Source organism: Anolis sagrei, chromosome 4 (genome assembly GCF_037176765.1).
Source record: "Anolis sagrei isolate rAnoSag1 chromosome 4, rAnoSag1.mat, whole genome shotgun sequence".
Taxonomy (NCBI): domain Eukaryota; kingdom Metazoa; phylum Chordata; class Lepidosauria; order Squamata; family Dactyloidae; genus Anolis; species Anolis sagrei.
Window position 1 is genome coordinate 146966028 of NC_090024.1, and position 144179 is coordinate 147110206.

A 144179-nucleotide genomic window follows, 5' to 3' on the forward strand; every position below is an offset into this window, starting at 1 on the left:
CAGTCAATTAATTTGTGAATAAGGTACTTTGATTTTCAAAGACCAAGAGGAGGAAATTTTCTTCCATAAGAGTAAAGAGGATGCACAATTTTAGCAATGGAGTTAAAGAGAAAAAGAGTTGAATAGACTTTATGCTGGGAATAAGAGTTCATCACCTTTATTACAGAAGAAAAGGTTGGGTGGTATCAGTTGAAACAAGATAAATCTTCAAAAGTCTTCATAATATCAGAATATAACGCTGCATTAAAAATGTGCAATTTTGCAGGATGAAGTTCATAAGGTTGAACTATCCCTGCAATAACTGGCACCAGGCTTAGTTACTGCTCCAGAGGGAGAGAGAGGAAAGAGAACTTGTGATATACAATAGTGTACACAGAAAATAACAAGAAGTAATAAAAAAACCCTCTAAAATTAGGACAGTAAATAAAGAACACCACTCAGAAAACAGATGAATTTCAGACAAGAAACAATCTGGGCCAGCTAACATCTTCCAACAAAGGATTCCTCCAGGCAGGAAGCAGCCAGGCTTTGAAGCTGCAGGGCTATTCGGTGCTAATCAAGGTGGTCAAATTGCAACATTCACTCTTGCCTCAAACAGACACGAGTTCTTTCTCCCACCCTGGACATTCCACAGATCTATAAACCTCACTTGTTCAGTTTCCAACAGACCTCACAACCTCTGAGGATGCCTGCCATAGATGTAGGCAAAACGTCAGGAGAGAATGCTTCTGGAACATGGCCATACAGCCCGGAAAACACACAACAACCCAATACTCTTTTTAGTTGGTATTACTTTCTCTGTATTTTCATTTATTTTAAAATGTTTCTAAACAGGTATTTTAACCAAATTTTCAAGACAGCTGACAAGGTATATTAGAAGTATGTATTCAGCATTATAGCTATAGAAACACACACACACTTACTATAAATACAAATTTGTCAGAGGATTGCTGCCCTGTTGAGAAACATGAGATGGAGCTAACGGGACAACCCAAGAGCTCTCCAGAAGAGGGCCACCTTAATCTGGTAGCCAGAAATATATAAAGAAGAGAGGTAAAATGTAGGTATTTCAATCTTAAAGAGTACTGGAATTTGACTTGATGATATATATCTTCAATGATGGTTTGCTCATGTTGCCTCAAAAGCATGCCTCATGTGATAATTGTTGTACAGCATTGTTGGTAACTAAATTTATGCAGTTTTGACTGCAGAGGTCTATCTAACATGCTGTTGACAATATTTCTTCTCTGATTTTGCTCCCAATGTGAGCATGTGTTCAGAAAGCAATTAAAATATACTATCTCTATTGACAAATGATGAGACTAGAATATTTGAGGCAATCAGATCCCCTTGTCTCGATCAAAGAGCTAAGAATAATCTTGCATGCTGCATTATTTCTGACAATGGAGGGGGCAAATAGCAATCGAAAGAGAAGCAGAGGAAAGAGCTCATATTTTCAGCATCCAGAATTCAAGCATGTCATCTTCTACCACTAGGTCATTATAATCTTGTTTTGCTACATACAGAAGATGCATTGTATCCCAAAGGTTTATCAGCACAGGTTTTCTGTGTGATGCGTATATTCCTTGTATTCATTCTTGCAGCTGTCCTTCAGGAATGGCACAAATAAACTCCTATAAATTAGTCATTATTCACAATTGTTATAACCACTCTGAAAATAGAGTGAATACAATAGGAGTGGGGAAGTTTTGGCCCTTCAGATATTTTGGATGTCAACTCCATAAATCATGCTGAATGGAGCCGATTTATATCTGGTTGACCAAAAATAGATGTTCCTCATTTTTGGATTTAAAGTTCAATGCAAACACGTCCCTTATTCATTCCCAGCACTAGTTCATAAAATGGCCATTCCAATATGTGTTCAGAGCCCCTGGTGGTGTGGTGGGTTCGAATCAGGGGAGCAGCATGAGCTTCCACTGTCAGCCCTAGCTTCTGTCAACCTCGCAGTTTGAAAACATGCAAATGTGAGTAGATCAATAGGTACTGCTCCGGTGGGAAGGTAACAGTGCTCCATGCAGTCATGCTGGCCACATGATCTTGGAGGTGTCTACGGACAACGCTGGCTCTCCGCCTTAGAAATGGAAATGAGCACCAACCCCCAGAGTTGGACACAACTGGACTTAATGTCAGGGGAAAACCTTTACCTTTACCTAATCTGCATTGCTGCTTGTCATTAGAGAAAGTGATAGTGTTATTTAGAATAACTAGAGGGCATTGCAAGGTATCTTGGGTCAAACCCATAATCCACCAGTTGAAGACCAATGCCATAGATCCAAGAGGAGCAAAATATCATCCTCCAGATTTTGTCGATTGCAACTCCTATCAGGGCCCTTCCAGGCAAGTCCTATATCCAAGGATATCATCCCAATTTTTCTGCTTTAAACTGGATTATATGAGTCCGCACTGCCAAATAATCTGGGATCAACAGAAAACCTGGGATCGGATCCCTGGATATAGGGCCTGTCTGGAAGAGCCCACTGTGAAAGGTAGTGATGAGGAATTCTGGAATGTACAGTCCTTTGATATCTGGAGGACACATTTTGCACACTCCTGCCTTGTATTGTAAAATATTGTGGTGAAAGGAATGAAAAGGAATCACAAACGTTTATGGTATATCTGTGTGATATATCCCACAGCTCTCTAGAAAGTGTTCCTTTCTTGCATCCTAAGAGTTTATGAGAATTTGTTTTCATGCAAGAAGTAGTATGATGCGTGAACACAAGGGCTAATATTTTGTGTACATGTCAAGTGTCTTGGTTTTTTAAAAAAATGTACTACCTTATTGTACCTTTGAAGAACCAAAAAAAAAAAAAAAAGAAAAAGAAAAAAAAAGAACCAGTATTGTGCAATGGCTTGTCTGATGAATTAGACATCCAGGATTATATCCCCACTCAGCCATAAAGCTTACTTCTTTCTTGGGCTAGTCATTCTCTCAGCCCAACCTACTTTATTTGTTTTATTTTATTTCCAGTATTTCTATCCCGTCCTTTTCAACACCCGAAGGGGGACTCAGGCTGGCTTACATTTGGCACAATTTGATGCCATTAAATATAATGAAGCAATATAACAACAATTAAAACAATAAATAGAACATAAATTAAAACAATAAAAATAGTATTAACCGCCATATCACCATTCCAGTCAAATTCCATATCCAAAGTGCTATTTATGCCTGCTGTCCAAAAGCCTGGTCCCAGAACCACTTCAATTTCTTCCTAAAAAACAGGAGGGATGAAGTCAATCTTATCTCGTTGGGAAGCGAGTTCCACAGGTGGGGGGCTACAGCCAAGAAGGCCCTGTCTATTGTTCCCGCCAGATGTACTTGCGATGCTGATGAGGTAAGAGCAGGGTCTCCCCGGATGATCTTAAACTGCAAGGCAGGATGTAGAGGGAGATGCATTCAGACAAGTAAGCTGGGCCAGAATTGTATAGAACTTTATAGGTCAAAACCAGCACTTTGAATTGGCTTCGGAAGTGGATTGGCAGGCAGTGGAGCTGGCACAACAAGGGGGTAGTGTGCTCCCTGTAAGTTGCTCCAGTTAGTATTCTGGCTGCAGCCTGTTGGAGTAGTTGAAGTTTTCGAACAGTCTTCAAAGGCAGCCCCAGGTAGAGTGCATTATAGTAATCTATTCGATATGTAACAAGAGTGTGGACCACTGCTGCCAGATCTGATTTTCCAAGGTATGGGTGCAGCTGGCGCGCAAGCTTTAACTGTGCAAAAGCTCCCCTGGCCACCGCTGAAACCTGGATCACTCCCAAGCTGTGAACCTGTGTCTTCAGGGGAAGTGTAATCCCATCCAACACAGGCTGTAACCCTATGCCCTGTTCGGCCTTTCAACTGACTAGGAGGACTTCTGTCTTGTCTGGATTCAATTTCAATTTGTTCGCCCTCATCCAGTCCAACAGACCGGCCAAGCACCGGTTCAGGGCCTGAACTGCCTCCTTAGTAACAGGTGGGAAAGAGTGACAGATTTGGACGTCATCTGTGTACAGATAACATCGTACTCCGAAACTCCGAATGATCTCCCCCAGCGGCTTTATGTAGATTTTAAACAACATTGGGGACAGTACTGAACCCTGAGGGACTCCACAAGACAATGGTTGTGAAGTTGAACAGGTGTCACCCAATAACACTTTCTGGGACCGTCCCTCCAGGAAGGACTGGAGCCACTGGAGAGCAGTACCTCCAAGTCCCATTCCTGCGAGGCGTTCCAGAAGGATACTGTGGTCAACAGTATTGAAGGCCGCTGAGAGGTCCAGCAGAACCAACAGGGACACACTCCTCCTGTCTAGCTTCTAAGGCGACCAAGGCTGTCTCAGTACCATGTCCCGGTCTAAAACCAGACACTGCTGGATCTAGATAATCGTCGTGAAACTAAAACAGATTGCAGAAGAGAACCACATACATTTCTTTACTTCTTTAGAGAGAAGGCAATGCTGTAATTTTAATAAGTTTTTTGAATATTTGAAGTGTTTTAATATTGCACTGGTTTAATTTTATTATAATGTTAATGCTTTGTATATTTTAACTGAGTTGCTCAGTTAAACTCTGAGCTGCTTTGCACACATGCATAGAATCAGAAAATCACAGAGTTGAACGAGACCACAAGGGTCATCCAGTCCAACCCCCTGTTATGCAGGAAAACTGCATACAAAGCACCCCTGACAGATGGCCGTCCCAAGTTTTGTCTTCTGAGTTTTTAAAAACATATTTTCAAACTGGGAATGGTTGAATCTCTGGATACAAAGGAAAGACTAAGGGCCCTTCTACACAGCCATATAACCCAGACTATCAAGGCAGATAATCCACAATATCTGCTTTTCACTGGTTGTTGTGTTCCTTGTGGACAACAAGTTAAACATGAGCCAACAATGTGTTGTGAGAGCTTAAAAAGTCAATGGAATTTTGGCCTGCATCAATAGGAGTCTAGTGTCTAGGTCCAGGGAAGTCATGCTACCCCTCTATTCTGCCTTGGTCAGACCACATCTGGAATACTGTGTCCCATTCTGGGCATCCCAATTGAAGGGAGATGTTGACAAGCAGGAATGTGTCCAGAGGAGGGCAACTAAAATGATCAAGGGTCTGGAGAACAAGCCCTATGAGGAGCAGCTTAAAGAGCTGGGCATTATTAGCCTGAAGAAGAGAAGGCCGAGAGGAGACATGATAGCCATGTATAGTATGTGAGAGGAAGTCATAGGGAGGAGGGAGCAAGCTTGTTTTCTGCTGCCCTGTAGATCAGGATGGGGAATAATGTTTTAAAAGACAGGAAAGGAGATTCCACCTGAACATTAGGAAGAACTTCCTGACTGTGAGAGCTGTTCAGCAGCGGAACTCTCTGCCCCGGAGTGTGGTGGAGGCTCCTTCTTTGGAGGCTTTTAAGCAGAGGCTGGATGGCCATCTGTTGGGGGGTGTTTTGAATGCAATTTTCCTTCTTCTTGGCAGGAGGTTGGACTGGATGGCCCATGAGGTCTCTTCCAACTCTATGATTCTGTGATCAGAGTCCACACTGCCATATAATCCATATAATCCAGTAGAAGCGATACTCCTCCGCCATCAACTCCACTGGACTGGCCACGTTGTCCACATGCCCGATCACCATCTCCCAAATTCATTTATTTTATTCATTTACAGTATTTATATTCCGCCCTTCTCACCCTGCAGGGGACTCAGGGCGGATTACAATGCACATATACATGGCAAACATTCAATGCCATAGACACACAACATATATAGACAGACACACAGAGGCAGAGGCAGCCCTAGGTAATTTTCAACGGTAAGCAAACAGTATTTTGCCCCCCCCCCCCAACCAATCACTGATATATATTTTCTGTTCATCGTGGGAGTTCTGTGTGCCATATTTGGTTCAATTCCATCATTGGTGGAGTTCAGAATGCTCTTTGATTGTAGGTGAACTATACATCCCAGTAACTACAACTCGCATGTGTCAAGGTCTATTTTTCCCCAAGAGTGCCTCAAGAGTGCCCCTGGGCAAAATCAACTATACTGCAAATGCTTACTTTGCGTAATTGGTTGAACCGCCCCTGCACATCGGCCATTTAACATTCCAGCTTCATGAGGGTATTCTGGCCACCAGCAGAGCTGTTGCTTCACCGTCCATTTGTGACAGTGATGGAGTACTTCCTCATCCTTTGCATGCTTGCTGGAGATTTTTATGCTGTCGTAAATTAGTTACTCTACTCCCAGCTCAAGAAACATAATGTTGGTGGACAGGAAAAGAGATTTAAAGATGGGCTTAAAGCCAACCTCAAAAACTGTGGCATAGAGACTGAGAATTGGGAAGCCCTGGCCTTTGACTGTTGTAACTGGAGGCAGGCCTGTAGTGAGGGGGGGGGGGGGTTAGGGGTTCAACCCCCCCCCCCGCCGAAATGTTTCAGATTTAAAAAACCCTGGTTTACTCATGAATTTTAACTGGTTAACTAAATCCCCATGCTAAGTCTATGAGATGCAAAAAATTAAGAGTCCCTCCAGAACTGCAAGCACTATCTCAAGCAAATATTGACAATTTATTCACATTGTCATTACTTGCAGCAATAGCTGATGTAGCGAAGCAACCAAGTTGGGGGGGGGGTGAATGCTCTCATTAAGGAGGCCAGACTTGGTGGAGGTGGTTGACAGGGGCGGAGCTGCAGGCTATTGAAGGCTGCTCTGCCCCCTGCTGTGCTCTTGGCTTCAGCGTGAGCTAGGAGGCCGGTTTCAACCCCCCCCCCCCCCGCGAAAATTTCAAACACCCCCCCCCCGAAAATTTCAACCCCTCCCTTTTCTGGCTATGGCCCTGACTGGAGGTCAGCTGTGACCAGCAGTGCTGTAGAATTTGAAGAGGCATGAATGGAGGGCGAAAGGGAGAAACCTGCCAAGAGGAAGGTGCTTCAAGCCAACCCTGACTGGGACCGCCTTCCACCTGGAAACCGATGTTCTCACTGAGGGAGAAGATGCGGATTAAGAACAGAGCTGCACAGCTACCTAGGGGACTCACCGCCAAGAGGGCCACCATCCTCGAGCTACGAGGGACCCCCTAAGGCCAGTTCGATGTGGATTGCGTATGGAAGGCGCCTAGATGGCTCCGCCCTCAAAGCCCAGGTGTCGGAGGTGCGAGCGAGGGATGCTCCGCTGGGCTGAAGGATGAAGACGTGGCTGCCACCTGGCAGGGAAAAAGGGCGGGAAAGCCCTCGGTGGCCCCGCCCCCTTCCCCTTGCTCCCCGTGTGCGCGAGGCGGCCCCTCCCCCCTCCTCCCGCTGCCCCTCTCTTTCAAGCAGAAGGGCACGTGCCGCTCACCCCCCCTCCCTCCTTCCCTCCTCCCTCGCCCCGCCCCTCCAGCGGCGCGCGCCTCGAAGCCGGGTGTCGGCCTGCTGTGCGGCGGCGGAAGCAGCTGGCAGCGGGGCCCTTTAAGGCTGGCGCAAAGGAGGGCGCGCGGCTGAGGGAGGAGGAGGAGGAGGAGGAGAGGGAGAGGGAGAGGGAGAGGAGGGAGAGGAGGGAGCCGTCCAGCCTGCAGTGGCCCCGCCGCCGTTGCCTTCGCCTCAGCAGGAAGAGCCGCAAGAGGAGCCTTTCCCGGCTCGTTGTGGGCGTGAGGATGGCAGGAAGGCGGCCGCGGTGAGCCCTTCCTCAGGTGAGGGAAGAAAAGGAAGGAAGGAAGGAAGGAAGGAAGGAAGGGAAGGGGAGAGAGAGATGGCTGCTGAGGGAGGCTCCTCACTGCCCCTCCTCGCTCTCATCAAGGCTGCAATGTGGGCCACGCCGGGATTTTGGCAGGGTGTCTTATTATGATGATGATGTTTATTTATACCCCCCCCCCCTCTCTCCATACAAAGACTGTAGGAATCCCAGGCCCCTTCCACACAGCTGAATGAAAATCCCACCTTTTCTGCTTTAAACTGGAATATATGGCAGTATGGATTCAGATCCACACAGCCCTATACACCAGGATATCAAGGCAGAAAATCCACAATATATGCTTTGAACTGGGCTATCTGAGTCCACACTGCCATATATCCCAGTTCAAAGAAGATACTGTGGGGTTTTATTCAGCTGTATGGAAGGGGCATGGATCTACACTGCCATAAAACATAGGGCCCTTCCACACAGCCATATAACCCAGAACATCAAGGCAGAAAATCCCACAATATCGTCTTTGAACTGGGATATCAGAGCCCCCACTTACATATATCCCAGTTCAAAGCAGAAAATATGGGGTTTTATTCAGCTGTCTGGAACGGCCTCCAGTTCAAAGCAGATATTGCTAATAATATTACAGTATAATGGTATAATACAATATAGTAATAATTAATACTGATATTATACCAAGCTAATAATATAATATATTGTATGTATATTTATTTTGTAAGCTGCTCTGAGTCCCCTTCGGGGTGAGAATATATAAATATAAATGTCGTAAATAAATATATATTGTGGGATTTTCTTGATATTCTGGGTTATATGACTGTGTGGAAGGGCCCTGGGTGATCTGAATCTGAAAAACCCATTTCCAGTCCCTGTTTCCTCTGTTTTGTCCCCTTCTGTTCCAGGTCTGTCTTTCTCCTTTCTCCCTCCCTCCCTCTTTCAGCCAGGGATGACAAGGTTTGCCTTGTCAATAGGAAATCTTGTATGAGGGCCCTTCCACACAGCTGTATCATTCAGAACACCAAGGCAGAAAATCTCTAGATCTGCTTAGAATCGAAGCCCCTTCCACACAGCTGTATAAAATCCACATTGAACTGGATTATCTGGCAGTGTAGACTCGGATAATCCAGTTCAAAGCGGATATTGTGGATGATCTGCCTTGATGTTCTGGGCTTATATGGCTGTGTGGAAGGGCTCTGGCTTATCTGAGTCCACACTACCATATATTCAAAGCAGAAAATGTGGGATTTTATTCAGCTGTGTGGAAGGGGCCTTAGAGAGAGAGAGATCTTACTCCTTGGTCTGACTGCATCTTCTGCAAATTGGGATACTGGGTTCCCACTGAGGCTCCTTCCACACATTGAAATCTACATTGAACTGGATTATTTGTCAGTGTGGGCTCAGATAATCCAGTTCAAAGCAGATATTGTAAATTATCTGCCTTGATATTCTGTGTTATATGGCTGTGTGGAGGGGCCTGCCTTGAGGAAGAGGGGCCTCTGCAAGTTGAGCCCATCCAGGGCTTTGGGAAGTGTCCGCACTATGTTTCCTTAAAGCTGGCAAGATCTATGGAATGATGCACCAAGGATATGGTTCATTTCATTTTTGCAGTTTGAGGCTCACGGGCCCATTCCACACATCTAAATAAAATCCCACATTATCTGCCTTGAACTGGAATATATGGCAGTGTGGACTCAGGGCCCTTCCACATAGCCATATAACCCAGAATATCAAGGCAGAAAACCCCACATTATCTGAGTGTGGACTTAGATAACCCAGTCCAAACCAGATAATGTGGGATTTCTGCCTTGATATTCTGGGATATAGGGCTGTGTGGACTGTCGATTCCCCACTGAGAGCTTTTTTAAAAAAGAACAACAATATTGGAGAACAATATGGCCCATTCAGCTTATAAGATCTTACGTCTTGGCTCCCGGCTCCCTCTGACCAGCACTGCTGCTGTTTTACTCGTGTAACCTGTTTAGCTTTCGGCGTGATGCTGCTTCTACTGTACCATCCGTCATCATTGTGTTCAGAAAAAAACTGGCTCTTTGCTCCTCTCTGTTGTGTGCGTATACCTCTGAGTTGCCTCTCAGCTTATGACAACCCCATGAATTCTATAGGGTTTGCTTCGTTGTCACTTCTTGCCTCTGAAATATAGATTACAACACTTAGCATTCGTTGGTGATCTCTCTTCTAAGTGCTAACTAGCCTTGACCTTGCTTAGCTTCCAAAAGCAATCAGGATCTGGTGTTTTAGGGTATGCTGTCCATTGTTCATCAAGTTGGGCATTTCTGTCTTTGTGCATACTAATTTCCTTTTATGAGTAAAGAGGGGTACACATTTCTAATTAGGTTGACATTGTTCATAGTTCTTTTTGTTCCTTGGGTAAAAATTCAGTATGACTGTTTATATCTTTGATAACAGCCATTCACTTGTTTATTCTCAATAGGTTGCATGGCCTTACTCCTAAGTAACTGTACATAGACTTATACTGAAGTCATTCTGTGTCTTTCTACCTTAGAATTTAAAATTACATTTAAAACCTCATACAATTGCCATTATGAAGGGGTCTTAGGATTCTAAATATTGGCAATAAAATGAATACTTAACAACTGCAGGGCATGAAAAGTTTTGAATATGGACAATTTTGGATTGCAGCTATTCAGATGTTTAGAGAATTGTTAGGAGTGGAGTTGGGATCCACAAGATAATCTTTGCATAATTTGAGATGTGTGTGTGTGTGTTTACAAGTAAACCGATCAGTTATTCCATTATATTGGGCAGAGTCTTGGGAATGTCTTCCTTTTTGTCTGACCTTTACACCTTTGTAATTATATATTCAGTAGATGTCATTTCTGTTTGACCTGCTCCTCTTGGTGCCACTGGCTGATTTGCTTTAGATGTACTCTCTTGCCATTTTTAGGTGCTTTGGTGCCATAAAGGGTCCATTCAGTTTGAGAGCTAAGTGGGATCTCGAATTCAAGTTCCACTTGTCTACTTTGAAGGAGGTTTTGAATCAGAGATTCATTTAGTTGAACTTCCTATAATTTTGGGTGAAAAATAAGCAACTCTTGTTGTTTAAAATATTCCATTGGCAGGATTCATTAGTAGGGTAATTAGTGATTACAATAGTTTTAGTTTGTGTGTTCATAATGGACACATGAGTGATATATTGTACACTGCTTAAACTCTGTGCTCCATGTGTACAGTATCTAGAATAGCAGAACTTTAAAGGATATTTTAATAAATCTGAGTTTGATTTTGAGTATAATTTCATACTCTTTATATGGATCTTGCAGTCTCATGGAAAATGGTGAGCCATACTCTCGCAGCTTTATAGGAAAGCAATGGCAACTCCCCTCTAAATATATTTTGACAGGAATACCCCATGATAGGTTCTTCTTAATGTCACCATTAGTTGGAAATGAATTGAAGGGACACAACCACATTAGCTGCTTTGTCCAACCATCTCTGTTTTGCACATGTATGAAATATACATGTGCTGGTCCATTTTAAGGTATTTATCTTATAATACAGCATCTTATTTTGTGTGCCTTCAGGTAGTTTCTAACTAATGATAAGCTTGTCACAGGGTTTTCAGATACTGGGAATGTGTTACTCACCCAAGGCAAACAAGTGGGTTTCCATGGTTGAGTAGGGAATTGAACCCTGGTCTTCAGGATAGTAGCCTAATGTACAAGCCACACTGGTATATGTGGAAAAATGTTCAGTAAGGTTATTATTTTTAATGCTAGCCCATGCCTTCCTAGTCATTCAGAAATTGATTATGCAAAATTAGCTCAAAAGTTACTGCTTCAAATTGAGTCAACTTCATGTATAGCATTACAATGTTAAATATTCATTGGGCATATTGTGTGCCTTTCCCTCAACAAAGCAATAAAACAATGTATCAAAACACAGTAATGTAGCATGTGAAAAATGTCAAGACCTCTCATTGCTCGATGGGTCAAGATAAAAAATATATTTAAAAGAAATGTAAAATATGGAAGCATTTGGGCCTGACAGGTATCATCATAGAGAAGGCCCACCTCCATGATTTCATTAAATAGAAATCCTGGCATGGAGAACAGAGCCTCCATTGGAGATTGCAGTGGCCTTGGCAATTGGTACTGCACAAAATGTGTTTTGTATTTATATTAACACTTTAATACTTTCTCAGTAGCAGACTGTCAGTCAAGGGTAATTAAACACAAGTGTAATATATATGCAGTAAAGCACCCCAGTCATTAACTGAGCCACTGCAGCCTCTAAACCAGCTCCACATAGACCATAACACAGTTATTTAATCTCAGGGGTACCAATGCAGTTTGACCTCTGTGTCCATGGGAATAATGTTACAGAATTCGACGTTGATACGCAAAATTGCAGACAACCGCGAACTGTGTGGTAATGAAGGACTTCTGGCCCAAGATGACATATGGTCGTGCTGGAGGACTTAGACCATGTCTGGTTTTTGGATGTGGATAAATGAAACCGCAGATACTGAATCTGTGGAGGTGGGTGTTGTGTTGTATGTAGATCATGGTCACCAGCTTATACTTTTCAAGGCACAGGCACATTTGAGGGTAGTAGCCTAAGCAGTTAATAGACATTCCTAGTCACTTGGGATTGCATCAATAGCTGTGAACCTGAATGCATCCTTAAATGGCAGGTCTGTTATTTAGGGAGAGTTCAACACTAGCCAAACTTTATAACTTTTCTAATTTCTTTACCCAAGAAACTTGTCCAGTGTGCTTCTGCCTTAGCAGGATTAAGCTTCTGCTAATTGGCTCTCATCCAGTGCAACACTGCAGGCAAGTATTGACATTTTTCCTGATTTGGATGTTTGAGAGAAATTGAGTAAATGTTACCCACATAAAGGTTATCTACTTTGTTCCAGATCCCTTATAATGACCACATCCAGCTACTTCATGTAGGTTTTAAGAAGCTTTGAATACAAGATGGTGCCTTGGAGCACCTCACAACAAGACTAGTGCACAGCGCCCAACACAAACTACTTTGTAAGATACAATTGGAAGAGCCCCCCAGTATGTTTGAAAGTAACAGTGCATTCCTGTAATGTCTTCTTAGAAACTTGGTTGAATTTACTGGAATGTACTCTTTGTGTATAGGATTGTGGCTCTTTGAGTTCAGAGATGTACAATATTAGCTAGCTTCTATAGACAGCTAACATGTACTCATTAAATAACCAGTATATTTAAGGGCATTACTCAGTCTTTCTACATGTCTAAAGATGTTTGTGTCATGTAGTTAGACATAATGAAAAATACATTGATACCATTTATTCATATTGAATCAATAAATATGTACAGTATGTTATTCAGTGTTAGATAACAGCCAGGAGAACTATTTTTGCAATATCATTTTCCAAATGGCAAACTTGAAAATGGGGTACAGATGCTTGTTAATGTGTATATATTAGGCTAGCCAAATTGATCTGGTAGAGATCAGCAGCAAGACGATTTGTTTGAAAAACAAATGCATTAAACAACCAATAATGTTTTCTTGTTTTAAGAACATTGTTAATTGGTACAGCTGAAATTGATTTTATTTTTCTTGAATCAGGCATTCTTCTTTCAAAGTAAAAAAATATATTCATTTATGCAATGTCTACATACTTTTAGTTGTAACTGAATATCAGATAACGCTCACCATTATATTTCCCCAAGGAACTCACAAAATGGTAGAAACAGATATTACTAAAATTGATACTAATATTGGTAAAGATATTATTTTCACCCCATCTTAAATTTTAAAATGTTCTGTTCCTTTGAAAAGTGTGCCAAGAGCTAAATTTAATGTAATAAATTTGACTTTATTTTGTTCTACCTAGAAAATTAAATCAATATATTTTGAATACATATTTTTCTAATTTGTCAATCCCGTTTGGAAATTATTTCTTAATAATTTTTCTATTAATAAAGTCTGTAAATTGCACCCAATGGAAGAGTAACACCTCAATTGATTTTCTATTGAAATTACAGCTCATATATTCAAGTTTGTAATCTTGTCCCTGAGGGCTAATTACAACAATGCAGTTTTTCTGGGACTCGGGAAGCTTCATTGCTAAACCTATTTAATGAGACACATAAGTAATGCTGTTCTAATATGGAATCTGTTCTTATAGGACTATGTCTTATTCTTACACAAGTACTTTTAATCCACACTTGAGATTTCAAAATAGTGGTCTGGACCCCTCGAATTCCTTGGAAGTTTAGCAAGCTTGAAGTGCTTCTTTTATAGGGCTTAAAATATAAGATATGGGCGAATAAAATGAACATCAGTGGCCCTTGTATTCCATTCGTGATCCGTCATTTTTTTTACACAGTGATTTCATATTGCTAGAAGCTCCAGCTGGGCTCAGATGGTTATCCCTTATTCCCTCTTTACTAAGAGCATTTTTTGTATTCAGTCTGGATCTCCAAACTAGCGTATTTATTTATTTAACAGTTTAAATCGCTTCTTCAGGTTTCTACCAAAGGTTGCATCTTTACTCCGTTCAGCAGAATCAGAACTCAGACAAACCATAAATGCTTTCATGCACTTCTGGTTTAAGCAGGATAGCAATTAGTCCCAAGAGATCTAGTCAGCACTCTGCAGAAGCCAATGTGCAACTTAACACACCATCTAGGGACACTTGAAGTTCCTCTGATCCAAACCAGATGGGATTTCAATCCACACCCACAACTGATAAACAAACTCTTTTAATTGACCAAGAATGTAATGTTTTGTAGTGTAGCGGACAAGTTTTCTCAAGCACTTGCTTGCACAAAGTGAGGGCTGGTTTCCTGATGAATTAGTGATCTTAACAAAATTTGACATCTGATGTTAATTTCAGTTTGTTATGAATACACACACACACACACACACACACATATATATTCTTCAAATTTCTTTAATGAAATGACAGAATACTAACCCCCTCCCCAGCCTCTAAAGTTCTGCTAGGACTGTCGTGAGTCTCATCGTTTTGCTTGGTTAGAAACGGCCATTTCGCTGGAAGTTTGGATGACATTGAGTCATTATTTCACTGACACGTTATTTACCTTTAATTCTCATTCTGGCTCTTTCTTTAGCAATAGTTGTTCAGGCTTCCCAAATTTAAAAAATCTATCCTGCACATCCTCCAACTGTGGTCATCTGTTAGGGACAGGGCCTATTAATACAGCTGGTCTTGTATATTTGCAGATTTGACTTCTGTAGTTTTCATTATTTGTGGATTCCTCCAGGGTGACTCTGTGGTCAACTTCCTCCAGAATTTGATCATAAAGTCATGCCGAAGGACATAGAGAGAGCACCTCTCTATATCCTTCAGTGTGATTCTGTGATTAGCCTCCAGTGGAAGTTGACCATGGAGTCATGCTGGAAAACCTAGATGTTCCTAGGTAGATACCTGTATTCCCTTAGAATAACAACAACAAAACTACCACATTTTATTTGTGGTTTTTCATATTTTTGAGGGGTCCTGTCTTCATAACTACAGCAAATATGGAGAGCCGATTGTACTTTGTTGTTCCATTTTAGCTGCTTTTAAAATTTGCAAGTTTGTTTCCCCTCTCCACACTTTCCCCTTTGTCCTCAGCTTGCTTCAGATGGTGCAAATTAAGCCTGAAGTGCAAAAACAAGTACAGAAAGAAACAAGTAATAGGTGAGAAGGAGAATCTCACCCATCCCAGGGTAAACAAACAAATAAAACTGCTGCAACCTCTCCTAACTAGTGTATTCTTTCTCACTATTTTTTGTTATCTTGATCATACAGTAATTGTTATTTGGCAACACATCTTTTGGTTTTCTTCTGTGAAATGTTCAGTGCTATCTTGTCTTAGTAAATGAATGCATGCCCTTCAACAATTCACAGATGAATATCAGGATACATGAGAAAGCAATATCACAGTATGGCTAAACTGGTAAAAGATATTAAAGAGAACACATATGCCTAGGAGAAGCTGCTGCAGCTTGATTATGCCTGAGTCTTATGTAAAGGGAAAGAGTCTGACCTTCCTCTATATTTTCTCTCATTGATTTAATTGGATGCATCTACTTTTGTATTTTGAGTGCATTTTGCAGCAATTGAAGTAAAGGCACTTCCAGACAGCGCCAAAATGCGTGATTCAAAATGGGCAAAAAATCTCGGGACTTGACAGCAGGTCCACACTCAGACTTGTAAGTCCTGGGAAATGCTCCCCCATCATTGTCACTGCTTTCTTTGAAGTGGATCAATATGGAGGGCAGACAGGAGATATCCAGCAGAAGTATCTTTTTAATTCTCTCCAAGATGTGCTGGACCTCATGCACACTTGTGGAGATCCCTATGTAAATACAAGCAGATTTCCTAACTCTCTCTTTACTCAACTGTTAATTCAAGCTCTGTTTAATATTATAAAGGTCTACATAAAGGAGTGGTTGCAGATAGTTCTAATTGCTTTCCAATTCTGCTTCCTTTTAGCCACCTGTATGTCTGTGGGTCCATTTTTTGACAGCCTGAGCAGTTGTTTTGGGCTTTAAAAATGTACATGTGCACTAGAGCAGTCCACACCCGGGGGGGGGGGGGGGGAAGATATCATGTGTTTTGCATGACTACTGGGATATACAGTAGTATATCCCAGTAGTATATCCTGGGATATGAGTCGCCCTTATGGGCTGAGAATGGCGGTTAATAAGTGCATCAAATATACAGTCATGTGAAGGTGTGCATTTTGGGGGTTTTAAGTGGACCTTTTAAACATGTGCTTTTCAGCCGTTTGTGCCCACACTTTTGCTAAACATCGTTTACCCACCCCACTCCTTTTATCTTGGTTACTTCCAGGTTTTTAGGCATGTGTAGAACGATCCTAAGCTGAGGTCAAGGGAGAAACATGGGAGGAGGAAGCAAAAATGTGGACATTTTGAAGGAAACAAAAAATGGGATGATAGAAAATTAATTGGTATTGTTCCTCCCAAATCAAGATAAATAAATCTAAATGAATTTGCATTGTATTAGTCCATCTAACACAGGGAAGTTTGCTTATGCCTGATCTAACAGAATACCCACTACCTGTTAGTTTATCAATGCTACCCAAAACTAGGGGAGTGGTTTCTGTTTGATCTAGGAAGGTCCATGGTATTGTAGTGGTTTCAGCTAGGACCACAGTTAGAGAGGTCCTTGTCCGAGGAGCATCCACTAAACCAGATCCGCCAAGACAGAGAAACAAGCTTCCTAGGTTGAAGGTAACACAGTCAAAGGTTTATTACGATCCAGCCAAAAAGGATGCAAGTAAAAGCAATTTGCTTCAAAAGGTACAAGCATAAACTCACAGAGGAATACATAAACTTGTATACAGTTCTGACAGCTATTCAGACTTCCCACTCCCTCCCCTGATTGGCTGAAAAAGAGCAGGCTAGGATCTATGCCCGAATTTCCCAGGGATTCCCTTGAAGTTACAGCCTGCAGGAAGAGATTCCCGTGATGGAAAGACCAGCAGGCAGTGGTTGGTCAGCTCAAAGAACCAGTCCATTGCAGAGACGCCTTCTAGCAAGGCACAGTCCATGAGGACATAATGATACAGATATGCTGATGAGTCTGATTAACTTGTGTGCCTGGTTCCGTTTGAGACAAAGGTACAAGACTCAGAAGACAAAAGTGGTGATTTTGGACCAGGGGTCCTCAAACTTTTTAAACAGAGGGCCAGGTCACAGTCCCTCAAACTGTTGGAGGGCCAGATTATAACATGAAAAAGCATGAATGAATTCCTATGCACACTGCACATATCCTATTTGTAGTGCAAAAACACTTTAAAACAATACAATAATTAAAATGAACAATTTTAATAAATATAAACCAATAATATTTTAATGGGAAGTGCAGACCTGCTTTTGGCTGATGAGATAGGATTGTTGTTGTGTGCTTTCAAGTCATTTCAGACTTAGGTTGACCCTAAGTGAGGGCTGGGTAAATGACTTGGAGGGCCATATCTGGCCCCCGGGCCTTAGTTTGAGGACCTCTGGTTTAAGGTTTAATGAAGTTGGATTTCTGACAAGTGAGGGTTTGCACCCCTCAGCAGTTGGCAGGAAGAATTTTGCTCATAGTTTCACAAATGTGTAGGGCTTTAAACGGAATTGTATGTGTGAGGGAGACATTCATATATATTCTTGAAACCATGGCTTCCCAGAGGTTGTTGAATGGCTTTGCCTGCCATCCCTTATTGATGGCTAATGTGACCAGGGAGATGCAGTCCAGCATTGCTGCGAGGCCCACATATTTCCCTACTGCTTGTATACTCATGCATAGAAGATATCAATCATGATAAAAGCAATATGATTTTACAAAATTTGCCTGTATCCCTCCTGAGCCAAATATGAAAGTATGACCAGGAGACATTTCCTCTGACTTCCCAGCAAACCTTATTTTATTCTTTCCCCTTTATCTATTTCCTAGTTTGGGTTCACCAGGCGCAGGCAGTAATGCTTGAAAAAATTTAAAGGGTTTGATAATCCCTGAAAGACTTCTTGCTGGAGCTCCAGTGATGAAGTTGTATGAATAAAATATTCCCATATAGCCTTCATATGGATTGTGTTCTGCCAGCTTTCATTGTGAACTCATGGTGAAGGCACATGGGGTGAGTAGCACGTGTGGGAGAGGCCATCTGTTTCAACCATCATTACCACATGTAGTTGACAGAATCACAGCTTTTCTTGAACTGTGATATAGAAGGAGATCTGCCCTTATCACAGAGAAAGAAGGTGGGAATTCTGTGTTTCCTTTTGGAGACCTTGTGCCTGAGAGAACTATGTGACAGCTGAAAGCAAAAGAAGATGATTTCCCCTCTCTTGCAGCTCCATGCTGCATAAGAATGCATCTTTTCTTACCATACGTTATGAAAATGCTCAGATTCTCTGTTAGAACAAAATTGTGGCCTTCTCACTGAGGATCAGCTGGCTCTTTGTTGATCTTTGCCTCTGTGGTAGGAGTCACTTACATGTTGCTTGTTGAGTCCAACAGGACCTATGCCTACATTCTTATTAAAGGTAGACAAGTAAATTTTGAGACATAGTACTGGGTTAGTGTGGTACAGTTCTTTGGGTGTTGGATTATGACTCTAGAAATCAGGGTTTAAATCCTTGCTCTGGCAGGGAAACGGACAGAGTGGCTTTGAGCAAGTAGCACTGTTAGCCTCATAAGAAGGCAAAGGCACGCACTGTCTGAACAATAAATCATAGAAATTATCATGATAGGTTTATTTTGGAGTTGCCATAAATCAGAAAGGACTTAAGGCATGCAACAATAACACCTATATGGTAGTTGGCTAAAATGACCTAAAGCAGGGGTGTCCACACTTTTTAAGCTGAGGGCCAGTTCACGGTCCCTCAGCCTGTTGGGGGGCAGACTATAGTTTGGGGAAAAAACATTAACACATTCTTATGCACACTGCATATGTCTTGTTTGAAGTGCAAAAAATGAAAAAAAAAACCAACAGAATATATAAAATGAAGATAAATTTTAACCAACGTAAACATACCAGCTTTCAGTGGGAAGTGTGGACCTGCTTTTGGCTGATGATAGTCAAGTTAATTAAGATTGTTGTTGTATACATTTAATTTCAGACAGTGGCATATGCTGCCTCAGAGTCTGGTGGAATCTCCTTCTCTGGAAGTTTTTCAGTAGAGGCAGCATGACACAGAATTCACCCATGCAATGGAACTATATCTCTAATGTCTGTAACTTCTGTTACTGTGCCCTTCGTCACAAATGTCAGGTGTTCAGTGAAATCTGTTGCTGTGATTCCTGGTATGTGTGACAACTAGTATGTGACATGACAAAGAACAAATATACCCTGATGCCAACAAAGTGGGGCCGTGTCTTGTTTCTCTGGATGTTGTTCATGTTGGTGATTAAGTTTGAACTTGGCATCATCTGCTAACTATACATATCCTGTTACCTGCTTCCACTGGGGCCAGAAGAGATGTCTCAAGATTTTAATTTCACTTCTATGGATGTCTATACAGTTGTTGTATGTCAGCATACAAGAGGCTTGACCTAACTCAGACGAGGATAGGCTTCTGAGAAAGCTGGCCACTCAATTCCTTTATGTTGTCATAGTAACATTTGTGTAGTAGTTATAATGACCTATGACAGCATAATGAAACCACTACACCATCAAAGTTACTATTCTTGAGTTATCATGGTGTATTCAATTTTGTGCAAAACGTTTTCTTATCCAACTGGCATAATTTGAAGACAGCATGACACAGCAGGTTTATTTAGAGTGATATTGTACACTGTATGGAAAAAATTATGGTAACGAAATATTGAATCCAAGAAAACTGTAACGGGGGTAGGTACAAATATGAATGTAGGCCTAGAGCACTTACAACTACATGCATGCTGTGCAAATTGCGACATTGGTGTGAATGTAGTTTATTGTTACTTTTAAAATTAGCATAGCTGTATCCTTGTACATACATCACTTTCAATCCATGTCTGAACTAAGAAACTCTGTTTTTCAACAGGCTGAAAAATGATGGCTACCTTCAGTAAACTCAATCTGGCTGTTATCATTAGCAGTTTTGCTATATTTCAGTTCGGCTTCCACTCACTAAGTGCTTGGATTTCTTCACGTGTAACTTCTGGTTTTAACAATCTTGACCAAAAGAAGAAAATTGAATGGAATTCAAGGTAAATGTTTCTAAATAGGAGTACAAAAAAAGAAAATCAGAGAATTTTACTACAATTAAACTGTGATCCCAAGTATACTTTAGGATTTTTGTGAAAAGAGTGTTTTTCCTCACACAGAAATCCTTTTGGTACCTTAATGTATAAATATGGATGTATATTTTAATACCAGTAATAACTACAGTAAGCACCCAGAAACACATTTCAGATTACAGTAAATTTATATGGAATAATAGTTGAACATTGTTTCCCATTAAGAAGATTTTATCATAAGATATTGTGTATATAACACATGTGTGTGCCTTTCTATTTGTTGGCTTGTCAGTAGAACAAATATCCAATTAACTAAGAGTGCTATCTTCTCTCTTTTTTTTAAATTGACTTACTCTTGTGCTTTTGATAGCAGCTTGATGCAAACTTTGTAGCTGAAGTTTTTCCTGATAACATCGGCTTCTGGCCAGGAAGTTTCATCTGACAAACCTTAAATACACAAGCAAAGGGTAAACAAGAGGGAGTACTGTCTGTTGTAAACAAATTGACTAATCATAATGTAGCTCATTTCATAGAAGAGCATTTTATAGCAAAAGTGGATAACGTTGGCCTTCCAAATGTTTTAAACTAAAACTTCCATAGTTCTTTGCCCTTTGACATGCTAGGTGAGTTTGATGGGAGATATAAGCCAAAACTTTCAAAGGATCTAATGTTCCAATGACATTAGAAGGTAGTTCGCATCTGGAAGACTTGTACAGAAATATTGTACCCTGACTAATCTAATTTGTTTTATTTATCATATCAGAAGCTAATTGAGAATATAGTTCGAATGTATAAAAACCACATTATACTAACTTTTCTTTGACCAGAAGCTGGCCACTTGGAGTGCCTCTGGTGTCGCTGTAAGAGGTTCCTCCATTGTGGATGTGGAAGGGCTCAGACTACATTGTAATAAGTGGTCTGTGGTTTGCTCTGCTCCACATTCACATGTCATGGACTCCACTTTGTAGCCCTGTTTCTTAAGATTGGCCCTGCATCTCATGTTCTAATCTAATTAAAATATGTCTAAAACATAATAAAAATAACAAGCAAATTGCACAGCCAATTAAAACTTGAAAACCTTTCTCTGTCTGCTGGTGAAAAGAATGCAGAGAGAGTGCCAACGAGAGCAATATGAGGGAATTCCAAAGATTGGGAGCAGCCACTTAGAAGCATCTCTTTTGTGTCCTCATCAATTGCACCAGCAATGGTGGTAGGACCACGAAAAAAACCTTCCAGATCTGAAGCTCATGTGGGGAGATCTTTTAGATATCTGAACTGAAGCTATTCACCATTGATCATGGAATATTATTTTCATTGTTTTTCTTAATTAATTTGTTTGTAGTGCTCTTTTATAGCTATCCTGATCATTTTTAGTGGAAATGTGATTTTAGTGGAAAGGAGATTCCATCTAAACATGAGGAAGAACTTCCTGACTGTGAGAGCCGTTCAGCAGTGGAACTCTCTGCCCCGGAGTGTGGTGGAGGCTCCTTCTTTGTAGGTTTTTAAACAGAGGCTACATGGCCATCTGTCAGGGGTGCTTTGAATGCAATATTCCTGCCTTCTTGGCAGGGGGTTGGACTGGATGACCCATGAGGTCTCTTCCAACTCTATGATTATATGATATTAAAATGTTGAGAAATCATCTATTTCTTTCTTGAAGCTATTTCATTTGATTTGAGACAAAGAAAAATATTGATCCTTGCTTTTAAGAGACTGCATGATCTTCATCTTTCAGTTTTTCTTGGAGTGATGACAAATTAAAGCTTTTTATTCAAAAGCACAGCAGTATAGAATATAATGGTTTAAAAGCATTTCTTAACTGAAGCCAGAAAGGTATTAGAAAGTAAAACTCTGAAGAAGCATTATTTTAACATACCGTCAAGCAGATATGAGGTAAAACACAAAAGTGTAGGTTCTTTACATGGCTGTCCTCAGGAAGGATTTTTACACTATAACCTTTGGTTCCATAGAGGTTCAGAGGATCTCTGATGCATGCATACAGCTTCTCTTCATCCACTTTCATTATGGGGGTAGTTTTTTTGGTGAGGTTCGTAGAGCCAATGTCACTGTCATTTTAACTGTGGGCAAAAAAATCCGATAATTTATAACACCTCTAGAATAGATTGCAATCTTTTTCTCCTGCAAGAGTGGAAAGTTCTTTTTAGTTGAAGAACAGTAGAATCCTAATGAAGATTTCTTTTCTCTCTTTTTAGGACAGTTTCTTCTTGCCATGCCTTGTTGGTTGGAGCATTTTGCATGTATATTCTATTATATGATGAAGCTGTAAATGCTGACCATGTTTGGTAAGACAGCTTTTTGCTTATAAATCCCTCTCCTTCATATCTTTTCTCTTGGCCCATCACATTGTTATCTGTTCTACTGTGAAATGATCTCTACAGACATAATTAAAATGTATGTCTACTTACTGTACAAATCCCTAACATTTATAGAGTGTTTTAGAGTCTTTCATCTTTGTTTCAACTGTAATATGGAGTAATAGTTTTGACGTTACGGATTCACAACTCTAAATATCATTAAGCAGCCGCAGCACTAACAACATCAGAAAATATTTGATTATCTGTTATATAGTAACAGAAACAAATGTGTGTAAAGAAATCTATTTATAGCACTGAGAGCTTCTAAACCTATCGTGTGTTCTTTTTTTCAAAAAGTTATTGGTCCAGGGAGTTGATATAAGATCCATATGAAATTCTACATTTTAGTTTTCTTTTCAGAATCTACATTTGGGGCCATCTTGTTCCCCCTAAAATACTGTGAAGGTGACATAAAAGCTTTGAACAAAAGAGTGGTGTGTTTCAGAAAATGAATGTTGCTATTAACCTATTATGTATTTTAACTGAAGGCAATGCAAAAGAAATATGGCTAGTAGCTATTCAAAGCAGTTCAATTTTGGGGGGGCATTGTGTTCATGTTGGCTACACTTAGTTTCACATGGAGAATGTTCATTCATCGGGGTGAAATATTTCTGGGGGGGGGGCAAATAACCTTTTTAAAGTTGAGAAACTGCCTCTTTTAAAGCTTGGAAATTATTTTTTAAGCTGAAAACTAAGCTAAATTCCTGATATAATAGAAAACTTGACAGATAAAGCTGTCTTTGATTGCTGAAATGGGAAGTGTTCTTTCTATGAGTTCTCAAATAACTTTAAAATGTGCTTAGCTGTGATTCAGCAGGTTTGTAATGGAATAGGGATAAGGTTTAAAGGCCACAAGAAATTGTTTTTCCAGCAATATGTCAACTGCGGGAAAACTATAGTTGCTTTTATGTCTTCCCAAAATCATGTTTTTAATGGCAAGATTAGCAAATAAATGTAAGATTCCACTCCAGTAGCTGAAGATAAATGCTTAATTAGAAGCCTTCACATTCATTGGGAAGCTCCACATTTTTGTAAATAACTGCAAACAATGCATTTTTGAAGCAGGGTAGTGTGTATACATTTAATAATTTTCCTGTAGTATTAATATTTTAAAATTGCTAGCACAGCCAGGTTTTTAAAAAAGTAGGTGGTATAAGGCTTTTCAAGCCACATCCAGTTAAGTTTTATTCATGAACCCACATGCTGTTGTCATGTGCAGCCTTGTCATCAAATCAGTCATTTTGAGATGTGGGAGGAAAGTGGTTGGTCCAGGCAATAAAATGTGTATATCATGTATTTCCTAAGTTCATCTGTTGTACCTGTTGTAAAACCTTTATGTCATATTTTATCTACATTCATCTGTCATGTATTACCTACATTCATCTGTTGTATTATAGTATACTTAGTGGGCAGGGCAGGGTGGGTGTGGAATGTGTCTAATATTTGAGGGTAATTAAGAATGAAACTTCAAGCATTATCACTTTTCTTTGCAAATAATATTTATCTAAAACTTCACGTTAACTTGCTATCTTGATTTTAATGTACCTGTGATCAAATGCTATTCAGATGTAACACTGGATTGCTTTTTAACCCCACAACTGGGTAAAATAATTAAACTTAAGCTTGTCCACAACTCCCATGTTCGCCAGCTGTTTTTCAGCTATGATAAAATCTGAATTCCTCTGTGGTTTTTAAGATGGCATCTCTGCCATCTAAAATATAGTGGAAAAAATTAGGTGTGTTCAAAATTTTGGAGGTCAGTTATATCATTCTAGAATGATTGAGGATGCATCTGCACTCTAGAATTAATACAGTTTGACACCACTTTAGCTACCATGGGAATAGAATCATGGGAGTTTTCATTTTACGAAGTCTTTAGTCTGCTAAAGAAAGCTGGTGCCTCAATAAACTGCAAATCCTAAGATTCAGTAGCATTGAACAATGGCAGTTAAAGTGGTGTCAAATTTCTCAGATGCATTCTGAGAAAACTCAAATCTGGAGAGGAGGAATCGCCGCCTCCTTGTCTGATCACCTGAACTATATAATATTGTCACGATACAATATTTGATTTTATCTTTAAAATTTGGGGTCAACAAGCACTTACACACTATTCTTGTAGGTGTTATGTATTTTACAGTGTGAGATTCTTCACTTTGATGATCTCATTGCAACTGTATATATATTTTAAAGTACTCAATGGTAGAATACTGACATAATGACAGAGGTGTCTCCCAGGTGCTTTTCTTTTTAAGGATATCTTGGGATACCTTTGACTCAAAACTATATTTTATTAAAAGATTAAAATGAGCATGGGCTATCTTTAAGAAATAATAATATTGGCTATATTTACTAGGATTAAAGTAAGATGCTGGCTTGTCTCTTGTTTTCTAATAAACTTTATATTAGTGTAATGTATGCATTTTATGTAGTTTTCCTTGTAGTATTGTCATTAACTCAAATTCTCCCTTTTACTTTCCTTCTGAAATATGATACATAGAAATGTGCTATGTCCTAATTCCATCTTCATGCCATAATGAAGACTCCACCATGGTTCGCCTTTAATTTACCACCAAAGACATTATCATAATAATGCATCATCATTTACTTGTTACATTTATTTTCCACCTTTACTCCAGGAAATTCTAGGCAAGCTGTTTTCTCATTAGGAATCTAAGCTACAAATCCGTTTTTTGGAAAATGCTTATGAGGAAAGACTGTTTTTTCTCTCTCTGTCCTAGAGCTAAATACTGTTAATTGCAAAATGGAAAAGAGTGACATATATGAAGATAAGAAAAAAGGGGAAAGTTAAAGGAACAACAGTTACCCTTAGAGTATATCTGTTTTTGTAAGATAATCACACTCTTAGACCCAGGGTTTCAATGCAGAGTGACATGTCAGTGAATTGACCCCCAGGCTTAAGTTTAGATATTGACAACTGTGAAACTGAACGTTAATTTTGGACTTATTCGTAAAGTCTACATTCTTGTTTCACAGTCCAAAACTTCTTCCTGTGAGTCATCATGAAAACTTTCCTTATTCCATTTTTAAGGAGATCCTCTTATCAGGTTGGTCTGTGATTGAGTTACTGATCAAAACTTACTTTCTTTGCCATTATCACACAAGAAACAGGTTAAAAGGAAGAAAGAGAAGAAAATGTATATGTGTAGTATGAGCTGGGGTATAGATTCTCCAGTTGGACCAAACCTAAGAAAAAGTGGTTATGAGCCTGCGGTTATATGGCATTTTAGTAGTCTTCTGTGTCCTGTTTCTGAAGCTCACTTCTAGGACAGATACTTTAAGATCTGCAAGTCTACATGCATGTACTTTGGACAAATTAGACAGTCTCTACACATGAGAGGAAATGACAGTAAAATTGGCAACACTGAAACCCATGTAGTGGAGCTTTTTAACTTTCTTGGTAGTTCCTTTGCTTTTCTTCAGAAGGGCGATGAAGCAGTATGAAATTGACTAAATTAAAGCACAATGGTTGGTTGTAGTCTCAGAGCAAGTGCAAGTACAAAATACAGTATTTCTTCAAAACGTTTCCTATATAAACATTTGTAAAAAATAGCATGCATTTTAGAATTGCAGTTGTATTTTACATATTTTCATTGGTGGTTGTGGTACTGAAATTAGGATGTGTCTTACAATCGATGGCGTCTTACAAGTGAATAATACAGTAATTGCTGTAAGTCAGCTTCTGAGTGATGCAGAGTTTGAAATAGTGGCTATTTTTTCTTCTTCTTAAGACTCTAAGGCTGCTTCTACCCATGCCTAAAACCTGAAAGAAAATGCTAAACGGTGGCCCAAAACCCCTCTGAGGCCGGGGGTGGGGAATTGGCACTGATCCCCCCCCCACCACCTCACGGAATTTTACTCTAAAACCTACCTTAGAGATCTGCAAATAGAGGCAGGCCTCTGCTAGAAAGCTCCTGTCATGTCAAAATGATGCAAAAGGAGCTTTGGAAAGGAGTGGTGGAAATATTTCGAACAGAGGCCTGCCTCTGTTTGCAGGCCTCTAAGGTGAATTTTAGAGTAAAACAAGGCATGGGGAGGGGAGGGCACTACTGTCATCACTCCCCCCCCCCCCCCAGCTGCCAAAGACTGAATTGGCAGGGTGGCTGTGGGAATTAACCCTCAAGATTGCGGTTGGCGATCCCAAGAATCAGTCCCCACATCTCCCATACCTGAGAAGGTGCAGACTTTCTTGGAAGGTCTGCACCTTCCCAGATATTTTTTAAAACTTGGAGTAAACCTGTATTTACAGGTTAAACCAGGTTAAACTGGATTGGCCTGAAAAGTTGTTTGAACGTCTCAGGCAAATATGTTTTCCAGTCTTCTTTTTATGACTGTGTAGATGGGGCCTAAATCAAGTATCTTATAGCTGAGCTCATGAATATTCAGAGTTACTTCTTATAGTTTTGAAGAGAATCATTATAATTTACAAAACTATAAAAAAAAACCCTGCAGAATCCTGATATATATTTTATATGTATTTTCTATCCTACTGCTTAAAAACTTCACCTAAGTGGCACAAAAGAAAACATAAGACTTCTGCAGAGCAAAACAAGTGTTGCAACCCAGAAGGACCCCCTCCCCCATTATGCTCATTAACCCTCCCTCCCCAGAAACTGATACTTTAAGATAAAGAGAAAGATATCTCATTTTAGTTTAACCAGGTTCACATTAGTTGACTTTGAAGCACCTTGATGTCATTTCTTTTTGTCTAATCTTCTTGTTAAACTCTCACACACAACCTTTATTGGCATACAACAGCAAAATCACAGCACAGGCATATACAAGAAGGGGAAGTAACAGATAAAAAGGAAGACGTACTTAAAAGTTACTAATCTCAAGAATAAAATTTGCAACAGTCTCACATAGCCTTGTTAAAGCTATAACCAGAAAAAAATCAAGAGTATGTTTGTGCTTTAAAGAGTAACTTTGGTCCCCAAAGAGTTTGTGCTGACATGGAAATCATACAGCCTCAGCAGATGATGTTGGACTGTAAATTCCAGCAGTGCTAACCAGTATAGTCAGTGTTGGGCTATGTTGGGAACTGAAAACCTAGCAACATTTCGTTGTCAAACACAGTACCCCCCCTCCCCCTGCTTTCCGGATTCATAGTTTTCAAAGGACGGACCACCAGAATAGAATATGACAAATGTCCCTCCCCTAGGTGAAGGTCTATTCAACCTACAATGGACCAACAGCAACCCAAATCCTTCCCAAAGACTGCTCCCCAAAAACTATAACTCCTTTTTTGGTTTGAATTTTCAGATGCGAGCAGATTCAAACCAGCACACATCTCAAACCTGTCCAAAGCAGTCCATTTACCTTTTCCCACACCTTTGCAACTAAGCATTCAGTTCCCTGAATAAATTGTATCTTTTTGCCTCCCAAGTATGCCTTTTAATGAATTTCTTGTCTTTCTCTATCCTTGGCTATACCTTGCTCTATCTATTTGTTCTTATCTGTGTTTGTGTTGATTCCCTGATATCCATGAGCGCATAATATGGGCTTTAAAAGAATAAAGCATATGAACTGCATAATCAGTATGCTACAATTCCAGAAATTTTATACATATATACGATATTTTATTGGACTCTGTCCTTGAATGTAATATAGGGCAAATGACATGAACTGTTTCTTCACCTCTTCCCAGTCAGGGCAGAGTGACTCAAAAGCAATTATCACTTTACAATAGATCTTCCTGAACGATTTAGATTTTATCTGGATCTCCCCTCTAGAGATCCAGGCCATAACATGGTGCAAAGAGAACTCTGTTTGTCTGATGGTTCCAATAGACATCTCAGGACCTTCTCATTGTCTGTCCAGTTTGAAAGTGGACAACAAAGATCAACATTCATTGTTCACAGGAAAACTGGACTTAATCCCATCATCTGTGCTGTCTGGGTCCCTAGTATGAGCACAAGCCTGCCGGTGGCCCCTCTCCACCCTGGCAGCCTCAGGACTGCCCAGCTCAGCTGGGAGGGGAACCCCAACCGACCCACAAGTCCTTGCTCCAGTTATATGCTGGCCAAAGCCTGCCTCTGGACCAATCACAGGAACGGCAGAGTGGCTAGCCTCTCAGCCAATCAGAGGCTGGGATTGGGAAAACTTGAGCTCAGACAATGTTAATGCATGAGATTTGTACTGTATAAGAATAGTTGTATGTCCCATAATCCTTATGCTTGTACTTTTTGGGCACCCGTTGCTATACATGCATCCCTTCTGTAAATTGAATTAAGGTTCTCTCTTTTGCCTTCTATTGGCAAGTCTAATGTTCTGAGAACATTGGGTTAGCTAGGCTGGCCAGGTGGTGACTCGCAGAATCGGTATCCACCATATATCTATAGAACCAGTAACCATGGTCTTTAGGATTCAAATTCTGACTTCAGTCTGGAGGGTTGTATGATTCTCATTCCTGGTTTATGCCATAATAAAAGCAGTCTTTAAGCAGTCTTGTAGTCCGTTGCTAAAAAGAAAGTTTGACAGAGCAAGAACCAAGGTGTAAGTCACAATCAGAGGGCCATAGGCATTTTAAAGTGAGGGTATACATTTTTAATCAATAAACCAATATGAGCAAAACCTGAAAGAGGCATGGAAATTGTAATATGACTCAAGAGAGAGATATTGCAGCCCTGTGTTGTGACTTCTTGAAGGCAGCACAATACATAGTTGTATAGTTCTAAGTGTTGTGGGATCACAGTGAGAGACACAGAAGAGGATAACAAAGAAACTGGTCATAAAAATTTAAAGGGATTGTTTCTGATAAGAATGTATTGCTTTAACATCTCAGCAATCATTAACCGCTAGCAGCCTGGCATCAGTTTACAGATATTGTGTAGAATAATTCCGTTGAAGTGAGTCTGTCTTAACAAGAGTCTTCCTTCCTTCCTATTTCATGCTAAAACAGACTAATAGCTATTCTTGGAAAAGTGTACTGCAGCTGCTATTGAAACCGAACATCATGGGAAGCTGTCACTATGCCTGGTAGTTGGCATTGACTGCTGGAGCAGGGAGGGATCTGGAAAATGGTTTGCCCCTTGCAGTTTCCACCCTCAAAGAGTACAGGTGGGACAAGGGGCAAATCTTCAAATGTGTAGTATCTAATGTACACAAATATGTTGTATTAAGTCAATGTTACATTTTCTGTTTATCTTTTTTTATAGGGGTGATGCTTCTATAGTGCAAATAAACCTTTCTATTACTTCAGGCTACCTCATTTCAGGTAATGTATGGGACAATATGTGTAAAACTTACTGTAACTCATATGTACAGATCTAACGTGTTACACAGCATGTGATTACAAAGAAAATATTAGCGTTTAGAAGAGTAAGGCCCCATCTACACTTCCAAATAAAATCTAGATTATTGGATTTGAACTGGATTATATGGCAGTATAGACTCATATAATTCAGTCCAAAGCAGATAATCTGGGATCAGATTCTGAGATATATGGCAGTGTAGATCGAGCCTAAAGCTTTAGAAAGAAGAAATGTTGTTCTTATAGCTTAATTGCCGTCAACTTATATGTGATGGCGATTGAGGAGAAAAAAGGTCACTTAATTACTGGCATTACTGTATTGTAAGTATAGAAGCCAATTTTGTAAATTTTGAAATTATATTTTATCTCCCTTTTTGTTTTTTCACAGCAGCAACCCCGATCTAATATCAGTAACATGACAACAGGGGTTGTAATGAAGGAGAAGGAAAATAAAGATATTTAATTCAAGAAAGTGTACTTCATTTTCTAATGGTATCAACTCTTTCGGGTTCACTGGAAAAGTGAACCTGACCAAACCAGATGGCAATCTTTATGTCTATTGAGTTTCAATTCTTAAGTGAACTGAACCTCTCCTCACTCACATTCTTAAAGAGATATATCCGCATATATGAACGCATATCTCTTCTTTTATATCCTAACAAATCAAAAATAGTTTCAAAAGTATTTTGGGATATTATGAGCAGAGGTTGTTGCTACAGATATTGTATTTATCTAATGACAACATATCACTTAGCTTTAATTACTGACTTGCTTATGTAAATTCTGATGATAACATTAAATTGAGCTTCATATTATATGGAAGGAACACTATTTTATGACAAGTGTGCCACAATGCAAGCCATGTGGCTGTCTTTCTCAGCCCCATATTGGGCTGTTGAAGGTAACTGAGATGTTGTAGTTGTAATAATATGACAATAATATGACATTAGTAGGTTCTCCTTACCAGTCTTCTGCTACTTTCCTTGTCAACAGTTTGGTGTGCCCTCTCTGTGGAGGAGACACTGCAAGGAGATGTTTCAGACTTTGGTTTTCTGAACTGATTGCATTAAAAGTAATTCTGGTAGAACTAGCAAGTGGTATATTTTGTTTTAAAGTACATTTGTTATTTCAAATTTATAATGTGTGTGCTTTATTTTACACCTGGATTTACTAACTCTGTGCATTGAACCTTTCAGTGGCATTATGTGAAAGAAGAAAGACATACCATACTGTGATTTACTATAAATGTTAATGGGTTTTTTCCTTTAAGAAGAACGAAAACTTTTGTTAATTGTAAACTCTGTGCTATATCCTGCATAATGAATTGAAGAAATTATTGCAGGAGGAGTAGCTTGTTTAGAATTCGTCATCTCTTACGTTGCAAAGTGATAAACAACTGTCCTGATGAAAAGAATGTATAGGTTAGGATATTATTTCAGGAATACTGTAGCAAGCAACTATTGCTATATATCTGGTCTTCAAAACTGGTCCTTTAAAGAAAGAAAAATCCCAGGAACAATGTCCTGCATATGAGCAATCAAATGGCATCATTGTGGAAACTTTATAAAAGCTTTGGCAGATCAAGAAATGTTCAGAATCTACTCATACAAAAAGCTCTTCAAAATGTATTTGCTTCAGTGAAGTTTACCTATGTTACACCACTGTGCTGGCCTAACATTGTATTGCTTTGTTAGGGCACTATTGTTACAATTTGAAACATATACGTAGGTGTGATCACATAGAAGCTGGCATCTTGTTGAGTAGTTTGAACTACAGTAGACCTATTCAATCAATACTGAATGTTGGTCAAGGCACTGGTCAATCAAATTCACTTAGTCAGGATAAAAATAGGTAAACATTTTAAAACTGGAATTCTGTCTTCTTTTGTGGTAGTTATGCTTTCCATTAAGTAGTTTTTCATTAAGCAGTTATTATAGAAGTACATTGCATTCATTGACCTTGCAAAGGCATTTGACATAGTGAATCGCAGTGCTCTCTGGACCATCCTCCAAAAAGTTGGATGCCCTGACAAATTTGTGAACATCCTGAGGTTCCTCCACAATGATATAGACAACAATGGCTCCCAAAGTGACCAATTTAAGGTAGAATCAGGTGTCAAACAGGGATGTGTTATTGCCACAACCTTATTCTCCATCTTCTTTGTCATTATACTTCATCTTGTTGATGGCAAGCTTCCCACCGGAGTAGAAATCATCTATTGGACAGATGGCAAATTATTTAACCTCAGCAGACTGAAAGCCAAAACCAAGGTCACAACAACATCTGTTATAGAACTCCAGTATGCCGATGACAACATAGTCTGTGTGCATTCAGAAGAAGACCTACAAGCCACTCCAAAGACACTTGCAGAAGCATACAAGAAGCTTGGCCTGCCTTTGAACCTCAAGAAAACCAAAGTGCTCTTCCAGCAGTCATCAGCCAATCCCTCTCCAATGCCAGAAATACAGCTTAATGGTGTAACATTAGAAAATGTTAACCATTTCCGCTACCTTGGCAAGCATCTCTCCACAAAAGTCAACATTGACACTGAAATACAACACTGCCTGAGATCTGCGAGTGCAGCATTTTTCCGAATGAAACAGAGAGTGTTTGAGGACCAGGACATCCGTAGGGAGACCAAGGTGCTTGTTTATAAAGCTATTGTCCTCCCAATCCTGCTATATGCCTGCAAAATATGGACTGTCTACAGATGTCACACTCAACTCCTGGAATGATTCCATCAGCGTTGCCTCCAAAAAAATCCTGCAAATCTCTTGGGAAGACAGCGGGACAAATGTCAGCGTGCTGGAAGAAGCAATGACCACCGGCATTGAAGTGATGCTCCTATGCCATCAACTCTGCTGGACTGGTCATGTTGTCCGAATGCCCGATCATCATCTCCCAAAGCAGTTACTATACTCCGAACTCAAGAATGGGAAACGTAATGTTGGTGGACAGAAAAAGAGATTTAAAGATGGGCTTAAAGCCAACCTTAAAACTGTGGCATAGACACCAAGAACTGGGTAGCCCTGGCCCCTGTGTGCTCTCACTGGAGGTTATCTGTGTCCAGCAGTGCTGCAGAATTCAAAGAGGCATGAGCAGAGGGCGTGCCAAGAGGAAGGCATGTCAAGCCAGGGATGGGAGGAAGATGGTGGTGTGGAGGAGCTGTCCATCAAGATCAAGAATAGGGCTCCACAGCCACCTACAGATCCACCGCCAATACTCTGCACTTGGAGAACCATCATCCTTGGGCTACGAGGGATGGCCTAAGTAAATTTAGAGAAGTATTACTTTGTCAGTTTTTAGTTTCACTTCTCAACACATACCACCCCCGCCAAAACCATTAAAAGTTGTGAGACAAAAACATAATTGCAGAAATTTACTGAGCATTTCTTTTTTCTTTTGTAGATCTGCTGCTTCTTATTTTCTACTGGAAAGCAATTGGGGATATATTTTTTGTAATTCACCATATCGTAGCTCTGTATGCTTATTACTTTGTACTGGTGAGTTTCTCGTTAATTTTTCACTCGCATAGCAAATAGACAACTAGACCTTTAAATGGTGGTGAATCTTATAATGAATGTATGTGGCACTATTCATATATATTGTGCTTAACAAACAATAAATGTTTGCCTTTTGTTGTCTAGTTAACAAAAAAGAGAGGAAAAACCTAAGTTTTTTTAAAATAAAAAAGATACAACTATTTTAATTATATGTTTAAACCTAGTTGCATTCCTGAAAGACTTCATCTTGAGAAATAGCATTAGGTCTCATATCAGATCTTGCTTTCATTCTCACAACACGATCCCATTTCAAAACTTTGCCCTGGACCTGTATGAAGCAGCCGTGGCCAGCCATAAAGGCTTGGCCCAAACATATCTCTTAAAGAAGCATCAGTGTAAGCAATGCAGTTGCTAGGAAAGGGAGCCATGACAATTGTTACTGAAGACCAGCATTGTAAATCCTGTATTTTTTATTTGTGTAGATAATTTTTTTTAAAGCAGAACAATTCTGCATATGTCCTTCCTTGCTGAACTGCTTCCCATCAGTATCAATGTGCTGACAGATAAAAGAAAACTTATTGAAATGTTTGCAAGTATTACATAAGATCTCAGCAGAGAATCCAGTGGCAAATGGAGCTAATTTCTTCAACTGGAAACAGAGCTTGGGCCACAGAGTTGTAGTTCTTTCTTTCTTTTTTGTTTTACTTCTGATTCTAAGACTATAAACTCATATAATTGTATAGTTTTTCTGCAAGTCTACCTTCTCTGTGCCATAATTTTGTAACTCATCTGTCTGCAACAGATTACTGAGATGTCCCTGACTTTGCAAACAGATTTAACTCAACAGAATAAATAGATACTCCATATGACAAATGGTCAGTTGACTTGAAAAACCCCTCCACCTGACTTGAAAAACCCCTCCGCCTTTATGGCAACAGCAGAGGGAAAGAATAAATACTGTAGCTTGCCTATTTTCTTTTCTTAAGGTGGAAGATATTTTTATCCTTCTTCCATTGTATCCAGACGAAATTCCATTGCAGTGAGATGATTTTTATAAGTCTTCCATGCAATATTGACAAGATTTTTTTCTCTTTAAAATGTTTTAAAACAAAATTGTGTTTATGTAGGTATATGCACATATAAATATAACAAATGTTTCAACATCTTGTTCTCTGCAAGATGCAATTCAATGTGTTTATTATAACATTTTTCATTGCACTTTTTTCTTACAGGAAAATTAATATGGGAAAACATTAACATGCCCACAGTATAGTTCATAGTATACTGAGATGTGTCCACTAAACAGAAATACAACTGATAACCTGTGCCAGCATTGTATGTTCCAGTAGATTTTTCATGCTCTACGCTGACTGTCTATTTTAGGTTCTCTTTTCTCCCTTGCCTCCTCATTCATATTGCTAACAATATTGCATGAATAGTTACAGCTACTGAAAACAATTACCACAGTATATGAACCAACAGAATACATATTAAATCCCATCAGTACTATTCTACAAAACTACCACCAGAATATAATTGGGTTTGTGATCTAACTATATTTTAACCCTAATTGTGCATCATACAAATTGACATCACTTATAATAGCTTACTTTTAAGACGACAACACAGTTCATTTTCTAAGGCATAAGTTCAGTCTAGTGTATATTTATTATTTTATTTATTTATTTGCTATATTTATATACCGCCGTTTCTCAGCCTAGCCGGCGACTCAACGTGGTTTACAACATAATATAACAATCAACAGTATACAGTTAAAAGCATAAAAAACATAAAAAACATAAAAACACAATTCATACATCAATACCAATCCAGTTCGACTTTATATGACTTTAAAGAGTATAGGTATGCCTAAGAAAAGAAAGTGTTATATTCATAAAGGTCATAGGCTCAAACTTGCCACCTAAGCAGAATGGATAAGGCAGGAACTCATAATATTTTTCTACCCGTCTCAATACACACTAGTTTGAAGATGTGGGAGCTCACAGTACAACCCCTACTGTTGCTTCTGAATTCCAGTCTTGGGAAACTCACTTCCACTAGTCCTATTTTGAAGCTCCTGTGCCTCATCCTTCTAACTACTTGTCAGATTTTCCTAACAGTGTGTTTGTGCCTTCAGTCACCTGTTATCTTATGGCGATCCTTAGAATTTCATGGGTTTTTCTTGGGCTATGCCAGCCTTCCTCTGGAATGTAGCCCATTGCATTCATTGCATTATTTCAGTCAAGTATTAACCAAGTTTGACTCTGTTTAGCATCCAAGTTTAGACAGTATTGGTGCCTTTGTAGCAGCCGAAATATTCCAGCCATCAAACCTGTGCGTCCCACATATCTTGAGTCTCCTTAAGAATCCTAAGGACTTTTTACTAAGGTCCTCAGCCTTCTGTTTGATAGCTAGTCTTGCCAATTCTGAAACAGGTTTGGCCTCTTACCCAGCTTGTTTTTTTCTATAAATCTTGTTGTGTATAGAGGCTGTCTGTAAATATAGGTTTCAAATTACAATATGTGTGAGAGAGCTCTAGTGAGAAGCCAAGTAATCTGTGAGATTATGTTGTCTCAGGATTCCCAATTATATTAAAAATCTCCAAACACAGGAAATATTCTCATCTTCACATGGTTTCTCTCTGCAAGAAGAAAGTAACAAGATAAAGGAGAGAGACTAGGGTGTACCCCTTATGTTTTCCTGCTAAACCTATCCTGAATGCCTTAAAAAGGATTTTGTTTATATAACATGTAGTTTGTCTTTATCTGAAATAGCATATCTCATCACTTCATGGCATTATGTCTCCATTACAAAGAGTCTTAATGGCACCTGGATGAAAGTTGGTGTATTTGTTATTTTCAGATAGTAAAGGATGGGCAAAAGGTATTCCATCTTTGTAGCTTTCACCACTGTTCCCTTTGTTGTATCATGAAAAAATACAACATTTTGGAATTCATAATCATATGAACTTTCAAATGAAATTTCCTTCATTTAAAGAAGTTAGTAGAAATACATCAAGAATGTTTCACAGTATATAGACACTGCAGTCATGTGGAGCTGGTTTAATTCATGTTTGAAAGAGTTTTGATCTTTAAAAGAACTGATCAGTCTCACAATGGCTTTGAAATATTGCATTAAAGAGATATTCTTGGTTCTTAAGGGATTTGTTTCCTAAGAAGTGTTCTATTGAATCTTGCAATTGTGCTAGCAGTAACTGGAAAAAGAATCTCTAATCATACTTTCCCATCCAGGAACTTGAGACAATTACTAGCATAGCCTTGTCTGTGTTTTATTGTTTTAAGGATATTAGTACTCTGAGGATGGCTAATGAATAAACACAGTACAAATATAGAGACAATTAAACAGCAATACACTAAGAACACAGCCTCAGAATATTGGAATAAAACCAATCAAGAGTCTTGAGAAAATGAAAGCACTGAAAAATGTAAGATTAAACATTAGCCAAAACTTACTTAGAGTGAGTACTCACAAGCAAGAGAAAGATAACCTTGGGGTCAAGCAGTAATTTCCCAGCACCATTTTTTCAAATTAGCATTTCACACTGAAAACACTCTTACTATATTTCTGCTGATCCTCAACACAGGCAGCCTAGCTAGCTGGCTTTCATGAGGGCCTTCCACACGCCATATAATCCATAGTATCTGTTTTGAACTGGATTATCTGAGTCCACACTGCCATATAATCCAGTTCAATGTGGATTTTACAATGCTGTGTGGAAGGGAACATGGTTGGCAGAAGTGAATTTAGATAGCAGGCTTTGTTTATACAAGTTGAATGGCACTTCCCTTACCCAAGAAGAGAATTTGGGATGGGTGAATAATGTCTACATGCAGTCCCCATGTTACAGACAAGATAGGTTCTATAGGTTTGTTCTTAAGTTTAATTTGTATGTAAGTCAGAAAAGGTACAACTTTTAAGTGCAACTCCAATAAAAAATGTTTGTTTACATTTGGATAGCATAGGGAAGGGTTAACACCCCTATAACGTTTCTTTTGCTTTGTGCCCCTGTTCAGAAGATTTTACTTCACTTTCTGTCCCAGTGATAATTGGATTTTGAAAAATTTGGCTTGTTGTAGAAACAAGAATTGGTGAGAAAGCTTCAGTGGAGACCCCATTCCACCATGATAACATCCAGGAGTAAATTTCCCTTCCTAGGGATAGATTTTGCTCACTTCTTGTTGTCTCACTCTTGTTCTTAACTATGAGACATTTGTAAGTCAGATGTCTGTAACTTGTGGACTGCCTATATATTGTTTTCTTAATCACTGATTGATACAAAAGATGTCTTTGCCTAAATATTAATTTATCACAACACTGGTATACCCTTAGAAGATGAAAGAGCAACATACAAAATCATAACTAACTAACTAAATAAGCATGTTTATGCATGCAACCGTTATCCAGCAGAGTTTCTGCAATGCTATCATTGCATGCCCCATAACACCAATTACAGTCTCATTTTTATTTTCTGGGTTAAGAAAGTCTCCCATCTGACTAAAGTTTCTGATGTGAACTTGACTGTATCATTCTCATTCTGCCTATTACCAATATAAATGGGTTGAATCACGTAAACTATATCCCTAAATCCAGTAATCATTTATGCTATACAGTTGTAGCTTATGATAGCAGCTCCTCCATCATAGCACAGTTTAAAGGGCCACGATTTTACATGTATTAAATGACAGTAGAAAACTAATCCTATAACTTTGAGTCCACAACTAAAAAAGCTTGTTCTGCAATGGCCATTCTACCAGTAATGGATAAACTCATCAAAACCCCTCTGTACCAAATCTTAAAAAGCAGAGCATTACACATAATAAAGACTATCCTTTATTTCACAGTTCATAATCTAAAATGTTGAAGTTAAGCACCCTCACGATAGCAACCAATTGGATTTAAACAGTTAAGATAATTTGAAGTAATTGCAGCTTATCAACAATTGTTATGGGTAACAGTACATAGAGTGTACTGTAGCAGTATGTCTTCAAAGTCATATACAACAAGGGTCTGAGTGGAATATGCCTTAAATAGATGTATCTGAGACACAAAGGTGAGGTGATGGGAGAGATTTGAGAGAAGGGTTTACAGATGTTTCTGAACAATGTTCTATATACTTTGTATACTTAGTTCTTCACTTGATAAAGCTATTCACAATTGCATGTTTCAAGTTGCGTATCATATTTCATCATGTATCATATTGAAGTACCTTATGTATTAATGGATACTCATGTATAAATGGTGGACAGGTTTTACAAACCCCAGATTATAGATTTTGATATGCCCTGTGGATAAGTAAACATCTTTCCACACATATGGGAAAGTACCAATGCTGACTTGGGGGCAAACACTCCTGGCTACCAACACCATTCCCCTGGCCAGGTATTCATTTTTTGACTAAAATTCACAGACTTATACATGAGTATATGGTATATTTTGTAATTGTTTCATTTTTTATTGCTTTCCTGAGATTTGAAATCAAACTTTCTGATACTTGTCAATGTTTATTTCATCATCTAGCGTTGGGGATTGTTGGCATATTTTGCCAATTTTCGTCTGCTTGCAGAATTTTCTACCCCTTTTGTGAATCAGCGGTAAGTGGCATTTTCATATATTCATAAATGGCTAGATATCGCTTTTTGCCTTGCAAGGGTATAGCCCAGTGTTGTTGACTGGGTCCAGCAAAGTGACTCTTTGCATACCCAGTCAGTGCTTTTGTTGTGTTGTAAACTGCAAGAAGAATTGCAAATGACTTCTCCAATGGGAATAATGTACTTTTTGAATGTGCCCATTTCACTATGTCCTCTCTATATCTGTCAGAGTGACCTATGTATTGTGCATGAAAAAGGGAAGCTCAATGCCCATGGACAACAAAATTTGTGACAGTGTTATATGTCTATACATTTTCAGGTTCTTGAGATTGTTTTCAATGAAAGAATGATACAGTGGAAGAACATCATGATGTTGTGGGACGAATAATGTTTAAAGTTTTTTGGGGGGCACTGCCACTGTCTACATTAATAAAATATCAGTAACTAGAAAGGTTTTATATTTTTTAAATTTATCATTATAGTGCTATAACAATAAAAAATAACTATTTTCTATTATAGATTTGTAGCATTATACGTTAAAGCTATGACTTAAAAATGAATAATATTGTAGCATATTTCGATATTGCAGTGTGACATTCATTCTAAAAGTATGGGAAAACATTTTAACACTAGTTAAAATACTTTTAAAAAAATACGGTTATGGCATGCTGGTCACAATAAGTTGATTTATTTATTTTATATAGATTCAACCTTTCTCCCAACACAGGATTCAGGAGAATGGTTTGATACTTGAATCATACTTGACCTGTTATAACTGACCTAATTGTAATTGATCTCAGGGGATCTGCTCTTATTATAACTGTGTTTGGATCCAGTGAAATCTGAGAGAGCTGATATAGCTTCACTTATCTGATGTCACTGCCTGTGGCAAAATCCTGCACCTCTACAGAGACCAGGCTTCTACCCTTGATGGAGATTCTGTGATATACACTTTCATTTTCACCTAATATTATTTTAATCTTTTGCAATGTGTATCCCAACCCCAAACTCCTCGTCCAGTGGTGTTCTGTTCTAAACACTGTCACTACAGTACCATCTCAAATACATCAAAAGTTTTCGGCAAAAGCTTAAGACAAAACAGTATCCTGCTGCACATGTCTGTTTTTCCTGTTATTAGTAAGGCCAACAAACTTTTTTAAAAAGTTGGGTTGCAAAACTTTAGTTGTTTCTGTATGTTTTATAAAATGAAGAGTATGTGTAGAACCATACTATGTATGGCCATATGCACCTTGTTCAGCATTTATTGATTATAGATAGTAACTATAGATACTATTTCTGTATTTAAATAGACAATTTTTTGCATCAAGCTTTGCTCTGTCCACTTAGAATTTGAAGGTGCTAACTCATCATCATTCTTTTAATTATTGTGAATAATTCATGTCTGCACTCTCTTTTAACTGCAGATATTTTTAGATGCAGCAGCTCTTGCATTTCTTTTTAAGACTTAAGAAACCAGTTGTTTTAGTATTCCCTGATGTTGTCATCTTCTTACAGTCTGTGGTGTAGGCACCAAAAGATACAGCTAGCTTTTATTGCCTTTGGGTGAAGGGCAAATGAGCTTTGTCATGATGCTCTGTTCAGGTTTTACTATTTGTGTTTCCTTGCTCTCTTTGTTGTGCAATGGAGTAATAATAGTATATATCATTCAATTGTTTCTTATGACAGTGAAGCCTGCTATGATATTATATTTGTGATATTGGAGCAATTACCATGAGGGAACGGTTGAAGTGCTTCTCATGTGGCAGCGATTCCAACGCTAGAAATGTTGTACGCCATTTTCATATTATATGAGTCAAAGGAAATATCTGAAATCTCTAAGTTAGACAGGATGAACTTTGGCTATGACATTGTCTTGAGGTTGGGCAGCACTTGTGAGGAAAACAGCTGTGCAGCTGGCTCTTCTCTGGAGGTGGTAGTGATGTTCTTTGGCGCTGTGTGAGACGAAACCACAGGGCAGAGGCTCTCATGCTATGAACTGTAGGTTGTATTATAGCCAAGACATAAATTAATGAAACAGTTCAGCACAGAAAGATGACATCCTGTTGACAATGGCTTCTTTGAAGTAAGAGCTGTATTTTATCATTTTATCATGATAAAAGAACCCCTAGGATGGCACCTACATAAATGAATAGTCAACAAATCCACATCCCCATGTGCAGAAAGATCTTGAAAGAAAAGTTTGGCTCTGATCTTATGCAAGTTCTACTGAATGCAAATTGCTTTTCACCATGTCACATCTCGTTCCAGGAATGGAGATAAGAAACCTTCTCAGTGAAAAAGGACAAGTTCCTCATTTGAAGCAAAGGGTTATAAAAATAAGTGGTTTCTTTACTTGACAAAATGTGTGCAGAGAATGGCCACGTTATTAGACTGATGGATCTGTTTTCCTACCAGCTTGAATGTGTACATTCATTAAATTTGAGAAGAACCAGATTACCAGTAATGTAAATTGTTGATAATGCTGGCATACGTTTATGTGTCTGTTTATATCATTAACAAAAAGAAAACACCCAATCCATCTTGTTTAGTTGTATTTTTAACTTCTGAACTCAGTGACCTCTGTAAACAACCCAAGCATCTTTCTCAAATCGGCAACAGTAATTATAAAAAGTATGACATGTCAACCTAAACCAAATCTAACCTTCCTTCCTTCCTTCCTGAATCTTGGGTAATTTTAATGAGAGGATTGTTTCATAGGAACCATGGTACTTACAATGAATGTTTAAACTAACGGCATGCTTATATGAAGAGTAAGTGACTATTACTGTAAGCTACTTCCACTTTCCTAGGGAACCTTGTTTATATGTAAATGAGACTTTGTGTGAACAAATTTGAATTAAAGCCCACGTAGTCCTTCTTTGCTAGTGCTTTGCTGTACCTCTAGGCCAATGTGAAGTATAGTGTGGATAGCTTGGTTGCTGCAGGTCCTTCTATGACTTCATCCCATGCAGTTCTAGTTAAGCAAAAAGGAGAAAGTATGTGAGAGTATAGCATAACATGGGGAATGCCATATCAGTGCCAAAAGCTGTTCTCATCTTCCCACACATCATCAGGGAAAACAAATACTGTAGCACAGATTCTTACGTTATGAGGGCTGGTCTTATTTTTGCCCTTGCTCACCCCCATTACTGTATTGCGCTCCAGTCTGGTAAAGTAGGAATATACTCCTTTCCTTCATTTCTTCCCAAGATGGGCCATTCATAGACACTTCCTCATTATTGTGATTCCCTTAATTTGAATTTGCTGGTTAGATGAAGATAATATTAAAAAGCCACACTTATACAGTTGCCAGAGTAGTTTACAAAATGTTGTAAGAAATGACACTGCCCATTCTCTGTGTATGTGATCACAATCCATATTACCAAATCTGAATGAGTTCTTTAAAAAACTTATTTGAAGCTTTTTAGCTGCCTAAAAGTACTAAAAACAATTCTATAATAAAATGAAGATTCAAAATGAAGTTCCTGTTGAGGTGATTCTTTTTTCCAAATCTCAAACTATGTTTGTTGGGTCAGCCTTTAAAAAAAATAAATCTTGATTTGATTTCTTTTAATCTTTTCTGTTTTGTAGATGGTTTCTTGAAGTTCTGTGCTACCCCAAGGATTCAAAATTCAACATCATCAATGGAGTACTAATGACAATTGCGTTCTTCCTGGCGAGAATAATAATCATGCCAATTTATTACGCCAATGTTTACGCTGAGTTGGGAACAGAAGCTTTCTACCGATTGGGATTCGCGGCTCAGTGCGCCTGGTTTTCTTCCTGCATTGTCTTGGATGCCATGAACTTAATGTGGATGGTCAAAATTACAAAGGGTTGTTGCAAAGTTCTCCGTCTTATTGGACAAAGAGCCAAAGCTCTTAAGAATGGCAAATCTGACTAGAAGACTTTATATCGATATCTACATATCTATACTAGAGCACCTTTGGGTACATTGAAAAAACAATGGGAACTTTTGCCATAAAAAAGCTCCTTTTAAGGACATAAGGTATTACCTCTTTTGAATTTAGCCCACCCCTTATCGCCGTGGCCTGGGCGCACAGGGCCACTGCATTAGAAGACTCGCATTATGTGGAATGGGAAACAACAACACGCTGCATACACTGACCTTAGCAGTGTGGTCTAAGCACTTAGTAGACAAATGAACCTGCAAAGGAACAAACTCTTCTAGCACACTGTTCCTAGGAATTTTCACTCAGGTTTCTTAGACTGATGTGTTTTTAATGCCTGTGAATGTCAGGATCTTTGGTTTACGTTCTGCTAATACAGCAGCTTTCCTGGCATGTTCTTCTGCTTTCTTAATGTTTGATATTCATAACTGAAGCTTCATCTTTTGTCAACTTTTTTACATTTTTGCAAGTAATTTGCTTTGAATCTATAATATTTTACTGCATTTTCTGCTGCCTTATATGCATGCACATGATCTTCGGGGATTTACATAAACATATACATTTTACATAAATATGTAGAATTTTGAGGTTTCTTTTCAAAGGCCAATTACTCATACTAACTCTTGCTGTACATAAAGAATGACTGGAGTTGTTTTCAGCTCTCCCTCCCTATATCTGAATTCTACTACATGTTAGCATGATAAACAGTATAGAAACGAGCAGTTTCTTGTATCAGTGTTCCTTCCCTTTTCATAATTATTGGGACCTTATGTGTTTTTAGTGCATTGTCATATCACTATGTGGTTTTTTTGTGGAGTGTACATTGTTGAAGGAAAGAAGGCATTAATCTGTTTGGAATATGTAGATTGTTATAAGAACCACTGAATCTAAGAAATGTATAACTTGTTATTTATTTTCATTGCCATCCTGCTCTCTCTTCTACAAAGCAAACTAAGAAATAAGAAATTGCCTCATAAAATGGAAAAACCCTTAATAAAATCATAGATGCAATTTTTAATTTTGTATTAGAGCAATTCTGCAAAACTGATACATTGAAACAACCATTAGAAAGAAATATTGAAGTCATCCAGCTCTTGACAGATATCTATAGAAGCATTATTTCCTTTTCAATGAGAGTTATATGTCTAATGTTACTCTTACAGGAAAAGTACAAGAAGCTGTGTTTATTCTACTTGTGTTGGCACAAGTAGAATAAACAACAGCTTAGTTTGATGTCATAATGTCTTGTAAGGGCAGAGCCATTGGATCTTACACTTGAAGAAGGATAAAAATGGGATTTTACCAAATGGCAGAGGTTTGCCCTTTACAGTTGTATCCAGTGACACTATTGGATATGATTAAGTGAAAAGAAAATATTTGTAAGAAAAACCAGCAACTGAAATCCTATTTGTTTACACTGATTTTACACATTCTCTACTCTCATTATCTCCAGCTTATTTTATTTTTTACTCTATTCTTGAATAGTATCTTGAATCAAATATTCACCTAATGTGCCATTTGTCTTAATGTTTTAAATAACGTGGGTCATAACTTGCTGCTAATGTGTTAATTTTCACATTTCTATAGAAATAAGCAAGAACATTGTAGAGAACAGACTGAATTCCTGTGTTTTGTCCAGAAATAATTTCATGTTCCTATAGTGTGATTTCTTCTTACTATTCCTTTTCTAAGACCTATGTGCATGCCCATGGTTTCTAGATGATATAGGTTTAAAGAAGGAATTACTGTGAAGGGCACATTTTCCTTTTTCTTGCAGTATTTATATTTCTTTATAGCTTGTTAAACAGTGTCACGTTTGCCAGATTAGAGCGACTGCTACCTGTTCAATGGAATTACATAGATTGTCATGAAAATTCATTTTCCTTTTCATTAGTGGTCTTGTATCTTATGTGTTACTGTAGTAGCATTTGTTGTGTTCAGAGATGCATTTTCATCACTTGGCGACAGAAGCATATTATGTATTGACTTAAACACCACAAATAAGGTGTTTCGTATGACACTGTTTGTGTACTACATACACTTAGCTATGAGTCTTTAAATGGTGAGCGATCAAGTGATATATGTGCATGTGTGAACTAAACAATTCTTCTATTTTGTTTTGTGTAATTATACGCTTCCCCCCCCCCCCCTGCCAGGCCTTTGTGTGTGTCAGAAAGCCTAAAAATACAAAATCTAAATAAGATTTAGATGGAAATGGGGAAATGGTTAACAATCAACAATTTTGTAGACTAGGCTTGGGTGCTTGTTATTCCCCTTTGGTTTGTTCATTTTGATTGCAAAGTGCCTGACGCATTTGTTATCCATGAATTAGCTACTTTTTGTTCCATCTCTGAGACAGAACTAAATAGTTGTTAATGATCTTAACTAAGTTAAAATAGTGACCTAATGTTAAAGCTGCTAGAGTAAGACCCTTGTATCTGCAGAGGATACATTCCAAGTTGAATTGCAGCTACTGGAAACTGTGGATATTTCGGAACACCAGTAAAATAATTTGGAACACCACGTCACTACAAATGAAGTGCTCATGTTCCTGCTAGAGTTTTTATCTCTCACAGAAAATAGCCAGGTTACAAAGTGAAGTCTTGTTCTGTTTCATAGGAAAATAGCAGAACCTACTAGGACAATAACGACCCATAGCTAAGCATTTGACAACTGGGTGACCTGGCCACTGTTCAGACTTGTTTGGTGGGTGGCTCACTTCTAAGTGTTTTTTTTAAATCTTGCTTGGGGGGGAAGTTACCATTCAAAATCTTTCAGTAGTTTTTTCCCCAACAATAACTTTAAAAGCAAACTATTTAGTTAGGATATTTTGTTTCTTCAGCAGTGACAAGTTCTCTGGTTTCTGAAGAGGTTTCTTAGAAGACTCCTCCTAGGTTTCTGCTCTCAGACTCTTCAAACTTAAAAATAATATGAGTGACTTGGATTTTGTCCACAAAAGTAATTTCGATTCTGTATTAATACTTACATCGATTTCAGCATGTTAAGTCTCCCTTCTTTGAAGTTATTGTGATTCATGAGTATTAAATCAACATCAGGTAATATTAAATGTTCACATTTGTGCTCTTGTATTTTTTCTACCCCTTAAAAAGGCAGTCCTATACTTACCTATGACTAAAAACTATTCAATGAAGTTTATACCTGAGTAGGTATGCATAGGATTACACTTAATATATTTAGTTTGTCCTTCTGTTTATATATTAAGAGTTTAAAATACCTTTATTTTGGAAGGTTACAGAATGTATTATTACAAGTTTTAATCAGAAAATGCAAGATACATACGTTTGTAGCCTGCTTGACTTTATTTATTCATTTATTTAATTTGTAAATAAAAGCATTTCTTTATTTCAGTTTAAGATCTTTTTCATATAACTGCTAATTCACAAAAAAGTTGAGTTCCTGAAACACTGACCATTTTTAAGTATTTATGTAGTTTCTTCAATAATGCTGTCGTCTTATTCTAGTTTTTAAATATGTATCTTAAACCTAATGAATGTCACAATGTGCATTCAGCAATTGATTTGATAATTGTCAGGGATGGTTAACTGTGATAATAGGTCTGTATGTAGCTGTTAACATTTCATGTTGCTATAATCCACATTTTTGTTTATTTGTGCCATGACTAGGAACTCTGTGAATATGGAACTCATACTGTATTTGGAGAAATGACTGCAAGATAAAGATGTATGGTCCCAGAAAAATAATTGCCATGATCCTAAAAATAATGCAACTAATTGCGTGCTTTTAAGAGGGCTGTGTTTAAATGTGTACTTTCCTAATATTGATTACCATGCTATGGGTGATAGATTTTTTGCAGCGTAATAGTATAAAGAGATTTCACATCCCTTCAATGCATACTGCACTCCAAATTATCATCTTCCCCTGTTTAGTCCCCCTCCCCAACCCAAATATAGCTTTGTGCTTCGCTTTTAGTGTTATGGGGCCTCTGGTGATGCAATGGGTTAAACACTTGTGCCGGCAGGACTGCTGACTGAAAAGTCTGAGGTTTGAATCCGAGGAGTGGGATGAGCTCCCGTCTGCCAGCTCCTGCTTCTCATGCGGTAACATGAGAGAAGCCTTGCACAGGCTGGTAAAATATCTGGCCGTCCCCTGGGCAATGTCCTTGTAGACAGCCAATCCTCTCACACCAGAAGCGACTTCCAGTTTCTCAAGTTGCTCCTGACATGGAAAAAAAACTTTTAGTGTTAATTTATAGTTTAGCCCTTAGAAGCCTTCCATGCCACTGGGTAACTACTACCTTTCAAGCTAAGTTTCAAAATAGACATGTGATGGCTGCACTTTCTGTGTGAAGGGGGAAGTGGAGAGTAAAATCGAACCTCAGTTATTTACTGATACAAAAATCCTTTGAAACGTTGTAAAAATTGACCTCAGTGCTTAAAGAGGTTTGTCCTCCTTAAACCGTTTAGAACTGCAGAATAAAACAACAAAATATATCCTTGACTGATAGTGGAAGGTGCTGTCTTGAAGCACCCCTTGTTTTCATAAAACCATTACAGTTGCAAGGCAGACATCAGACCTCTGGTGCAGAACTATACTGCTCCTAGTAATTTAGCAACAGTATCCAAACAAAGCCTAGGATTGCAGTGGGATCATTTGATGTCCTTGACACAGACACTTGTGAAATACAAAAGCCGAGAATATCTGACATGTAATGGGAGTTTTTGTGTTCAAGCATTTGATGTTATGTTTCTTTGTTAGGCCTATCTAGGACCCACTGTGGGTCAAATTAGACACAATGCACATTCCATTATTGGAATTTCTAACATCTTTTCCTTAACAAGAGATACATGGACTCTGAACTGGAATAAAAGAAAAGTACCTACATTCTTTCTCTGTGCTTTCCGTCATGCCTATAATAGGTACTATTTTCCCAAGATGGAAAACATATAGATTTTACTTTTGGATTTATCAGGTCCGGTGGTCTTCATCATATAAATGGGCCTGATGTAGATTTGACCAAGTTTTGGGGAGGTCTTAAAATCCCCTCTGTTTACGATGCTTACTGTGGATTGTGACAGCTGCTGTTCAAAACCAAGCTCTTGGATCAATTGCCTTTTATAAAAGAAAAATATGCTGGAGATCAGATTATGGAACTCTGGCATCAGGTATAATTTGGCCCTGATTCTAAATAAAATAAGGCAGATTTTGTGACAAAGGGAGTGGAGAGTTTTCTTTAAAAACAACTACTACTCATACCTAAATTTGGTATTGAATGTGTTCATAGATGTGATCCAAACATATCTAATTCCTTTCAAATGCATGTTTAATAAGATAACATGTATGCCAGGCACAAAGTTTGATGAAGGTAATGCAAAGAATGAAGATGTTGACTGTGAATCTTAATACACTGAATCAAAAGACAAACAGCACTGAGTTGATTCCCCCTGATGATAATGGCACAAAAAGTGGGGTCAGTACAGTTGACTACAGTGGTTGAACCATTTTCTAACCTTAGTAAGAACTTCCCATCTGTTTGGTTATTCTTTAATATTATTTGTGACAAGAGTCATCAAAATGAGTTTACGCTTCACCAGTATTTGAAAACTTTGCTCTTTGTATACATGTGTGTAGGCTGATCTTGTCAGGTATATGCAATAATGTCTAAGCAATAAGTTGCATGTATATTCAAGGCATTGGTAATTAAGAATAAAGAAAAAGTAATGCAGTGTTTTTTCCTCATTTTTTTCACGAAAATGTACTGAATTTGGTAAATCAGCTAAATCAATAGTGTTAAGTAAGTATAAGTTAATACGTCGTAATTACTAGCTTTTATTTTGAAAAATAAAAATGATTCTTTGGTATGGGAATTGACAATCCTGGGTTTAAACCTAGGTGATATCTAATCAATAGGCTTGTGCACGGATTTATTTTGGCTGGTTCCATTCAGCTCATCTGGCTGGTATGGCTTGTTTGGCTGGACGTAACAGCAAGGGCTCAGCCTCCATGTTTTTTTTTCCAGCCACAACAGAACAGCGGCTGTCGAAAACTGGCTGCTTTCAGTTACAAGTGGAGTGCAGGTGAGAAGCAGCCGCTAGAAGGAAAAGTGTGTGTGTGGGGGGGAGGGGGGGGGAGGGGAACGGCTTGCAAATCAAGAGAAAAGAGAGGGCTTTGAAAAGAAAGCCTAGGCTAGGATAGCTCCAGGTCAATTGCTCTTCCCTCCCTGGCAAGTGGGAAGCCTCCTTAAAATGCCTTGGAAAGCTGCATACTGCAGGAAGAGAGCAACCTGCAGCACCTGTCTCCTCTAGAAGAGAAAGAGCTTTAACAAATCATTAAACCTCTACAGACAGAAGGGAAAGGATTGCATAAAGAGTGGTATCTTAACTTTGATGCTTTTAATCCAGGTCTTAATTAAAGTTATAAGGACAGACAGGAAGGAGGGCCTGTGGGAAGTCCCCCCAGTTATCACCAATGGGCCGCATAGAAAACGAATCTTTCGGCTAGGTCTAATGTTGGATTCAGACTGTTGTGTATACATGGAGATATATAGATATAGATATCCATTACCATAATCACTACCTAAAATACTCTTTCCTATTATGATTAGGTTTCATATGTTTTTTTAAAATATGCAATTGAGGAAATCTCTGTATAAACAAATATGCAACTAAGGAAGTCCTCGATATAAACAAATGTCATCCATGACTCAAATGTTGCTATCCGTTTGAGTCTTGGATGACAAACCAAGGGTCAGGACAGACCCGTATGTGTGCATCAGTAAGGATTGTGACATCTCTATGTGTTCACAGTTTCGATATTCCTATAGACTAGTGATGGAAATCATGTGACCCTCCTGATTATGGATTGCAGTTTCCAGTATTTGATGCAGTTCTCCGCATGGACTATGCTGGACTGCTGGGATTTGCTATTCAACAGCATCTGGAGAACCACTTGATTTCCACTGCTAAAGGAGATAATGCAATTGCCTTATCAGAGGTTAACTGTGCAATCTGATAAAACAGCTGCTCAGAAGTGCAACCTGCAACTATTTTAGAGACATTGACTTCCTTTAAGTAATTTAAAGATTTCATTACAGTCTTTCTGCTTATTTAAAAAATGTGTGGGCTTGCTCTAGAGTTTAAAATCCTACTGTTTAAATGTAACTGACAGTCGACCTTCCACATTTGTGGACTTGACTTCTGCAGATTTAATTAAAATGATCCCTTTAGACCCTGCAGTGTGATTCTGTGGTCAACTTCTCTAAAAATCTCATGGCTATCTGGCAGAAGCTGACCACAGAACAATGCTGGAGGACCTATAATCCTAGAGAAGTATTATCTTTGGTAATAATAGCTATTTTTATTTGCACTTCACCTTCATAGTGGTCCTGTGCCCCTAACTCCAGCAAATGTGAGGGTTTGACTGTTCTTTTAGGAAGCAATGTATTGATGGGGCTTATTTTCTGAGCTTTGGGCATTGTTATGTTATATAATGCAATGTACTATTTATTTAATTTATTTTCAGACTTTCTAAATAGAGAACATATCTCCCGAACTTCCAAGCTGACTATAAATGCTCCTTTAAACCCCTTGGGTGACTATTTATGCATCACAAATGTGGCATCTAAATTGTGTACTGTCCTAGAAGGTATCTAGTGTTTTTTTTGCATTAATTGATGCATATTTGTTTCATGGCCTAGGAGCAGAACATTTGGAATTCATACTCCCCTCAGTGCAACTGTCAAAGCAATTTATTTTATTTATATATTACATTGAAACATTTCTGTTCCAGCTTTCCAAATGAATGTTTACAGAAAAGCTAACAATAAGGAGCCGAACTGAAATAATGAAGAAAAAACATAAAAATTACAACAAAACAGCATCAGAAAGAAACGTGCTAAGCAGAAACAGCAGTAAGAACATTAAAGATAATGAAAGCAGACAGCCACACATTGAGATTCCATTACAAATGTTTCCACCAAAAGAGAATTACTGCAATTTTCTCCCTCTATACTCTGTGTATATGTATGTCTGTGTGTGTCGAAACAAAACAAAGACAGATAATAATGACTGTTTACTTGAATGTTCTTGAGGAGATTTCCATCAGCAGGTCATCAGATCATTGCACTATCTCCTAACTTCCAGAGGGAGGGGACATGTTCCAGGCTGGTGTCTCTGTGTGTATTTTGGCTCCTTTGTAACTGTGCCATGACCACCATTTTGGACAACTAGAAATATCATTCCATCACTTCCAGCCATTTTCAACTAATTTGGGGGGCTGAGAATAGATTTTTTTTAAGATCAAAAAAATGGATAAACTGTTGTGGGTTTTATTGTATTTGTGCCAAATTTGTTCCAGTGAATGAAAATTCATCCTGCAGATCATTATTTACATGGCAATTCATAATGATAGGGTTATGGTTGGGGGTCACCACAACATGAGGAACTGTATTAAGGGGTCACAGCATTAGGAAGATTGAGAACCACTGGTTTAGATCTTTAAATTGTATTTACTTCAATTGATTTGACCTGCATACCGCAATCCAACAACATTTTGTCTTCATTCTTTGTTGCCTGCATTTGTTGTGATATGTTTACATGTTGCAGTCTTCTATCATAATGTGATATTAGTAAATTACTCAAACTGAGATTTCATTTGAGTGTATGAAGGGCCATAAAGGAGAAACATTCTCTTACATAAAGGGTTGTGCCTCTTGTGCTCTGTAGAGACAGGTTATTTTCACTCAAAGGCATTCTAGAGTTTAGATCTGCATTGCAGCATTAAAAGAGCTGTTGGCTTGTTTGAACTGTATTCAGCTTTGGAAGCAGTGGCACAAACACAGGAGTACCTCTGTAAATATGTTGAAAGCAATTGCTTTCATTATTTGGTTAATCCTAAGTACTTAGTGAGCCAAAGTCATGGGAAAGCAAATAGATAGCAGAAATTGCTTTGATGCAGTAATGGCTTCTGTAGGCAAACACACAACACGTTCTCATTTTGGGCACTTTATACAATTGAATGTACAAGCCCAAAACATAACATGGTCTCTGGTACAGTAACACTGTATTCACTGCTTCAAGCTACCATTTCATAATGAATAAAAAATATCTACAGCTATCACAGAACCAAAAGCCAAGCCAACCTAGTTTGTCAGGGCTATCAGAACTTAATGTGGGCTTTAGGGGATTGTTTGTTTTCATGCCAGCCACATGACCTTGGAGGTGTCTACTGACAACGCCAGCTCTTCGCTTAGAAATGGAGATGAGCACCAACCCCCAGAGTCGGACATGACTGGACTTAATGTCAGGGGAAAATCTTTACCCTTATCTCTACCTTGTCTAATATATCAGCAAAACAGAATGTGTTGGCTCCAAACTTTGCTCGCTATCCCCGATAAATTTCCCCTTTTTAATGCACCAAATTAATTCTTCTAGAAGTAATAAATGCTTGATCCCTTTATATAAAACATACAACTTGGTTGCTATCCTGACACCAAACATGTTTAGTGTAAATAAAACAACGGCTAGTGTGGACTCAGATAACCCAATTCAAAGCAGAAATTGTGTGATGTCCTGCCCTGATATTCTGGGATATAGGGCTGTGTGGAAGGGCCCTCAGAATCGGGGAGCTCCACTGTTGAACATGTTGGGCTTGCATGGTCAGGAAGTTCTTACTAATGTTCAAGTAGAATCTCCTTTTCTGTAATTTGAACACATTGCTCCAAGTCCTAGGGCCCTTCCACACAGCCATATAGTTCAAAGCAGATATTGTGGGTTTTTCCTGCCTTGATATTTTGGGATATAGGGCTGTGTAGAAGGACTCTTCCACACAGCCATCTAACCTAGCCCTATATGCCAGAATATCAGCTTTGAACTGGGTTATCTGTGTCCATACTCATAATGTGGGATTTCCTGCCTTGATATTCTGGGATATAGGGCTGTGTGGAAGGGCAGATATCAAGGCAGATAATCCACTACATCTGCTTTGAACTGGGGCCCTTTCCACACAGCTGTATAAAATCCCACTTTATCTGCTTTGAACTGGATTATATGACAGTATGGATGCTATAATTCATTCCAAAGGAGATACTGTGGAGTATCTGCTTTGATATTCTGGGTTATGTGGCTGTGCGGAAGCGGCATATGTTATCTGTGTCCATCTGGATGAGGACGAACAAGCTGAAGATCAATCCCGACAAGACAGAGGTCCTCCTGGTCGATCGTAAGCCAGATCGGGGTATAGGGTGGCAACCTGTGTTGAACGGGGTTACACTCCCCCTGAAGCCACAGGTCCGCAGCTTGGGAGGCGCTCACGCCTGAGGCTCAGGCGTCGGTGGTGGCCGGGAGGGCTTTTGCACAACTGAGACTTGTGCGCCAGCTGCGCCCGTACCTCGCTAAGGCTGATCTGGCCGGGGTGGTCCATGCCTTAGTCACCTCTAGACTGGATTACTGCAATGCGCTCTATGTGGGGCTGCCCTTGAAAACGGCTCGGAAATTCCAATTGGTCCAACGGGCAGCAGCCAGGATGTTAACGGGAGCCCATTACAGAGAGAGGTCAACCCTCCTGTTTAAGGAGCTCCACTGGCTGCCGTTTATTTTCCGAGCCCAATTTAAGGTGCAGGTGCTTACCTACAAAGCCCTTAACGGTTTGGGACCACCCTACCTGCGTGACCGCATCACAGTCTACGAACCCACACGCTCACTCCGGTCATCAGGAGAGGCCCTGCTCGTGATCCCGCCCGCGTCGCAGGCGCGTTTGGTGGGGACGTGGGACAGTGCCTTCTCTGTGGTGGCCCCCCGCCTCTGGAATGCACTCCCGAAAATCTCAGACAGGCCCCTACTTTGGCGGTTTTCAGAAAGAACCTGAAAACCTGGCTGTTCCAATGTGCCTTCTCAGATTAGGAACCCCACTACCAAAGCCCAGAAGCACTTTAGTAGAGTCAAGATCACCCTCACCGCACACTGCACTTATATTTTAATCCCACATCCCTCCGACACTTCAGCACTTTTTAATCCTGTACCCTACTCCGGCCGGCTCAGTTTTTAATAATGTCCTGTTGTACTGCTTTGTTATTGTTTTCTGCTTTAACTGTTTTATTTGCTATGTATTGTATTGTTGTATTGTGTTGGGCTCTGGCCTGTTGTAAGCCGCATCAAATCCCTTGGGAGATGCTAGCGGGGTACAAATAAAGTAATAATAATAATAATAATAATAATCTGAGTCCACACTTCTATATATTCCAGTTCAAAGCAAGTAATGATTTCGATGGGGAAGTTCTGGTTCCATCTGCCACTGTTAAAAGCCTTGGGGTTGTGTTGGACTCATTGCTGACGATGGAGGGCCAGATCACTGTCATAAGTAAGCAGGCCTTTTTTCATCTTCGCCAGGCAAGGAAATTGGCATCCTACCTTTCAGTAGAAGCATTGGCAACAGTAATCCACGCAACAGTCACGAGGTTGGACTATTGCAATGCCTTATATGCTGGCCTTCCGAAGTCAACAACCCAGAAGATTCGGATGGTCCAAAATGCGGCCAGGCTGCTAGCGGGATCATCTATAAGATCCCATATTACACCAATTCTGCATCAACTGCATTGGCTACCAATAGAACATCGGATCTCTTACAAGATACTGATCCTGACATTTAGAGCTCAAAATGACCAAGGACCTTTAAATCTTAGGGACCGCCTCATTCCTTTTCCCCATCAGTGGTCACCTCGATCCACCCAGGAAAATCTCCTCTACATACCAGGCCCTAGGGAGGTACACCTGGAAGCCACAAGGCATAGAGCTTTTTCGACCTGTGCTCCAATCCTGTGGAACTCATTGCCTCCCTAGGTTAGAGCAATGTCGGAGTTGCAACCTTTTGTAAAGGCGCTCAAGACTTGGCTGTTTGGTTGTGCATTTAAGTAATGAGATCTAAATTGCCAAATAGTCACTGTTGAATGTTTTTATATTGTGTAAATTCTATTTTAAATTGTAAGTTGCTTGGAGCACCTTGGTGGAGAGCGACTAATTAAGAAATAAAGTGAAATGAAGTGAAGAATGTGAGATTTTATGCAGCTGTGTGGAACGGGGCCCAAGGGCCCTTCCACGCAGCCATATAACCCAGAATATCAAGGCAGAAAATCCCACAATATCTGCTTTGAACTGGGTTATCTGAGTCTACACTCACACTATGTCCACACTGGGTTATCTGTGTCCACACTCAGATAATGTGAACATTCCTGCCTTGGTATTTTGAGATCTAGAGCTGTGTGGAAGGAGCCTAAGGCTCAAAGCAGATAATCTGGCCTTCATTTGGCAGTGTAGAAGGGGCCTGAAAGAGAGAGAGAGAGAGAGAGAGAGCGCAGAATCGTGACAGCAGAGAGCCAGCCTCGGCGGTTGCCGTGGCAACCGAGGCACGAGCCCGCCACTCTGCCCCTTTTCCCTTCAGCCGCTTCAGACCCCGCCCCCACAGCTCTTTCTGACGTTCCTTCCTTCCTCTCTCTCTCTTCCCCCTCCCCTCGCGCGGAAGGCGAGTCTCGCGAGAAGTGAGAAGTTCACGCGTCTCCCAGGGTGACCGGTGGGCCTACAGAGGTGAGTGAAGGGAGCCGTGTTGGGATTGTCAGGCTTCTCCACTATTACTTCTCTCTCACCCCCCCCCCCCCCCCACGTGTCTTTCAAGATCCCTTTGCTCCTGAAGTGGAAGGGAGGATCAGGGTTGAAGCATCACCAAAAAAGGGGAGGTCGAGCCTGGACGACTGAATCCTTGACTACAAGCGGTAAGATAGGAATCAAGCCACGCGGAGGCTTTGGACTACAACTCCCAGAACCCCTTGCCCAACCTAACCAGGTTTGGTTGGACAAGGGGTTCTGGGAGTTGTAGTCCAGAAAAACAAACCCAAAACCTAGGTATAGAATGAACCGAAAAGTGTCTTGGAGAAGTCTTCATCTGTTGAAGTGGTGCCATTGTTAAAGGGAGCAGTTCTCCAAGATTATTCTGGACAGTTTCTGTAGTACTTCCATACTAAGGGCCCTGCCACACAGCCATATAACCCAGAATATCAAAGCAGATAATCCACAATATCTGCTTTGAGTTTGGACCCCTTCTGCACAGCTGAATAAAATCCCACATTGTCTGATTTGAACTGGAATGTATGGTAATGTGGACTCACATATTCCAGTTCAAAGCAGATATTGTGGGTTATTCTGCCTTGATATTCTAGGTCAGGGGTCCTCAAACTTTTTAAACAGAGGGCCAGGTCACAGTCCCTCAAACTGTTGGAGGGCCGGATTATAATTTGATAAAAACATGAATGTATTCCCATGCACACTGCACATATTTTATTTGTAATGCAAAAACTACTTAAAAACAATACAATAATTAAAATGAAGAACAATTTTAACAAATATACACTTATTAGTGTTTCAATGGGAAGTGTGGGCCTGCTTTTGGCTGATGACATAGGTTGTTGTTGTTGTTGTGTGCTTTCAAGTCGTTACAGACTTAGGTTGACCCTGACCGAGGGCCAGGTAAATGACCTTTGAGGGCCACATCCGGCCCCCGGGTCTTAGTTTGAGGACCCCTGTTCTAGGTTATAGGGCTGTGTGGAAAGGTCCTGGGTTTTCTGGGGGCCCTTCCAGACAGGCCCTATATCCCAGGATCTGATCCCAGATTTTCTGTTTATCCCAGATTATCTGGCAGTGCAGACTCATATAACTGAGTTTAAAGCAGGAAACATGGAATCAGATCCTTAGATATAAGCCTATAACTTGTCTGGAAGTGTAGTACTGAACAGCATTGCCTGCTCCCTTCCTGTAATGTTTATCTTACATAATGTCATGATGGATAGTGAAGTTATTTAGGGAGACGACCACACAATTTAGCCCTTCAGTTGTGTTGGACTACCTGTCTGGAAGGGCCCTGAGTCCACACTGCCATATAATCCAGTTCAAGGTGAATTTTATACAGCTGTTTGGAAGGGGCCTAGAATAAAGTGCTAGCTATTGTTATTCTATAGATCCCATCTGCTCTTGGAAGCTAAAGAAGGCTCAACCCTGATCAATATAGGCAGTCCCCAAGTTATGAAAAGGATAGATTCCGTAGGCTTGTTCTTAAGTTGAATTTGTATGTATGTCAGAACAGGCACATTTTAAAAATGTAATTTCAGCCATCTAGCCATTTGCCCATCTTTGTATAGCACAGGGAAGGGTGAACACCCCTGCAGTGTTTATTTTGTTGTCTGTGCTCCTGTTCAAATTATTTCACTGCACTTTCTATCCCTGTGAGGATAGGATTTTGAAAAACTTGGCTTGTTGTAGAAACAAGGATTGGTGATAAAGCTTCAGCCCTACACATTGTCGAATATGGCCTTATTCTTCCTACCAGTTATCCAGATTCTTTCCTCTAATCGGCCCCGGAATGAACAGCCACAGACCTGTATCTAATATTATTGTTGCCTGCCATAGCATTGCACTTAATTCCCTAGGCCCCCTAGAATTTTTGGGCTTGCACAAATCTTGGCCCGGCCTTTTAAATTTTTTAATTGCTTTGAACAGGCAGGATTACTTTTAATATATATGTGTTATGGCAACAATTTTTATGCTTATATTTTGTTTTGTTAATCTTATGGTTATGTTGTTTTTTTACTTTGTATGTTTTGTGATGTTACCTGGGAACCGCTCTGAGTCCCCTTGGGGAGATGGAGTGGTATATAAATAAAGATTATTATTATTATTATTATTATTATTATTATTCAGTGGAGATTCCTTTCCCCCATGATAATTCTTTCAGGAGTGAATTTCCCTTTCAAAGAAGTAGATTTCTCTCACTTCCTGTTGTCTCAACCCCCCCCCCCTCCCCAAATTTTTAACTAGGATTTGTTTGTAAGTCAGAACTGTCAATGAATACCAGCTGCTGTGGGCTTGGTATCCACTATGGTTTGGTTCCAGGGTCACCATAGATACCAGAATCTGCCAGTTCCATTTAATGGTGTAATAAAATGGTGTCACTGATATCAAATGACAAAATCAAGGCTTGCCATGGAATTTTATTATTATTTTCAAACAATGGATAGTTGATTCTGTGAATGCAGAATCCATGCATGTGGGGGGCTGACTATATTTCAGAGGAAGAAACTGACAATCTCTCAAGTATTTATTTCCTAAGAATACCCTATGAAATTCATAGAATTGAAGGCGAATATAGACATTCTTATATTTGCCCAGGTGCAAACATAACAGCCAACAACAAAAAACCTTTTCTTAGTGTCTTTGTTTAGGTCTGTTCTTGGGGATATTTGGGACCCACATCAGCTCTAGATTCTTAGATCTGGTTATCATGGTTTTCTTCAGGCAAACAGAAGGCAACTGGTCGATGCCATATGTTCTGTATCTCAAAAAGTAAAGCCGATTGGGGAAAACTGGTGCAATTTTTTGAATCAGCAGGTTAAATAAACCCAGAAACAGCTCTAACATTTGAGGCACCAAAATGTATATTGACCAGTGTAATAGTAACTGAGACTCTTCACAGGTCTGTTCTGAAAAATCATTTTTCAACATTGCAGCTTTTAAAATCTAATTATGGGTGCTAAATTTTAAAAAGCTGTCAAAATGTACCACACTTAGTTATTTCAGCAACTGCATTACTCATTTCAATACTACTGTAATTTTATCCAATCACATCCGAGAAACGCCAAATTAAGTTATGAAAAACCTGTACGTGATGGAGCAAATCTGAGATCATTTTTGGTTTTAGAAAGCCATATTCTTATAAAGCCGGCATACATTTCTTTAAAAAGTTTTTATGACCTATGGTTATTATAGCATCAAGCTGCATAACACATCCTTTGATTGCTGTTGAATGCTGTGCCAAAAGTCACTGCTTGTGATGAGCTGCTTCATCATGAAACGTGACTAAGAAATACACTTAGGATTTTGTCTGTGTTCTCCCTCTTCGTTGCTTATAACTTGTCTGGAAATGTAGTACTGAACAGCATTGCCTGCTCCTTTCCTATAATGTTTATCTTACATAATGTCATGATGGATAGTCAAGTTATTTAGGGAGATGACCACACACAATTTAACCTTCTCCAATGTGATGCCCTTCAGTTGTATTGGACTGCATTCCCCATCATCCCCAAAATGGGTTGAAAAGTTGTAGTCCAATACACATGGAAAACATTAGATTGGAAAAATCCTTGTGTTCTTTAAAGTCAATTCTGAATTACAATAATCTTATTCTAGGATTTTCTTGGCAAGATTTGTTTAGAACAGATGTCAGTGACTTCCTCTTAGGCTGAGTGAATGTCACTTTGACTTTTATCAGGTCACACAGTGGATTCTTCTGACTAAATCCTGGTTTCTAAGATTCCTGGTTCAACACTCAAATTGTTAACATCAGATTGGCTGGATGTGTATTCCTCAACATTTTGAAAAAGTACAATAATTATCTAAATAAATGTAGTCTGCTAATCTTTAAGTACCAGTTCCTTGTACAGATTGAAACTAAGGCTCAATTTTCTTCCACTCTTTTTTTTTTTTTTTTTTTGAGGTCTGAAGTGCTATTGCTCTTCATATTTGGTCCTTTGTTTCTAGATACCTTGCATGCAGAAGACTCTTGCTATCCTAGGAACACTTGTCAGAGCTGAGGTCCCATCTACACTGGCATATAATCCAGTTTCTGAATCCAGATTATCTGCTTTGAACTGGATTATATGGCAGTGTAGACTAATATATTCGAGTTCAAAGCCTATACTCTGGATTCAGAAAACAAATTATATAGCAGTGTAGATCCAGCCTGAAAGTATCCCACCTGTGCTTACTGGTGTGCATAAGATACATTTAAATTGATGAATGGGGATTATACAAAGTGTTATGTCCCCTTCCACACAGCTGATTAAAATCCCACATTTTCTGCTTTGAACTGAGATATATGACAGTGCAGACTGGGAGCCCCTCCACACAGCCCTATATCCCAGAATATCAAGGCAGAAAATCCTTGAATCCAAAACTGGGTTATCCAGGGCCCTTCCACACAGCCCTATATCCCAGAATATCAAGGCACAAAATCCCACATCTGCTTTGAACTGAGTTATCTGAATCCACACTGAGATAATGTGGGATTTCCTGCCTTGATATTCTGGGATATAGGACTGTGTGGAAGGGCCCTAAGATATAGGGCTGTGTGGAAGGGCCACCAGTTCTAAGCAGATATTTTCTGCCTTGATAATCTGGGTTATATGGCTGTGTGGCTCTATATCACTATAATCAGATACTGATCAGCATACCATACTTGGACCACTAACGTGGGGTTCGTATCTCATATAGTACTTGTGGCAGTTTGACTTGTTCTCATTTCATCATTCACTTATATTTATGGTTTTATAATTTATGAAATCATATGTCAATAAATTTCTGCTTATTTTTTCCCCTGCAAGTAATCTGTCTTGTTTAGTATCTCCTCCTCCTAGCAAACCATATTCTGATTTTTTGCATTTCAGATGTCCTGCTCAGAAATCTAATGTGAAGCAAGAACTAGAGATTGCTATGGGTTTGTCTGCATCTTCTCCCTCAATTGCCCTCCAGGCAAATATATCAGAGCCACCTAAGGCTCCACCTTCAGAATGTCCAATGCACCAAAAGAAAATGGAAGGTAATTGCTTGTACAATCTGGGCACCTAAGAAGTAATTTTATTTCATCTTTCACTAATAGTAATGTTTCTTTTTAACAATATCATTTTAATAGTACTATTAATAACATTTTCATTCTACATCTCAATATGTTCTCACTCTGGTGAGCATGAGCACCCCAGCCTGAGGTTTTAGTGAAATCAAGAAAGCTAGAAACTTAGCTTTGTGGCTGTATGTTAGGCATGGTACATGGCAATATAGATCCCTTCCACACAGCTGTATAAAATCCACATTGAACTGGATTATATGGCAGTGTGGACTCAGATATTCCAGTTCAAAGCAGATAATGTGGATTATCTGACTTGATTTTCTGAGTTATATGGCTGTGTGGAAGGGCCCATAGAGTTTAGCTATACTATGTCATACCATTTTACCACGTATAACCCTATATGATCCACCCTTAACTGACGACTGCTTAGGCATGACTCTTCCCTAATACTATGAGGATATATACTGGCACTCCTAGTAGTTTATCTGTCATGTGCTGACAAGACATAACCCTGCTTAGCTTCTGAAAACAGACAACATTAGGTAGTGTAGTGTAGTGATAATTTGAATACAGTTGCTGTGAGAGGCAGAGTTTGTGCAAATTGTCTATAATAAGAGGCTCTCTTTTTGGATTAGTCTGCTGCTGGGTGCGTCAACAGACTAGAGTGCTAGCTAGAAATCACACCATGAATACTGCCTTGAACATTTGAAAGAGGCTGAATAGTCAAAAGTGAGTTGTGCTTGGTTTGCTGGAAGAAAGCTAGTGGCTGGATAGAGATCAAGCTCAGAGCTAACTCAAGCTGCATCTGCACTACAGAATTAATGCAGTTTCACATCACTTCAACTGCCATGGCTAAATGTTGTGAAATTATGGGAGCTGTAGTCTTCATGGTCTTTAGCCTTCGGCAAAGGCTGCTGGTGCCTCATCAAACTACAAATCCCAGGATTCCATTGCTGAAATTTTAATTAAACTTGAATGGTAGCCAAGAAAATTAAATATAAATTTAAAAGGTTGTCCTTTATTGCCTTATGTAAATGTATCAATAAACATGCTAGCTTTATTTCTGTTGCGTTAGTGTGAGTCCTATACCTATGCCATGTCCTAACGGCAGTTGTCACCATAGGTTATTGGGCGTTGTTCTGAGTTTTAAATTGTTGTTTTATGTGCTATTGGTTTTACTTTTTTGTATTGTACTGTGTGCTTATTTTAGGCACCTTGTATCATATGTAAGTTGAGTCCCTATGGGAAGATGGAAGCGGGGTACAAAAATAAAGATGTTGTTGTTGTTCTTATTATTACGCTATAGTAACTGAACTACTGAGTTCTATTGGATGTAGAAGGTTTATTTTGGTGTTACCTGTTATAGGTTTTGTAATTGAGGCACTGTTTCCCAGCTTTGAGTCTTGTGTGGTAAAGAGTTCTGCAGACCAAGGTTGCATCTACACTGTGGAATTAATGCAGTTAGATATCACTTTTAACTGCTGTGGCTCAGTGCTAAGGAATCCTGGGAGTTGTGATTTTTCAAGATCTTTCGTCTTCGCTGTTGAAGTGTGCTGGTGCCTCACCATACTATTACACCCAGGATTCCATAGTATTGAAATGAGGCAGTTAAAGTGGCATCAAACTGCAATAACTCTACAGTGTAGATGTACCCCAAATGTCACAACAAAACATAGGTGGAATAACCCACTGATATTTCTTCTACAGTTACCAAGGCCACCCAGACACTGGAGTTCTGAATAATTGCTCTCATATGGGCAAGTTCGGAGAGATAAATATCTTCGAGAAAACATTAAAGATGACAAGTTTGATTCCCCTCCCCCATTTTGTAAGGATTTTTTAAAAATTGCAATTGTTTATAATACTCTTTTCCTTCTTCACGCCTGAATCTGGAGTGCTGTGCTGTCCAGACATATTAGAAAAGGGAGATACCATAGACTTGTTTTTTAGATCCCCTTAGAGTTTGAGTTTCAGGAGGAACCGTAGCTAAGAATGGCGTTGAGAATCTGAAATCAACAAGAATGCTTCTTCCAGACACTTTTCAGTTTGTCATTGGTCCAGATGAGGTACAGGCGGTTTTGGGGGCTCCTCTCCATATCTTCATAATTGCCCCTGTTACAGTGGTAAGGAGGAAATATGGTTGATGCACTCTTCACTGATTGTTAGCAAGAGAGCTGGGATGTGAATGAAGTTAAAAGTTTTTACCCCACTGAAATCCCTCAGAATTGTTGAGAAGAGGGAAAGGCTTTAGTTTTGGCCTTCTCCCAGTGTTTTCGCTGGACGAGAAGGCTTCACTACAGCATCTGGAGTGGAACAGCTGACATTAGCAAAGTTATTTTCACATATTTTGTTTTCCAGTCTGATCTGGCTTTCACCAACCTGCCAAACAGTTGTTTCCTGGTTGAAAAGCAGCCCCCACTGCACAACAATTTGGTCGCAGTCTTATCTTAATGGTTGCCTGTTCCTGATCCAGATTACCTACCCCAAATCCTCACTGCACTCTTAGGCCCCTTCTACACTGCTATATAAAATCCAGATTATCTGATTTGAACTGGATTATATGGCAGTGTAGTCTCATATAATCAGTTTGAAGCAGATAACGTTGATTATCTGATTTGATAATCTGGATTATATAGCAGTGTAGAAGGGGCCTTAGAAGTGCCATGAAGGTTGTCTTGCAAAATTAATTGCCAGTCACACATATGCAGACTGTTTAAATAAAATTAGTAGCAGCAGGAAATATTGAGTTAAAAGCTAAAGGGGAAAAGGGAGCTGGTTTAACCGCCTTTACATTCTGCCGCATGAATTATACTTTGTTTTGCTTTAGGCTGTCCAATGCACATGAAACCTAACCTTGATGTGAATCAGAATGCTTCTGTTCCTGCCCATCAGGAAAGAGCATATGAATATGTGGAATGTCCTATTAATGCTCAAATACCAGAGAAGATTGATCCTAGCAATATGGTAAGTTCAGAGGTGGTTCTGAATCTACAGTCCAATCGATGTTTAGGACTTCTGCTCCCAGAATTCCTTGCTGTTGGCCAAGCTGGCTGGAGCTTCTAAGAGTTGAAGGTTGGGAATGACTTCTCTGTCAAATGCTGTGATGCATTAAACCTCACAAGTCTGAAGCAATTTTTATGTATCTCTCTTGCTGCATTTAAGATCAATTTCTAAAACAAAATATTGATTCAGTTAGGTATGAACTAAGAACACTCTGTGCTTCTTAGTGTGCAGTGCAGACAAGTGCTGAATCTTCCAGCTGAAATGGCAGCCTTCCTGAAATTGCTGTTGAAAATTGCAATGTTGTACTTGATTGCTCCCAGAAATAGAAATATTTATGAAACCATCGCAGTGTTGTCATTTTTAAAGGGCTACTGTTTTTCAGTAATGTATAATACTTGCAAGAAGATAGAACCTTTGGTACAGACATATTTCTTCCTGCATAATAATTTTGTTGCCATTTCAATTGTAAATGTAATAATGTTGATGACTCCAGGTTTATATCCCCCTTTCATTTCTTCTTTGGCTAGAATATATATATTGAAATAATATATATATTATTTTTTATTGTGATGTCTTTAATTTTCATTGCTTTCCTACCAGGGCATTTGTGTTGTTGAAGGCTTTCATGGCCGTAATCATTGGGTTGTTGTGAGTTTTTCAGGCTGTATGGCCATGTTCCAGTAGCTTTCTCTCCTGACATTTCACCTGCATCTGTGGCAAGCATCCTCAGAGGTTTGTTCAGAGATATGTTGGAAATGAGGCAACATTCACACTTGCTTTAAACAGACAAGCATTCTTTCTCCCACTGTGGACATTCCACAGAGATACATACACTCCACTTGGTTCACTGCTAACAGAACCTCTGAAGATGCAAGCCACAGATGCAGGTGAAACGTCAGGAGAGAATGCTACTGGAACATGACCATATAGCCCAAAAAACTCAGCAACCCAGGTCATTTGCGTCTATATCTTAAATATTAAGAAATACTTAAATGTTTCTCATCTCATCAGTTTGCTTCCCCATGGTGAAGCTACATATTAAACTTACTTCATTTCCAAAAAGATTCATGAGCTATCCCAAAGCATACCCTTATGATGGCTTATGATGCCACCTGATTTAAAAGAAAACCAGAGGGATATAATTCCCTGAGCCCTAAAGGTTCCTCTTGACATTACGTTTAGTCGTATCTGACTCTGGGGTGGTGGTGCTCCATTTCTAAGCCAAAGAGCCTGCATTGTCCATAGACACCTACAAGGTAATGTGGCCGGCATGACTGCATGGAGCGCTGTTACTTTCCTGCCGGAGCGGTACCTATTGATCTATTCACATTTGGATGTTTTCAAACTGCTAGGTTAGCAGAAGCTGGGGCTAACAGCAGGAGCTCACCTTGCTCCCCAGATTCAAACCACCGACCTTTTGGTCAGCAAATTCAGCAGCTCAGCAGTTTAACCCACTGCACCACTGTGGGTTCCTCCCTGAGCTTTAGCTTAGCATTATTAACATTTACATGGAGTCATGACTTGTCATTTGGCATAGGATGAAAGTGAGAGACTGATACTGCAGTCCTATACACATTGATTCATTGTGCTTAATAGGAATTTCTCTTAGGTATATGAGTATAAGATTGGAGACATTGGGAAGTGTTTGTTTCTTATATCACCTAGTCTAAGTCTTTAACGCTATTCAAGTATTTTTACTGTTTCATGCCAACACGGGAATTGCATGAATACAACAGTTCTCAAACTCCTTGCCTTGTTCTCCAGTCAAATCCCTCCCATAGGCAAATAATCCTGCTGCTATCTTGATTCTTCATCTTGTTGCTAGACATGCCTAGACCTTTCCATATAAATTTAAAATTATCTAGTTGTTTGCATTTAATAAATATAACACAGCAGTACAATGGAAGGAAACGTGAAGGTGTACGGAACAAGGCAAACAACTTACATTCGTTTATTGTGTACAACTTTCCTTTTATAGCAATTATCAACAGTAATAAAACAAAATGTCTAGGTGGCTCACATTGCCATCTGTGGTCAATGGTTTAATAATCCTCGTTTTGCTCCCTGCAGACTGCATGGGATGAGGATGAGCTTATTCAAAGATGTTCTAGAAGTAGATAGTTTCAGAATCATCTTCTCATAGCACAGTAGTTCTCGACCTCTGGGTTCCCAGATGTTTTGGCTTATAACTCCCAGAAATCCCAGCCAGTTTCCCAGTTGTTGGTATTTCTGGGAGTTGAAGGCCAAAAACATCTGGGGACCCACAGGTTGAGAACCACTATTCTGGTGGTGGTTCTTCCTGCTGCATTCACTGAGTAAAATCTCACGGAGACAATTGGTGTTGGGAGCAATGAGAGAACGTAGTGTGTGTTTGCATCCTTTCCCTGTGCAGATATTGTTTACAGTTTTGTGTTCAGTCCAATAAGGGTTTCTATTTTTGGTATTTCTAAAACCATTAAAAGCATATACAATAGAAACACAGAAGATTCCTTAAGATTAGGAAAATTAGTATCTGCTTTTAAAAGAATGGGACAAAAGCATGTTCTCCTGGAAAGCCAATGAGGAGATAATAGTTCAACTGTATTTACAGTATCTTCTGCTTTGTAAGAAGATTAAAATGTCAGGGGGCATGTTTGTAATTTCTAATTAACTGACAAGATGTAAGCTCACTCTTTGTGTGTGACGCAAAGCTCAGATTGAAGAAAATAACCATACGCATGTGTGATGTCTCGGCCTAGTATTATTTCCTTGTTGCCTGTTGGACTGTTCCATTTTACCAAGTTTAGAGTAGGAGTTTAGGATTCCCCTAGAGGCCGAGCTCAGTTGGTTCAGCCCATTCTGGCTCAGAGCTTGGCAGAAAGACTTTTTGGCTCCATTCCTTTTGATCATAGCTTATAGATAGTTGCCAGATAGTGTCTGGTCTGGCCTAGCAATTTGAACAGGCCATCCTTATCACGTATTTGCCAAAGTTTATAGCTTATAGATAGATAGTTATAGATAGATAGTTCATAGATAATATATATTTGCCTTAGAGTATTTGTAATAAAGAATTGATAGTATTTGCCAAAGTTTATAGATTTTAGAGTAGTTATATTTACCTCATAGAATAGTTATAGTCATACATTCCCCATAGTTTATAGTTTTATTTACCTCATAGAAATTATAGTAGTTTGTTACCTTAGAGTTTATATTTCACTGTTCTAACACCATCATAATCAAACTGTACTTTTATACCTTGATTGTTCAGTAAACAATTGTTGTTGAATTTAATCTTGTTTTTAGAATATCATTTTTGAGGGCATTATAGTAATTAGGGCATACCGATGGTCACTGGGAAAATAGCCAGGCACATTTAGTTTTCTCCTTAATCTTCCCAGTGTGCCATCATAGCATGCTTTTGCAGATATTTTTTGGGTTTTGTACTTAAATTCCCAGGGGTGGCTCTGTTAGAAACTGCTTAATTATCAGTTTCCATCACATTCACTTGTTATGTGAATGATATCAACTGAGTACCCATGTTCATGTTCCCTGTTCTTTCTTAGCAATTTGTACCCCCAAATTAATCTCATTAAGTTCTGATACCCTACACCTCTTACACACAGCTTTTGTAAAATGCTTATAACTATTCCTGACATAATTCAAATAATTATATTCTGATATAATGCAATTTATTTATTTATTTGCTATATTTATATCCCACCTTTATTGACCCCTGAAGGGACCCAAGGCAGCTTACAGATAGGCAACAATTCAATACCTTAACAACAATGTATAATTAAAATAAACATTTAAATTAAAATTAAGATCAAAATAGGAATACATTAAAACATTTAAAAAACATTACAGTCATTATAAAACCACGCTATCCGCAATCATAATCCAGGTCAACCCGGTAGTCGTTGCACATAATTCCAGTCCATCAATTGCAGTATAGTTCTTCTCCAAAGGCTTGACCCCAAAGCCACGTTTTCACTTTCTGAAGGTCAGTAGGAAGCGGGCTGATCTAACATTACTGGGGAGGGAGTTCCATGGCCGAGGGGCCACCAGTGAGAAGACCCTGTATCTCGTTCCCACCAATTGTGCCCGCGAAGGAGGTGGAACCTAAAGCAGGGCCTCCTTGGACGATCTTAATCTCCGAGATAGTTCATAGGGAGAGAAAGCTACCACTCTTAAACATGAAAGGTGTATTCGAATGAAGACAGGTCTCTGATTCTCAGAAAGCAGTATGCTAGGAAATAAAGGAAATAGTCTATGTTGGTAGCAACACAAATGAAGTGCCTGCAAATACAAATTGGTCTTACTGATCTTACTCATGATTACGAAGTGAAACCTGACTTGAATAACAAGTGACAAATTCTTTGAGACCTCGAACTACTTTAGATGAAATATAGTTAAAACCTTTCAGAAAGTAACTTTGAATATAGTGTATATGGAATTGGATATGTTGTTCTTCCCAGCAGATTGTTCACTGCTTTAATGTCTTGTTCTCCTTACTTTGCTTAGATGCCACCTCCTAATCAGGTTCCATCGCCTGATCAGCCATTTCCATTATCGACAGTGAGAGAAGAGTCTTCCATTCCTAGAGCTGCTTCTGAACAAAAATGGGTGTATCCTTCAGAGCAGATGTTTTGGAATGCAATGCTTAAAAAAGGGTATGTGGATTGCAAATGAAGTTATTACTGATACTGATAGAAGTAAAGAAAGTTCTGAAGCATGAAAGGGGTGTTTCCTTGTTTTCTGGAAGTAGGGGTTGATTCACAGGAATCTAAATATGTGCATTTCTTAGCCATGTCTCTTACATTATCTACTCTGCACTGCTGCTCTAGGCTCTTTTTTCTTCACTTACCAACTCCCAGTCAAAATATAGACTATCAACTTCTTAAGGGAAGGTAGCAAGTTTTAGGTGATAGGAAAACTGTGTCTCTAATGGCTCACTAATTCATGCAAGTCTTTACTTGATGCCATTGTCAAATGATGAATGTGTGAATAGGGTATAAATTGCTAAGATTGTGTTCCTGTACACAGCTATGCATGAATTAACCACATGGAACACAGTGATATTTTAAACGTTAGAAAAACTTGGATAGATGCTGGCTGTAGATCAGATGTCATTACTTCCTAAAAGGATTAAGCTTGCCAAGATTTCATTTTAATAAAATTACTAGGCATATGCCCAGCAATCTAGACAAGTTTATAATTAAGTTTTTCTAACCAATTGATGGTTGATTATGCAAAAGTAGCCTTCAAGTTGTACTGAATAGGCCCGTTACGTAGACTTTGCAAATGACATCTTTTATGAAGATAAGACATTATTATGCTGTGAAGATCTATCTGAGAGATCTTATACCATGTCCTGCTGTTGTCATGGGTTGTTAGTGGTGATGCAGGACAGAAGCTTCTCAGCGAAAATATCTAAATCATGGATGTGGGCAACCAGACATTGTTGGTCTGATATTACCATCATCTGCCATCATTTTCTGTGTTGGCTCTAACTGGTGGGACTTGAATTTTAACAACACATCTCTTAGAATGTGAAACTATGTCACCCTGGAAAATAGTATGACTCCATGCTAGAGCTTAATATCATACTCAAAAGGATCATATGTTTAATTGGGCCTTTTGGTTTTCAGTTTTTTTGATTTATTGTTGTAATGTGGCTATACATTTTCAAATTTTGCTTATTTTTATACAACATGCTTTTGTATTTTTAGATTTTTTTTACTTTGTGTGTCATATGGAAGCCAATTTTTGGAAACAGCTTATTGTACCTAAATAAAAATATGATACATTTGGTCTTGAAGGCTAGAAAAATAGTTTTGATTTTTTTAAAAAGGCCAATTACCTGTTTTGCAAATACATAGTGTTGGAATTAGATTTAGACTTTTTTAGGGCACAGTTATTAAAATCAGCGAGACAAGTTTAGTCAGAACGAATCTATAATTTTGCTAAAGAAAGAAAAACTACAAAAGCTTACCTATTAGTTTTTTTAGTAGACACTTGGAAACATATTTCAACTTTGGTAAATATAGTTATGCAAGGATGGGGAATGTGGAGACTATGGACTTCATTTGGTTTTATAAGATTCCTTCAGGTCACTTTTCTAATTAAAAGCTTGGAACGATGCAAAACAGTTTGTCTCTGATGTTTACTAACACCTTCAATACTGCTTTTTTTAGATGGAGATGGAAAAAGGATGACATAAAGCCTGAAGATATGACCAATATAATCAAGATTCATAATCAGAATAATGAGCAGGCTTGGAAGGAAATTTTAAAATGGGAAGCACTCCATGCTCAGTAAGTAGACCTACTGTATTAAAATGTGTCTCCATACTGTGTTATGAAATTTTGTTATCAAATAATTTGCAGGTGAATTTTGATTTTCTTACAATAATAATTTCAGGGTTTTTTTTACACTTTCCAGAAGAAGAACAGAAATGAGAAATTGATGGAATATTGCCTAGATAATTTCACTTGTATTATTTAGCCTTACTCTAGGAAGTGTGTTGGTTATTTCCCCTGTAAGCTTAGAACAGAAATGAGTAACTTTTCGGATGTGGGGTACATATATTATAGGTCACAAAATTGACTTTGGTGTGACTTCTGAGTTTGATATTCTGGATTTATCTTGTTTTGGTACCCTGTGGTCTGTATACAAAATGAGGGTCAGACTATTCCAACTTTATTCTAGAACAAGCCTGCACAACATAGTCCCCTCCGGGGTGAGAAAAGCGGGGTAGAAATGTCGCAAATAAACAAACAAACATACAGCCCACGGTCCGCATGCAGCTTGCACAAGCCATTGGTGCAGTCTGCTGAATGCTGCTTGCTTGAGGCTTCCCCCTACACGCCCACCACTACCACACACAGCTGCCGCTGCACTGAGCCATTGCTGTGGCCTGCATTCACCCACTGCTACCGTTACATGCTCACAGCTGCCGCCATTGTATGCCTGTTTCCACCCGCACATGCCACCACTGCATGCACACACAAGACAGCATGCACACCCCTGCCGTCTTCCTCACTGCCTATCCCTGGGAAGGAAGGAGGGACAAAGGGAGAAAGAGAGTAAGGGAGGAATATAGGAAGGCAGGGAGAAAGGGGAAATAAATAAATAAATAAATAAAGGTAGGAAAAAGAAGAATGGGATGAAGGAAAGGAGAAAAAATTAAATAAAGAAAGGAGAAAGGGGGGAAATGAAGAAAGGTAAGTTGGAAGAAGAAGGAAGAAAAGAAGCAAGAAAGAAAGAAGTAGAAAAAAGAAAGGGAAGGAATTCAGAAAAAAATGATACAGTGTTTTATCTTGAACTATAGCACTCAACCCACTGGGTGTCTTTAAGAACTTGCACTCTCTCAGCCTCTGAAGAAGACAAAGGCAAATCCTATTTGAATAAATCTTGACAAGAAAACTCTGTTATAGGTTTACCTTCGAGTCACCCGATGTCTGAAACTATTTGAAGGCACACAACAACAACAACAACAACAATTGTAATTAATCAGTAGTTATAACTTATTTGTAAAGTGAGGTGCTCAAAACCTATTTGCGACCAGAGAGGCTTAGCCTATCTAATTTCGACCCCTTGCTACTTCCAAGTTGTGGAGGCCTTCTCTAGAAAAACTGGCCAAAAGTGTATTGACAAAGAGAAGGAATTAATTAGGCTGCTGTTTGAGAAGCAAAAAGTGCATTTGGACTAATTAAGAGAAGGAATTGTACTGCTAGTTGAGAACGGGGAAAAACCGGTGCATTTGTATATCTATTTCATATACCGATATACTTGTCGTCATGTAAAATGTCTCAGGTGCAAAGGGGGTGTGAGTGGAAAAAGTTTAAGAAGCATGGGTTTGGAATAGAACTTGTCATCTTATAACTCTTGGAAACTGCTACAAGTGGTTCTGAGATGCTTGAAATAGTTCCTTTAGTATCTACGAGAAAAACCAATCCGCACAAGACAATAATTGTGTGAGTGCAGTTAGCTTGCCTTTTTTTAAAAAGGGCATAAACAGACACTGATAAAAGTTTCCTCCCTAAAGCAGCTATTTGTATTTATACAGGAGTCTTCAGTTTCTGGGGAGACAATTTCTGTCAGAGTTGTGACTACAATAGAGGAACTCATCTTGGAGACACCCCCCCCCCCCCCCTCGGCTGCCCACCTCTCAACAGTTTTACAGTTGCTCAGCCTCCCCTGAAATCCTAATTATAAGAAGACAGGAATAATGTTTTGGCCATAGAATTTGTTCTTCTTGATATAGTGAACTAGTGGCAAATTTGACATACTGAACTTGCAGTTCAACCATTTTAGATTACATTTATGTGCTAATATGGAAGAACATTTAATTACACAAAACAATTGCTGAATATTAGCCCCCTCCCTCGTAGCCTTCAGAAGAAGAGTAAAAACCTGGCTCTGGGAGCCAGCTTTCGGAAAATAGGTTAGTGCAGTAATTTTGATGTGGAATAAGTGCAACTGATCATTGAATAGCCTTAGATTTTGATCCCTGGATGGCGTGTTTTAACCTTGAATGATTTTAATCAAGTTATTGTGCTAGTAATTTTAATCAAATTCATTTTAAGTGAATTTTGTATGTTTTGAGGCACTACGTAGGTACCATTTGTAAACCGCCTTGAGCCCCACTCTGGGTAGAGAAAAGGCGGGATATAAATAAGGTAAATAAAATAAATAATATTAATTATGAGATCCTTGGTGGGGTGGGGAAGATTCTAAGCTGGTCTGCTGTTTGGGAAGTTTCAACTTTCCTTCCTTCCATGAAATGCAAAAAGCTTAGTTTTATGCATGACCTGCTTCTCAGAAGTATTTGTGTTCCAATTGCTTTGGCCTTGGTCTAATAACAGTATATTGATTCAGTGGTTCATTCAACTGATGTTGCGTTTTAATGTCACAGAAAATAAATATGGTTCTATTTATGATCACAATTTCTTGTTCCTCCTGAATATACTTCTCACTTTCTCTCATTGAAGGCCCCTTCCATACAGCTGAATAAAATTCCACATTATCTGTTTTGAACTGGAATACATGGCAGTGTGGACCCAGATAACCCAGTTCAAAGCAGATATTGTGGGATTTTCCGCCTTGATACTCTGGGTAATATGGCTGTGTAGAAGGACCCTTAGTTAATACCTGCCACTTATTCTAGAAATTGCTGAAGAGTAAGAATAGCCATGGGATACATCCTTTGACTCACACTACTTCCTTCTGAGAACAGATCTTTTCTCCTTTTAGCCACCTGCCACAATGAGCCCTTTCAGACTGATCCTATATCTCATGATCTGAACCCAGGTTTTTTGCATGAAACTGGATTATATCAGTCCCCACTACCAGATAACCTGGGATAAACAGAAAACCTGGGATCAAATCCTGGGATATAAATTGGTCTTAATTTGTTTTCGTCAGTTAGAATAAAAGTATAGCTAGATAGGATTAATCTTTTATGGCAGAACTGCTTTACAGTTATGATTACAGTATTTATAATAAAAAATCATTCTAACTATGTTGTTGTTGATGATGTTGTTCTTGTTGTTCCCATGTGTTTTCAGATTATTTTCAATTTATGTAATCCTGAAGCAAATCTATCATAAGATTTTCTTCTCAAGATTGCCTTTCTCTGGGGATAATACTTGCCCAAGGTCACCCAGTGAGTTTCTGTGGCCAAGTAGGGATTTCAACATGGTATCTCAGAGTGTTTTAGTCCAACACTCAAGTCACTATGCTGTACTGACCCTCAACAACTATTTAGGTTCATAATATTTGGGTGTGTTATTTAATTGTCCCATTTTATTGCTGTGACATTGAGGTCAAGAAGAGTATCACTGGCTACATAGTGGATTGGGTATTCATCACAATTTAAATATGTTAAAGATGCAGTCCAGTATTGTTTCACTATCAGTACCCAAATGGATCTTCTAAAGAGACAGGCACAGGATTGTTCTGCGTGTGCTTTTTAATGTACTAGTTTTGCCTAGATGGGTGATTGTGTTTTTCTGGAACAACTTTTCAGGGAGTGCCCATGTGGACCCTCACTTGTTCGCTTTGGAGGTAAAGCTAAGGAGTATTCACCAAGAGCCAGAATACGATCCTGGATGGGGTATGTTGCAGAAAATAGATTAAAATATTATCTTAAGAGTTAGAATCTTTGCATTCAATCTTTGTATTCAGTGGAGATGATGATGATGGTGATGATGATGATGACGGCGACAGCATCTCGAAGTTAGGTACAACAGGATTAAATCACAAGACTATTAAAATACATATAACAATATACAGCTAAAATGTAAGAGAAAAGGCAATCCTGTAAGTAACCTGGGTTGTGACTGAGATATGTTGAGATGTATACCTTTACCTTAAATTGAATGTTTGATATCCTAGGGATTGGAAATGGTTTTGGAACAGAATCTGTAGAATTGTATAATAGTTACAGCTGGTGGCCCTTGTTGACTAAGGGGATTTTGGTATCCCCCAAGATACTTTCCAGGTCTGTGTCATAGTAATGATTCTGTACATCTGAGCTGTTTGTTTTAGTTTCAACACCATTAAAATATGTGCTTCTTTCTAGGTATGAGCTGCCTTTCGATAGACATGATTGGATTGTTAACCGCTGTGGAACTGAAGTCCGATATGTCATTGATTATTATGATGGAGGAGAAGTAGACAAGAACTATCAGTTCACCATTTTGGATGTGCGCCCTGCTTTTGATTCCCTGACTGCTGTGTGGGACAGAATGAAGGTGGCCTGGTGGCGCTGGACCTCATGACTACTTTTGTCTAGTATGAACAACATTTAGGACTGTTTTATTTCAGAGTGGTGTTGCACTGACCTTAGACTTTAATAAAGTTTATGGCGACAACCCTTTTATTAATACTGTGCTTGCCATTGCGGGGCAAACTATATTTCTTTAAGCAGGGATTCGATAAAACAAAATACAGTACATTTGCTGTCTGCTTTTGGTGATGTTCTACTGAAACTAGAAAAGTCATGGAAAACCGATGGTTCAATAAGGGATACACAGAAGGCACTCAAGCTAGTGACTCAAGTTGCATCACTGCTTGGAAACAGAGATCGTTGAGATCTGTTATTAAAGAAGGGGAATCTTATGTATGCCTTTACTGTAAGAGTTTCATATTGAATTACAGTAATTTATTTGAGAGAGAAGAATGTAGTATTATTTAAAATAATACTTTCTAGCAAAAATAGGCAAAAGCAACAACATAAATATAGTTTAAATCAATTTATATACTGAAGGCTAAGTCCAGTAAGGTGCTAGTATTGCAGTGCCTGGCTGATGAAATTTCCTTCCTGTTCTGCAGCCCTAGGAACACCTTGTCCCGGTGTTTTACTTGTTCTCTGAAGCATGTAGTCTTGTGGTCCAGACAGTGGTGTGCCACCATGTGTTTTGGATTTCAACTCCCAGAATTCCTCGCCATTGGACAAGTTGGCTAGGACTTCTGGGAGCTGGAGGCCCAAAGATCTGAAGGCTACAAGTTTGACAGCTCTGTACTGTTAGATGTGTTGATCCCCCTCTTGCTTTCATTTTATTCTCATTTTCTGTCAGCAGCAGCCAAGAATTCGATCCTGCTTTACATTTTCTCCCAGATTACTTGTAACGACACTTTACACAGAAATGCCTGTTATTGCTCAGTGGATTGACATAGAAGCAATCAGACTTCATTTGACTTTAGTTCGTCTGTTTGCATATAGTTTAAATTAAGGTGGAATTTGTTGAAGTAAATTATTAGTGGATCTTCTCTATCATCACTGCTGACTTTAAAAACATTTCTCACTGTATGAAACTGAAAGCAAATTGCCATTTTTAAATTCTGAAGTGCCATCATATGTACGACGCACAGTGATTCCAATACAGTCAACAGAAAAAAAAGCACCCACAATTCTAAGACACACCCCATTTTAGAGACGCTTATAAGGGGAAAAATGTATGTTGGAGTAATACAGAAAATAATTATCGTATTGGTACACTAATCTGTGTCTTAGGAATTTCACTTTAACACTGTGTATTATTTAGGACTTCAGGCATGCTGATATACACTAACCAGGAGAGATTAAACTCTGCAGAATGTCCAATTTTGCTATAAACCGATGGATTAAAGATTCCCCAATAAAATGACTACTTTCTATGCATGTTTTTGGAAAAAAAGAGCTTTCAAATGTTGAACTATGGACTTATGCTGAAATGTTGTAATTGCCGTTTGAAAGTAATCAATATCTTGCATATTGGTATAGGAAGCTGCTTATACAATGGGAAAAATTCAAAATCAAATGTTCTTCAAATATGTTTAGTTCAGTTTTGAAGGGCTTTTTTTGTTTACAAGAATCTCACTATCCAGTGGTACTAAGCTTACTACTCCAAATACAGATAGTCCCCAAGTTATGGACAAAAAAGGTTCTATAGGTTTGTTCGTAAGTTTAATTTGTATGTAAGTTTAATTTGTATATAAGTATGTAAGTTTTCCTCACTTTCTGCCTTGAAACAAAAATTGGTGATAAATTTTCAGTGGAGACACCTTTTCCCCGTGATAACTCTTTCAGGAGCGAATTTTCTTTCCGAGGGGTAGATTTCTCTCACTTCCTGTTGTTTCACCCTGTTCTTAACTATGAGTTGTTTGTGAGTTGGATGTTTGTAATTTGGGGACTTCCTGTACAAATATGTGAGAGTTTTTCTTTACTACTTGTTTACCTAGCAAATACCTTTATGATGACCTGTGCCTGCCTATTATATCATATTGTTCATATTGCTATGGATGTGACATTACATTGTGCATTTATGCAAATGGATTGAAAACTGGTATACACTTAATGCTGCTGTTTGAAAGCACAATACAATCAGATGAAGAGGACACATACTATCCTTTGTACTCTCGTCACATTGATGTTATGGGAGTGCAAGTTGTTTCTGATTTATGGCGACCCTAACACAAACCTATTGTAGGGTTTTCTTGGCAAGATTTAGCCAGAGTGGGGCTGCCTTACCCTTCCTTTGCCATATAACCCAGAATTTCAAGGCAGAAAATCCCACAATATATGCTTTGACCTGGGTTATCTGAGTCCACACTGCCAAATATTCCAATACAAAGCAGATAATGTGGGATTTTATTCAGCTGTGTGGAAGGCCCTAGTTCAATGCTGAAACTACTATGCCACCTTAGTTGTCTCCCATCACCTACGAGCTTTAAAAGGACAGTGTGCACAGGCTTGGCTGAATGAATTATTTTTTTAAAGGCTGTAGTACATGGCTTCTTTTTTTTCTGCATCCACGGTGAGTATATTTCTCAAAAAAGCTTTGGGAAAAGATTGCTACTAGCTGAAGCGGGGAAGAAAACATGGTGTAATGACAGTTGGAAATGATATTTATGGGGAAAACAAGCATCAGATTGTGCTCTTACTAGTGGAGAAAACCATTTATAAGTGAAGAAATCGATTAGGATATCAAATAATGTTATCATTTGGTAGTTCTGCCTATTCAACTTTAATCAGAATGAATTTTCAAACTTCAATTGCTTTTTAAAAAACCAGAGAAGGCATAAAATCAGCAAGAGTTCAGAAATATGAAAATAATTTTACCTCTTAATGTATGGCAAATGTTGAATTCGATTCATGTCAAAGGTGCACTTGCTGTGTGAGTTTTTCCTGTTCTATGTCATAGGGAAAGATACAATATAATTATGTGTTGACAGTACTTAAGTTGACTTTAATAAATTCCTTTTTACTTATCTGCCTGATTTTAATGTCTTTACTTCTGTGAGTTGGTGGTAAATGTATCAATGCCACCCCCTCTCTAGAGAGAGCGACAGAGTTGATTTCCCTCCCAAGTTTGCTATATTCTTTGTTTTCCACAGTTACTGTTTCTTAGGCCCCTTATACACTGCCATATAAAATCCAGTTTATCTGCTTTGAACTATATTTTATGGCAGTGTTGTTGTTAATTCATTCAGTCTTTTCCAACTCTGTGACCTCATGGACCAGCCCACGCCAGAGCTCCCTGTCAGCCGTCACCACCCCCAGCCCCTTCAGGGTCAATCCAGTCACTTCAAGAATGCCATCAGTCTTGCCTTTGGTTGGCCCCTCTTCCTTTTTCCTTCCACTTTCCCCAGCATAATTGTCTTCTCATGATGTGGCCAAAGTACTTCATCTTTGCCTCTAATATCCTTCCCTCCAATGAGCAGTCGGGCTTTATTTCCTGAAGTGTATGGCAGTGTAGACTCAGATAACCCAGTTAAAAGCAGATAAAGTGGATTATATGGCAGTGTAGAAGGAGCCTTAGTTATTCTGTTCTCTTGCCACATGTGAAAGAATATTGATATTCCATCCTCTCTGGGTGATTTAAATCTATTATGAACTTTTTAAAATCCTCTATCATTAGTAGTGCATAAAGTCAACTCCCCATATCTACAAATTCAAACATCCACTGCTTGACAATAATTTTAAAAATCCAAAAAATCCCATTTTTAAAGGGATTTTATTACACCATTGTATATAATGGGACTTGAACATCCATGGATTTTGGTATCTATGGGCCCTTCCACACAGCCATATAACACAGAAATCCAAGGCAGATAATTCACAATATCTGCTTTGAACAATATCTGCTCCACACTGCCATATAATCCAGTTCAATGTGGATTTTATGCAACTGTGTGGAAGGGGCCCAAGATGTGTGCATGTTCTTGAAGGAAATTCCAACAGATACTAAAAGTCCTTGTTATGGATATTCAGGCCCCATTTACAGTGCCATATCAATTCCAGATTATCGCCTTTGAACCAGAATATATGACAGTGTATATATTCCAAGAGATGGCCACAGTGAGTACATATAACCAATGCCCTCACTGTGGGAGAAGATGCAGGTCAAGAATAGGGCTCCACAGCCACCTACAGATCCACAAGAATACAGATCATGGAAGACTATCCTACTCGTCCAACGAGGGATCGCCTAGGTAAGTAAGTAATGACAGTGTAGACTCAGATAATCCAGTTCAAAGCAAGTAATGTGGATTATCTGCTTTGAAAATCTGGATTATATGGCAGTGTAGAATGGGCCTTACTTGCAGCTGAAACTTTCCCCCTTCATATTTTCAGAAAACGCCGGGCTATATACAATTGGAAAACGCTAGGCTATATACCACTTATGTAAAAGAATTTCAGAAAGGACAACAGGAGGAACAGAATGCCATAGAAGAGCAGGAGGGCCTCTGCTGCTATTGAATGGTCTGGTTGGATTGCAGCATGATCAAAAAACAAGTGTTATGAACAGCTGGTGAAATGCAATGAAAGAGCTCTTTGGGAGCATTTAACATTCTGCTGTCCACTGATAGAGGATTGTACTTGGGGAATTTTTGTCTGGTTACTCATTCCTCAAGTACTACACATGTATACATTTGTATTTGTGACTTGCTTTCAGATGTCAAATACTTCCAAGTAATATGTTTTTATTGTAGTTGGTCATACCCCACCCCGCTCAGAGATGCTCCTTGGGTTTCTTCAGCTGAATGATTGAAAAGATTGCAGTTGGAAGTAGTAATAAAGTGGTAGCGAGCAACATTGGGCAGAACCACAGCCACGTTTTATTGACTGTGTATAACTATGATCAGAAAAGGAGTGGAAAATATATGCAGGGAGCCACTTAATGTATCAGACCAAATGCTTGGGACAGTTACAAGATAAATGCCCTTGGCCAGAAATGGGGAGAGGTGAAATATTTCCATTGTTAAGATCAAAAGAATTTATGGTGCCTGTCGATTTGGCTTTGGTTAGACCACACCTGGAATACTGTGTCCAGATCTGGGCCCCACAATGTAAGAGATATATTGACATGATGGGAGTACGACTGGAATGATCAATGATCTGAAGACCATGCCTAGGAGGAGCAGCTTCAAGAGTTGGACATGTTTAGGCTGCAGAAGAGAAGGTTAAGAGGAGACTTTGGGCCCTTCTACACAGCCCTATATCCCAGAATAACAAGGCAGAACATCCCACAATATCTGGTTTGAATTGGGTTATCTGAGTCCACACTCAGATCATGTGGGATTTTCTGCCTTGATATTCTGGCATATAAGGCTGTGTGGAAGGGCCCATGATTAGCATGTATAAATATTTGAAAGGTTGTCATAAGGAAGAGGGAACAGGCTTGTTTTCTGTTGCCCTGGAGACTAGAACTCACAGCAATGGATTCAAATTACAAGAAAGAAGATTCTGCCTGAAAATTAGTAAGAACCTCCTGACCATAAGAGTTGTTCAGCAGTGGAACTCTCTGCCTCAGAGTGTAGTGGAAGCTCCTTCCATGGAGGCTTTTAAACAGAGGCTGGATGCTCATCTGTCGGGGATGCTTTAATTGTGTTTCTCCTGTGTGGCGGTGGGGGGGGGGGGGCATCTAGTCTCTTCCAACTCTATGATTCTATTATTACAGTTATCAATGCCAGACTGCCCTTCCCTTGATGGCTAACTGCATAGACTTCCATAGCAGTTCTAGCTGTCTATGCCAGATATCCTCAAACAGCAGTCTTCCAGCTGTTTGGCCCTCCAATACCCAAAAACCCTGGCCAGCTGGTCAGGTATTCTGGGAGTTGGAGGTCCAAACAGCTGGAGGGCTGTAGTTTAAGGATGCCTGGTCTATGCACTTAAGATCTATATATGAAGACTTTCCATTTGGATTGGATCTTGATTCTACCTATGAGACGCTAATGAGATGTTATAGTTATGTTTAACTGATTGCTTATTATATCATTCTTTTTAACTGTTTTAAAACTCTTTTTATGATGTTGAGCATTGAATTTTGCTATTGTTAACTGCTTTGAGTCACCCAAGGGCTGAGAAAAGTGAAGTAAATAAATAAATAAATAATTTGTGCCAGATATATTACATTAGACATGTACTCTTTAACATCCAGAGTACGTGTCTAATTTGATTTAATATTTTAAAATATTAAAGAAATCCAAAAAGTAAATCTTTATTTTGTGACTTTCTATAAGGGATAGAAAGTCACAATTTTACAATTTTCATATTGGGACCCGAGCACCCATAAACTTGGTATTAATATGAGGTCCTGGGGGAGCCCCCGGTAGTGCACTGGGTTAAACCGCTGAGCTGCTGAACTTCTGACAGGAAGGTTGCAGGTTCGAATCTGGAAAGTGATGTGAGCTCCCGCTGTTAGCCCCAGCTTCTGCCAACCTAGCAGTTTGCAAACATGCAAATGTGAGTAGATCAATAGGTACTGCTTTGGTAGGAAGGTAATAGCACTCCATGCTATCACACTGGCTACATGACTTTGGAGGTGTCTATGGACAACGGCAGCTCCTTGGCTTAGAAATGGAGATGAGCACCAACTCCTAGAGTTGGACGCGACTGGACTTAACGTCAGGGGAAAACCTTTACCTAGGAGGTCCTGGAACCAAATCCCACTGGATATCAAGGACTGATTGTTAGTTGCTTCAGTTTAAAATAACTGAATTTGTTGAAGTTTGTCCACAGAACTTATGGAAGGTTCAACTAATTGTTTTGAAAATATTCTAACATGAATATTATGTTTGTTACACCATTGTAAACAGTCTCTATGTGTGTGTTTCCCAGGCTTGTGTATTTATACTTGATAGTTTGTTATTCTCATTATTATTTTAATTGGTACTTTTGCCGAAGTTTATAGCAATAGGACATCTTTATATTATCAGTTTAAAATAAGCCATTTCAATGGTTGTGGTTTTTTCACTGCATCTGGTATGTTGAACTCTATGTTGTGCTCTGTATTAATCTTCTATTTTTGCTTTCATTCTTTCTTTAAAAGGAGGCATTCATAACACAGCTTGCGTGTTTTGGCACCAAAGGTGTATATTTCTTGCCTTGAGTCTCTTATCAGATTTTACTTCTAAGGAAATTGAGGAATATGTTAGCACCTGCGTGCCATTTGCTCAGATCAAAATGATTTAACTCCACCTTGCAAACTAGCATATTTTTCTATTAAAATGACAGCCCTGTCACTTTCTTGTTATGAAATGGAACCTGCAGTTAAGATTTTATGAAGATGCAGATGGGCTTGACTTAAATCTGACCTTTTTCAAATTGTAGATCTGAATTAATTCCACAGGATGATGCTATTGTGATTGCATTAACACCACAAATGTCATGGTAGACCATCAGATACTTGTGAAGTTCAGGAGCCACGAGAAAGAGATTAAAACTATATTTACAACCTTTAATTCTCCTCTGACCTTTGCAGAATACAGTTTACACTCCAAAGAAATAGGCTGTCTGCTTGAATAGCAGCAAATAAAATTCAAGCAAAACCTTTGCGCATGGTTTTCTCTAACACTGGCTTACAGAATTTCTTTCCTTTTTAATTTTGTTCTCCCTGAAGTGTAATTCCCACAAAAGGCTCCCAGAAATAAGGGACGTCCAGGTTCAGTGACATGTGAAGATGGATTTAAGATGTCCATTCACTACATGTCTTTATTTTATGTTGCATTCATAGTATTGTAAGGAGCCACGATGGTGCAACGTGTTAAAATGCTGAGGTGTGGATCTTGCTGACGGAAAGGTTGGTGGTTTGAATCTGCAGAATGGAGTGAGCTTCCATCGTTAGCCCCAGCTTCTGCCAACCTATCAGTTTGAAAACATCCAAATGTGAATAGATCAATAGGTGCAGCTCCGGCAGGAAGGTAATGGCGCTCCATGCAGTCATGCCAACCACCTGACCTTGGAGGTGTCTACAGACAATGCCGGCTCTTCAGCTTAGAAATGGAGATGAGCACCACTCCCCAGATTAGGAGTCGACTAGACTTAATGTCGAAGAGAAACCTATACCTTTGCTGTTGCAAGAATGTTATCAAAGTCATGAAGAATCAGAGTGATTTCTGGATGCATGTGGCAATATTGCTGAGCCTTGTTTCTAGAAAGTTCAGTTCTGTCCCTTATCTCTGTTTGATATAACTTTAAACCACTTACTCTTTGGGAAAAGTCAACCTGCTCCTCTTAACATTCCAAACAGTTCAGATTCAGATAAGGACTGTGGACAAGTGGAGATTTCAACATTCGCATTTCAAAATCTTTAATATGTTTGAACCTCTGTTATGAAAGTTTGTGTGTGTGGAAACTGTAAGTGAAATATTCTCCAGGGGTTTGTCTATAATATGGACTAAAAATTGTACTCACCCCATAGGCAGTGATACTGACACACAATGTTCTTGACATTTTGCTTGCAATGCGGTTGTTTGGACTAATCCGATTTTAAAAACCCTTGCCTTTTAACCTGCAGCTTTTCAGAAAATCTGGATTTTTGGTGTATGGCCAGCTATCCAGACAGCATCGCTTCACTGTGGAGTTGGATGGAAAGGTTAACAGTGGGTGGAATTGGTGGGCAGAAGTGGTCATTCCCACTAGGAAGTGGCTCTTCTCTGGGTTGATTTTTATTGTTTGGAAAGAAGGTTAGGTTCTTACTGGGGGAAAAAATAAAATTGCTTTATGTTACATTCTGTGATAACCATTGCTCTGTGTCTAACCTTCTATCTTTGAGCAAGGTTCTGGTAATGGTGCCCTTTCAAGATCAAGTAGTCTTTGAGGACACTGTTCACACTGGTCAACAGACCTTTTGGTGCCTTAAAGCAGAGGTCCTCAAACTTTTTAAACAGAGGGCCAGGTCACAGTCCACCAAATTGTTGGAGGGCCAGATTATAATATGAAAAAAGTATGAATAAATTCTTATGCACACTGCACATATCTTATTTGTAGTGCAAACAACACTTAAAAACAATACAATAAATAAAATGGAGAACAATTTTAACAAATATAAATTTACTAGTATTTCAATGGGAAGTGTGGGCCTGCTTTTGGTTGATCAGATAGGATTGTTGTTGTGTTCTTTCAAGTCGTTTCAGACTTAGGTTGACCCCGAGAGAGGGCTGGCTAAATGATGTTGGAGGGCTGTTTTCGGTCCTCGGGCCTTAGTTTGAGGATCCCTGCCTTAAAGGTTAGACTGTTTCTATTTGAACTGCTGGTTACAAACATGGCACTGTTTTTCCATATGCCAGAACATATGCCATTTACCAGTCACCATCTGCTTTCCCATAGAAAATCTTAATAATTACCGTATATGTGGCCCTAAGAGAAATGTATTGTTTTGTTTGTGATTGGGCTGTGTTATTTGCATATGTCCCAAATTTGAGCTGTGGTCTAGTTTTGAAATAGAAGCAATTTATATTAGTTGTGAATGCCTTTTGCCAGGAATGGACAAGGACATTTCCATTATCCCTTTCCCCATGGTGCCTGCAGTTTCAGCACCAGATCTGCAGAGGTAAAGAGAAATGTGAGTTAGGGCCCTTCTAGTCAGGCCCTGTATCCCAAGATCTGATCCCTGGTTTTCTGTTTATTATCTGGTAGTGCGGACTCACATAATCCAGTTTAAAGCAGAAAACCTGGGATCCGATTCTGGGATACAGGGCCTGTCTGGAAGGGCCCTTAGATGGAAAATGCATAGGCTCAACAGCATCAAAAAGCACATGCACTCACTAGGTAATCTGTGTTCAGATGTTCATCCAAGCATGCAGCTGCAGGGATAATACCATTGGTAGGAACTTCATAGACTTCTTCTTCTTGGGCCAGTTCAAGGCATTTTTGAGCTGGATGCCACAATAAGATCCCCTTAGTCCCCATTGTATGTATGGATGCTGACTGGACTGTGTCTTATAATAAAGCTGAATGGTGGGAAGGTTCAGCAGGAACCTTTAGAGCAGAGCTTTTCAAACCTTTCATGCTGATGACATGCTTTTTCTCCAAGCATCATTTCACAACACGGTCATTCAGTATTAGTGGCAATTCGATGGATAAGCCAATCCTAGAAGAGGGTATATATATTCAAGATATATTATTTATATAAATAAAATGTAATGTTAGTTTGTGGGATTAGCATAACTCAAACATCAAATTTGGACACAATACACCTATCAGCCCAATGAGTGATCATCACTCATAAAACACTGAAAAACACAGCAGAAGAGACTTAAAAAGCCAAAAAAACAAAAACAAAAACAAAACATTACAATGCATGTGCATAACCACGCACACACATATATGCAAACACAGATATATAAACATATACACAAATATAGACACACACAAAACACATGCACAGACTGGGCCACAGCAACAGCTAGTATATTATATAATTACTATATGTAGAGAGAGAGAAAGAGAGTGAGTTTCATATCATCTTTACTGTATAAAGAAGGTTTGGATTTTTTTTCCCTTTAGAGTTCTTATGTACTACAATTAATTATTGTCTAGTTTCCTCTATAACCACTCCATATGGTTCATCACAGACATCATTGCCAACAGATCCCCCCCCCACTTAATTGGAAACTTATCCAGTTTAGTGGTAATTACTGCAACCCAGTCAGCAAATTGTGCAAATAACCTCACAGCCTCTGAGGATGCTTGCCACGAATGCGGGCGAAACGTCAGGAAAGAATGCTTCTAGAACATGGCCATACAGCCCGAAAAGCCTACAACAACACTGTGCAAATAATAACTGCACCTACAAATAAACAACACCAGCACTTCCTTAATGCCAGAAGGAGGTTGGACTAGATACCCTTTGGGGATGCCTTCCAACTCTAGTGAAGTTCAGACTGCCTGGGGTCCATTCAGGTCTCCTCTTGTGGTTTTTGAACTGAGACTGAATGACCATCTGTTGGGAGGGCTTTGAATGTGTCTACTTTCCAGACAGCCTTTGTTTGTGGGTGCAGGGCGAGTGGGGAGTATGTGTCATGCGACACACCTGTGGACCACAGGCAACACACTATTATCGAAGGCTTTCATGTCCGGAATCACTGGGTTGTTGTAGGTTTTTTTGGGCTATATGGCCATGTTCTAGAGGCATTTCTCCTGACGTTTCGCCTGCATCTATGGCAAGCATCCTCAGAGGTAGACCTCACTACCTCTGAGGATGCTTGCCATAGATGCAGGCGAAACATCAGGAGAAATGCATCTAGAACATGGCCATATAGCCCCAAAAAACCTACAACAACCCAACACACGATTGTATCCCGACACAGCATTCGGAAAGCTCTTCTTTAGAGAATGGTGCTGCTGCCTTGCCATAGGTTCACTTTGCCTAATGGTAGTTCTAGGCCTACATACTTTCTTCTGTGTACCAACTTTCTATACATAAGTGAAATCTGCAAATGGCTAAGTGTGCACTGGTGGATGATGAAAGTGATGATAATAAAAGGAGCTAATAATATGCAGTTTTCACATAGCAGGCTATTGGCAGAATTGTGTGGGGTTTTTAATGGAAAAGAGATCTTGACTTCCCACATAATAAGAATGCAAAGTGAAGGCCAAGAACAGACATTCATCTCAGATTTAAATATTTAGCATTTTCGCACGTCTGTGACTACCTGAGAAAGTATTGCGTTTAGATGGGATTTAGAACTTTGACATGCGGCTGATATTTGCATAGCGTGACAAATATCAAACTGACATTACGCTGTCTCATTTGATGACTCCCAAATGTCAGAGTGCAGGAACTTGTGTGTGGGGACCTCAATATCTTTAGATAGTGTCAGTTTAAAAGACACTTACATTGACATGTTTTTTTAAATAAAAAATATTAGAATGTATGAAATGAATTAAACAAAGCATATTTTTAAAAAAGAAAGAAAGGGGGGCTGCTGAAAATGCAATGGGAGGAAAAGTTTGCCTGGAATGAAAGAACAAGGAAAGTTTGGGACTAGTTTTCAGACAAGAGTAATGCCTCACTTTTGACAGCCACTCTTTCTCTTTATCTTCCTATTTCTTTTGGTGCCTGATCATATTCACAGCCCTATCAATGGCCATATATTTCTTCCAAACCGGCTGCGTGAAATCATGAAAGATTGTATCAAGGCACAACATTTATGGGGACTTTGTTACATGAGGCTGCAATTTCACATCATCTGCTTAATATCTTAGGGAACATTGTTGGAGCATGTAAAGAAATCAGTTATTGTTTGTGTATCAACCGTAAAATAAGATACACGAAGCTGAGTCACTGAGCTACACCTGGAGAGATTGCCGAGCCTGGGACTTTTGGATACTGTTACATTTTTCAAGCTTGAGCTATGCAGATGCTTAGAAAAAAGCTGAGAGAAGCACAGAAAGACAGAGTTTGGAGTGTACTCTTGCTTCATGAGCTGCTGAAAGAGATTGGAAATACTATTTTAAATCTCATAAAAAAGACATTGTGTGAGTCGATGCAATGGATCACATGATTATAAATATGTTGTTCTGAATTACGAAAAGTAAACGACTTGTTATTTACTGTTCATCTGCAAAGCATATTTTCTTTCTCTGTGGGCTGATCAAACATGAACTATGCATGATTTTCATTTTGTCACAAACTTTACTATGTGAGTCTGCATAACAAAACCATTTTCTTCAATACTGGATTGAAACTGCATTAAATGGCCAATGTTGATGGGGCCTAACTAGCATAGGGACATAGTTTTGTACAATTATGACACTTCGGCAGTCCACTGTCCTGTAGATACATTTTTGGATGGGCCACTTTTGACAAATTATGTTAGATATTAACTTAGAAACACCCCATAGGGCGCCTTTACATTGTTTTACCTATACAAATAAATATAACTGCATCATTGATTGTTCCAGCTTCCTGGCACCCATGGCTCCCCTTGTGTCTCCGGTGGCGCAATGGGTTAAACCCTTGTGCTGATGAACTGCTGACCTGAAGGTTGACAGTTTGAATCTGCAGGATGGGGTGAGCTCCCGCTGTTAGCCCTAGGTCCTGCCAGCCTAGCAATTCAAAGACATGCAAATGTGAGTAGATAAATAGGTACCACTTCGACAGGAAAGGCATATGGCACACCAAGCGATCATGTCGGTCACACGAACAGGAGGTGACAACGCAGGCTTCTCGGCTTGAAAATGGAGAACAGCACCTCCCGCAGAGCCAGAGATGAGCACTGCCCCCAAAGCTGGAAATGAAAGTAGAAGCCTTTGCCTTTGTTTGTGGTTGTGTGTCTCACTTGCAACAAGGCATTGAATGTTTCTGGTATCTGTTTACACTGTAATCAGCTCTGAGTCCCCATGGAGAGAAGAGCAGAATATAAATGAAGTGTCATTGTTGTTGTTGTTGTTGTTGTTTCCTATTTTTCTTCCTTCAAATTTTACTTCATTTTCCAATATAAATCATGCCTCTTGAGATCCAGAAACATCTGACTATTGCCTGTTTGCATTTAAAATTGCACCTTTCAGAGGTTAGGATGACAAATCCACCAGTCTTCCAACTGTCAGTTGTTTGCCGCAGTTGGCAATCAGATGTGTTTCATGCTCAACAAGCCATAGAATAAACCAACAAGAAAGCAAGCATTATTTCTCAGACTTTTTGGAGAGGGAAGAAAGAAGACAGTAACTTGGCATTGGATATAATGACAGGCAAAGGATAGAAGAACCATGGATTGTGCAGTTGTTCCCATTTTCAGGAGGAATCCCGGAGGCCACTGGTTCTTTCCAAATAAGCCAGAGGTATGGTTCTCACCAAAGCGATCTGGCCACAACTATTACAGTATGAAACAAACATTTTTTCCTGTTCCTGATTTGAAAGTGTTATTTCCTGTTTAATTGTAGGGTACTTACTTTGAAACTAGTTGCTATACCCCAGAAACTTTGTTTTTGTAGTTGACACAAACAATGTTGAATTAGTTGAGACTCTATGAGATATTCACTGAGAAATGACAGCAAAATATGCTGCAGAATGCCCATCAAAAACAAAGTTTTTGCAGTTTAATAAACCTTTTCCATGTTTTTATGATCGAACCAATTAGGAAATGGCATTTACAACCCAGGAACAAAAAAAGTATTACATAGTGTTATTTTAATACACATGTCAAAAGGAATCAGTTCTGAAGACCGCTTTCACAGCAGTAGCGCACATCATGTATGATAATAGCCACTAGCTATTCCAGACTTATATCGTAACCTGAGGGATCGTGGTACGGTATAACAGCTGCTAATTGGAAATGTAGGAATGTGTCCTACAATAAAGAGAAACCATCTAACAGGACAATGGAAAAAATGAATATGCAAACTTTGTGCCACGCACAAGAATATTTAAAACACTGCATAGTATTATCTTCAGGCTATGCATATGTCTATATGAAGCATAAATGAATTTTATGTTTAGAATATTCATTATGTATGTATGTGCAAATACAGCTATTCCAGAACTTAAAACAAATCCAGATCACTTCTGGACCCAAGGTATTAAACTTGTACTGGATCCTAGAAATGTGTTAGGCTATATTGCCATGTCCATCCATGACTCAAGAGTGCCCTATATTCTAAACCACATTGATCATATTTTAATTGCCTTTCCTTCATCCAATGGAATGCTGGGATCTGTAGTTTAATGAGTTACCAAGGCTGAATGATTACACTAGATGTCTCTAACAAAGAATGCTGTTTTTGACTGAACTACAGATTCCAAGATGCTGTAAATCAGTAGTTCTCAACCTTTTTTTTTTTTTTTTTTTTTAACCAGGGACCACTTAACCAGAGGCCACACTCCAACATTAGTACCAAAAGGCTTACGAATCAGTTTTTGGTCAACTTTAGATTTGGTTTGATAATTTGGGGTGCTGATTCAGAAAATTGCATTGGAGAGACCACATCAGCTCTGGTTTCTGATCCAGAACATATGCCATCCAGTAGTCACCATCTGCTCACCCACAGAAAACCATATTTAATAAGCTTTGGCACTATAAGAGAGACTAGTCACAATGGTGTAGTAACTGCGAGGCCATGGGCCATATTTTAGTTCTTGTGAACCACTGGTGGTCCACGGACCACAGGTTAAAAACCACTGCAGTAAATGACCGAAGTAAGGAACTAGGACGCGGAACAATGGCTTCAAATTACAGGAAAGGAGATTCCACCTGAACATTGGGAAGAACTTCCTGATTGTGAGAGCTGTTCAGCAGTGGAACTCTCTGCCCCGGAGTGTGGTGGAAGCTCCTTCTTTGAGGCTTTTAAACAGAGGCTGGATGGCCATCTGTTGGGGGTGCTTTGAATGCGATTTTCCTGCTTCTTGGCAGGGGGTTGGACTGGATGGCCCATCTTGTATGATAATAGCCACTAGCTATTCCAACTCTATGATTCTAAAGGTGCATCTGTACTGCATAATGCAATTTCACGACCCAATTTCAATTGCTACGGGCCAAAGCTATTGTGGAATCCTGGGAGTTGTAGTTTTACAAGGTCTTTAGCTTTCTCTGCCAAAGAGTGCTAGTTTTTAACCAAAACTACAACTCCCATGGCTCCATAGCATTGGTGTATAACTACATTAACTCTCTTGTGCAACAGATTGCAACTGTGTGGTTTAGATACACTCTCTGAATGCAGCAACACCCAACAAAACCACAGTTTGGGGCCCCTTCTTTTGCGGTAAGTCATATCAGGACCAAGTGTGTATGTGTTGAGGAAAAACCTTATGGTGTTGATTATTATGTACAGCTGGTAATGTAGGTCAACCAGCAAGCTTGGACCACACCCAATGGGGTATACCTGTATGGGTTTTTTTTTAAGACTACAGTGTGGGTGAGCTTTTTCTCTGAAGAGATCTATGCTCAAAGGCTTTGCTCTGGGGAGCAGCATGGAGAAGCTACTCTGAAGGAGGCTATGGTGGAATAGCCATTTACTCAAGGTTTAGTTTTGCTCTCTCATTTGATGTAACATGAAGATGCCTTACAATGACTATGTAAGTTTCTTGCACTGTTTGATTTTTGTATGCAACATTACAAATGTATGTTTAATCTCTGATTTATTTATTTAGCGTGTCATCAGCAACCATACCATTGTATTATATTTCTAACCGAACAAAACAAACAGATAAAAAAACACACAAATTTTGCAAACTTGGTAGTTGATTTAATGTCCTTTGACTAGTATCTGGCCACTTGGAGTGCCTCTGGTGTTGCCGCAAGAAGGTCCTCCATTGTGTATGTGGCAGGGCTCAGGTTGCATTGCAGCAGGTGGTCTGCGGTTTGCTCTTCTCCGCACTCGCATGTCGTGGATTCAACTTTGTAGCCCCATTTCTTAAGATTGGCTCTGCATCTCGTGGTGCCAGAACGCAATCTGTTCAGCGCCTTCCAAGTCGCTCAGTCTTCTGTGTGCCCAGGAGGGAGTCTCTCATCTGGTATCACCCATGGATTGAGGTGCTGGGTTTGAGCCTGCCACTTTTGGACTCTCGCTTGCTGAGTTGTTCCAGCGAGTGTCTCTGTAGATCTAAGAAAACTATTTCTTGATTTAAGTTGTTGACGTGCTGGCTGATACCCAAACAAGGGATGAGCTGGAGATGTCACTGCCTTGGTCTTCATTTCTGATGAGTAAAAGAGTAAAGATTTTTCTGTTCTTTTTTCCTCATTTCTGTGAATCTATTGCATTTGGACTTTGGGTGCTCGGTAAAATCCGCTGCTGAGCCACACCTTCCACACAGCTGAATAAAATCCAACATGATCTGCTTTGAACTGGAATATATGGCAGTCTGGACACAAATAACCCAGTTAAAAGCAGATATTGTGGGATTTTCTGCCTTGATATTCTGGGATATAGAGCTGTGTGGAAGGGGCCTATTTTTGCCTGGATCCAAGGCTGCAGCTACACTGTAGAATGAATGCAGTTGGGCCCTACTTCAGTCATTAATTCAGTAGATGCACCCCTGGTTATTTATTCGGGGTGCACTGTACTTGTGGTGGGGTTGAATGCATTGCAGGGACTTCTTGCAGTCCCAAATCAGCCTGCAATTCAGAATAGAAGCAGCAGCGAAAGCGCCCGAGCGCCCCCTTGTGGCCGCGAGCTCCCTCTGCCTGCCTCTTGGCGGAAGAGGAAGAGGCGTTTTTCTCTCCTGGCGGAAGCAGCGAAGGCGATGCTTGGTGGCTGCAATGTCTGGCCTGGCCTTGGAAGAGCTCTCGGCCATTGCCGCCATCTACTGCGGGCAGGAGGAGTGCCAGGTCCTGCGGGTGTCAGGTGACCCCTTCTGTAGAGAGTCAGGCACCCCTGGCAAGGAAGGAAGAGCCCAGATCAACACCAGGAGAGACCTTTCAAACAGTATGGCCATATTCTGGAAGCATTCTCTCCTGACGTTTCGCCTGCATCTATGGCAGGCATCCTCAGAGGTTGTGAGGTTTGTTGGGAACTAGGAAAATTGGGTTTATATATCTGTGAAATGTACAGGGTGGGAGAAAGAACTATTGTCTGCTTGAGGCAAGTATAAATGTTTTAATTGGCCACCTTGATTAGCATTTGATGGCCTAGCAGTTTCAAGGTCTGGCTTCTTACTGCCTGGGGGAATCCTTTTCTGATAGGTGATTAGCTGTCCCTGATTGTTTCTTGTCTGGAGTTTCTCTGTGTTTGAGTGTTGTTCTTTATTGACTGTTATAATTTTAGAGTTTTTTTTAATACTGAGGAAACACAACCTACAAATTACTTAATACTCACTAAGAAAATCCAACAAATGCTACATTCAGCAAAGGACAAGAGCGATCTTCTCACCTTTGCAGGAGTCTACCCTATACCATGCAACTGTGAACAAGCCTACATAGGGACCAACAAACGCAGCAATGCCCAAATATGAATCAAGGAATATGAAAGGCACAGCAGACTATCTCAGCAAGTGAAGTGAGCTATAGCAGAGCACTTGATGAACCAACCTGGACACAACATATTATTTGAGAGCACAGAAATGCTGGACCACTCTTAACAACCACCATGTCAGACTACACAGAGAAGCCATTGAAATCCACAAGCATGTGGACAATTTCAACAGAAAGGAGAAAACCATAAAAATGAACAAAATCTGGCTACCAGTATTAAAAATTCTAAAAATATAACAGCAAATAAAGAACAACACTCAAACACAGGGGAACTCCAGACAAGAAACAATCCGGGACAGCTAATCACCTCTCAACAAAGAATTCCCCCAGGCAGTAACAGGGCACACTAAAAACTGTCAGGCCATCAAATGCTAATCAGGGTGACCAATTGAAACATTCACACCTACCTCCAACAGACAGGAGTTCTTTTCCCACCCTGGACTTTCCACAGATATATAAACCCAATTTTCCTAGTTTCCAACAGACCTCACAACCTCTGAGGATGCCTGCCATAGATGCAGGCGAAACATCAGGAGAGAATGCTTCTAGAACATGGCCATACAGCCCGAAAAACCTACAACAACCCAGTCTCTGCTACTCCTGTGTTTCATACTTCAGCTCCCAGAATTCCCAGCAGTTGGCCATGCTGGCAGGAGCTTCTGGGAGTTGAAATCCCAAAGTCCGGAGGACCCAAGATTGGGCATCCCTGCTTTAAAATCCCACCAAGGTTGCACTGTAGAATGAAAGCAGTTTGACACCACTTGAACTGCCATAACCCAATGCTATGGAATCCTAAAGGCCCTGCCAGACTGGCCCTATATCCCAGGATCTGATCCCAGGTTTTCTGCTTTGAACTGGATTATATGAGTCCCCACTGATAATCTGGGATAAACACATCCTGGGATATAGGGCCTGTCTGGAAGGGCCCTAGGAGTCGCATTTGGTGAGACACAAGCACTCTTTCACAAGCCCCATCTACACTGATGTATAGAATCATAGAGTTGGAAGAGATCTCATGGGCCATCTAGTCCAACCCCCTGCCAAGAAACCGACTAGATTGCCTATGCTGTCTCTTCCAACTCTATGATTCAATGATTCTAGAAGAAACTCTCAACATACAGTAGAGTCTCACTTATCCAACATAAATGGGCTGGCAGAACGTTATATAAGTGAAAATATTGGATAATGAGGGCTTAAAAGAAAAACCTATAAAATGTCAAATGGTGGTATGATTACATTTTAATTTTACAAATTAAGCACAAACATGTTTTACAATTAAAAAAGCAGTCCAATACACAGTAACGTTATGTAGTAATTACTGTATTTACTAATTTAGCACCAAAACACAAGGATTCTTTCTTCCTGGACTGTTCTGGATAATACAGAACGTTGGATATAAGCAAAGGCTGGATAAGTGAGACTCTACTGTTACTACAGTTCCTGCCGAGAAGCAGGAAAACCCAGTTTCAGATCCCAGATTATTTACTTTGTACTGGTACAGCCAATCGGCAAATCAATAAAACGTATGTGTATGCTTTGAACTGGATTGTATCACAGTGTAGACTCATATAATCCAGTTCAAGGCAGATAATTTAGCATCCGATACTGGATTATATGACTGTAGATCCAGCCACGGAGAAAGGCTCAAAACCAGGTGAAGAAGGTACAGTCCCCATCACTGCATATAATAGACCCATGACAGTTAAAGTGGTGTCAAATTGCATTCATTCTTCAGTGTAAATATTGTTGTATTTGTACTGTCTTCTGTGTATTTAATTTTATAGTGGAGATAGCTTTCACTACTGTCGGTTACGTGTTTTGTATTGTTCTTTAACCCTTGATGTAAGCTGCTCTGAGTCCCTTTTGGGAGATGGGACAGGGTACAAATAATAATAATAATAATAATAATAATAATAATAAAGACTGGCACAAGCCTGTAAAGGTGGTCCCACTGGTGATCGGCACACTGGGTGCAGTGCCTAAAGACCTTGGCTTGCACTTAAGCACAATCGGCACTGACAAAATTACCATCTGCCAGCTGCAGAAGGCCACTTTACTGGGATCTGCACGCATCATTTGCCAATACATCACACAGTCCTAGACACTTGGGAAATGTCCGACGTGTGATCCAATAAAACAGCCAGCACAGTGATCTTGTCTGCTGTGGATTCATCGTTTTGTATTTCAAATAACAATAATAATAATAATAATAAATGCAACCCTTGGAAATGTTGCAGTAACAAGGATTGAAAGAAGGAAGGGAAGGTAGGAAGACAGGAGGAATTTGTAACTCAGCATCAAAGCAGATCCATTGCACTGCCATATAATCCATATTATCAAAGCAAACAATCGAGTTCTGCTTTGATATGGATTATATGAGTCTACACTGCCATATAATCCAATTCAAAACAGATAATCTGGATTTTGTATGCCAGCGTAGATGGAGCCAAAGATAACCTTTGGTTTGCCAAAGCTCTGTAGCTATAAACCTGAATTATTTTGAATCCTCAGTTGCAAGAGCGAGTTTGACTTCAGAAGTTCCTTCGTTTTCTACCCAAGACTTGGGTGTCATTCTCTGGTGAGCAAAGAGTGCAAAGAGGGAATTTTTAAATCTATTGTAGTATGTAGAAAAGCAAAGCAAAACAGACTTGCTTTCGCCTGCTGTTTATATTTGTATAATTTATTGTTGGTAGAGATATATCTTTTTTATTTTTTCAGTTTATGCTACTGTGTGTTTTTCTGCATAATCAACACACATAAAAATAAAGGAAAGGGAATTTTTCAACAACAACACACAGTATCATGGTCTCTCTATTATGAAGGAAAGCTAGCTGCATGTTTTCCCAAATAGTCAGATTGGCCTCCACTTGAGAGTGACAAGAACCCAAACTTGCAAAGTAAATTCCCAGTGTCTCTTATTGAAAAATTAAGCTACATCACTTGGCATGAGTTCTTGAATTCATGAATTTTTAGGGGAATGCATGTACAGCGGTTGCCAAACTACAAAACAAATACATCTGGCCTTCCCCAGTGACATGCTGGCTGGGTTTAATGAAAATCGTGGTGCATCTGGAGGCCACCAGACTGGGGTAAACACTTCATTTGGTTTGCTTACAGTTAAGAATTTAGCCTCTAAAACAAAAACATCTCCCCACGCTTCCAAAATTGCTTTGGTTCTAATGCGATAAGAGGAGTCTTTTTTATCAACAGAGATAAAGGCGATGGTTAATTTAAGATAAGATCAATGTGTGGTTATTGTTAGAAGGTATGCCACTTCTGATACCATATTTTAGACTTACAATTGAAGAAATACGGCATTATTCACGGTTGTAGATATCCATAAGGGAAAGGTTGCTTTGTGCTGGTGGATAGAGAAAACATCTTACTGATTTTGGATAGCTACGTATGTGACCATGACTTTTCTTCTAACACAGTGTTTCTCAACCTTCTTAATGCCATGACCGTTTAATACAGTTCCTCATGTTGTGGTGACCCCCAACCATAAAATTATTTTCGTTGGTACTTCATACTTCATTGCTATGGCTATGAATCGTAATGTAAATATCTGATATGTAGAATGTATTTTCATTACTTCTCTTTCTCCCCGGGATTTAGCCATGGAGGGGCCACTCCACCCCTCTCTAAGCCCTCCCCTCCCCCCAGGCCCCCCTTCCTAGCCCCCCTTTTCCCTTCCCCCTTCTCCCCCTCCTTATTGGAAATAGCAACTTTCTTCAAGCCTCCACTAATAATTTGTTTTGTATATGATTCTGTTTGCTTACCATATTTTATATGTATGTTTGGTATCCCTCTACTCTGTTTCTTGTTGTTGTGGGAGGCTGCAGACCACATGATCAGATCTGGGATTGCTCAAAGCTCAGACTCCATTTTAGAACACAGATAAGCTATTAGACTTTGGACTGTTATGAGACAACTAGGTTATCAGTCTGACAACTGAAAGCCAAATTGCCTTGCATACGTACATGTGGATATATACCATTGAAAAGAAGATTTTACTCAAAACAAGTTTTTGGCTCTTTTCTGAAAGATTATACTTTTACAAAAGTTTATGATTTTCAAGTGGTTTTGAATGCCATTTTTTCTCCAAAAAAGGGTGGTTTTCCAAAAGGTTATGATCTCTAAAAGGTCATAACCCAAAGGGGTCACGACCCACAGATTGAGAACCGCTGTTCTAACAGTTCATAGCTTCTCAGATGGGACCTCCACAAACCTAGGAAATGCTAAGCTGCATTTTCCGCAAAACATTTTAAGGATCATGTCAAGGTGGATACAGAAGGCCGGATGTATTGAACAAACATGTATTTCTCAAAACAAAGCAAAACAGTAGAATAATACTCAAATAATTAAATAGACCCTTCCTTATGTGCCTTAAGTTGACTGTTAAATGTGAGTCCATCAGTGAAGTGATTTCAATCAACCCTTGGAAGAATAGTGCCAATTTTTAAATTAATAATAATAATAATAATAATAATAATAAACTTTATTTGTACCCCGGGGGGGGACTCGGGGCAGCTCACATGAGGCCAAGCCCAAACAAAAAATTACAATAAAATAAAATACAATAAAATAAACAACATACCATCATGTATATTCTATACCATCATGTTGGGACAGAAAATTATGTAATGATGGCTGCATGGTGATATATTTTAGTCTTCATATGGAAGATGTCTTGTGCCATCTTCCATATGCTGTTATTCCATCTTTCCTTCTCCTTACCCTTGTGGTATGGAAATAAAATGGAAAGAAGTGATAAGAAAAAGATAGGAGAGCTAAAAATGGAAAATGACAGTCTGAATCCTTCCCACTTTGCTGATGTTCAGTTACAATTCTGTGAGCAAGACTGGACAGCTGAGTAATGAAATTCTTGCCTTCCTGAGGTGCGTTTGGTGGGAACGAGAGACAAGGCCTTCTCTGTGGTGGCCCCCTGGCTATGGCACTCTCTCTCCAGTGAGATTAGGTTTGCCCCCTCTCTCCTGTCATTCAGGAAGCAGTTAAATCCTGGCTTTGGAGTCAGGCATTTGCAGGTTTGATATAGACTAAGAGTTATTTGGCCACAGCGTTTTGGACTGAGTTGGATGTTGCTTTTAATGTGATGAATTGATTTAATATGTATTTCAGAACATATTTACTGTGTTCAATGTATTGTCGAAGGCTTTCATGGCTGGAATCACTCAGTTCTTGTGGGTTTTTTCGGGCTATATGGCCATGTTCTAGAGGCATTTCTCCTGACGTTTCGCCTGCATCTGTGGCAAGCATCCTCAGAGGTGACCTCACCTCTGAGGATGCTTGCCATAGATGCAGGCGAAACGTCAGGAGAAATGCCTCTAGAACATGGCCATATAGCCCGAAAAAACCCACAAGAACTGAGTATTTACTGTGTTGTTTCATGACATTATTTATTGTATAGCATTAAATTTTGCTGTTAGCCGTTCTCTACCTCCATGGAGGTAGAGAAGAACAGGATACAAAAGTTCTACATAAATAAATACATTTAACTATCACTCACATTAAAAGCAATATAGGCATCTGTCTGGCTAGTCTCATTTTCCTTTATGTGAATGTTCACGCACATAAGTGTGTGAGTTTATTAAGGAACCACCACTCAAAACTGGTTCAAACAAGTAGAGCTGGTCCTGCTATTAGGAATCTGAGGTAGAGAGAATATAGTTTCATGCAGCTTGCTTTGTGCCCTTGAGCTAGCCTTCTGCCTTCAGGTAGGATGGAAGATACACTTCCCATGCATGATGCAGATTCAGTCCCATTGGCTTTCATAGCTGGAAAGGGAGACAGTGGTGGCTATTCTTTGCTTCCGATGCAAAATATTTTGGGCTGAACATCCAGAGCAGTCCGTCTTTCAAAATATTTAGTGTTTGTATAACATTTGAAACTATCTGCCATTCTCCCATTCCATCTTTATTTCCTCCTCTATTTTCTCTCTGATTTTAACTTTCATTTCAAGCAAAGGGAAAATTGTGTTTTCCTACTGGATGTGTTTGTGCACATGCTTTTTTCCAGTCTCCCTAGCCTGGGGATAAATTAAATGATGTTTAGTTTTACTTATTTATTTCCCTTCCTCTTAGCTCAGATGCCTTGTAAACATGCAAAACCGTCTTGCTTAGTTCTCCCTTCTCATGTTGGCGGTGCCCTTTTACCCGGCTTCTCTGTCAGCATCTGCTGGCAAGTTGAACCAAGCGCTCTCCTGTGTTGTGAAGATCCCAAGGCTGCTTGGCAAGAGTTTATGGCTGGACTGCTAAACATCACTACTGTCCATTAAATATGTATCTGGTGATGTCTCAGAAGCCAACGCTTCGCTTCTGCAGATGGCAATGTTTGAGAAGCATCTTTCTCTATCCAAACTTGGTTTATGTGTAGCATTGCTGTTTCCAAACTGTGCCCCAGGAAACCATGACCTGTCAATATTGGCCAGTGGCCTCCCCCAAAAAACAACTTATTTGTCACTGTGATCTTTGTTTCACTCATGCAGCTACTGGGGAGTTTGGTTTTTAGGATAAAGATAGGATCTCCTTCTTTTTTGCGGAACTCTTAGGAACTTCTAAGAACCACTGACTGGAGCCTGGTGCAAGATAAACAGCCTTAACTTTGAAGTGACCTTGTGTAAGTCACACTCTCTCTCAGCCTCCAGGGAAGTCAAAGGCAAGCCTCTCTTGCTAAGAATACTATAGGTTTGCCTCAGGTCACTACGGAGCCCCTGGTGGCACAGTGGGTTAAACCGTTGTGCCAGCAGGACTGAAGGCCAACAGGTCGGAGGTTCAAATCCGGGGAGAGCACAGATGAGCTCCCTCTGTCAGCTCCAGCTCCCTGTGCGGGGACATGAAAGAAGCCTCCCACAAAGATGATAAAATGTCCTTGCATATGGCCAAAGGTTGGGAACTATTGATATAATCTTTCAATACCCAAATCCATAATCTTTCAACACCCAAATCCATTTCTGCTGATCTTCATCATGCAGTCAGAAGTATAACACAGAGGTCTGTGGCTATAGCCAGACCTGCCTCTTTCCATCTCTATTTCATGGCATGTTCTCACATTACAAGGGGCATCTCTGACCCACAGGACTAGTAAAAGTCCTGCATGAACTGATGAGAGTTCTGCCATTTATTTATTGATAATAAATCTATGATGGTGTTTACCAAATCAGATTTGGGGTAATGTAAAAAGCAACTAACATAAAACTTATCTAGATCCTTCTTATCAATTAGGATGATAAGAGATATGGAGAATGAAACAATATGAGGAAAAGCTGAAGGAATTGGGTAGTTTCAGCTTGATGAAGAGAAGACTGAACCATGACATGATTGTTCTTTTTCAGTATCAGTTAACCCAAAGGGTAGAACCGTGTCTAATGGTTTGAAATTACAAGTGAAGAGATTTTGATTGAGCATTAGAAGAAATCTTGACAGCATTAAAATAAACTTCTTGAAAGTTTGGCAACAGAAGCACTTGTGTAGGTGACCTAGCCACCTAGTCTCCTCTGGATGTCTTCAAAAAGAGGTTGAGCACTTACCTTTTAGGGATGTTTTAGCTCCCTGATTCTCAACCTGTGGGTCCCCAGGTGTGTTTTGGCCTTCAACTCCCAGAAATCCTAACAGTTGGTAAACTGGCTGGGATTCTGGGAATTGTAGGCCACAACACACCTGGGGACCCACAGGTTGAGAACCACTGGTTTATCTGGAGATTTTACATTGAGCCAAGGTTTGACTTGATGGTCTCTGCCAACTCTATGATTCTATAATACTACTAGCCATCCCCTGCCACACGTTTCTGTGGCCCAGTCTGGTGATCTGGAAAATAAAGTAATGAGAAAGTGGTGGTTTCTAATATATGTAATTTCTTTAGACTTGTGGGTAAACAGTCCTTCTTGTTTCTTTGTCAGTGTTGATGTAGGGATTGTCTGGTTTGCCCTCTGGAACATGGAGCATATTATTGTCCTTCTTTAGGGTTCTCTTTCAAATCTATAATATTATATCTGTCATATGTGTGTGTGTGTGTGTGTGTGTGTGTGTGAATCATATCTATGGCTGGATGGCTCTTTGTCTGGAGGGCTTTGATTATGGTTTCTTGCTCTGGTGAAGGGAGATGGACTGGGTGGCCTTCAGGAAGCATTTCACAATCTGGAGGTTGAGACAGAAGGGTGTCAGAAGGGTTGCCAAAGACCGCTAGAAAACACAGTATTTTCTGTTAGTCATGGGGGGACTGTGTAGGAAGTTTGGCCCAATTCTATCGTTGGTGGGGTTTAGAACGCTCTTTGATTGTAGGTGAACTATAAATCCCAGTAACTACAACTCCTAAATGTCATTGTTTGCGTCCACAGCGCTCTCTGAATGTAGGTGAACTGCAACTCCCAAACTCAAGGTCAATGCCCACCAAACCCTTCCAGGGTTTTCTGTTGGTCATGGGAGTCCTGTGTGCCAAGTTTGGTTCAATTCCATCGTTGATGCAGTTCAGAATGCTCTTTGATTGTAGGTTAACTATAAATCCTAGCAATTACAACTCCCAAATGACAAAATCAATTTTTTGAGTGATGGTCACTCTTTGGGTTAGTACGTATCTTGTGACCAAATTTGGTGGCAATTAGTGCAGCGTTTTTTGAGTCATTATGCCACTTAAAATGAACAGAGCACTTTGAGTCCCCCTCGGGATGAGAAAAGCGGTATAGAAATACTGTAAATAAATAAATAAATAAATAAATTTTATATAGATAGATGTAACACGTTTTTTTGTTCCTGGGTTTTAAATGACATTTCCTATCATAAAAACATGGGAAAAGTTTATTAAACTGCAAAGCCTTTATTTTTGCAGAACATCTTGCAGGACATTTTGCTATAGTTTTTCAATGAATATCTCATAAGAGTCTCAACCAGTTCAACATAGTTTTTGGCAGCCACAAAAACGAAGTTTCTGGAATATAACAACTACTTTCAAAGTAAATACCACACAATAAAACAGGAAATAACATTTTCAAACCAGGAACAGATTTTCTTTTACAAATTTTGGTACATAGTGTTATTTATAATATATTCTTTTAAAAAATCTGGTTGCAACAATGATCTGACAGAGCTGTACTTAAAATTTGCCAAAATGATAATTTTGTACCAAACAATATTGTATAGTTGTATCATATGATGCATATAACACATTCAATGTTTCTAAAGTAAGAAACACTGAAGTAAGTCTCAGGCCTCCAAAACTCTTATCTCTCCTGGGGTTTAGCTGCAATAAACCTTTTGCCTCCTGAGGAAGAAATCAAAATCTTTCCTGAATTGCTATTTCAAGATACGATACAGTTGGAAAAGTGTAGGGTTGCCAGGGTTAAAACTGGAGACAACTTCTTTACCTTTGATGATCCTGTAAAGGCAGGGATTTCAGTAGCTGATGCTTGTTATTTGGTTGCAGGATAAGCAATATCTTCTTGAAATTCCCTCTTCACTGCCGTCATTAAAGTGCCCTGTCCAGTTTTCACAGTGACAACCATAAAAAATAACATGAAGCACTTCCTTGGCAGAAAAAGTAGAGGTGTGCACATTGGGAGGAAAACTTCCCTGAAGGCAGACATCATGAAAAGCATTGGTGGGAAGATATTGTGACAATTGATCTAGATATGCCCCTACATTATGCACATATGCACAACAGTTCTCCAAAGTCCCTAATTCCATTCTCTTTGCCATTTGTAGTAGCGATGGCAAATTCAGTTGGGCTCCTTTTACCTGTCAGTTTTCAAGGCTGACATCTTTACCGTTGGCAGCTTTTGACATGGAGCAGATTCTAATGGGTGTCACTTTCCTGTCACAGTTTCCTCTCTTTTTTTCTTTTTTTTCTACCTTCTCAGATGGTAGGCAGCAAATTGTGATGGGTGAATGAATGACACTAGTCAGAATTTCCCTGACATGCTAAAAGGGATCTCTGAAAATTTGAGATGTATGCTCTGTTTTTCAAGGAGACATTTTTGAGGTTCAAAGGAAGAATGAATAGTCTTGTTTTTTGGTCTGTTTATATTTGCTTGTTATGCTAATATATATATATTTAAATGTTGCCCATGTTGTATTTGACTCTGTTTGCACAAAAGGGACCTCAATTTAGCACATATATTTTGTCTGCAACCCAAGACATACTCATTTGAAGGAAAGTCCACTGAACTCAGAGAGGTTTGCTTCTGAGTAGGCAAAACCTGCCTAACTATATAACTATATATGGGGGTGGCACAGGGGAGGAATAATCATCAGTCCCAAAGTACTGTAATGGAAGGTAGAGTTTCTAAGCAAAAATTGCTCCTCCTATGCAGGAGTTAGCACTAGGAAAAAAAATCCAGTTAGCATCAATGGCCATTTCCTCTCTCTATTGCAGTTGCTGCATTAGGGATTTTATTTTCTGGGATGGTGGCAGATGAGTTAAGGCTTCTCCTTCTCTTATTTATTTCGTGTCAAAAGCATTGCATAAATAAAACTGATAAAATTGAGGGAGCACAAGGGGCTAAATAATTTTAGACCGAAAATGGGCAACGGTGACGGCATTTAAACAGGTCCTCCTCTGTGCATGAGGCAGGGCACTGTGGCCAAGCCTCATGCACAGATGCAGAGTTGTTTGTTCTGCTCCACAGTCATACAAGGTAGAGGATTCTTCTAGGTAGTGCCATTTTGCCACTTTGTCTTTTGATCTGTCCACTACTTCTGAGTCTGTTCAGGGACCTCCCAAGTTGTCCATTTTTGGTTTGGCCCTGGAGGCAGAAACTCCAGTTGTAATTCCTTGATTTTTCTGCCCACAGGGATATTCTTGCTGTTTCTGGAGGAACATTTAGAGCAGGGGTCCTCAAACTACGGCTCGAGGGCTGGATATGGCCCTCCAAGGTCATTTACTCAGCCCTCGCTCAGGGTCGACCTAAGCCTGAAACGACTTGAAAGCACACAACAACAACAATCCTATCTCATCAGCCAAAAGCAGGCTCACACTTCCCATTGAAATACGAATAAGTTTATATTTGTTAAAATTGTTCTTCATTTTAATTATTGTATTGTTTCAAAGTGTTTTTTGCACTACAAATAAGATCGATGCATTGTGCATAGGAATTCATTCATATGTTTATCAAATTATAATCCGGCCCTTCAACAGTTTGAGGGACAGTGACCTGGCCCTCTGTTTAAAAAATCTGAGGACCCCTGATTTAGAGGAGTGGTGGTTCTCATGAAACTCCCATGCAGTTCACCAGTTGCTAGGATTTCTGGGAGTTGAAGGCCAAAACATCTGGGGACCCACAGGTTGAGAACCACTGCTCTAGACATTTTTAGGGCTTCCAGTGTGATTGTGTGGTCAAGTTCTGCCAAAGGTTGACCACAGAAATGTGACACAGGATGTAGAAATGCCTAGCGATAGCACTTTTCACACTTTTCAAGACCCTCCAGTGGAAGTTGTTCATAGAAATACATTAGAGCACCTAGTGTTCTCTAGTAAAAAAGAGTGCCTATTTATGTTCATGCCTAGGTGGAGAAATGGCAATGGCCAGATATGGCCTAAGAGGTGGCATTGGTGCTCAACTTATACATGTGATTTGACTTATACATGAGTATATATGGTTTCCTATTTCAGAGATCCAACTAAGCAGCATTTCTCAAACTGGGGGTCGGGACCCCTGGGGGGGTCACAAGGGGGTGTCAGAGGGGTCACCAAAGACCATCAGAAAATACAGTATTTTTTGTTGATCATGAGGGTTCTGTGTGGGAAGTTTGGCCCAATTCTATCTTTGGTGGGGTTCAGAATGTGCTTTGATTGTAGGAGAACTATAAATCCCAGCAACTGTAACTCCCAAATGACAAAATCAATCCCCCCCCCCCCCCAAACTCACCAGTATTCAAATGTGTGCATATTCGGTATTTGTGACAAATTTGGTCCAGTGAATGAAAATCAGATATCTACATTAGGATTCATAACAGTAGCAAAATTACAGTTATGAAGCAGCAACAAAAATAATTGTAGGGTTGGGGGTCACCACAACATGAGGAACTGTATTAAGGGGTCACAGCATGAGGAAGGTTGAGAAACACTGAACCAAAGAGTATGTACCACTTATAGCTCTTCTATATCCAAAGTGCTATAAGACACAGTGTCTGTATGTTATTAATTCCTTGCCAGTCTTCAGGTACTAGTCCCCATATGAGCAACCAGCATAACCTTGAATATACTTATATGTGCACCTTGGGTGGTGAGAAAGTTCTTCCACTTCTCCGCCATCAAGAGACCTCTGTCCTGCTTCTTTTAATTTATCACCTACCCTTTAGGAAATAACTTTCCAACGATCTTTAGTTAATAAAAAATGCTTGGGAGACATACTTCTATTACATAATTGCTTCAATGGTTGTGTTGACAGTCAGAATAGATGTTCCTTGAAGACTGATGAGTTTCAGAAAAGAAAAGAGATCTCTGCCTGTGCTCAGTATGCATAAAAACACAAGTTTCCCAAAGCTCACCAGTGGCATATTCAAATTTTTAAAAAAATGGTTTATTGAAAATGCTGTGTGTATGAATTTAAATAAGCTAATTAACAAATGTCCTATTGCATTTTACTTATTTCGGCTCCAAAGATTACTGTTGCAGATAGAATGACATAATTTACTTGTTAATCCACTCTTTCCTCCTTTCTAGTTTGCTCAGCTCTCTCGCCATGAAATATATATTTGTTCATCAAAACTTAGATTCTAGGAAGTAACTCTCAGAAATGCAAAACGAGTGTGCGACAATGACAGCTTGTAGGAGAGGAAAGACGAACCCCATCTAGCTGACACTAAACATAGGAAACAGTTTGAAGTGTGCTGACACTAAATTTACCAATGAAAATAAGGATGGAGTGATGGGGAGAAATGAGTGAGATTGTCCTGGCTTATTAGCACAGCAAATGCCAACAGAATAATAAATTGTTACTCTCTGTTTTAAATAGACCTACATATGATAGAACTGGGCAAATATAAGGTGCTATTATTGGTACTCAAGTGAGGAAGAGTTGTTGTAATCTACCAGTTTTAATTTTACCAAATGGAGGATGATTACTACTTTGTTGATTATTATTGAAGTCCTAGCCAGGGGAATATGATTGTTTTTCGCCTTTTATTTGCCATGATTTATGTAGCAAGAAGTGCTGTGGTTAGAAGTGGTCATGATAGTTTGTTAAGGAGATTTGAAGAATGATATTTAGGTGGGTAGATATTCTCCACCAAATTTTAAGTCTGTTCAGCTAAAATATACACTGCTCAGTTGATGGATTATTATGTGATAGTAACCATGCTGTCAAATACTCAGCAAAGTCAAAACTGCCACTGTGTAGGTAAAAACTTACTTTTGGTCTGCACAACAACATGCTGTGCTGCTTAGTGAGAAGTGCTGCTTAGTTAGAAATTCACATTTGCAGAACCCTTATCCTGTGTTGATTATAAGGTGTATTAATTCTTTGCAATTTGATTTTTAAAGTAACATATATGTCACAGCTTTACAATTTTGCTGTACTGTTTTGGCCTGTATCTAATTGGTAATCTAAACTAGAGTAAATAAATAGAATAGGTAAAGGTTTCCCCTTGGCATTAAGTCTAGTCATGTCCGACTCTGGGGGGTGGTGCTCATCTCCATTTCTAAACCGAAGAACTGGCATTGTCCATAGACACCTCCAAGTTCATTTGGCTGGGACAACTTCATTGAATGCCGTTACCTTCCTGCCTGAGTGGTACCTATTGATCCACTCACATTTGCATGCTTTTGAACTGCTAGGTTGTCAGAAGCTGGGGCTAACAGCAGGAGCCCACCCTGCTCCCGGATTCGAACCAACGACCATTTGGTCAGCAAGTTCAGCAGCTCAGCAGTTTAACCTGCTGCACCCTGGGGCTCTCAGTGAATAAAATACTGAATGGTAAATCAACATGTATGACTATCTCATTGACTGAATGAGCCTACCTTTATTTGGACTAGCAACTGGATTTTCACCAATGTTTTTGTAATTCATAGAACTATCAAAGTCTAATGATGTTGAAAATATGTCGCCGAGTGAGCAAGTGGGATTCAAATGGAATATCTTAATTTTTTTCATAATATTTAGTTGATTGACCAAATCTTTTTGGACTAATTAGATTTTAGATTAACCAGGCAGCAGAGTATGTGCTAACCCTTGAGTCTTGTGAAGCCACTGTTGCTGAAGATTCTTTGTCAACAACTCCTTGCCTTATTCTGTTAATAGTACCCAGTTTCTGAACCATTTCAACCCATCCCATTCATTGAAGAGGCTTTGTCTGTTGTTTTGTAGCGGGCACAGAAGGTTGCAAAGCCAGATCAGTTGGGAGGGCAGGGGAGAAGAAATCAAACATCGTTCCATTGCCGTATCAGGTGGAGGGGAGGGTAAAACATAGGCGGGAAGGAAGAGACAAGCCACTTCAAAAGGCTTCATCTGAAACTTAGGAGTGCTTCGCTGCACCTTTCAGATCTGTCTCTTCCTACCTTGTAGGATGAATCAACTTGACATTTTAGCAACTTTTTTCTAAGAATTTGGGGTGAAGTGGTTGGAACACATCAAAGAGAAGAGGCAGTGAAGATCAGAAACAGAGCACCTTTTATCTTATATTCTTATCACTCCCCCATTTTAGTAGAAGCAGATGGGATCCTTGTCCCCTTTTAATATAGTGAAAGAGCTAGAATTGTTTTTCCTCAGCTTTATCTAAAACCAGTCTGACATGAACGGTGTACCATGATGCTCTTTTCCTTTAGTTTTAAGATAAAACTACTGATACTAAGGAAACTAAAGCATTTCTATGACACATTCCAAAAGTTCACAGCATTTCATATACATCTTATCAGCATCTCCTCCGCCAAATGAACCTGCAAAATAGCACCAAGAGTAGCCCATCTAGAGAGTTTATGGCTCTGTTAAAATTTCTGGATTACAGTTTGTGTGGTTCAATATTATACATATATGACCAGTTTTATTTATGATGACAATACTTTTAACTGTGATCAAGTTGACTTTGGGGTCTACATGAATGAGAGACTTCCAAACAACTCTAACCTCAACATCCCTGCTGTGTCTTGCAGATCCAGGGCTGTGGCTTCCTTGATTGAGTTTGTCCATCTGAAATGTAATCTTATTTTCCTTCCATCTTCTACCTTACCAAGTGTTGTTGTCTTTTCTAGTGAGTTAGGCCATCTCACAATATGCCCAGAGTACAATAGTTTCAGTTCAGCCATCTTGACTTCTAAGGAGAGTTCAGGTTTAATTTTCCTTAGGACCCATTTATTTGTCTTTTAGTAGTCCACAGTAAACATAGAACTCTTCTCTAGAATTACCAATTAGTTGATTTTTTTCTCAGGCTTTTTTGTAATACGTCCATCAACAAAGGTGCTAATAAATCATTAAATAAACAAATGGTGTGAAAAATAAAACTATAAAAGGTAAAGGTAAAGGTTGTCCCCTGACATTAAGTCCAGTCATGTCTGACTCTGGGGTGTGGTGCTCATCTCCATTTTTAAGCCGAAGAGCCAGCGTTGTCCGTAGACAATGCCGGCTCCAAGGTCATGTGGCTGGCATGACTGCATGGAGCACCGTTTCCTTCCCGCCAGAGTGGTACCTATTGATCTACTCACATTTGCATGTTTTCAAACTGCTAGGTTGGCAGAAGCTAGGGCTGACAGCGGAAGCTCACGCTGCTCCCTGGAATTGAACCTGTGACCTTTTGGTCAACAAGCTCAGCAGCTCAGTGCTTTAACTCACTATGCCACTGGGGGCTCCTGGACTATAAAAATACAGTCATGTGTATAAATTACCTTTAATATAATATTTGATAATGAGTGACTCTTGTGAAAATCTGTTCAAGCAACTTATACAACTAATAGTTGAGTGTTGTTGTAGGTTTTCTGGGCTATATGGCCATGTTCTAGAAGCATTCTCTCCTGACGTTTCACCTGCATCTATGGCAAACATCCTCAGAGGTTGTGAGAACATAGTTGAGTTTCAGTGAATAACCCAAGATTTGGGATTTCTGTCTCAGCTTTCTTATCCTGTATTGGGAGAATACTCATCATTTTGTCATGGATTTCTACATCACAGGCTCATACATAGTAACATCTCCTAGCATGGTCAGTGTAGTCTAAGAAGAACACTGCTGGACCAAAATGTGTGTCCAGTTAGTCCAGTTTCCGAACAGTGGTATCAAGACACATTAAGAATGGTCACAGACAGGAAAGCACAAGAGTAGCTGTAGTGTTTTGGTCCCTTGCTTGTCAGTGTTCAGGTTCTCTCACCTGAACATGGACTTTCCATTGAGGTGATATGGATCCAACCATTTTAATGGAATTTTCTTTTTGTCCACCTCTAAATTCTTTGTTTTTTTTTACTTCAGCTGTGAAAAGTGCTTATGCCTTTAAAATAAACATTCAAGGAGAATAAGAAAAGCTTAGTCCTTTGATGATGTTGTGCTCCTTCAAGTCATTTTTGACTTATGGCAATGCTTAAATTACCTAATCACAGGACTTCATTGGCAAATTTGTTCAGGAGTTTGTCCTTGCCTCCCAATATAGTTGAAAGAGCATGACTTGCCCAAGGTCACCCAATGGGTTTCCATGCCAAATGGGCATTTCCCTCTGGTGTCCAGTGTCCTAGTTCAAAACTCAAACCTTGCTGGCACCCACTTAATCCTTTTCCTAAATGTAATTAACAGATAAGTCATTGACTATGCATGCAACCAATAGTTTATCTTTAGTCTTACCATTGAAAATGTTTAAGAAACTTTTAAAACTGGTTCTGTTTTTATGGGGATGTTTTAGAGTATTCTCTAACCAATTGCTACTATTACCATTACTTTTAGATTATGAAGTTTTAATCCATATTGGAGGCTGCCTTGAGTCCCTTACTAGTAGAAAAGGAAGATGCTGAATGAATAAATAAATGAATACATCGCAGAATTAAGACCCATTGAGATGAGTGGAGCTTTTACCTAGCTAGCTGCAGACAGGATCATAATTTTAGCCACTGCAGAGTGTCTTTCAAACCCGATATGTGCATTACATATTATATAGTATCTTAAGTACAAAAATAATTCCACTTCAGCTGGCCCTTAGTCCTATGAAATATTGATACTGCTCAAGAGAGCATGCAAAACTTACCAGAGTTGTAGTGAATATTTCAGTGCGTGTTCAGTTAACTTTATTGCTTTTGGATGTTTTTTTTAGAGGCAGAAGGGATCTCATTCCGAATTCAGACCAGTGTGGAAGGACCTTTGGGCACAGATGTATTGTTAAAGCTGCTGTTTCATTTACCGAGCAGTTACCCGTCAAGCCTGCCGAATATCTCTGTTGATTCTGAGCAGCTTACAAGGACACAATGTATGGCTGTGAGAGGGAGATTACTTGAGGAAGCAAAGAGACATTTTTCACAACCCATGGTACACGAGCTGATTCTCTGGATACAGCAGAATCTTAAGCATATTATCGAGCCAGCCGAAACTTCAGTCTGCTGCCAGAAAAGCACTCTATCAACATGCACCGCTGAGGATGCCGCCGTCTGGACCATCCTTTTGCATTTAGATCATATGAGAGCGAAGGGAAAATATGTCAAAACAGTGGAAAAATGGTGTTCAGATCTAAATCTGACTGGAAGACTGATGTTCATGGGAAAGATGATTCTGATTCTTCTTCAAGGAGAAAGGAAAAACATTAAGGTGAAAACTCTCAATATGTTTTGGGTGGGTTGGGTGAGCGGGTGGGTTCTTAGATATTTCTACTAGACACTGGGGTACCGTTAACATTTTAGTTTTTTGTTTAACAAATTGTATTGTGCTCCCTTTTTTCCTCTTCTTCACCCCACAAATTCTTAATCGTTTTGGAATGCATTTAACAGAAATCTGGACAGCAAAGTCTTGAATTGTAGAAACCACATTGGCTTCAAGTAGTCATCCATATGGGCTCCACCAAGTAGAGGCTCTTTTAATCTCCTCGTCTCTTGAATGAACAGGAACTGTTGGCCTATCAGATATTTCTCTTTGTTTTTCTCACTGTGTTCGCTTCACACTTAGGAGTCATTAGGTGAAGTACATGATGTAGGAAATCCTGTGGCAATTCCTACTAAAGGGAAAGAATCTTGATAACCATACCAGCACCTTAGCTTAGATGAAATAACACTTGTGAAGGATAAGCTGCTTTTCAGATGTGACATCAGTGGCCCAGTTATTTATCCTAAATATAGGAATAAAGGCAATGATTTTAAGAACTATGTGTCTGGAATAACAAAATATGGTCATGTATTCCCAAGAGAACCATGAAAGCCAACTCTGTATAGGCCACTTTTATATGGCAATATTTGGGAATATATTACTATTATTATTATTAAAAAACTTTATTTATATTCCGACTCAAGGCATATTCCAATAATAAAAGGCAAACATTAAATGTCTGAACATAATAAAAAATAATAATAACCCAACATATAAAAGCAAATTGTAACTTAACTAAAGTTAAATGAAAAACACAACCTACTATATCAGACATGAAAGAAAATATGGAACAGAATAATCAGTTTCCCAGAGCCAATGGAATTCCTTGGGGCAGATAAGATTGATCATTGTTCAATCTTATCTGCTAACAGGGCACAGATAGAGATGGTCATTATTAATCAGAAACATAATGGCAGTATTGCCATCTATTCCTCCTCCTCCTTTTAAGCCAGTGAGCAGAAGTATGTCTTCAACTGTTTCTTAAAGGCTGAGAGGGAGGGGGCCATCTTTAATTCCTTAGGAAGGGAGTTCCAGAGGTGAGGGCGGCCACGGAGAAGGCCCTTTCTCTCGTTCCCACCAGCTGCACTTGGGACGGGGGTGGGACCGAGAGCAGGGCCTCCTCCGATGACCGCAGTGTCTTGAGTTGGTCTGTAGTGGGAGATGTGGTTCGTCAAATAGTCTGGACAGGAGCCATTTGGACCAGCCAATATGGTCAATAGAAGAGGACTGATGACATTGCAACACATTATCTGATGGACCTCGTGCAATGCACAGAGCTATGGGTGAATTGTGTTGAATTTGTAATTCTGTCCTCAAGTAACAGATTTCTCCACAGGCAGTACAGTAAAACATGATATGGGCACCATGGGTGCCGATTTGTTAGCTGTCGTGAGTCCCTCTGCGGAGGTTGAGATAGGACAGGATATAAAAGCCCTAAATAAATGAATAATAAATAAATAAATCCACGATGGGAACCTGTTCTCTTATATTGTTACTATTGGGGTGAAATGATTGCACTTGTGCATGTAACTAGGATTCGTGTAGGGAGAAATACCATACCACCTGAGGTAGAAAGCTTGAACACAATTCTGTAAACTGAAGGATTTGAACTTAGCTTTCCCTTGCCCAGTTCCAGGACCATGGCCCCCCTAAATGTTACTAACTTCCCTGGGTCTTCTTGCCACTAATGCCAAGTTTGCTACTATGATTTTTTTTTCACCGATTGGTAAACCAAACCAAAATGCAAATGACTACAGATGCATGAATACATATAATTACAAAACTGTAATTATAGAAAGATAATGGTGAACCAAATATCACAAAGCCTATAAATCATGGATAAATACAAAGGTGTGATTGTCAAATTATCTACAAATGATTTAGGGAACAATCGGTATGTTACAAAAACATAATGTAACTAATTAAACCACATGTAGGACTAGATTAAGTCCTGTTTTGAAATATCCTTTTCAGTAAACTTCAGAAAGCTGAATCCACTGAAATACTGAACTACTTCCAAAGTGGCTGGCAAGTCTCTTTCTTGTGTATGTTCTTTGCAAATAGAATGACAATTTCACGTACAGACAATGTGTCCCGGAAATGTATTCCTTGTTTTAAAGAAAAATGATTTTTTTTCACTGCTGGCATAGAAGCAGAAAATTTCACAGTGGCACACAAGGTATCAATACAACCCCACAATGTTTGCACACCATGGGTCAGGCTGGTACACTATGATGTTTTACAATAATGGCAGCAGTCCTGACATACATACTTGGGAGAAAGCCCAGTGGGATTTGCTTCAATGGCAAAATGTGTAAGATTCTGTGATGTTCTGAAATGTTTTAAATTTCATTTTTCCCCAGCTTTGGGGAGGTATAGGCATTTCCAGACCGTTTCTAGCCATCATATTGATGCTTCCATGTTCCCACTCTGAGTATCAATTAGTGGCTTTTATTGGTTCTGAACCATTACAGAAGCTTATTTTACTTTAGGCACTCTAAACCTTTTAGGTCCTTTGTATTTATTTATTTATTTATTTATTTCCAACATTTGTACCCCGTCCTTCTCAACACCAGAAGGGGGACAGCTTACATCAGCAACAATTCAATGCCAACACATACAGAATGCATACACAGTATATCACAACATTACACATTAAATAAAACCATTAAGTTAAAACCCATTTAAAAACATTGTAACAACCATATAGCCAAACCCAGTCCAATTCAGCGTCCAAAGATTTTTTCAGAGACTGCCCATTGTCAGTTCATGTAAACGTTGCAATCGCTATCAAGCCTGCTCCCCAGATGCCTGGTCCCAGAACCATGATTTAAGCTTCTTCCTGAAGGAGAAGAGGGATGGAGCTGGCCTAATCTGGCTGGAGAGGGTGTCCCATAGGTGGGGGGCCACCACCGGGAAGGCCCTATATGCCCCTTGGGTGCCTCTTGAAAGTATTTTAGAATAATTTTGAGGTTTTCATAATCTATGTGGACCAATTGTGAGCTATATGTGTATTGCCATTTGCTAGAGATTTGGTGGTTGATTTTGTTAAAGAAATAATGTAATCAAATCATGCAATAAATAATATTAAGAATAAGCTGTTCACACTGTGGTAGTGATAATGACCTTGAGTTATCTCATGGAATGGATGGAATTGTCCTCTAGGAAATTGTGGTGGCCAAACTCATACTTTTGTAGCTCATACTTTTGGAGATAAAAGAAAAGGGTAGCAGGATCCAGTAATTGTATATGCAAATCTCTTTGTACCTCCACTTATTTAACTCTTTGGAATGGAACTACTAACTTTAGATGGAATCCTGCAATTTTAAGATTTGGACATTGCACAAATTAATATATGGGTTGCTTTGATAGGGATGACATGAAATTGTTGTTTATTCATTCAGTCACTTCCGAATCTTCATGACCTCATGTACTAGTCCACGCTAGAGCTCCCTGTTGGCCATCACCACTCCCAGCCCCTTCAGAGTCTAGCCAGTCACTTCAAGGATACCATCCATCCATCATGCCTTGGTCGGCCCCTCTTCCTTCCATTTTCCCCAGCATCATTGTCTTCTCTTAGCTTTCCTGCCTTCTCATGATGTGGTCAAAGTACTTCATCTTTGCCTCTAATATCCTTCTCTCCAGTGAGCAGTTGGGCTTTATTTCCTGAAGTATGGACTGGTTGGATCTTCTCGTGGTTCAAGGCACTCTCAGAATTTTCAAATGTGTCTATCTTCCTTCGCTCTACCTTCCTTATGGTCCAGCTTTCACATCCATAGGTTACTACGGGGAATACCATTGTTTTGTCTATGCAGATCTTTGTTGCCACTGTGATGTCGCACATGAAATACGTGCTGTAACTTCACATCCTGTTTCAGAAACACATTCAAGGAGACACAACACTGTTTTCCTCACAAACTTTCCAAGTGACCATGGACATGTATACCTTCCACAATTTCCTCCCATGTGTGGATAATGTTCGAGGGTCCAGGGACCAGTTTTACTCTCTCTTCCTGGACCTTCAAGATATTGCAAAACATTAGAAGAAATTCTGGAAGATGCACACCCAACGCATTCATGTCCATAACATTTTGCAAGTTTGTGAGGTCTAGGGGGGCATTTTTACCCTCCCTTCCTGGACCTTGACAAGCTTATCTGGATGCTTATCCACCCCAAATTTATCCCTAACCAAAACATTTCACCAAGGAGAAGGCTGGAGGGAAGGAGAATATATTTAGAAAGTAAATTATACTTTCTTTGACTTCTGGGGATGGACTATATCATTTAGAGGTCTCAATGGGAAGGTTCAGAAAGGGTCTACAGGGCCCTGGTGGGATCCCATCAAAATTTACATGGAAGCACAAATACAATATATATAGATAGACACAAAAGGATAGCATTTCCATCTGCCTTTAATAGAATAGCTGAGGCTTTTTCTACTGATTGTAACAAAAGCATTAATTATTTTTCACTCTTTTATTTTATCATTTTCCAGGGATAATCTGTATTAGAGATGATGTCTAATGTTCCGATATTATGTGTGCTTTGTAATTTAGGAATATCTCATCCTTCATAAAACTAGCAAAGTGGACGTGGATTCAAGTGGAAAGAAATGTAAAGAGAAAATGATTAGTGTGCTCTCGGAAACAAAAGTGCAGGCGGAACACAGGAGGTATAATTTAGTACTGTTTCAGCTAGAAAATCACCTTTGAATTGATAATTACACTCTGCAACAGGCACAGCATATTCATGAAGTTTCTCTTGTACAATGTAGGTTTCAAGAATTTCAGGTCAAAGAGTATTCGACTTTGGATGAGCTGCAAAATGAATTCAAGGTTGCAGGACTCGCAGAACTGTTCAGTGAGTTTGTGCTGGATCGGTTAAAGTAAATCTGAAGCAAACGCATCTGGTTGTGACTAAAACTGTCATTGAACGGAGCCGGTGGATGCCGAGAGAAGACAAAATGAAGGCTTTGGTAGTGAGCAGCATTTAAAGCATTTCTCTATTGCAAAATGTCAGGGGGAAGAAAAGTCTCCTTTGCCAGAAACAAAAGACTGTTCTTCCTATACTCAGAACAGACAATGCTTTTGACTGCCTGCACTGACATCTTTTTCAAGGTATTTTTGCAGTTTTACGTCAGTTGATATTAAAGAGCTGTAGGTCAGCTGTGAAAGACGGTAGCGAGATCTCTTTTTATTGGGGCCTGGATAATTTCTTTTTCTCCTGCAATTAAAAATATTTCAAAGAAATTTGTTCTCGGATTCTTTTGACCCTGATTCCACTATAATCATTTACTTCTCCCATTCACTTTAATTAAAAAAAGTAATAGTGAGATTAGGTTACAGCACATTCCCCTTTGGGTTGTTTATTTATCATCTTATACTTCAGTCCATAGAGCTTTTAATTTAGCTTTATTTGTAAATTTCCTTGAGTCTCAGTATTGGTGAAAAAAAATCATAGGATATAACATGATGATGTGATTTGTGTGTGTGTGTCAGGAGCGACTTGAGAAGCTGCAAGTAGCTTCTGGTGTGAGAGAATTGGCCATCTGCAAGGATGTTGTCCAAGGGATGCTCGAATGTTTGATGTTTTACCATCCTTGTTGGAGACTTCTCTCATATCCCCGCATGGGGAGCTGGAACTGACAGAGGGAGTTCAACTCACTCTCCCTGGATTTGAACCCCTGTCTTGTCCGTCGGCAGTCTTAATTGCAAATATCATATATGTTTTTCAAAGTGTTAATAATGTAATTCAAGATGGTTTCAGTCATGTTCATTTGTGTAGTAGATTGTTGAAGAGCCAGGCTTCTTCAACCTTCGGCTCTCCAGGCGTTTGCGTCTCCAAATCCCAGAAGCCGAAGCTGGATTGTTTAATGGTGAGGAATACTGGGAGCTGAAGCCCAAAACATCCTGAGGGCCGCAGGTTGAAAAGGCCTTCTTTAAACAGTTCCCAAAAGTTCTGCCAAAGTAAATAGCTGACAGACCCCCTACCCCAACCTGACAAGGGAACTTGTGCATCAGTACATAGTTTGTCTTATATGGGAAATGTGATAGATGTCTTAAAACAGGAGTGGGCAACTGGAAGTCTAGTGGGACACCTTACTCCCAGGATACCTTGGAGGGTCATCCTGACATCATCCACCATCACAGAAAAATGTCTCAAATGCCCTTATACATCCTTTTGGGGACAATTCATCAAGTTGGTGGACCATTTTTGGCTTAAGAGAGACGTTTCAAAACAACAGAATGTGCTTTCTGAAAAAGGTATGTTCTGGAATTAAATGTCCATAGGACCACACAGAAAATAGAAGGCATTTGCATGCAAAAAATAATTCTGGCAAAAATTTGCACCCCCCCCTTTTTTTCCTCTGTGGGTGCAGGGCCTCTAAACATACCTTCTGAAATTTATTTTGGGGGCATTTTGGAGCAAAAGAAGATTGAGGAGGGACATTAATTATTTTGCAAAATAATTTTAATGTCCTAGCAGCGACCACATTTTGATAACCTTTGTTTAAAGGGCGTCTTTTAATAGAATTTATGTAGTGCTTCCAAATGGCTTGTAACCAAGATGGCCTTAGACTGGACCAGACAATTCTTCTAACCCGGGGCAGTCAAAGTTAGACGGATTATGGAAGTCCGGGATCTCAGATGAAATCATTTTCATCCCTTCGATCTCAACAGTACTAAAGTTGACCCTTGGGCCTGTTTTCTTTTACTGAGCCGTTGCCCTTTGTGTTTGATAAGAATTATCTGTAGTAGCCAATGGGATACCACAGCTATATCAAAAAGAGAAGCTGCAAACAAAGTGTGATTGTTCAGAAATTGCCAATATTTAAAACAAGTCTTATTGTTTCCATCTCTAGAAAGAGATTGTGCCCATCATTTTTGTATATCAAGAGAGGATATTGAAGCTTCTTGACTGTAAGTCTGAAAGTTGTGGTTCCATCTAGTTCAGTAGAAATACTTCTGAATTTAAAATCTGAAGAAAAACTAAAAAGATATAAAAGCCGAGAAAGATTACTTTTTCGATTGCAACTTCAAGAACCTGTTTCTATATTTCTGTGCTAAAAATATAGGAAGCATTATACTAGATATTTCACATTCCTGATTCCATTGCTGGAAATCTTCATTCTGGATCAGAGCTGCTTGTTCTTCCCTTGGTGCCTGATCTGTCACTTCTGACACTGCAAACCTCATATAGGAATGGCCCCAGAACAGATAAGAGTATATCCTTTAGAAAGCTGCACAAAACAGCTCTACAAAGTAAATGTAGCTCCAACTAGTAAGTCCTCTGCTTAGTTATATCCCCTTGCACGTCTGTTTTGTATTTCCTAGAGATTAATCCAAGCTGCTGTTGGTGAGCCTTGTTTTTTCACTGCTCAGTGTGTGTTGCCCTTAACAAATCATGGATCATTTCCCCACCTTCTTAGTGATGTTGAGAAGTACTCAACTGCATACAATATGGCTGAACTTCTTTGGAGTTCATCAAGCTTTAATGAGCTTCATAATTTTTCGGTAGTGTTCTCAATTTCAAAACATATGGTAAATGTCATTTTAATCCACACTTCCTTATTTAATGAGATGACAATAAACCAGTCTCTTTATAGGTTTTTGTGGTAGACATTTCAGCATTTTGTCTATTGATCTATATGATTTTGAAACAGATTTTCCACATCACATTTATATCTTACGCATTTCAGATGGCAACATCTGTTTTTCTGACACTTAAGAACCACGAGCAAAACACAAATGCATGGAACATTTAAAGGGGAGGCGAGCATGTGTACAAAACATTTGTGGAGATGTGACATGGTCGATTGGGCTCAGGCTACGGATATCAAGAAAGCTTGCATATTTTATCTTCCTTGACTGAAATACACTAATAGATCTCATTCTATTTGCATAGTGATCCCTTTTTGCATTTGGGGTTTTTTTCTAAAAAAAATGTTTGTCATGAAAACCTCAATGTTTTTGTGCAAAATACAGGGCTTTGCACAAAAATGTGTTGTGCAAAAAATGTTCCTATACAAAGAAATGTATTCTGCACAAAATGTATTTTTTTTACAAAAAGGAAGTTTTTGCCAAAAACATCTTGCATTTTTTTATCTCATGTGCAAGAATAAAATAAGCACAAATTTCCAACCTGTCTCTGCGACCACATCTCCCCCTATGAACCGGCACGAGCTCTAAGATCTGCCAAGAAGACCCTCCTCTCAGTCCCACCTCCATCTCAAGTGTGGCAGGTGGGGTCGAGAGAGAGGGCCTTTTCGGTGGTGGCCCACCGGCTTTGGAATGGCCTCCCTAAAGAGATTAGGTTAGCCCCCACTCTCCAAGCGTTCTGGACACAATTGAAAACATGGTTTTTTGTACAAGCCTTTGGACCATGATTACCATGAAACCCGAGGACCTAGTGACCGATTTATGTTAGCACTACACTGGCTGAGATGCTACACAGCTTGTTTTTATCTTCAGCTTGCTTCATCTGTTGGATTTTAAATTGGTAGGGTTATATTAGTATGCTGTTTCATGTAAATGTGTGTTGTTTTTTATACAGACATATGTTGTTTATATAAATGTATGCTGTTTGTTGTGGCACTATGGTGTGCTTTTTGTGAGCCGCCCCAAGGTATAAATAAAGTTTTATTATTTTTATTATTGCTAGTGATGTCTCTCTTGACTGGCAGTAGCTGACCAATCTCTCGATTTATGGTTTAGCAGCAGCACTTTAAAAAGATTTGAACTTGAATTAGACATCTCAGTGTTAAATCCAGTGCAGAGAACGGTTAATGCCTTTATTACCTGCTACTGCAAGTCATCCCTCCCTTCTTATGCAGCCTGTGAATATGTACTGTTCTTATGCAGAAGGTGAGTTCACTCTTTCCTATACAGATTGAGCATCCCTTATTGGGAAATGTGAAATCCAAAATACTTCATTATTTGAAATTGTTCTAATAGGTGGCTGGGATATTGATGTGTTTGCTTACTTAAGGTTCACTGTACACAGTTTTTGATGCACAAAATTATTTACAAATATTGTATAACATTACCTTCAGACTATGTGTATGTGAAACAAATTCATTTTTAGACTTGGGTCCCATCTCCAAGATACCACATTTTGTATGTGTATGCAAATTCAAGTATTCTAAAATCTGGAAAAAACCCCACTTCTGGTCCCAAGCATTTTGGAGAAGGTATACTCAATCTGTACAGACTTATACCCACGCTAGACAAATCTGCTACAAACCAAAGACTAAATCAGTGAACCATTTTCCTATATCTCCACATAGAATTTTTACTTCCCTCTCTTTTTCACTGGCAAAACTCTTTACTTTATTTCCTAGAATTCTTTAAGGGAAATTTGTTATGAATATATTTATTGATTGATTTTTTCCTATATTTTTACCTCACTCTCTCTTACCCCAAAGGGGACTCAAAGTGGCTTCCAAAGTGACAACAGTTCAGCTTTGCATGAGGGTTGAATGAAAAGTAATGCCTCCACCTTCGTAACTCCTCAACAGATGGCAGTACTGGTATGTGGCAGGTACTGGCTTGTTCAGTAGACTCTCTACAGTTCCATTTTAGCGGGAAGCCTTAGCATTGAATGGTTGTGTTGTTAAAGTGCGAAGTATGGAACCCTGCACAGATGGTCAGTCAATGCGACTTAAGCAACGTGCAGTCATTGAATTCTTGACAGCAGAAGGTGTCACCCCAAAGGAGATTAATCAGAGAATGCAAGCTGTTTATGGTGATTGTGTTGACGTGAGTACTGTGCATCGTTGGGTGAGTAAGTTTAAAGATGTTGAGGTGGGAACATCTGACTTGCATGAGAAACAAAGAGTTGACGTCCTGTGACAGCGACCACCGTGTTTCACAAGCAAAAGATTGACAAATTGATTCAGGATGATCGTCGTACCACTCAGAGAGAAATTTCAAGCATAATTGGCATTTCACAAGAACTTGTGGGTCACCTTATTGCTTTGCTTGGCTAAGCATATTATTGCTTTGGTTGGTTAGATCTGTGCACAATGGGTTACAGAAACAGTGTCAATTTCTTCCGTGACGGCTTCAGAAAACTTGTTAATCGTTGACAGAAATGTATCCAATTGTCTGTGGAAAAGTGAATAGTGGTAGTTAAAGAGCACATTCTAAGGATTATTTCTGCACTTGATTTATTAAAATATTCCCATCCAAATGCAAGTAACGAAGGTGGAGGCATTACTTTTCATTCAACCCTCATAGTAAGTACATCCCATCAAGTATCAGATGAAGTTGTTGCTGACTACAAATGTTTATCCAAATGAACTGTATTAATCTTCAAGGTGTTTCAAGAGTCTATGTTGTCTTTCTTCATCAGAATAACATATCTACTCTCATGGAAACTATTATAAATCCCACCAGCCTCATAAATATCTGCCAGTAGTTACAGACCTAAAGCTTCTCCTTTTCTCTATTTTGATGGGTACTACAGCAGTCTCAAATTTCACAATGAATCTGTGCCAACAGTTTATACATCTCAAGATTGTTGCCTCAAGAAAAGAACCCCTTCAAGAAGGCTCATAGATGCTATTTTTGGGAGCCTTGTGGCAGGTGAGAATGTTATTGGGATGTAGTGTTTCATATCTTAATCTTAAAAGGTTTAGTGTTGTATCTCAAAAATTTCTACTTTCTGTGAAAAGTTAATGACAGCCAAAATGAGGAAATTTCTGAGAGTATTTACAGTTACATATGGTAGTTTCATCCCAGAGAAAAAGATATATAAATCCTTTTTACAGATGCTAATGTTTCATGAGTCATCCAGGTCTCCTTGAAACCTCATTCACATTCAAGCCTTATTGCTATAAATGGCAATAGCTGCGGTTCACAAAAGTCCTTGCTGACTTGCCCTGTAATGACTAAGACAAGAAACTCATTGGAAGTTCTTAAGTACACAAAATGTGGGCTTTGGACATTCATAAATGAGGCACAATGCAAGGAGATGCATATTGCAACTACTTTATAGCATCTCTTCATTCAGCCCACAAGAAGGTTGATTGTTTGTTCCAAGTAGCTTAATTATCTGCCAAGTCCAAAGATAATAGCAGATGTTTTGCTCATTGATCTTCTATCACCTGCTTAAATTGTTACTCACTGTTCTTAAATTACCTAAATTGACATATCTATTCAGCATAAGGCATGACTTGAGTTTTTTTGCTTAATTTGACATACTTTTAAAAGTGCATGATGCGGATCAGACATCTGGAGGAGGGCATCAAAGTAGATGTCAATCTGATTTATCCAAGGAAATGTTCTTGCTTCCCTATCTATCAGCTACTGATATTAAAGGGCACGAGAACATCTTGCATTCAGACAAGCAACCAACATATTTAAGGAGTTGTCCTTTCTCAGCTAAACTGATGGATCATTTGCAGGAATTGTACACATTTTAAAGGAGAAATGGGTAAAAATCATTGACTCAATGTGTTAGACAGACTAAAAATACTTCATCAAGTATTTTTAGTTCTTATCCAAAGTAGGAAGTTGAAATGAGGGAATGACATTGCTGGCAATTGGAAGATAAGCTAACCAGGAAGGTGTTTGACAGTTGCAACCAACACATGCGATAAAGAGGACAAACAAGAGATGCTATTATTTATGCCATTGGCATAAATGAACATGTGTGTATTAAAAAGAAGAGTTGTTGTGGGCAGGATTGGATCTGGATTAGCTATACTCTGTATTTGTATTTAGCATATTTAAACCAACTTTTTTGGAGCTTCCGGTGGAGCAGTGGGTTAAAGCGCTGAGCTGCTGAACTTGCTGATCAAAAGGTTGCAGGTTCGAATCTGGTGAGCGGCATGAGCTCCCACTGTTAGGCCCAGTTTCTGCCAACCTAACAGTCTGAAAACATGCAAATGTGAGTACATCAATCGGTACCACTCCGGCGGGAAGTTAACGATGCTCCATGCAGTCATGCCGGCCACATGACCTTGGAGGTGTCTACGTGTCGCACCTCAGCGTAGACCCACCTTGCTTAAGACACCAAAGAACACACCAGCAGTTGCTTTTGTAGTTTTATTTTAAGTAAAATATAAAAAGTTCAAAAAGCAAAAGTATATTTCAAAAGATTAATCCATGAAGACACAGGCAAGGCAAAATCCCTTAAGTGCATGACAAAGTCCTAAAACATGAACATGAAAAGCTACAAGATAAATCCCAAAGTCTCTTGGTTAAAGCGTGAAGTTGCTCTGACACTGAGGCACATTCAAACAGTCTGTTTAATACTCTTGGGCCAGCATGAAGGCGTTCCTATGGCCTCGGGCCTCTCTCTGTCTCGCCTCCCAGTGATCCTGACACTCCTTCGCACTTTCAGTTCCAAGTGATCAGCCTATCTAATTCACCGGCCCCGTCGAGGTCAAATCTCGTTAGCTGGCTGAGAGCTAACCTCCCTTTCTACATCCTTCCTTCCTCAGGCACCTGGCACTCACTCTCAGTAGTTTCACTTTGCCCAGCGTCAACCCTTGCTGTGGGAAACAACTGAACTCCTGCCCCCTGGTCCTGGTCTTCCTCGTCTAACACAGGAACATCCTTGCTTTCCATCCGAACATCCCCATCAGAATCATTGATACCATCACTCTGTGATTCCAGCTGAGTCACAACACTATGGACAACGCCGGCTCTTCGGCTTAGAAATGGCGATGAGCACTACACCCCAGAGTCGGACACGACTGGACTTAATGTCAGGGGAAAACCTTTACCTTAAATGGATTTTAATGTTTCTGCCCTGATATTCTATGAGATAGGTTGGGATATAAGTATGTAAATCAATTGATACATTAGAATTGAGGGGAAATGGGTTTAAATCCTATCCTACTGAGTTCCAGTCACAATTGTTCATCCTCACAAGCATTTGTTTCCCTTCCTCCCTCCCTTGAAAAAAATGTCATAATTTGTGCTATGTTCTCACTGGAGATGAGACTCAAAAGAATTCTTTATTGTCGAGTTCCCTTGAAAAGCCACTATAATCTTGGTTGTTGTAGAATAGCGGTTCCCAAACTTTGGTTCTCCAGATGTTTTAGACTTCAGCTCCCAGAATTATTGAGTGTTGGCAAACCTCTGAGAGCTGAAATCTAAAATACCTGAAGACCCAAAGTTTGGGAATCACTGCTTCTGAAGAAGAGCAAATATGGTTCTTCTCCAGGATATCCTGCGGTTTTGGGGATGTGACCATTGGGTTTTCTGGTTAATTTTAGGCTGCTGTCCTAAACATCTTCCTTTTCTAGCTCAGCATTGCAGTACATGTAGGACAGATTGCTTGTTGGTCTCCTGAAAAACAAAACTGGTTAAGTAGCAGGGACAGCTGTTTTTTTTCTTTCCCTCCAGTTCCTATTGCCCATTGACTCAACTGGATCTAAGCAGCAGTTTCAGAGAGGCCCCAATGAGATTTTTGGCTCAGTTGGGTCACAACGTTGTTTTTTTAAAACTACAAAACCAGTTGCTATCTAGATGTCCCCAGAGTGAGATCCAAACCTTTAGCTGAACTAACCACAGTTCCCTGCTAGATAATGCATAACATGCCACTTCCCGGATGTTGTACTGCAATTCCTAACATCTTTCACCACTGGCTATTCAGGGGAGAGCTGTTAGGAGTTGCAGCCCAACATCAACTATAATAATTTAATAGCAATAACTTTATTTTTGTATTTCGCCGCCATTTCCCTGAAGGGACTCGGGGCAGCTTACATGGGGAGCAAGCACAGTTAAACAGATTTAAAATGTAACACACTAAAATACATGGAGCCCCCGGTGGCGCAGTGGGTTAAACCCCTGTGCCGGCAGAACTGAAGACCGACAGGTTGCAGGTTCGAATCCGGGGAGAGGCGGATGAGCTCCCTCTATCAGCTCCAGCTCCTCATGCGGGGACATGAGAGAAGCCTCCCACAAGGATGATAAAAACATCAAAATCATCTGGGCGTTCCCTGCGCAACGTCCTTGCAGACGGCCAATTCTTTCACACCAAAAGTGACTTGCAGTTTCTCAAGTCGCTCCTGACACAACAAAAAAACAAAACAAAACAAAAAACTAAAATATATATACAAAACTTCATAAAAAACATAATTCATCAATCAATTACATAATCCATCAATCAACAACCAGTAGCTGAGCACAATGGACATGTTCAGAACTAAAGGGGGAGGTAAGGGCTTGTGTAATAGAACTAGAAGTTTGGTCTGTAGTATTTTACTTGTATGAAGGTAAAAGGATCTAAGCCATTATGCCTTAAACAGGACTAACTCAGCATTAAAAAAAGGTAAAGGTTTCCCCTTGACATTAAGTCCAGTCATGTCCAACTCTGGAGGATGATGCCCATCTCCATTTCTAAGCCGAAAACTCAGTGTTGTCCATAGACACCTCCAAGGTCATGTAGCCAGTGTGACAGCATGGAGCACCATTCCGTTCCTCTATATGATTTTCCTCCTCTATATGAATTTCACATAAAATTATCAAAGGTTGGAAAACAAGCCCTATGAGGAGCGGCTTAAAGAGCTGGGCATGTTTAGCTTGAAAAAGAGAAGGCTGAGAGGAGACATGATAGCCATGTATAAATATGTGAGAGAAAGTCAGGGAGGAGGGAGCAAGTTTGTTTTCTGCTGCCCTGGAGATTAGGATGCAGAACAATGGCTTCAAACTACAAGAAAGGAGATTCCATTTGAACATTAGGAAGAACTTCCTGACTGTGACAGCTGTTCAAAAGTGGAACTCTCCACCCCGGAGTGTGGTGGAGGCTCCTTTGAAGTCTTTTAAACAGAGGCTAGATGGCCATCTGTCGGGATGCTTTGAATGCAATTTTCCTGCTTCTTGGCAGAAGGTTGGACTGGATGGCCCACAAGGTCTCTTCTGACACTATGATTCTATGATGTCAAAAGTAGCTGAAAAAAATGGAGTCACAGAATTAATTGGGACTATCCTCACGAAATCCAAACAGGGACAGGCTTTCTAACTGCTATAATAATATCCTCTGCATTATGTGTGGATAGCATGTACAAAAATGGGAAGAAGTTAAGGAGAGTCCTAATGGAGACGGAAGTTAGGTTTTGAACCTAATTAGATGTAATTTGAGAAAAGCAATTGAAAAAGAACACCTGAAATGACAGAAAGAGGGAAGGTACTACTCTCCCTTTCTATATCTGAAAACAGATAACGCATTTTAAAAGCCATTTTCTTCATACCGTTTTGTAAATTAAAATAACACAACACTGTTGTTGTTCATGAGCATCTCACAATTCAACGTAGGCCCAATGTTTCCCTCTGAACCTAAACTGGTAATTGTCTTGTTGACAATAAGCTGTAATTATTGTAATAATCTCATATGTTTCATAGTATTACAATGAGTTTTGTTCCTTTTTTCATGTTTTACATGAATACCATTCTTTGGAATTTGCATTTTGTGTATTTATGCTTAATATTATGTTATCTTATGCAGGAAATATGTATTGTCTAACTTAATTATAGGATTTATAAGCGTAAATGGAACTTGAAATGGAAATATGCTAATAGAGTTTTAGAGTTATTGTTCTGAGCGGTTCTGAGATAGGTGCTCTTGAATCAATATTAGTTTGGTTGTCTAGACTCATTCATAGCAACATCCTCCAGCAAAGAACCTTTTTTACCAAGAGAAGGAAAGTAAAGAGAAAAAATGATTTGCCTTTAAAAAGAAGTGTTGCATATTAATTCATGACATTCTTTGTATTTTAAGAATCAAATCCTTTAAGACTTTGGTTGTGGAACAATTATGTATTCATTGGCTTTAACGTTATGCTAATCAGGAAACAAGGCTTTAATTTTTTCCCCTTTGTGTTGTTTGTAGTTCTTGTGCATAATTTAATGCAAATAATCAGTTCATATGTGGCATTAGCGTTCTGGTGATCAATTCTGCACATCATGGTGTGTCAGTATTTCTGTTATAAGTCTTGATTATCCTCAATTTGTAATTTAAAGGATAAAAAGGAATTCCAGAATGGAATTAAACATACTTTGAAGCAGCATTAGTGATTTTAGTGTTACTTCCCATTTCTCTTCTTAGATGCTGCATCTGTGAAGGAAAACAAAGGCTACGTGTTTCTACCAGTCTTTCGAGAACACAGCCTTAGCCATTACTCTGAATGGACTCACTTAATCTTTATGTACAGCAAAAGCTGATGTGTTGTCTCCACTGAATTGAGTGGGAAAACATTTTGAACAGAGTTTCTATAATTATGTTTTCTTGTCGTAGTCTACTGTGAATCGCACATATGGTATTCCTGCGCCCGCGCAGGCCCAGTTTCGGAACCTTCTAGAAATTAAAAGAAACAATCTGACCCCTCCTACCCCCTCCCTCCCCCCCCCTCGGGTATATAATGCTCCTGGGCGGAGCCCACCACCAGTTCTCTTTTTTCCGCCAGACAGTAGGCACAGTTAGAGAACCTTTTGCTATTTTTTCCTGATCGTTACGACTTTGGACTGGACTTAGACTACCCTAATATCTGTACCCCTGACGACGGACTGCTTATCGACGATTCTTTGCCTCCCGGACTGGCCATGGCCACTTCTTCTTTTAAAAAATGCTCGGTGTGCCCAAACGTCCTGCCGGACAACGATGGGCACGACCTCTGCTTGGCCTGCCTGGGCGAGGCCCACCTCTCCCAGGCCTGCACTGTTTGCGCGGCCTTTACGCCGCAAACGCGCAAAAACCGGGAGGCACGCCTTAAAGCGGCGCTTTACGAGCGGGCCTTGATGCCATCTGTGCCCTGTGGGGCTCCTAGGCCCCCCGTCGCACCAACAACTGCCAAGGCAGCGAGTGGCCCGCCTAAGAAGAAGGCCAAAAAGAAAGATCAAGATGGCCGCCCCGTGGGGAGCTTGGCAAAGTCTGCCTCTAAGAAGGCGGGAAGACCAGCGAACGCTGCCTCTTCTTCCCCCTTACCTGCTTCGACCGGGCCAGTGTCCTCGCCTCCGTCGGGAGGCCTGCAACCTCGTGAAAATGCCTCCCTTGCTGTCGCGCATGCGCGCTCTTCGGGATCGACGCCAGGGACGGGCCCGACGCCGCCGCCGCCGCCCCTCCCTTCGCCTATCCAGGCGCCGACGTCGCTCTTGAGGGAGGCGGGACCTGGAGCAGCGTCCCCGGGCGTGCCCCCGACGGCCCTCCCACCAAGCTTAACTCCGCCCATGCGGCCTGGAGGAGCCCTCCAGGAGGAGGCGGGGCCCGGAGAAGCGTCCCCCGGCGCGCTTCCCGCTACAGCCCCGATGAGTTCGACACCGGCCGGTGTCGAGGAGGAAGATCTCCTTCCGAGGGGCGGAGCAGCCGCCCAGCATCGGGAACGCGCTGCAGGGAGGAGCGACTGCCAGGAGGAGAGGGAGAGAGAGCTGCTTCTCCAACCTCCGCAGGTAGCGAGGGCTCTTCCCTTACACCAAGGAGCGCCGGTACCGAGGGCCTCTCCGGAGGGCCGACGCTCGAGGCGCCGCCGTTCCCGTTCCCCTTCGAGACGGAGTGGAAGGGGGGAGAGCCACCGCAGAGCTTCGGCGAGAAGAAGGTCCCGTTCCAGGTCATCCTCCTCCTCGTCATCTTCATCATCGTCCTCCTCATCTCCCTGTTCCAGGAGATCCAGGAGAGGCCATCGTTCCCGGAGATCTCGCTCTGTGGCCCCGGCCTGGAGTCCGTACGGGCCCCCGCCATACCCCTATCCAGGGATGTGGCATCTTGGCCCCCCGGGCCCACTCATGTATGCCCAGCACAATAACCCCCGGTCTTTGGGTCATCAGATGGACGCCATTCCGGGAGTTCAGCAGAGGGGCTGTGGCATCTCAACAACTGTATTCGCTCAGCCCAATGCACCACCACCATCGGGGACTGGTGCGACTCCGACGTTGCCTGACCCAGCACCGGGTGTGGGACGATCTGATTATGTTGACCGTTCATGTGTTATTGAATCTTCTTGTGCTGACCGGTTAAATAATGTTGATCGTTCTGAGACTCTTACTACTAGTGTGACGGCGTCCGCCCGGCCGGGTCCCTCGGCCACGCCGGTTATTTCTCAGGACATGTCGACTCCAGATGGAGAGCAAGTGACTGTTGACCCAGAGGATTCTGACTCCTCTGCTGATTCGCAGGACTCTAGCAGACCCCAACCAACAGGGGAGCCGAACGCAGTACCACCTGACTTTAATAAATTCGCTTCACTTGTGGACAGAATGGTGAAAGCACTAGATCTCCCTGCTCCCAGGGCCCCGGAGCACGTCGAGGACCCCATGTTCCCGTCGGAGGAACAGGTCACCCCAACCTCGACTACCCTTCCCATGCTACCATACTTGTTAAAATTGGTGAAGATCTTGGAGGTGCCTCCTGCAAATGTGCCCGCCACCCCTAAAAGAATAGACACCCTATACAAAATTGACCTGGCCGATGCGAAATGGGTGAATAACCCACCGAAGCCAAACACAGTGGTGGCGGAGGTGGTCAAATCTAAACGGCCAAAGGGGACCCTCTCGGCACCCCCGGACAGAGAAGGGAAGAAAGTGGACTCCCTAGGAAAGAAGGCCCACATAGCGGCGGGCCTCTTTACAAGAATGGTGCACTATGCCACTTATATGTCGGGATATCAGACCTTCCTTTGGTCTCAAGTGTTGCCATATTTAGATAAATTACCCGCAGAGGAACAGAGATTCCCGAAGGCCCTACAAACAGAGGGAACCCTACTTGCTAAAGCCCAGAAGGATTTCGCCAAGCATTTGGCGGAATCGGCAGGCCACCTTTTCGCTACGGCCACATGCATTAGAAGGCATGCTTGGCTCAGGACGGCGAATTTATCTGAAGAGGGCAAGGCCCTAGCTGAAGAACTCCCGCTACATGCAGGGGGTTTGTTTAACCCGGAGACGGATGCCACCCTCAAAGAAAAACAAGAGGTGCGCCAGGCAGCCAATAAATTTGGCTATGCCTGGCAGCCGTTCTATCAACAGAGACCCAGGTGGCAGGGCCCCGCAAACTCCTACCGTAAGAACGCTAATAATAATAATAATAATACCTACCAGGGCCCCTTCAGAGGAAGGAACGCGTCCTCCTCTAGGTACCAATCGAACAGGAGGAATTCTTATTCCCCCAGATCTCGATACCAACCATATCATAATAAGCCAAAGAACCAAGGTGCCTCAAAGAAGCGCCTTTGATGTGCGTCTCCCTGTTGCCCCTAGTTCACCTCCTCCTGCTACTGTTACTGTTACTGAGAGTTTACGGGCCACAGACCCGATTGTTGTTTGCCCTTCCCTTTCCGAGGGTGATTCCCCTCAGGACCCCCCGCTATTTGGGGACAGACTGGCGCCCTTTTACAACAATTGGGCGGATATCACGTCTGACAATTGGGTTCTTACGATCATCAAAGAGGGTTACACCATAGAATTCAAAGGGGCCCCTCGAGTGGGCACACTCCAAGTTACCCCCCCTTCCCCTGTTCTGACGCAGGAGGTCAATACGTTGCTAGAGAAAGGGGCCATTTCCCGGGTTCACCCCGCTGACTATCCGATGTGTTTCTTTTCGAAATATTTTGTAATTGATAAACGTGGAGGTGGTTTCAGAGCAATTATGGACCTGAGAGCCTTGAATAAATTGGTCTTGACAAAAAAATTTCGCATGGTCACGTTGTCGTCTATTCTCCCTCTCCTAGCACGTGATGATTGGTTTGCCACGATTGATTTGCGTGATGCTTACTTCCATTTGTCAATAGCGCCACGCCACCGCAGATTTTTATCATTCATTCATGGTTGCCCAAGAGGCGTTCTGTTACAACGTTCTCCCCTTTGGTTTGAGTACCGCCCCCCGGGTTTTCACTAAATGTATGGCGGTGGTCGTGGCCCACCTCCGTACGCTGGGAATTGTAGTTTTTCCATATTTAGATGATTGGTTATTGGTTTCAAAGTCTTATTCCCAATTACAGGACCATGTCCGTATTGTTTTATGTCTCCTACAGCGCTTGGGACTGCTGGTCAACCGGGAGAAGTCCCTACTGAAACCGGTTCGCCGTATCCAGTTTGTTGGAGCTCTCCTGGACTCCGTATCGCGGAGGGCGTACCTGCCGTGGGACCGTTTCATCGCTCTCCAGGATCATATCAAGCTAGTTCTGCATTCACCTACCATTTCAGCCAAACAAATACAGGTTCTTTTGGGTCACATGGCGTCTACGACGTCGGTTACCCCCTTTGCACGTCTACGCCTGAGACCCCTTCAATCCTGGTTCGGGTCGAGTTTCAACCCAATCAGAGACAACCCGCGAACCAGATTGGCACTTCCGGAGGAAGTCCGCTTTTCTCTCTGGTGGTGGACACACCCCCACAATGTATGTATGGGTTTGCCCTTCCAACCCCCCAACCCACGTTGGACGATTACAACAGACTCCTCACTTACAGGATGGGGCGCTCACATAGGAGGTCTCATCGCAAGCGGAAGGTGGTCTCCGGAAGAATCCGAACTGCACATAAACGCTCTAGAGCTTATGGCAGTGGAAAAGGCCTTGAAATCCTTCGAGCAACTGATCCACAATTCGGTGGTGCAAATACTGACGGACAACACGACCGTCATGTATTATCTAAACAAGCAGGGGGGCACTCACTCGAGGTGTCTGCTGGAGCTCACACTACGGGTATGGGATTGGTGCATCCAGAGGGGCATCTTCCTGACGGCTGCTCATCTTTCGGGGGAGGAGAACTCCCTTGCAGACGCATTGAGCAGAAGCCCACTGAGTCACCACGAATGGTCGGTTCACGAGGAGGAGGCGACTCGCATCTTCCGGGAATGGGGAACTCCGGAAGTAGACCTTTTTGCAACCCCGGAGAACACGAAGTGCCCCAAGTTCTGTTCGAGATGGCGAGCCTCTGTGGGGTGGAATTGCCTAGGAGACGCGTTCCTGAGGGATTGGGGAAGGGAGGCGAGTTATGCCTTTCCCCCTTTTCCCCTGCTATTGAGAACGGTGGCCAAATTGCGAGAGGACCGGGCGTCATGCATTCTGATAACCCCGTGGTGGCCACGTCAACCATGGTTTGCCCCGCTCCTGCAATTGTCCAGGAACAATTTCAGGAGGATCAGGTGCAGGGGGGACTTACTGTCCTCCCAGCAAGGGAGAGTACTGTACCCGGACGTACATCTTCTGAAGCTCACGGCTTGGCGGGTACAACCGAGATAGCTACCCCTTCTCATTCTCTCTCTCAGTCAGTTTTGGCTATCATTGAGGCGGCTCATAGACCGTCTACTAAGCGTTCCTACATCTTTAAATGGTCACGCTTTAGAGAATATACGAGACCGAAGGGCTGGGAGCCTGAAAGGGCACCGATCTCCTTGGTCCTAGAATTTTTGACTTCTTTATATGAAGCGGGATTGTCAAATTCATCGCTAAAATGTTATTTGGCAGCCATTTCATGGTTCCGAAGGAAAGCGGGACTTCCCTCTTGTTTCGTGGACCCAATGGTAAAGTCGTTTTTTAGAGGTCTTTCCAACATCAGGCCTTCTGTAGCGCCTGTGGTGCCAGCTTGGGATCTGGAGCTGGTTTTATCCTTTTTGATGAAACCACCCTTTGAACCATTAGCGACAGCGGACATAGCTTTCCTTACTTGGAAGGTTGCCTTTTTGGTAGCTATTACGTCAGCAAGGAGGGCCAGTGAATTGTGTGCCCTTCGAGCGGACCCCCCTTATCTGAGATTTCACAAAGATAGAGTGGTGTTACGTACAGATGTCGCATTCTTGCCCAAGGTGGCGACTAGGTTTCACATGTCTCAGGAATTGAACTTACCTTCCTTCTTTCAGAACCCTGAGACCCCTTTGGAAAAGAATCTCCACCTGTTGGATGTTAGAAGGGCTTTGACTTTTTATGTACAGAGGTCTGCTGAGTTCAGGAAGTCTCCTAGACTTTTCGTGAAGTACCGGAAGGATACCAAGGGGCTCCCAGTGTCCTCTCAGCGCTTTTCTTCGTGGATAGTTTCGACTATTCGGAGGTGTTATATGCTAGCAAGGAAGGATCTTCCTCTTCAGATTCGGGGTCACTCTACAAGGGCTATGGCTGCTTCGGCGGCTTTTATGAAGGGTGTTCCTTTGGATATGGTGTGTCGGGCAGCTATTTGGGCTTCCCCCAGCACATTTGTTTCGCATTATAAGTTGGATGCGGTTTCTAGGAGGCAAGCTGATTTTGGTAGAGCGGTGTTGTTTTCGGCAGTGGCATGAGCCCGCCGGCCGCTATGTTAAGCTTGCGAGTCTACCATATGTGCGATTCACAGTAGACTACGACAAGAAAATATGGGTTGCTTACCTGTAACCGTAGTTTCTTGAGTAGTCCACTGTGAATACGCACATCTCCGCCCTTCCTCCCCTCGGATGTCATGCCACGCCTTCTGGCCAATTTGGCGGAAGAGAACTGGTGGTGGGCTCCGCCCAGGAGCATTATATACCCGAGGGGGGGGGAGGGAGGGGGTAGGAGGGATCAGATTGTTTCTTTTAATTTCTAGAAGGTTCCGAAACTGGGCCTGCGCGGGCGCAGGAATACCATATGTGCGTATTCACAGTGGACTACTCAAGAAACTACGGTTACAGGTAAGCAACCCATATATCTGAAGGCCAAATTGTTAACACTGACGGATGCAGAAAGCTGCAACTTACGCAAAAGCAGTGTCTTGTGCAGGTATTTCATACAGACATGTATGTGGCCAGACACAGAACTAGGATTGTATTATATTACTAGTGGATTCAAGAGCCCCCAGTGGCGCAGTGAGTTAAAGTGCTGCGCTACTGAACTTGCTGACCGAAAAGTCACAGGTTCGAATCCAGGGAGTGGCGTGAGCTGTTAGCTCCAGCTTCTGCCAACCTAGCAGTTTGAAAACATGTAAATGTGAGTAGATCAATAGGAACCACTCCGACGGGAAGGTAATGGCACTCCATGCAGTCATACCAGCCACATATCCTTGGAGGTGTCTATGGACAACACCAGCTATTTGGCTTAGAAATGGAGATGAGCACCAACATCCAGAATCAGACATGACTGGACTTAATGTCAGGGGAAAATGTTTACCTTTAACGCAAAAGTAGTGTCTTGTGCAGGTGATTCATATAAACATGTATGTGGCCAGACACAGAGCTAGGATTGTATTATATTACTAGTGGATTCAGCCGTCATTTCTTCCACACAGTAGCTTTTCTTCATTATGTACACTCAATCTTAGGCATGGACAAATGTTGGTCTTCAGCTCCCACAATTCCTAATAGGCGATAGAAGTCCAAAACACCTGGAGGGCCGAAGTTTGCCCATGCCTGCTCTATCTCTTTCCATGTGAGCATTGTGTCTAAGAACATAAAAACATAAGATCACCAAGGGTTTGTTTAGTCTGTCTAGTATTCTTTCCTCCCCACAGTGGCCAACCAGATGCCCATGGGAAACCTAGTATGAGAGCAATACTACTCTAGTACTTTCCTAGAAACTGACTGGTTGGACTGGTGTGATAGTTATCAGCAAGGCATTGCTATTACTATAATTTTTTTTGTGTTCAACAATTCTCCCACTCATTTAATCCTCATAACAACCATATGGATTATTAATTAACATAACATCTCTAGAAGATGGCCACCCTCTCTTGAAAAGTTTGAGGTATGCAGAGAATGAATAAGGAATTTGACAGAAGACAGTAAAGCAGTGGTTCCCAAATATGGTCCGCAGCCTCACCATTACCACACCGTTGCAACAAGAGCAACTGGTCTTGCGAAAGCCTCTTATAGTGCCGAGGATGATTAAATATGGGTTTCTGTGGGTGAGCAGATGGTGACTACTGGATGGCATATGTTTTGTATCAGAAACTAGAGCTGATGTGGTCTATCCAATGCAATTTTCTGAATCAGCACCCCAAATAACCAAACCAAATCTAAAGTTGACCAAAACCTGACTAGTAACCCTTTTGATACTAATGTTGGAGAATGGTAGTTGTGTGTGTATATATATACCTTGTAAGCCGCTCTGAGTCCCCTTTGGGGTGAGAAGGGTGGCATATAAATGTCGTAAATAATAAATAAATAAATAAATAAATATACCAGGGACCACTTTGACCAGGGACCATTCTCCAACATTAGTACCAAAAGACTTGAGTATATCCATTAGATATCACCCAACTTTTAATAACTGGAATACTAGTGTACCCACTCTAAACCATTACAACTACTTTTGAAACACTCCAAACACTTGAAAAGCAGTTCATACAGCACTGGAAACAGTAAAAGGATATCCCTTTTCCTCTGGACCTCTGCTTTACTCATATGGTAGGAAAGTTGACTCAAAGCCATAGTTCTTTGCATCTGGGCCAAATAATAATTAAAGGAGTAGCTATTCATTCAAAGGGATTCTTTAGATTCCAGTTTTGAAAAAATGGGTAAAAATTAACATGATGGAACAAATCATAAAAGCATGTTTCAACTAACATTAAGTTTTATATCAATTGTGACTTTTCACTTAAAGTGCATTTTGTATTAATTGGCACACTATGCTCCAGAAGCAAGAAGCGGTAGCCTCACAGTATGATAAGATGACCTTATTTAGAGCAACATTAAATGAAAATGCAGAATTTCTGAGGACACTGGCGGCAAAATATAAAGAGCTCAGCTGCAAGGATGATAAAACACCCTTATCACAATTATGATGAAAATGGTGAAGCTCAGTTTAATTCTAAAAAGGGATATATCTTTAAAACTGTGAAACTCTTCAATTATGGGATCTGAAGTATTACAAAAAAAATTGGTGAAATCAAATGTTAAGCTAATAATATTATTCATAGTAATTACATACGTACATTTGGCTGGATTTCGGGAAGGGGGGTGGTTGTCTAAATATTTAGATGTATACATAATGGTTCCTATAACTTATATATTTTGACATAAATTATTAGTGTTTTTCAGAAGTGGTCTCTAAGATAATTTTTAATGTATATATTTCCAGGTGCTGGTTGTCTGTCAGTAGATGTTATCATCATCACCATCACCATCATTATACAGGCAAACCCAAAGATAGGATCTGTGGGTTTGTTTTTAAAGTTGGATTTTGCCAGAACAGGTACTTTTAAAAAATATAATGCCATCCATACACACACACATGGGCTTTGGATAGCAAAAGGAAGCTTTAACACCTTTGTGGTGTTTGTTTAGCTGTCTCCGCCCCTGTTCAGAAGATTTCACCTCACTTTCTGTCCATGTGATAATTGATTTTTTTAAAAAAAAAATTGCTTGTGGAAACAAGGAGTTACACCAAAGAAGAATGATATTATCTCTAGTTAAATTACAATGTACAGTTGGTCCTCTGCATTTGCAGGTTTGAAATTTGTGGATTTGATCATTCACAGATTTGATTAAAATGTTCTCCCCAGGAATCTTTAGGTTCTCCAGTGGTCAACTATGGTCAACTGCTGGATGTTTTCCAAAAAGCGATCCTAGAGATTTCTAGAGAAGCATTCTTAGAGGTAAAATAATATGCAGGTCCTTTTAATATTTTTGTGCAGGTCCTGTACCCTTAGTAAAGGTTTTCCATTGACATTATGTCTAGTCATGTCCGAGTCTGGGAGGGGTGGTGGTGGTGCTCATCTTCATTTCTAAGTTGAAGAACCAGCATTATCCATGGACACCTCCAAGGTGATGTGGCCAGCATGACAGCATAGAGCGCTGTAACCTTCCCACAGAAGCAGAACCTATTGATCTACTCACATTTGCATGTTTTCAAACTGCTAGGTTGGCAGAAGCTGGGGCTAATAGTGGGAGCTCACCCTGCTCCCCGGATTCGAACCACCGACCTTCCAGTCAGCAAGTTCAGCAGCTCAGTGGTTTAACCTGCTGCACCACCATTCAATTGGTAAGGCTTAGTGTAACTTAGTTACAGTTTCTTACTTGGAAAAGAATTAATTACAAGTAACTAGTTATTTTCAACTTTTGACAAGAAATCACCATGTATATACACTTTCTACTCTCATCTTTTATCCTTTACTAAATCTCATTCATAGGCGCTGAAGTCTAAACTCTCCATGAATTTAGCTATTCCTCTGAGGACAACTCAAGTTCCTGCAGTCTTAGAAAGCTTATTTTATGGCCCAAAAGATCTATAGTAATATATGATATTCATTGTCTTTAATTAAACTGGGAATTTTCACTTGCTGGGAGCACTGCAGTGATATATATTTGTGGCATTATTTCCCTAGTATTCTTTCACAACTATAACAGAGCACAGGATAAATAACTTTTAGGTGGTTGCCGTAAACACTGTTTCAAAACAGCAGGATGCTTCAGATCCCTGCTTCCTTTCAGCTGAATGAAAAGAGCAATAATTTAAACTAGAGCTGGCAGATCTGAATTAAATCCACTAACAGTCGTTTTCTCAACAAGCATTATTAGTACACACCAGATAATAACGTGAGAACAGACTTAGCTTGTTTTTTGTGTTCATGAAATATGAAGCTCCAGTTTCATTAGCTTTATTTGCAAAATATTACAAAATGCTTGCAAGGTAAATTATGTCTGTTTTTCACTTAAAGGACCTTGCTCTATTTGTCAACATGACCAAGGGGTGCATCCTAATGTAGTGTCTCATCTGTCGAGCGCGTTCTACATAAATGCATGTGTGGATAATTGCAGACGACAATGGATTCTGGTGAGCCAACCGGATGCTATGCAGTCTGTAATACAGACATGAGTTAGAAAGACCATTTGTATTTTTGTCAATTTTTCTGTTCATTTTGCAAAGTTTTATTTGGGGGGGGGGGGAGATTGGGGGGGAACTAGTACATTTAAGTTCGAAAATGACATACAGATCTATTGCTGCTCTCCATTCCTGTTGAATGCAGGATTCGAAAGGGTTTATAACACAGATCAAAATGGAACACAGCTGAAAAACATTCACAATATTAGAAATAATCTCCTCCAACATTTTACTGATAAAAACTGGGACGTGTGGCCAAATAACACCAGAGCATGGTCAGGATGGTAAAAGTTATTAATGAGCAACTAAACACATGTGAGAAGAGGTTGCAGCAGTTTGCTTTTGTCAGAGCCTTACGGGAAAGGCAAGATTTCACCTTCTTGTTTCCCTTCCCACTGCTGAGTTAATTTAGTGCAAACTGCTTTTGTGCTTTGAACTTGGGGCATTTCTACACAGGCACATAATGCAGGTCCAACTAGTAAGAAACATAACAGTTTGGGACTACACCATGGCCCCACAGGAGTGTGGTCACTCCTTTGGGGGCCCTTCCACACTGTCATATATATGTGCATCATGAGGACAACCAAAGGTGGAAACAAACAAAATGGGTTGAAGGCACATCAGAAGAGCCAAATTTTACATCTTTCTTAAAGGCTGCTTTTTTTTTTTGTCGTGTCAGGAGCGACTTGAGAAGCTGCAAGTCGCTTCTGGTGTGAGAGAATTGGCCGTCTGCAAGGACGTTGCCCAGGGGATGCTCAGATGATTTGATGTTTTTATCATCCTTGTGGGAGGCTTCTCTCATGTCCCCGCATGAGGAGCTGGAGCTGGTAGAGGGAGCTCATCCTCCTCTCCCTGGATTTGAACCTGCAACCTGTCGGTCTTCAGTCCTGCCGGCACAGGGGTTTAACCCACTGCGCCACTGGGGGCTCCTTAAAGGCTGCTAGTTGGGGGCATACCTAATCTCACTAGGTAGCGAGTTCCAAAGCCGGGGGGGGGGGGGCAGGCACAGTATCCACAATATCTGCTTTGAACTGGATTATCTCAATCTACACTGCCATACAATGCAGTTCAATGTGGATTTTATACAACTGTGTGGAAGGGGCCTGAGGCACTACAGTTCAGCACAACTGGGAATTGGGCGAGATTCTACCCTGATTCTACCCTCCTAGTATCCCAAATTCCCCTCTACTGTTCGTCCCAAGCTGCCCTGCTCAATCACATGGCATCAACCAGGAAGTATAGAGCCTTCCAGTACATGGGGATTTTCTTTCTTTTGGGGGGAATTTGGGGTGCTAGGAGGCACCCCAAATTTCATGCTGTCTGAACATGGAGAGTACATGATGGCTGAGGAGACATTATCCTGGATCTTGAATAGAGGCCCAGGATGGTTGTCTCCATTGCCCCATCACTGGAAAAGCTATCAATCCTGCAGTAGCCTCCAAACTTTCTCCTCTGTTTTTTTAACCTGGGGTGCAGCCTCATTAAGTGGATTACTCCTGATGAACTTGCATAGCTGATGCGACCCCCACACTGCATTAAATGACAGTGTAGAACTGCTCCCACTTATCCCAGCTGGAGTAAGATAAGGTTAAAGGGGAAAGATGGGAGAATGAAACGGAAACTTTTATATGCAAAGTTGCTCAAATAAATGGTACAGTTATCCCTCCATGTCTGAGGTTTTGACTTTTGTAGATTTCATTATTCACAGGTTTGATTAAAAATGTCTTTTTTAGGAACCTCTAGGTCCTTCAATGCTGTCAACTTATTCCAGTTACAGTAGAGTTTCGCTGATTCAACATTTGCTCATCCAACGTTCTGTGTTATCTAACACAGTTTGCTTCCCGCCTGGATCCACAGCTATTTCAATACTTTGCAATGTTTTGGTGCTAAATTTGTAAATACAGTAATTACTACATAACGTTAATGCGTATTGAACTGCTTTTTTTGTCGATTTGTTGTAAAACATGATGTTTTGGTGCTTAATTTGTAAAATCATAACATAATTTGACGTTTAATAGGCTTTTCTTTAGTCATTCTTGATTATCCAACATTTTCGGAGCCCTCGGTGGTGCAGTGGGTTAAACCCCTGTGCCGGCAGGACTGAAGACCGACAGGTCGCAGGTTCGAATCCAGGGAGAGGTGGATGAGCTCCCTGTATCCGCTCCAGCTCCTCATGCGGGACATGAAAGAAGCCTCCCACAAGGATGATAAAACATCAAAATCATCCGGGCGTCCCCTGGGCAACGTCCTTGCAGACGGCCAATTCTCTCACACTAGAAGCGACTTGCAATTTCTCAGGTCGCTCTTGACATGACCAAAAAAAAAAAGCAACATTTTGGCTTATACAACGTTCTGTCAGCCCGTTTATGTTGGATAAGCGAGACTCTACAGTATTATGGATCTAGAAATTTCTTGAGAGAACACCTTTGTAATAATTTCTAGGTCATCCAATGAGTTTCCAGCGGAAATTGACTGTAGAGTTATGCCGAAAGGCTTAAACGTTCCTACAGAAGTGTTCTTTCGGTCAAAAAATTAGCATTTTTTTACATTCACAGAGTTATTAAGCCCACAGCAAATGCTGAGGGATGAGTGTACATTTGAAGAACAATTTTCCCTGCCAAATCAAAACAGTTGGAAGGTATAAAAGAGCATTTTTTAAAAATAATACATCTTCATATTTTAAAAAAGGAGCCCCCGATGGTGCAGTGGGTTTGAAAACATGCAAATGTGAGTGGATCACTAGGTACCGCTCCGGCAAGAAGGTAACAGCGTTCCATGAAGCAATGCTGGCCATATGGCCTTGGAGGTGTCTACGGACAATGCTGGTTCTTCGGATTAGAAATGGAGATGAGCACCAACCCCCAGAGTTGGACACGACTGGGGAATACCTTTACCTTTACCTATATTTAAAAAAAGGATGAAATTGCAAATATCTTAATATATATATATAACACATAATAAATAAGTGCTGCCCTAGCACTCTTATGAACTCTTAAGGAGTAATACAGTCTTTCAGGAAGTCTAGATCCAAGCCAATAATGAATAATGCTATTTATGGTTTTGGCAGTATGCTGCTGACAATCTTAAAACTAAAAGCTGTTTTTATAAAAAAAAATCTGTAGAATATAAAAATAAACTCACGATTGACAAAGTTAAATTCTTTGGTGTTCTAATGTTCACAGCATGAGAAAGTTAAGCTTGTGATCTGTTTTCATTTTGGAACTGGAGTATTAAAAACAAATCATTGAATCAGTGTAAAGACCCACTTCATTATACTGTTGCCACCTAGTGTCCAAATAGCAAATTAATTCTCCAGAGAAGTTATGCCATTCAGAGTTGTGCTTCTGGGGGCTCTTCCACACAGCCCTATATCTCATAAGATGAAGGCAAAAAAATCCCACAATATCTGCTTTGAACTGGGTTATCTGAGTCCACACTGCCATATATCTCAGTTCAAAGCAGATAACGTGGGATTTTGTTCAGCTGTGTGGATGGAGCCTGGGACAGTTTTTAGATGTGTGAAGACAGTTTTAAGAGTGTCAAGAAGGCGACCCAGGTGAGTGATGGTTGGAAGGAGGCTAATCAGAGAAGAGAGATGTAAAGTGGGTTCCGCTCATACTGCTCTGGACATCTGGAATCTTGGTCTCCTTTATTTGAAGAACTCATATCAGTGTCCAAAATAGTTTTGTTATTGTCCTTGTCAAAATGGCCCCAAATTACATACATACCTCTGGGAGCACCAAATATGTCATCCAGGAAAGATATTAAAAACATATTGAGATGAAGCACTGGAAGGAGACAGAAAATGGACTTGATGTTGAAGGTATGGTGTCTACATGATGTCCAAGAGTCTGTAGGTGGTCAGTCAAAGTTCTGGTGTGTGATGTCATAGCTTTTGTATTTTAGAATGGACAAGGAAATTGAACAATTTATTGTTCTAACCATATATTGGAAAAAGAGTTTTGCACTAGTAACTCCCAGATGCCATACTAGGTTGGGGATTCGAGGACCCGTCGTGCAAAAAGTGTCATTTTAAGCTATGACTCTACCCCTGTAGAGACCCCACTACCACATACAGCTTCCAGGATGGTATGCTATCAAAGCAATGAAAATAATAAGAATGTAATTATATGCAAACCTGATTGGGAACAGACCTCATTAAACACAGCAGGGCTTACTTTATAAGCATGCATAGGCTTGGACTGTAACTATCATTTTAAAAATATGATTTTTAAAATGTCATACTTCAGCCAAGTTTGTTCTAAATCAAGGAAAGCAATAGAAGAAATAAATTGCCACAGTGTTTGCGTATCTTTGCTTTGTTAGTTGCCCTAATTAAAAAATTATATAAAAACAATATAAATATACAAGCAACAGTTAAGAACTAGTAAAATTAGGACATCTATAAAATTTAACAAGTTATGCCAATGCAACCCTGTCTGCCCCCATAACATAGTCACACAAAAACCGGGCACAAAGCAAGGTTTTCTGGGAAGTACAAGACCAGGAGAGGGTTAATTATTGATTCCTAGAGCATTGATTCTAGCTCTATTCAGTTCTCTAGTTTGTCTCACTAACATTTTGCCATGGTTCCATCCTGCAGTTCTTCTTTGGCTATTCTCCTCCAAAGGGCCCGGGAGAAATTCCACATTAGTACTACATTATTTTCATAAATCTAATTTCCTGGAAGCCCATTGTGGATGGACAGCTGATGGCTCATGGATCAACACCAGACTACAAACCATCACTTTCAGTGCACTTCTAAACTATAGTACTGATGGCGCAGTAGGTTAAACTGCTGAGATGCTAAACTTGCAAACTGAAAGGTCGCAGGTTCGAATCTGGAGAATGGGGTGAGCTCCCACTGTTAGCCCCAGCTTCTGCCATCTAGCAGTTCAGAAACATGCTAATGTGAGTAGACCATTACTTTCCCGCTCTGGCGAGAAGCTAATGATGGCCACATGACCTTGGAGGTGTCTATGAACAATGTCAGCTCTTCTGCTTAGTAATGGAGATGAGCACCAACCCCCAGAGTCAGATACAACTGGACTTAATGTCAGGGAAAAACCTTTACCTTTACCTTTAGGGTAAACCAAGACTGAATTCTCCCAAGAAGAGCCAATATGACAAAACTGAGACTGCCAAACTATTGACATGTTATGAGAAGCCATGCCTCATAAGGAAGGATAGTAATGCTTGGCCAAGTGGTATGAAAAGGAGACCTCTTCCCAGATGAATAGACTCAACCAAGGAAGCCTTGAATATGCAAGACCTGAGCAGGGCTGCTGCTGAATAGGTGACTTGGAGATCTCTCATTCATGGGGTCGCCATATATCAAAGTTGACTTGGCAGCAGTTAAAAACAATTTATGGTGATGCTGTCATATGTTTCTGTGGATCTTAAATCCTGCTTTCCAAAAGTATAGGCATTTTTTCAACACAATATAGTTCACCTTTGTTTTACTATGCAAGACATTTTAATTTGTGGATGCATAAATGTTATGTCTGTCAGTTAGCTTTGACCCTGTGGTGATCTTTTAGAAGTGGCACATTTGGCTGATGGCAGGTACACAGCACTGAGCCATGCTTTCAGTTATATAATGTGTCATTTTACAAAAGTTTTCTCCCTCAAAACATTAACCCACTATATAATTATATAGACATTAAAGCTACTTTAGCAGCTATTAAATAGTATTCTAATTGGGCAGACAAAATTGCTTTTGGCTTGCCTTAAAAATCATTAGTATCTTATTTCTAGTAACAAAATAGTAATCAATGTTAAATTTCAAAATGTAACCAAAGAAGGCTGTATTTTTATTAACTTTGGAAAGATAATGAATCTGCCCTATATAAAGATTTGGTCTAAATCTTATGAGATGCTGGGGATGGTGTTTTAATTAAGGTAATCCTTATTTGCATCTAACAAACAGAATTGCTACTTAGAAACTTAAGACCTTAGTGATGCATATTAGTGCATTACCTAAACAAATCTAATAGTGACTTAATACTTGTATTTGAAGTAGCAATCTGTCATAAATTAAGAGCATTTGCATAGTAAATTTACAGGTTGTTATTCCTTGTAGGGTTTTCTATAATTAAGGAACGTGCTAAGCCAAACCGTTCATAATTTTAATGGTGCAAGGGAACTAGGTTTTGATGTTAAAGTGGTCCCCACATTAACCAGAATCTATTCTCAAGTCTTTGAGAATAATAATCAGTTCAGGGTCTGAATAGCTTCTGCAATCATCAAATAGGAGGAGGAGGAGGGAAAACATGCCTTTAAAAAAGGAATAACTTATAATGAAGACTAGGCAGTTTCATTGTTTGGGTACCACTATGCAACTTATCCTTATTTTACTGTAATCATCAAATAAGAATCCATTTGGATCCTTAGTAGCTGAGAAGGAATAGGGAATAACCAGTGATGGTTTGTGCATTGAATTTGGAGAGTGTTGACTTCCTTTCATATGGTGGAAGGAGGTGTCTACACTTACAATTCACTCTTGGGGGTGCACAAGTCCCATCTAATTGTGAATGTCAATCTTGCTAGTTCAGCATGACCCACACTCAGAAGCCAACTCAGTACAACTTCTCATTACCAGAACACAAGGAGTTGTGACACTTTTATCATTGTGATAGATTTTTCCATTCCTGGGGCAAGGTTTAAGCGAAAGAAAAGAGAACAGCCTTGGCAGGAAAAAGCCAAATTGAATTGTTTAAAATTTGGTTAGTCATACTCTCCAACATTTCACAAATGCCAATTAGGATTCAGGTGGGCAGATGACATCATAGTATGATCAAGATGGCCAAAGGATGAAAGAATACACAGGTTAGAAGAGATTTTGCTTTTGCCTGAGTCTACAGTCATCTGCCCACTTCTGTCGAAATTGCAGAGAAGTTTCCCTGCGAAAGTAGAAAAAATGAAAATATCTCTAGTGGTGGGGGAAATGGGGTGCCACTACTGTGGTCACTGGAAGGATGGGCGAGAGGAGAAGCTAGCCTCATGCACCACTTCACTTTCCTTGGAGAGCCAGCTTCCTTTTCCTTATCTTGTGTAGCATAGGTCTCTCTTTCATCCAGGAAAAGGCAGGAAGATCTCGAGAAGACCAGAACTAAGTAGCACACTGGAAACACACCCACAGCATCATTTACCTTGTAGATCTGGGTCTTCCTCCTCTACCACTGTGCTGCGCGTGCCTGTTACACCTGGTACTTCTTTTCCTTTGTATGGGCAGCCAGAGACTGGCAGAACACAGGAAGAGGAAAAGAAGCTGGATCCATGGGGTAAGTGAAGGGCATGCTGGGCTGGCTCCTCATCTTCCTACGTCCATTTCTGTGTCTGTTTCACCCAGGCAAAGGAAAAGAGATACCTGGTGGAACA

General features: G+C 40.1%; 3 protein-coding genes across 5 annotated transcripts; all 3 read left to right on the plus strand.

The window, feature by feature from the left end:
- The first annotated feature begins 7354 nt into the window (after positions 1 to 7354).
- On the plus strand, positions 7355 to 44049 carry TLCD4 (TLC domain containing 4). The gene is made up of 7 exons (XM_060773956.2): positions 7355 to 7649; positions 20168 to 20333; positions 22577 to 22666; positions 29914 to 29972; positions 33417 to 33511; positions 39050 to 39123; positions 42712 to 44049. Exons 2-7 carry the CDS (start codon positions 20176 to 20178, stop codon positions 43022 to 43024), a joined length of 789 nt encoding a protein of 262 aa, XP_060629939.1. The 5' UTR covers positions 7355 to 7649; positions 20168 to 20175; the 3' UTR covers positions 43025 to 44049.
- Positions 44050 to 55498: 11449 nt separating this feature from the next.
- HCCS (holocytochrome c synthase) lies at positions 55499 to 77408 on the plus strand. Of its 2 annotated transcripts, none has more exons than XM_060773954.2 (7): positions 55499 to 55585; positions 60490 to 60641; positions 63496 to 63632; positions 68175 to 68323; positions 69848 to 69967; positions 73684 to 73770; positions 74239 to 77408. In XM_060773954.2, exons 2-7 carry the CDS (start codon positions 60536 to 60538, stop codon positions 74435 to 74437), a joined length of 798 nt encoding a protein of 265 aa, XP_060629937.2. In that variant the 5' UTR covers positions 55499 to 55585; positions 60490 to 60535; the 3' UTR covers positions 74438 to 77408. The 2 variants fall into 2 exon arrangements, with proteins under 2 accessions (XP_060629937.2, XP_060629938.2); XM_060773955.2 differs by lacking the exon at positions 55499 to 55585 and adding an exon at positions 55621 to 55770.
- Positions 77409 to 91570: 14162 nt separating this feature from the next.
- Positions 91571 to 118749, plus strand: RWDD3 (RWD domain containing 3). 2 transcript variants are annotated; one of them, XM_060773952.2, is made up of 4 exons: positions 91571 to 91704; positions 109560 to 110047; positions 114655 to 114770; positions 114873 to 118749. In XM_060773952.2, exons 1-4 carry the CDS (start codon positions 91620 to 91622, stop codon positions 114985 to 114987), a joined length of 804 nt encoding a protein of 267 aa, XP_060629935.2. In that variant the 5' UTR covers positions 91571 to 91619; the 3' UTR covers positions 114988 to 118749. The 2 variants fall into 2 exon arrangements, with proteins under 2 accessions (XP_060629935.2, XP_060629936.2); XM_060773953.2 differs by having other exon boundaries at positions 91571 to 91688.
- The last annotated feature ends 25430 nt before the right edge of the window (positions 118750 to 144179 follow it).

What these genes read in the sequence shown, in the direction of transcription:
- TLCD4 (XM_060773956.2), top strand. Translation starts at nt 20,176, where the DNA reads ATGATGGCTACCTTCAGTAAACTCAATCTGGCTGTTATCATTAGCAGT. An exon ending in GTAAATGCTGACCATGTTTG is followed by an intron (nt 22,667 to 29,913) that starts GTAAGACAGCTT and finishes CTTTTTTTATAG; the next exon opens with GGGTGATGCTTCTATAGTGC. An exon ending in ATGCTTATTACTTTGTACTG is followed by an intron (nt 33,512 to 39,049) that starts GTGAGTTTCTCG and finishes TTCATCATCTAG; the next exon opens with CGTTGGGGATTGTTGGCATA.
- RWDD3 (XM_060773952.2), top strand. Translation starts at nt 91,620, where the DNA reads ATGTCTGGCCTGGCCTTGGAAGAGCTCTCGGCCATTGCCGCCATCTAC. An exon ending in CCAGGTCCTGCGGGTGTCAG is followed by an intron (nt 91,705 to 109,559) that starts GTGACCCCTTCT and finishes TGTTTTTTTTAG; the next exon opens with AGGCAGAAGGGATCTCATTC. An exon ending in GAGAAAGGAAAAACATTAAG is followed by an intron (nt 110,048 to 114,654) that starts GTGAAAACTCTC and finishes TTTGTAATTTAG; the next exon opens with GAATATCTCATCCTTCATAA.
- HCCS (XM_060773954.2), top strand. Translation starts at nt 60,536, where the DNA reads ATGGGTTTGTCTGCATCTTCTCCCTCAATTGCCCTCCAGGCAAATATA. An exon ending in GCACCAAAAGAAAATGGAAG is followed by an intron (nt 60,642 to 63,495) that starts GTAATTGCTTGT and finishes GTTTTGCTTTAG; the next exon opens with GCTGTCCAATGCACATGAAA. An exon ending in AGATTGATCCTAGCAATATG is followed by an intron (nt 63,633 to 68,174) that starts GTAAGTTCAGAG and finishes TACTTTGCTTAG; the next exon opens with ATGCCACCTCCTAATCAGGT.